The sequence below is a fragment of the Pimephales promelas genome, chromosome 13, assembly GCF_988280905.1.
Source record: "Pimephales promelas chromosome 13, fPimPro1.hap1.1, whole genome shotgun sequence".
Lineage (NCBI taxonomy): Eukaryota > Metazoa > Chordata > Actinopteri > Cypriniformes > Leuciscidae > Pimephales > Pimephales promelas.
This window is the reverse complement of record NC_142781.1, coordinates 8,023,824-8,145,719: the sequence shown is the minus strand read 5'-3', so window position 1 is coordinate 8,145,719 and position 121,896 is coordinate 8,023,824. Positions and strand designations below refer to the sequence as shown.

At 38.9% G+C, this 121,896-nt stretch overlaps 3 protein-coding genes across 4 annotated transcripts; 1 reads left to right on the top strand and 2 right to left on the bottom strand.

Moving 5' to 3' along the window:
* Positions 1-7,007: 7,007 nt before the first annotated feature.
* On the bottom strand, positions 7,008-51,477 carry rps6kc1 (ribosomal protein S6 kinase B1). 2 transcript variants are annotated; one of them, XM_039667133.2, is made up of 16 exons: positions 51,298-51,477; positions 50,698-50,733; positions 50,101-50,221; positions 48,894-49,009; positions 40,069-40,162; positions 33,564-33,623; positions 29,545-29,895; positions 25,124-25,245; positions 23,164-23,256; positions 21,549-21,596; positions 18,927-19,059; positions 17,647-18,834; positions 14,555-14,644; positions 9,361-9,443; positions 9,056-9,151; positions 7,008-7,319 (listed from the first exon to the last, which is right to left on the bottom strand). In XM_039667133.2, exons 1-16 carry the CDS (start codon positions 51,397-51,399, stop codon positions 7,218-7,220), a joined length of 2,835 nt encoding a protein of 944 aa, XP_039523067.2. In that variant the 5' UTR covers positions 51,400-51,477; the 3' UTR covers positions 7,008-7,217. The 2 variants fall into 2 exon arrangements, with proteins under 2 accessions (XP_039523067.2, XP_039523068.2); XM_039667134.2 differs by lacking the exon at positions 33,564-33,623.
* Positions 51,478-53,332: 1,855 nt separating this feature from the next.
* ndufaf7 (NADH:ubiquinone oxidoreductase complex assembly factor 7) lies at positions 53,333-64,038 on the top strand. The gene is made up of 10 exons (XM_039667142.2): positions 53,333-53,497; positions 54,974-55,134; positions 55,695-55,775; positions 56,270-56,380; positions 59,511-59,721; positions 59,812-59,870; positions 59,943-60,056; positions 61,247-61,390; positions 62,705-62,878; positions 63,635-64,038. The coding sequence occupies exons 1-10, from the start codon at positions 53,458-53,460 to the stop codon at positions 63,827-63,829; spliced, it is 1,290 nt and encodes a 429-aa protein (XP_039523076.2). The 5' UTR covers positions 53,333-53,457; the 3' UTR covers positions 63,830-64,038.
* Positions 64,039-67,458: 3,420 nt separating this feature from the next.
* On the bottom strand, positions 67,459-88,665 carry cebpz (CCAAT enhancer binding protein zeta). Its single transcript, XM_039667130.2, has 15 exons — positions 88,474-88,665; positions 84,574-86,075; positions 81,962-82,193; positions 78,916-79,066; positions 78,041-78,129; positions 77,908-77,961; positions 76,398-76,500; positions 76,245-76,313; positions 72,467-72,533; positions 72,280-72,386; positions 72,132-72,192; positions 69,062-69,261; positions 68,360-68,424; positions 67,948-68,029; positions 67,459-67,858 (listed from the first exon to the last, which is right to left on the bottom strand). The coding sequence occupies exons 1-15, from the start codon at positions 88,618-88,620 to the stop codon at positions 67,704-67,706; spliced, it is 3,084 nt and encodes a 1,027-aa protein (XP_039523064.2). The 5' UTR covers positions 88,621-88,665; the 3' UTR covers positions 67,459-67,703.
* Positions 88,666-121,896: the final 33,231 nt, after the last annotated feature.

Sequence of the window (121,896 nt, the reverse complement as noted above, 5' to 3'; positions counted from 1 at the left end):
GGCCAATATGAGGGACCACAACCCATAAGATTGGTCTTTCATTACAGAAAAGAGGCTCTCCAGTTTGATGGTAAAGGGAACAATGTGTAATTGCTGCTAATATACTGTTATATACTGCTGCTAATATGCTAATATCAAATAATGTTATATCTTTTTATAATTGTATTATGAAATATATGCCTTGTTAAAAAGAATTGAAACATGTTCATAATTGAAACCAAAAGGAGAATTATAAGCATTCCCCAGACTTACTGCTGCCATTGCATTTTATTTATCTAGAGTCTAGATCATGTACAGTTTAGCTTGTGTGGAGACCTGCAATTATACCTTAAAGAGATATTTCTGCTTGATTTTATTGAGTTGATAAACTAGATGCAGTTACGGAAGATATTTGTTTGTCACGTTTTGAAGGCCCATCTAAAAGCACACCTAATCCCGCATAGATCTGAATGCAGAGAAGCTCCTCAAAGCGATGCTGGTGGTCTTAAAATTATCAGTGGGGAAAACTATCACCTCAGTTTTGTGTTCATTTAAAGACACAATTTTTTTGCAAGCAAAGATGTAACCTCATCTTAGCATAATAAAAGAGAAATGGAAGCAGACGGATCATTTCTCTCAATAGGTGTATATATATTTTGGTGTCTTCAGCATAAGAATGGAAGGCAACACCATGTCTTATTAAAATATAGAACCCAATGGTAGCATGTAGAACGAGTAAAGGGAGGGCGCCAAGATCGATCCCTGTGGAGGTGAGCGACAGAACAGAAGAAATGACCTATCCTGAACAAAAACTTTCTGTTCCATAAATAAGATTGAAACCAGTTAACAGTTAAAAAGATAATTGAAGTAATTTTCAAACTAAAGTAATATACACTGTAAAAAAAAAAAAAAAAAAAAAAAAATCATGATTTGTTATCATAACGTTTTTTCTTCTGTCAAATCAACTTAGATAATGTATGTGGTTCAGATAACATAATATTTTGAGTTTCTGATTATAAAATCAATCTCCTTCATTGTATTAAGTCAATTTTTCAATTTCAATGAACGTAAAGTTTCAAGGCAACCAGGTAACTTCATTTTTTAAGTTAAACCAACAATAATTGTTTTACAGTGCACACATATCAGTCAAAACTGCTTGTAAAATGTAAAATATAGTCAAATACAACTATTTGTATATTTGTCAAATACAACTTATCAGTAGGCAATAAGCTTAAATGGGATACGTGGACCAATCATATACTGTAAGTATAAAGCCACAACAGAGAATTAATTTTTTAAAGCAATAACTTTCCTGTATTGTCCACAACATAAAGCTTCTGATGTTTTATAGGAATTTCATCGAAAGTGTTATGATATTCTGTATTATTTGTTAGTATGGAATTGCTACTGAGGTACAGACAAAATTATTAAGAAAAGTAACAATGGCAAGTAAATTGTTAGGGACTGCTATAACCAAGCATAGACAGTATCTATGAAGAGAGAGCGTTAAATAAGAAAAAAATAATATTATGAATGCTAAGAGGCGTCTTCTCGCCTCTGCTTTCGAACTGTTGCCGCTGGGCACTTCATAATAACTGCATGCTATTAATCATTAGTTAATCATTAGTAAATAGTTTATCTGTAATTTATAAAGCATTAATAGACATTAATAAGAAGTTTATAAATACAGCTATAAATGCTCTATTCTTGTGTAAATGCTTTATTCTTTATTTAGAAGCATAATATTGTGTTTAATCATTGTATTTTCATACTTTATTAATGATCAATTTATAATTTCCTAATGAAGAATAACATTATTTACAAACCAGTTATTTAGGAGTTGTCAGTGATTCATGAGATCACTTAAGTGTATTTAAATGTAGTAAATGCAAGAAGTTAAGCATTTAGTAGTGGTCAGTTAACTTTTTTTGGCAGCTCATCTAAAGTGAGGAATAGTTATATCTTGTAAAGCATTCATAAATTAGATTTAAAGGCTCAGTTCTCTTCTAAACAGAAAAAGGAAACAAACACAACACTTTGAACATAAAAGAACATACAAATATTTAACTGAGCCTTTGAAATCTCTTTTATAAATGCATTACAAGGCATAACAGGTCCTCACTTTAGATGAGCTCACAAAATAGTAAACTGACCACTACTAAATGGTTTGATAACTACCTGAATTAACCTTGGATTACAGTAGAAATACATGTTAAAAATGTATTAACACACTAAGTAACTATTACTATATGTCTGAATAATAAGATACATGAATGCACATTGAAATAGTTTATTAATCATTTACTCACTTTCTAAGTGATCTTATAAACCACTGACAACTCCTAAATAACTTTATATTGGTTTATTATTATTATTATGGTTTATAATGCTATACTTCATTTAGAAATCATAAATTGTTCATTAATAAAGCATGGAATTAAAATGATTAAAACACATTATAGATATGCTTTTAAACCAATAATCAGCAATTTATAAAGACAGCTATAAAGCTATAAATTCTTTAATATTGTTTTAAAAGCATATCTATAATGTGTTTTAATAATTGTATTTTCATTAGTTAAGCATTTACTATTGCTTAACTAATGATTACTAGTGTGGGGTTATTAAATTTACTGAAAGTACCTTAACTAAGCAGCTCTACAGTCTCAGAGGCTTTGGGACAGCCAGCCATTCAGACAATAGAGAAGTGTGAACGACGTGTGTTAATGGGCCACTGCAGTTCCTGCTCCAGCCTACAGGAGCGCTGCTGAGTATGGGCTTAAACACACACACATGTGTTAGTCCCCACTTGGTCAAAAGTTAAAAAAATTCACCAGAGCGTTTTTTAGTTGATTTTAACATGTTTTAAGGCATAGCTAACAGGGGACTTGAAAAATGTCCCCACTTCCCTCGGCGGTCCCCTGTTGGTGAGTGTGTAACGACACCAAAGTCCCCTCTTAGATAGGTAGACAAGTACACACACACACACACACACACACACACACACACACACACACACACACACAATTGCTTAGATCTACTGAAGAGAGACATAGTGGACTCTGACCTGGGGCCCGTTTCAATAAGGAGGTTCAACCAACTCTGAGTTAAAGCTTGAACTCAGAGTTGACTTACCCTGAGATGGGAAACTCTGAGTTTTCGGTTACAGAACAGCTGAAATGAGTTAGTTCAATCAACTCTGAGTTGACTGACTCTGAGTTAAGCGCATGCAGCACAACTATAAAAAGCCATTATCAATGGAGCACAGATATTATGAGTCACCATGGCAACAGCGCCAGACAAAAAGAGGTGTTTATTAATTACCAAGTAATCTAAATATTGTAATTTAATTAAAGGGATTACTCTTAATTCTTCTGTAATTTAAAATAAAATATGATGCAATTACATTAAATAGGCTACTACATAAACCAATTAAGTATAAAACAATAGTGGATTTAACATACATTTTTAAAAGGTATATTTTTTATGTAACCTTCTCCCTCTACACACTTTGATCAATTCAAGAATAATTCATGCAATTGTATATTGTGAATTTGAAAGAATTAAAAGTTCAGTTTCTTGTCTCTCCTCTTTGTATTAATCAAGTGGTTGAGGTTGAGATTTAGCAATTAGTAATATGTAGACCAATACTTTCTAGAGATAGTAGCCTGATTATTACATTAATCTAACTACACCGTTGAAGATGTCAGTTAATAATTCATAACTATTTTAGAGTAACTGTTATAATATAGAGGTGAAACTGGAAGAATGTTATTCAACCTAAAGTAGGCTACTATTACTTTGATAAAATTTTACCTAAGTTAAAGTAAAAATACCAGTCTAAAAATCCACTCAAGTAAAAAGTAGTTAAAGGGTTAGTTCACCCAAAAATGAAAATTAAGTCATTAATTACTCACCCCCATGCTGTACCAACCCCGTAAGACCGTTCTTCTTCGACTACTTTTTGTTACCGGCTGCTCACCGCTTAGGAGTTTTACCGCCCCCTACCGTATAAGATGACGTACTGCTTGTAAACAGAATGTTTTGCGCCTCCGGCTATATCAGTATGTCATCTTATACGGTAGGGGGCGGTAAAACTCCTAAGCGGTGAGCAGCCGGTAACAAAAAGTAGTCGAAGAAGAACGGTCTCGTCTCAGTTCTCGCGCATGCGCCCATAAGGAAGTAATGGAAAGTCGAATAAAGTCGTTATTTACGTTTTTTTTTTTCGCACAAAAAGTAGTCTCGTCGCTTGATAAAGTTATAGTTGAGCCACTGTAGGCACATGGAATATTTAAACCTTTTCTTTTAATGACTTTCTGGGCCGTCAAGAGGCAGTCCCTCAGGCTGTCTATGGAAGAGTGATACAGCCCTCAGATTCAATCAAAAATATCTTAATTTGTGTTCCGAAGATGAACGTCTTACGAAGGGTTGATGAAGGTCTTACGGGGTTGGTACAGCATGGGGGTGAGTAATTAATGACTTAATTTTCATTTTTGGGTGAACTAACCCTTTAATTTAAAACATGAGTAAAAGTTGCTGAGTAACTTGTGGGGGTGGGGTGGGGGGAGAGTTGAGAAACATCTCAGAAAATATCACGGTTTATGGTATTAAACAATTATTAAATATATAAACTGCATTCCTAAATTACGGTTATTATTATCATCAGTTAAAATGACAGTTAAATAAATTAAACATTTGTTCAATAAAACATATCAACTAACTTCAATAATTGATTATGAATAAGATTAACATCTTATTTTTTATCATTAATAACTTATTAAATTATGTTTGAAAAATAAGTGAGTTCTATTAAATGTTTTTTATTCCAATTTTTTTTATGATTTAATAGAAATATATTATCAAAAACGGTGGTAATCAAATAAAAGTTTAGCAAACGTTTTAAATCCTTTTATTTTTTGGCAAAGTGCTACAAAACAGATTTAGTCAATTAAACCATGGACAAACAATATATATTCCTTAAAGAATGTGTAAATACATTTTAGTATTATTGTTGGTGTTTAACAGCACTTCCTCTTTAAAAAAGGGGAGGAGACCGCAAGAAACTCTGAGTTTACTGAAGAAAACCTGCTCCCGACCAGGTTAGGTTCACGGAGTAAGTTACCATGGTAACTGACTCTGAGTATAAGTTACCTCTCTTTCAGAAATGGGCTTGACTTACTCTGCTGTCTCAGGTTTAACTTACCTCCCTTTCTGAAACGGAAAACCCAGAGTTTCCCTCATTTCAGGGTTAACATACTCAGAGTTTTCACTTAACCTCCTTTCTGAAACAGGCCCCTGAGGCCTTCTCTGAGTTTTACACCACAGGCCATAAAACATATCAAGAAACACACTACATATCCCAATAAAGATCTGTTCTTGCCTTGGTCTGTCGAGGATATCAACTGGACTTTCTATTCTGGTGAAATTGAGAGAAACTCACAGCACAAACAATTTTCCTGATTTTAATTTTCTTTGATTCTGATTGTAATTAACAGAAGAAAATATACAGTGAAATAAGAATTTAACATTCTCAAATGGATTTAACTAAAACAATAATTGACACAAATATTAATGATTAAACAGAAATCTTAAACTTGAAGTTAAACTACAAGGTCAAATTAGTACTTAAAGTTTCATGAATTTTATAATCTTAGATGTGAATTTCAGATTTGTGATAATAACCCTTCTTTTTCCAGTGATATTCCTCTGACTTGTTCTCTTTTGTAATGTCGCTCAGTAATCTCTTTTTCCCACTGCTGATTGGCTAGAAGTGTTGTGGCGCTCATCCGATCCACTTCCAACAGTGCTTCTCAGAAATGGCTTGCTGCACACTTTAATGTAACACTCAATGTTTACTGATTCACAAGTGCTTTTTAAAATGGCTCTCCATGCCATTGAGCTCCATAGTTGTATTTGTCTGTAAGAATATGAACCATCCTTGAGAAAGTAAAAAATCAAGTGAAAGAACCAATAAGCCCATTGACACAGAGTTTAATAAATAGAGCATTAGATGGGTTAGTGAAGAATATATAGTGACAATGATAAATGAGATCAATTTAAATCAAACAATCAAATGTGTGTTTTAGCCCATGCTAAAGATGTTCATGCAATGAAATTTGCCAGCTTCTTTTTGTAAAACACACTATAAATTAAACACATACACAAGCAGCTGGATTTATATACAGTTACAAATACAGTAGCAGTGGATCCAACCCCTGGTCTTGAGTCTCTCTAATCTGACATTTCAGGTCATGTCACCTTTATTTATATAGCGCCTTAAGGCCAATGGAAGTTAATTTTCAGAAAATGCTAAATCCAAAGGCCAACCTGTTTGCTTGTGTTTGTTAGCATTTGTCTTTGAACTGGCCTTTATTCAATACAGATTATTTCAAAGCAGCTTTACAGTGATAAACAGGAGAATTACGCATTTCAGCTGTTGTTCAGCGGAAGTCAGTTCTGTTGTAAAGATCAATTATTAAATTAGTTCCTTTCATCTATAATGCATTTCTGTAGAAAACGGTGATGTAATCAGGTACTCCAGGATCAGGTTCGGGAAGCACGTTAGGCTGCATCAGAAATCGCATACTTTTCTACTATATAGTAGCCGAAAAACAGTATGCGACAAAAGTAGTAGGTAAGAATTCACAGTACTCATAAAAGAGTAGACAAACAGTACCTGGATGACCTACTTATTCCGGCAAGATTCTGAAGTGTGCATATGATGGACACTTTACTATCCCATGAGGCCACGGGCCAGAATTTATGAATGGCAGTGAAGCAACACAACTGACACTGGTAGGTCAAATGATAATGACAACATGGCAAATGTAGTTTGTCCTTATTGCATTCACACTACACAGCGGCAGTGAAGAGATTACTTATTCAAAATAAGTACGTACTCAACAGAGTATGCGATTTCGAACGAAGCCATAGTGTTGATAGTTCTCATCTGATATGAACAGGAAACATCCTCAAACTCTTCCTATTATTTCAAGTGGCTCGTGAATCTTAATTGCTAACCCTGGTTTAAAACAATGTTTTTTATTTCAAAAACAGTAACATCCATTTTCCTCTTACTGCTATAGACTACCTCACTCAACAGTGAGCTTTGGCCATTTGTAGGCAGGAGAATTTGTGAAATAAATGTGTCCTGCAGCATTTATGACATTGTTTTCGTCCATATAGACATATCAGACAGTTTAGATCTTTCATCTCATACTAGTAAAGCATCTGATTGGTCAATTGGTCCAGTTCACATGAGAAAAGAAAGGATGAGACTTAATATCCTCCACACCGGCTACTCCCGCGCCAAGCCGCTCCACTGGATTATACTGCAACAACTACAGAGAAAGAGAGAGCGATAATTACAGGCAAACTAATTCTTTTAGAAAATAGCTTGACATCCCCAAGAATTCTTTCAAGAAAATTCATTTCATAGTGACCATATTATATTCATTGAGATTACAATATAGCAAGTCAACATCACTGATGTGAAAACAGCATTGGTTCTCGAGTGTACTAATGGAAAGTGAAATGTATATGGTTTTATACAGTCAATAACAAATTAGTATTGTTGAGAATTTATTTGTTAGAAGTCTATTTAAAATAAAAGTTAAGATTAATAAGTTAACATTTAATACACAACACTAAGATTAACAGTTCATGTTTCAGATACATATGTGGTTAAAAACATTCTATGTGTAATTGACCCTTCGCTAAGCTACGCCCGAAAAACGCCAATGGCCAATCATGTCTTAGCAACCATAACTATGCGCGGGAGGTCTGGCAAGCTTTCGAACGAGGGAACATGCTGAAGCATTCTGCGTATGGATTGTGCAAATCTGATACCGGTATACTAAAAGTTTGGACGGGGGAGAGGAATTGTTTTCCTTCCAGAAAATCTAAAACCCAAGGGGAAAAGTTATTGGCGTGATCTAGCGTCTATGTGCGAGACCCATTCTGGTAAATGTCGACATGCTTAACAAAAACACATATTGCTTGGAAATATTGACGGTTCTTCGGTCATAATGATATAACGTAAAATAAGACCATTAAAGAGACAAGACAAAGGCTCACTGACATACTTTAAAATATATTTCAGCATTTTGTTAATCGACGTCCTACTAACGTTACCCCTTGACTTAAACCAATCCGATCGCGGCTCTCCCGGTATTAATGTTATTCCACAAGATTTATTGATAAGCTGTTTGATTTATAATTATTAAGATTATTTTCACATACCCTGCTGTGTATGAACATAACTGTTCCTCAGTTTGTGTTTTCCATTTGAACGGTCAGCGTATGAGGCGCTGCTGCTTGCGCTGGGACTATAACGTTAGGCTTTAACTTCAATTTTTAAGAAATTATTCTCTAATCGGTTGCATATAATGTCGTGAATATATCCCTCGAATGCATACTGTAGTCCCCTTTGTCTTGCTCTCTCAGATATTTCACTTGTTCGCCGAAAATTACTAATTATCTCATTGGGAATGTCTGACACCGGGTGCATCCACACTATAATAGATGGGCCAGCCGCGAAAGCTTGACAGGCGTAACAACAGTAACTAGGGAGGGCGGGGCTTAGCGAAGGGTCAATTATGATTTGTGAATTGACTTCATTACCCGAGATGCATTGAGCAATGGTAAAGGTCACATGATCCACGTGAAGGTTTATGTTGGGGACTTTTGGCAACATCATCTGTGAACAAGCTCGCTGTATTTACTTTAAATTTTTATTTAAATTTTTATTTTTATTTACTTTGTATTTACGTTTAAACGTCTAAATCGAAGCAACGCCTCGCTTCGCTATTCCCAGTTGATAAAACGATAAATGTACAAGTATTGATAAATCTCTGTAGTAAGTGTTGACCTGTGTCTGTGCATGCAGTCTTGTGCTGATGTATTCATCTCGATTACGTAAAAAAGTGTAATTACAAATACGTAATTTGTAAATCAAAAGTACAAAACGAGTCCCTTTTGACAGCTTAGATTCAAAACGCCTTTCCCAACCACTTCCGTCACTGTGTCCTCTCACTTCTGGTTGCATATATAATTTTTCCACCATGGCAATATGTACCTGTTCCAGCAGAGAACGCGCCTCCTCCGACACAAACTCTGGGATGTTCAGGGATGAGTGTCTACCAATGCCAGCAGGATGACACTGATATAGAGACTAAACACACACACAGCAAACTACACATGAACAACGACAAACTTAAACAATAATAGTGTTAACCTTTAATATTAAGCTGTAGAAATTACATGAAAATACAATTATAACAATACAATTATCCCTCCAATTCAATTTACCACACTCAAACAATGCCTCAATTTTTTTTAAATGATTCACTGAAAATGATTCAAGTGTTGAAATACTCCTACCTTCCCAACTATGAGCTCAAATAAAAGGGCTCCCAAACTCCACCAATCACACGCTAGCGTCTCTTCACAGATTCCGCCCACTTCTACATGTCACAGAGAAAGAGAAGCTATTGTAAGTGCAACAAAATATTCCATAGATGTGTAAGAATGTTAACTCATAAACCAACTAAATTAGTAAAGTAGCTTTATTGCTACTCATCAACAGTGCATAAATATTTAGCACACTCAATCGACATTACCTTATGAGGCAATAAAGCTCCGACTTTTGAGTCAAGTTATTACGATGTCACCATGCAGACAGAAAACAAAATACAGAAGGACTCAAATCCAAACAAATTCATGAAAAATTAAAATTATCCTTCTAGTAAATAAACATTTCTTTGAAAATAGAAATTATTGACATGAAACGAGAATTTGTGCTGAGCCTAGAAGCCCTCATAGTGATGTAGCCCTCAGGAGCCACTCGAGGTCCACCTCTCATGGCCTACAGCTCTTACTTTGAGATCGCATCTAACGCCACTGTCTAAACCGTCTTACGCCGGTTTCACACTGCGCGCATTAGCAGAGTGTAAGCAGCGCAGGAGCAGTGCGTACAGTGAGCAGAAGCAGAACACACGCGTTTTGCTTTCATACTAGCAGCGTTGACGTGTGCGCCGTGTTTACAGACAAAGTACTCTATAATGGGCAAGTTGGCTTTGCTTTATTTCATTTCCAAATACATTTAAGATAAAACACTTGTCAAGAAGCTTATTTTATTCATTAATAGGCTATATTATATAACTTACATTATACAATCTTTGTTTTTGTTGACTTTGTTTTCTTTTTAAATTGATTGACTGTTTAAAACACAATATCATCAATGCACTTTTGGGTAAAAATGATGTGTATTTTGGCTACGATCAATGCATTGTCATTTTAATTCAGTATAAGCCTCGCGGCAAAAATACAGAACGCCGAAACGATCGCGGCACTACTGCTCCTATTCTGCTCCTGCTACGCGCTGCTGCACTGCCTCTGTGTGCGGTGTGGATGCTCTAATCTGTTAACATGGGCGGTGGAAAAAATATGCTCTGCTAACGTGTGCAGTGTGAAACCGGCGTTAAAGTCTTAAATGGTTATAGAGCTGCATACCATGGCGGTTCTGCAGGTGTAGCGTCTTTCAGGACTTTGACGAGGGGGCTGGCTTTACTTCTGAGGAAGTCAAGAAGACCAAACGGGTGATTGATCTGGAGGGTAGTGCCACAGAGCACACAACTTACTTATGCAATCTGTCACTTCATGGCCTTACTCCCCTTCTGGCTTAATAGCTTGTGGCTTGAGAAGTCCGTCCCTCACTGGCAAGTCAGAAAACGAAAGGAAACGCATCTAAAAAAAACGCCACTCTGATATTGATTCTGGTTTTAATTCTCCTTTTGTCAAAGTCTGCTTGCTCCATTATGTTTGAACGAAACAACAGTGTGTCGCTAGACGCAACACTACGCAGTTGTCCAAGTCTGTCGCCAGTTACTATGGCAGCACAAGCGCAAACCAGGGATAACGAGGATATTACATCATTGACAGGTGACAAGTGAACACTTTTTAAAATTGTAAATTTCTCTGAATTTACAAACACTTGGAAACATTTAGGATAATGGAAGTACACAATTGAAAAAATATATAACACTGCACATGTGGTTTTTGGATATTTTGATACAAAATTCTTACATACTGTACCTTTGATTCAATTCAGATTGGATTATGCTTTCAATCTTCTTTTTGATCTGAATGGTATGACTTGTCCCACCCCCTAGAATGCAACTGAATGCGATACTAATGCGAAACAAGAAATTAATTTTTTACATAAATATTTACAGCAGGTCTAATCGCACGGGATTAGTAAGTTTTCGGACTTTTTCACAGAAGGTAAAAGTTGCCGTAATCCTCACTGACATTGTCCATAAAAATTACTGAGATGCATATTCGGACGGAACTAAAATCCCTGAGAAGCTCTGGTAATAATACTTTATCCCACCTCTCCATGCTAAACGCGTCCTGTCCGAATAGGGATTACGATTACAGAGACCATTTTTAATGCAAGAGCTCATTCTTCCAGAAAGCTGTATGCCTAAGAAAGTTAGATACTTTCTTAAAGGGGTGGTTGATTATGATTTCCCTTTTCTAACTTTAGTTAATGTTTAATGTTGCTGTTTGAGCATAAACAACATCAGTAAAGTTGCAATGGTCAAAGCTCAAAGCAAAGGGAGATATTTGCATTTAAAGAAATTGCTTTTTAAGGACTACAACTAAAGGCTGGTAGGGACTACACAAGGTACCTTCCGGGTAAGTGACATCACTAACCCTAAAGTTTACATAAACCTCACCCACGGGAACACGATTTATAGATCATCATGACAGAATATGCTAATCAATGACTAGAAGATAACTACACATAAGCTACCTAAATTAATCAATTAACCATTTCAACATGACTTTTGCGTAAACTTACACGCCATTTTCAAGTAAAGTGGAGTGTTATCTATACGCATTTTGAGGTATCTGTGTGTATGCGTGTATGTCTGTACCATTAAATGTCTGAGTGATTCCGCGTGCATGTACACACTGTTAAATGTCAGAGCGAAATTAGGCAACATGTAGATCTACATCTGGGGAGTGATATTTTTTTCCTAGGATGGTAGGGGAACACTCATAAATGGTATTAACCCCAGTGACGGGTAGGTTTAGGGACGGAGTGGGACCAAAAAAAAAATCTACCGGGAAATTTTGTATACCACCAGCCTTCGTCGGCGGCAGGGCCAGACTAAGAGTTCAGGGGCGCATGGCGCATGGTCCCCCGCAAGAACATGTTGTACATTTTAAGGTTAAATGCTCTTTTAGAGATCAAAATGAAGAGCTTCAACCCATGAACTGCTTGGTGAACAAAGAAAAAGCATTGATTTGTACCAGGACAATAAAGAGGGCTCAAACATCTTTTTAGTTATGAGAGTCTCAGTCTGCATTACATTATCAATGGTGTTTTAATGCCAAACAATTACTATAATAATGTAATGATTTATAGAATTATTTCTATGATGTAAATCCATATAGCCTATAAGTCAAGTCAAGTCACATTTATTTATATAGCGCTTTTTTACAATACAGATTGTATCAAAGCAGCTTCATAGTGATAACAAACTATATAAATGAAAATGAATATTTAAAAAGTATATTTTAGCCAACATTACAGTATAATATTTGATGATTTCTTCACTTGCAAGAAATAAACCCTTGAGCTTTTATTTAGGAGGAAACACCAGCTGATCGCGTGAGCAAAGAGCACACTTTTCTTTAAATCACCCAGCACAAACAGGATGCCTATTCTTAAAGTCTTGTGGTGTTTTATAAAGGCACAAAGCCATATCATGGTTTCAATTTTAGTTTGTTGGCAAAATATAACACTAGAGACCTTTATGTTAGGTTATACATTTTACATCTCATATGTGTTAGTAAAGGGGAGAAGAGAGAGTTCGGCAAAAGGCGGATTCGAACTTGCGTCGAAGGATCAAAAGCTGCTTTCAAGCACTTCACGCCCTACGACCTACGCCACTGTAGCTATTCCGTGACGAGCATCTATTTAGACAGACACTTAGTGCAAATATACGCTCCGTTATCAAAAACGTAAAAAACAAAACAAAACATTTTTCTTCCCCTCGCTTGGGCGCATAGAAAACTCCCGACTCTCCTGATTGCCACTCCGCTACTGGGGTAGGTCATATATTTATATATACAGTAGTGTAACGTTAAGTCAACGGCATTGATAAACACACTGAAAATCGATTATGCGTGTTGATGGCACGCCAAAAATGGAAATACGAATTGCCGTGTCATACATACACCATTTCATGAGATCAGTCTGACCATTCAGAAATGACAATTTTAACGTGCTATATAAAAATATCTGTGGGGTATATTAAGCTAACACTTCACATACACACTCTGGGTACTTATTTTACATCTTGTGAAGTAAGAAATAAGGTACGAGAGGCTGTGCTGTATCGTGAATAAGTGACGGCTGAAGGGCGTTGTTAGGCTCAAGGCGAAGTGGAGTAACCCCTTCAGCCGTTACTTATTCACGATACAGCACTTGCCTCGAGTACCTTATTGCTCTTATAAAACGGTTACCACTAGGGTTGGGTATCGTTTGAATTTGAACGATTCTGATTCCGATTCCTTGTTTCGATTCCGGTTCCCAACAATTCTCGATTACGATTCTTTTAAGAGGCAGGGTCAAAAAAGTTTAGCTAACCTTGCTAACCAACGGTCTTTCTGAAGGAAATACTCCTTCTGTCACAAATACTCCTTTTGTCACAAATTTTGCATTTTGCCGAGATTTCGTTATTTTTAGAAAAGTGAAGCCACACATTGGACTGCTGATCTGTGTTGATCTGTGTTGTGCTACTTACATGTTATCACTGTGAAGCTGCTTTGATACAATCTGTATTGTGAAAAGCGCTATATAAATAAATGTGACTTGACTTGACTTGACTGCTGACGTAAGCTACTCATGTTCGACTCGCGCGGTTATGCCAACACTTCCGGTAGATGCTTCTTCGTTGGTGTTGTTCAGCGGTTTCTTCTTCCGGTCGGTGGACTGTGAATATCGAAACTAGGAATCAAAATTTTAACTTTTGAACGATTCCGGGAAAAATGAAAAGTTAGTCCCGGTTCCAATCGATACTCGATTCTCGATACCCAACCCTAGTTACCACACAATACAAATATTAAAGTAATAAAAAATTGTATTAGTGCAACTTTCATGAAGTAAAATCACTAAAAGCCTTCCTTCCGCTAGAAAAAAATAGTCCCTGACCTAGAACAGTAACAACGTTCCAATGTGTAAAATGCATGAAAGCTCAAATAAAAACAACATAGGAACTGCAGTGTTACGCAATGATACATAGAACCGTTGGGTGAAGCGGTCATAGCCGTGTTTTATCACAAATAAAGCACAGCTATTGACAGAATCAAGGATTGGAACTAACCATTTTATAAAAGGTAAAAACATACCACCCCTTTAATTATTATTATTTTTTTTTTTATAAAACTCCATAATTGATTGTGGTGGATGGTAAACTCAAAGAAAGATGACATACAGTGCATTTAAAGACAGTGCACAAAAACAGTACAGAATGTGTCTATAATGTTAAGACAAGCTAACCTGGTGCGCAGTACATCTTTGAGAAGGCGTTAGGGTCACATGACTCCTCTACATCACTCCAGCTACAGAAATAGGTCAGCTGCACATGACCTGAGAGAGAGAGAGAGAGAGAGAGAGAGAGAGAGAGAGAGAGAGAGAGAGTCAATCCAACTCTAATCAAATTACACAACAGCCTTAAATAAAGTTATTATGTAATGTGCACTAGTCTTTTACTTATAATTCAAGACTCCACAAAAAAGGTTTAATGAATACTGAAAAACATTTCGCACACACACACACACACACACACACATGAAATGAAAATGACAAGTATGTGAACTTGAAAAAAAAAACTTGGCAAATGCATTTTAAACTAGATTTTGAAAAACATTTCTCCTTTTAAGATAAAGGGAGGACAAACCAATATAATTAAAAATACATTTAAATACTAGACCACAACATGTTGTCTTTGGTCGTGTGTTTGTTAAACAGAGCAGTTTGTCAATTCTCAAACCTGTCCTGGGGACCCATCCACCACCCCACATTTAGGAAGATTTCCCTGATCGGTCATATAACTAACTCAAGTCTTGCAGTTTCTACTAATGAGCTGATAGAGTTGAATAATTTTCACCATCAGCTATCGAATGATTTTTTTATAAACAGCCGATGACCAGGGCTGATCCTGGCGCTCCTCACATTCAATAACAACAGAGTTTTGTTACTTCTGACATGAAACAAAGTGTCAGCTCTAAAATACTGTCCATTTTATCAGAAAAATTCTAACAACAAATGACATTTTGACACTCTCAGATGTGACATATCGCTGTAGCACCTCGATTCAAGATATAGCATTAAAAATCATGCATAAACATCAAATGGTACATCGAGTGTTTCAAGCGAGGAAAGACGTCAATAAAGCAGCTCGTGAACTATGTCACTTAACATTGCATTTACCTCCGAAAAGTTATCCAATGTTTATCCATATTTAGTTAGCTATTAAAAAAAGCACTAGAGGAGCTTACTTACTGTTTATAATATAATGATACTGTATGCTTGAATAAACCTTCTATGAATATAAGCGTTTATGAAAACTATCTTATTTGCAATCAAGATACACTGACACAATAGTCACTCTATTTCAGTTTTTATTTCAGTGTAATTATTATATCTAAAAATAAATAGCAGTTGAATAAATAGCAATTTATTTCAACCTCTAATATTATAGTAATGTATAAGTAGTATTTAAGCTTATCGCCATCACCGGCTATTACATGACAGATACATATTAAACATTTAACAACATAATATCGTAAGTACAACATAATGAAAACAAACTTGGACAAAAAAAATAAAATAAATAAATATGTACATGTACAAAATTAGTATAATTCTATAAAATATTCTTTAAAAATGAACAAAAAAAATCTAATAAGTCCTTAAAAGTTTGTCCTGATAAAAAGCGCTGTATCATGTTTACAGCATTAGTTGGGAAATATTTTTCAACCTATCTGAATCGGCAGAGGTCACTCTGACAGGGTTCCTACACTTTTCACACATTTCATCAGATGAATTATCAAACATTAGAAACCACTATAGCTTTATTGGTTAACATTACATTAAACCATCAGGTGGTTGGATTTGACATTGGCTGTCATGAAGCCATTATAACATTTTAATGACAAATTCAATGTGTACCACTGTAGTTGAGGTCACGAAAAATATTCATGACACAGTTATAATGCCTCATGACAGCCAATGTCAAAGCCAACTACCTGACAGTTTAACTTCATTTAATGTCAAGTTGTCATTACAAAGACACTGACAGGTTATGATCATGTATTGGTTTGTCAAGATGTCATAACAAAGACATCTTAAATGTCATATTTGCATTCAAAATGTCATTATTGAGCAAAAGACACTTAATGACAGTTGTCATAAACATGCATAAACCTTATTTCATATTCATGACATATGTCATGTCATGGTTATGAAGGTGTCATGCCAGTCTTAAACACACCCCTTCAAGTAAAGTGTTACCCAAATTTCCAAACCTCTCAGTAGATTTTTAGACCACATTCAAAGTGCCCCTATTATGCTTATTCAAATATTCGGTTAAAATCGGCAAAATCGTTACTGTCTTGTGACAAGCACTGTAAGTGGTAGACCAATCACAGCAGAGTATGCTCACGACAAGGAGGGATTTAAAGAGAATGAATCATGGGACCTGCGTTTGAGAATCATTGAAAAATGTGGTGAATGAAGGAAATGTGCAATGTATTTATGAGTTGTAATTATGTGAAAATGAAAGTGGTTTTTGTAGAGACCTCCAAAGCAAAAAGAGTATTTTCAGCCCCCCCAAAAATGGTTTTAATCCAGTTATTTATATATTTTGCTGTATTGTCTGTAGACATAGGTTATAGTATACATAAACTAGCAATTTTAATGATTAAAAGCATGCAAAAAAATTCCTGTGTCCATGTGAATAGTTTCTCAAGGGCATGAAAAAGTTTGTGTGCATGCAATGCTAAAGTATGTGTATATACAGTACGGTGCAAAAGTCTTAGGCACGCAAGTATTTTCACAAAAAGTGGTTAAGCATATATTTTGCATTTTGTCAGTAGGAAATATCAGCTTACATTTCCTAACATTGATTTTGCCATTAATTGAGTGAGCTTTTTTTATTTTTGCAAACGTCCTTTAGAGGTTCTGTAATGCGCTGCTAAGAATATCATGAAAAGAAACTCAAAACGCTTATAACTGGCCACAATCATTCAGTTGTGTTTCACGATCACTAAAGAATCACTAAACAGCTGCCTTGAAAACACACTTCTTGTATGATGCATTTATTTTCATTAAATCCTTTTAAATTCATTAGATTTTATGGTATGGAAAACTAAACACTAAACAATGGATGAAGCAAAGTAAACTGAGTTTGTAAATATTCAGCCTTTGAGAATAAGCAGATGCTTCTGCCGGTTCCTTCGGTAATGGGAACTAATGCGCAAATACTATTCTCAAAAGCCACCATAAAAAACCCCCCAAAAAAACCATTGGGCTCGTGGAAATGTGAAAAACGGCAAATTTCAACAATACGCAGTGAGTAAGTGATTCACCTGTGTTGTTTAGCAGTATGTTGCTGGGGTTCAGGTCTCGACAGATGACTCCCTCCTGATGCAGCGCATCCAGAGCCACAACCATGTCAGCAGCCCAGCTCCGCACCATCGCCTCTGGGATACGCGTGTCTAATGAAACAGCCGCCAACCTATCCAGCTCTTGAAACAACTTCGACACTTTCTCAACCTCCTGCTCTCCTGAAGAGCCCTCTGACCCCAACCCCACGTCTTCATGCTCAACCAAGCTCTTCTGAGATCTGGGAACCGCTGCGTCCAGCGTACCCGAGAGCTTGGGGGAAGACAGAGTCAATAAGTCTGCTGTTTTTGATGGTTTGTGTGGAAGTGGAAGCGTAGCCACATCAACAGACGGGTCCAACTCTGCATTCTCTCCTCTCTGTAGAACATCTGGCCTGCCAAATGTGGGAGAGGTTTTGTCTACAACAGGGAAAGCGATGCCTTCAGGGACAAGCTCTTCCTCTAACACAACTCCTGTGCCTCCTTCGAGTGCCGGCAGATTGACCAAAAGATCAGGCGGTTGTCCCTCAACCGCACAGCTGACATTCACATCCTCTGATACAGCCTCTTTAAAGGAAATTACCGGCACCAACTCATTTGAGCACTGATCACCGTCAGACCTCCAGAGATCCGACTCTTCCTGTTGCTTCTCCAGTGGCTCCTCTATACCAGCATCTGAGGGTGAAGACAGTGGCTTGCAGACGTCCTCACCCTCACTGTAGAAGAGCTCCTTGGGCGGCGATGGGCTCAGATGGTCAGATGTGCATTGATCCATAAAGCCAGCCAGTTGATCCTCCTCAGTGAAGAAGCTCAGCTCCTGCATTGAAACCGGAGAGCAGAGACTATCGGTGTTTAGCGTTGAACATGCATGTTTCTGCGTGCAGGGGTTTTCCTCTGGCTCCAGCTTCTCCTGCTCGTACTCGTTGCACAGTGTCAGGTAGCTGTTGGTGCACTCCTCCTCAGAGGTGGCTCCCGAATCTGGCGGTCGGGCTCCTAATGGACGCTCTCCAAAGCTTAGGACCCGGGAATCCACACTGCTGGAACCGGTGGGTACAGGGTTCAGGGCTGAATGTATAGCTATAGAGTGAGCTTTCTGGATGAAAGGTATGTTGAAGCTTTCGTCTGGACTGCTGCCATGCAGATACTTGCAGATATGAGTCCACAATTTACCACCTGATGAGACAAGGAGGAAGTGCTAGTCAACATCCGGTGTACACACTTGGGCATTTAGTAAAAAGTAAAAACGCAGTGAAAATAACACAAACCCTCAGCATACTCCAGTAAAAGAAAGATGGAATCCTCTGAGACGATGTATTTCTCCAGTTGTACCATGTTAGGCAGGGAACGAGGCACAACGGTCTTCTTGACACGCCCACAAGCACTGCTTTTCCTTAAACCCTGAACACACACATCATGACAGTACAAATCAGGGGTCTCAATCTACAAGACTGCAGTCCAAAAAGAGTTTTAGAAAAACCCTGTTAAAATGTAATAATTACCAGAGCTGTCTAAATGGAAGCATCTGTTGAGTTCAGTTGAAATTTATTTTTAATTTGCTGTACTGCTAATCCAGCCACTTTATTTTGGCCGTCAAACTGAAAATGTTGCAAATATAATGTGTAAACTGAATGTTATGGGTCAAGTCCTCGTATATTCCTATTACAGCTGACCATTACATCAAAGAAAGCTTGAGATACGTCTAATCTCTAAACGAGACCGTGAGCTGCTGAATAGCGCCGAATTGCTGATACTCTGTGTACCGTGAGCAACGGCCCACTTTAAGCACTGCATACAGATCAAAAATACATGTTCCTCAATAGTTAAGGTTATTGTCGTTTCGTTTTAGTCATTTCAGGTCGAGTCCATTAAAATTACGAGCCACCAAGTCGAGTGCCCATCTCTGGATGAGAGTATGCGTACATAATTGTGCCACACAATCTCTCCAACATACACTAATGAGTCCGAAATATGAACACTTTTAAAAATCGATCAAATTTAGAGGGTAGAAATTTGTTTATTGTACTTCTACAGAATAAAGGGTAGATATAATTTTAATGATGACTGTACTTTATTACACATTTAAAGTAACTCTATTACAACATTGTCACAATGGGTCTCTACAAAGGGAAGATAGGTTGACAGAGCCTTTTCTATATGTGCCAGTAATGATACTTGAAATTTGGAAGACTCACTTCTCCATCAGTCTTCATAAGCTGGAGGGATTCGTACTTAATTATTGGCCTATACCCTGACCAAAATACATTTCTCTAATGTCCTTTTGGGGATATCTACAGGCAACATCTGTGGGCCCTTGAAGCCACTTATATTCACTTAATATTCTGTTTATGCTATCACCATAATACCTCCCTTTTATAAATCCAATTTGATCTTGATTTATAAAATTGGTAATCACCTCGTTTAACAGTTGAAATAAGATGGTTATTTATATACGCAGATCCCTGTACACACGACATATGGGTCCATGCCTTCCTTATGCATTACAGTTTTCAAAAAAAGACGATTTTCATTAAAATTCAAAAATGGCAAAGAAAGGCATTATTACCAACCATGGCAAAATTGGCAACACTGCATGACTCAAAGAATGTAAAGAGAAAGGGCTTATGACAATAGGCCAAATTAATCAAAAGTTATGTCTTTTCGTATATAGTTTAATCACTAGGTACGGTCACCAAACCTCTCAAATCCATCCACATGGCCCCCCTTTTTTTCCAAAATTTAATTACCAATTTGTAATACTTCAGTCCTCGATATGGTTTAGATACAGCTTTCTGTTTTTTAGTCTTACTGTAAATAGTTGAATCAAATTCAAACAGTCAATTTAACCCTCTATGTTTTAACATGCCCTGACATTTGTGCTTTTTTCAGATGCTTATAAACATATTAATGGCAGAGGTGTAATTACAGTCTATTCAGCACAAACAGCCCATAATATGTGAGCAACATGTGTGTGTCTGTCTGTCTGTGTCTGTCTGTCTGTGTCTGTCTGTCTGTCTGTGTCTGTCTGTGTCTGTCTGTGTCTGTCTGTCTGTCTGTCTGTGTCTGTCTGTCTGTCTGTGTCTGTCTGTCTGTTTCTGTCTGTCTGTGTGTGTCTGTCTGTCTGTGTCTATCTGTCTGTCTGTCTGTGTCTGTCTGTCTGTCTCTCTGTCTGTCTGTCTGTCTGTCTGTCTGTGTGTGTCTGTGTGTGTGTCTGTCTGTCTGTCTGTGTCTGTCTGTGTGTGTGTCTGTCTGTGTCTGTCTGTGTGTGTGTCTGTCTGTGTCTGTCTGTGTCTGTGTCTGTCTGTCTGTCTGTCTGTGTCTGTCTGTCTGTCTGTGTGTGTCTGTCTGTCTGTGTCTGTCTGTCTGTGTGTCTGTCTGCGTCTGTCTGTCTGTGTCTGTCTGTCTGCGTCTGTCTGTCTGCGTCTGTCTGTCTGCGTCTGCCTGTCTGCGTCTGCCTGTCTGCGTGTGTCTGTCTGTCTGTGTCTGTCTGTCTGTGTCTGTCTGTCTGTGTCTGTCTGTCTGTGTCTGTCTGTGTCTGTCTGTCTGTCTGTCTGTCTGTGTCTGTCTGTCTGTCTGTCTGTCTGTGTCTGCCTGTCTGTGTCTGTCTGTGTCTGCCTGTCTGTGTCTGTCTGTCTGTGTCTGCCTGTCTGTGTCTGTCTGTCTGTGTCTGTCTGTCTGTGTCTGTCTGTCTGTCTGTCTGTGTCTGTCTGTCTGTCTGTGTCTGTCTGTCTGTGTCTGTCTGTCTGTCTGTGTCTGTCTGTCTGTCTGTCTGTGTCTGTCTGTCTGTCTGTGTCTGTCTGTCTGTGTCTGTCTGTCTGTGTCTGTCTGTCTGTGTCTGTCTGTCTGTGTCTGTCTGTCTGTGTCTGTCTGTCTGTGTCTGTCTGTCTTACTTTCAAAATAAAAGTTTCTTGCGTTCTCTTATCCATCACCAACAGCACCTGCACATAAAACACACATGAATAAAGGCAATTTAAGGCAGTTTAAACAAAAGCAGTTTTAAAAAACACTTTTGAAACAGTGTTGTATAGATAGAACATTAAAAAAAAACAATTTAACAAATAAATCCTTTAAAACTTTTTAAAGAGTTTAAAAGACAGATCCTTGTCATGAAAACATTAACAACAGAGACAATATAGGTATATATACCGTACCATCACCACCAGAAGGCTTTACGAAAACATTGCGATTCAAGGAAATAAAAGAGTTCTTCTTAAAAGTTTATTTCCTGTTGCCAGCTGGTGGCGCTATGACTGTGACCCACAATAGCTACAACCAAGTGATCAGCACCCATGACTAAACATACAACTGCAATTTGATCTATTTTGATAGAAGATATGAGACTCTTTCGTTTTTATCTGATGCTTTTTTTTTTGCAATGACAACACTGTTTGATAGCTATGGGGTGGTGATGGCGCAGTGGATAAGACACATGCCTTTGTTGTGAGAGACCAGGGTTCGAATCCACTGTGAGACACCAATGTGTCCCAGAGCAAGAAACTTAACTCCTAGTTGCTCCAGAGGCATGCGACCTCTGACATATATAGCAATTGTAAGTCGCTTTGGATAAAAGCGTCAGCTAAATGAATAAATGTAAATGATAGAAGCTGTTACCTTTTACTGGTGATTCATATTTTTTAATTTTTACTTCATATAACGTTAGCCTTTTTTGTTGATCACATATTTTACCATTTCATGTGTTTTAAAAGTTAGATCGTGGTGTTATGAACGCAGTTGTTCACTCTGGTAATATAATCATTTTTAAATTAATAAACTCTTTTATAAGTCAATATTTTGTCAAATTATTGATTTATTGGGTAGGTAGCCATGTTATAAGTGGGAAAATGTATAGCGAGGTGGTTGTTGCAGCGAAAACAAACCCCTTTAGTCTGATTCAAGATCCCTCCGCGGGGTTGTATTCGCTATAACAACCGTCTTGCTGACAAGACAAAATAAGGACTGTCAAGTGTGTTTAAACAGTGTGGTACAGCAAGCAAACCAGTAGCACTACCATTCTTGCCGCGTCGAAAGCGGACTTTTCACTGATGTAATGACGCAATGAAGTGCATTTGCCTACCCTGTTCCATTTAATTGTTCTCCGAATGCTAAAGAGGAGTGTCGTCTAGCCTCTGAAGGAAATGACTTGGAAGGACCCGTCCTGACAAGGAAGTATCCTTGACATTGAGAAACACGTTTTGTGTATATATAGTATATCTTATATTTTCTGTCGTTCTACATACATCATCTGGTATCATTCAACCGATTGGCTATGAGCTACGTACAGGCGCATTTGATAGACATTCATAGCTCTGGGCATTCGTAAACCATGCCTCAAATACGAGAAAATGTGGTTTCCAGGCGACGTCTCATTCTCAATGATACGTGGTCTGGCGTTAGCCAGGCTACTTCGCCCTATTAATGGTGACATATCCCATAACTTATACTTAAGATTATTTTGGTCATAACTGCCAAATTTAGAAAAGAGCTTGTGAAGATTGTGATGTATACCTTATCAATAACGCCCAGCACTCTGTAATGCTTCAGCTCATCAAAGTGAGTCTGCTCAGACCACGAGCCGCCACAGCACTGCGAGCCCAACGCCTGAAGAGACACCAAACAAAGAGACAAATGAAGGACATGGAAAGGTTGTAATTCATAAAAATGTGCACAGAATAATCCAATATGTGAGTGCACAATCATGTTTTGAATGTTCCTGCGAATGACATAAAACATTCATATGCAAAGTGCATGTAAATATTGTTCACTTACTTTTCACAAACCTTTCACGGTAACACTTTATAATAACTGCACGCAATTAATCATTTGTTAAGCATGAGTACACATTTAATTCATCATTTATAAAGCATTAATATATGTCTATTAATATATCTATAATGCGTTTAATAATTGTATTTTGATACTTTGCTAATGATCAATTAATAATTTCTAAATTAAGTATAGCATTATTTACAAACCAGTTATATAAGAGTTGTTGTCAGTCATTCATACGATCACATAGAAAGTGTAATTAAATGTAGTAAATACAGGTAGTTATAAAGCATTTAGTAGTGGTCAGTTAACTATGTTTGTGAGCTCATCTAAAGTGAGGACTATTCATGCCTTGTAAAGCATTTATAAAGGAGATTTAAAGGGGCATCATTCTTCTAAACACAACAGTGATACAGAACATAGAAACAGGCTTTAAATCTCCTTTATAAATGCTTCACAAGGCATGAATAGTCCTTACTTTAGATGAGCTCACAAACATAGTTAACTGACCATTACTAAATGCTTTATAACTATACAAAATTAAACCTGAATTACAGCATAAATACAAGGCATGAATAGTCCTCACTTTAGATGAGCTCACAAACATAGTTAACTGTTCCTCACTTTATGACTAAATGCTTTATAACTATACCAAATTAACCCTGAATTACAGCATAAATACATGTTAACAAAGCATTTATTAACACACTAAGTAACCATCATTATATGTCTGAACAATAAGATGTATGAATGTACAATTAAATAGTTTATTAATCACTTACATGTTCCAAGTAATCCTATGAACCACTGACAACTCTTAAATAACTGGTTTATAAAAAATGCAATTCTTCATTTAGAAATGTTAAATTGATCATTAATAAAGGATGAAAATACAATTATTAAACAAATTATAGATATGCTTTTAAATCAAGAAGAAATCATTAATAGCTGTATTTATGAACTGTTTATTAATGTCTATTAATGCTTTATGAATGATTAATTAACTGTTTACTCATGCTTAACTAATGATTATTAGTGTGTAGTTATTATAAAATGTTACCCATTTCACAAATTTAAGCCGGTCAGGTTTCAAAATATATTTGTTCAAAATTAAGTTTCTGTTCATGTTCCCATGGCATTTACTTTCAAAAACATTAAAATAAATTAAAAATGTTTTTTTTTTTTTTTTTTTTTTAAAACCTTCAAGTTTATGCCTTCATTAAAGGGATAGTTTACACAAGAATTAAAATTAGCCCATGATTTACTCGCCCTCAAGCCCTGTACGCTACTCCTACATCATCAAGTGAGTCTTTTTGGTGCAGGCAGTCTGACGGAAGCTAGTTGTTTTAGTTGATAAAGTTTTAAATATGGATATTTATTAACCCTCGGAGCCGTGTGTAGCACTTTTATGATGGACGAATGCGCTTTAAAATCTTTTTGGGCTTTAAAATCTCATCCTCCATTCACTGCAATTATAAAGCTTGGATTAGCCAGGACAATTTTTTATATAACTCCGATTGTATTTGTATGAAAGTCATATACACCTAGGAATGCTTGAAGGCAAGTAAATCATGGGCTAATTTTCCATTTTTGTGTGAACTATTTAATCCTGATTTGTTCCTCACTTTATAGAGGATCCAATATGCATGTGCATTGCATTAATGAGGTCTCAGGTGAAAGGTTAGACACACATACTAACCCTGCTTTGAGTGGAGCTCTGTCCCATGCTGTCCTTGAGCTGTGCAGAAATGAGCTCGGCACGCATCAGATATTCTGCAGTCTTTTTCTTCACAGCCTCCCTTCTGCTCGGACTCACCTCTCCTGAAATAAGCAATAAATACACACAGTAAACATGTTTCTTTGTTGGTCCGCATCAAAAAGTTAATTTGCTTGGTGTGAAAGCTGTTTTTCAAACATGGATGTGTATAACCACTACCGATGAAACGGCATAAATTACAACTTATTGGTTGACAGTAAAAAGTGCAAATATTTTTGTGCAAATTGTTTTGCTGTGAAAAATCATGAGAACGCTCAACAACGCTTCAAAAACATGTCTTCACTGAGCGCTTACACAGATACACATGGGAGAGTTTGAAAGTGGCCGTCTATCAGCAGATCACTAATAAATCCATATTAGTGACGTCTGCTTTCAAACGCTCTCATGTGTATCTGTGCAAGCGCTCGGTGAAGACAACATGTTTTTGAAACGTTGATCATCGTAGCAAATTACAGGCATATACGTTTGTTGAGCGCGAAAACACAAGGGCCAATCAGAGACATTTGTTGAGCGCGTGAACACAATGGCCAATCAGAAATATATATGTTGAGAGCACCAACACAATGGCCAATCAGAAGCATATATGTTGAGAGCATGAACACAATGGCCAATTAGAAGCATAGGCTATTTGTTGAGAGCGCCAACACAATGGCCAGTCAGAAGCATATATGTTGACCGCATGAACACAATAGCCAATCAGAAGCATATATGTTGAGCACATGAACACAAATGGCCAATTAGAAGCATATATGTGGGGCCCTATGATTTCCGCGATAACGAAATCACGGACGGAATCGCGGAATTGGCCAATTAACGCGGAATCTAGTGTTAACGCGGAATTTCGTGGATTTTTACATATTTGGTTTGAAATTCTGTTTTTGTGTGGGAGATGAACGCATATCTGGTGAAAATGCAGACCAGGGAAAGCAAATCTGGGCGACAATGACGAAATCAAATCAATGAAAGTATGGCGAAGCCATGGCTCTGCTTTCGTCGGCTAAAAGTTAAGAAACTCGACGCTATAAGCCATCAGTGCCGAGCAGTTCGCACTTGACTTATGCAGTGTTTCCCACACATTGACAAATTCGCCGCCACATACTGTGTTTCGGTTTAACACTATTTAAAACACGCAGCTCTTTCAGTTGTATTTCCCCACTCTCCCTGCGTCTCTCTCACACTCACACAACGTGCACACCGCGTCTGTCTATGAGGCGCCGGACTGGACAAAAGCGAAGCGAACTCCGTGAGAGACAGAGTATGACTTTATTTAAACTTATATAAACGAATATAATTTATATTACAGTTTAAAGCTCATAACCATATTTTGTTGTTACTTGAAGAGTGCAGTGTTATGTTGCATCATGCAGTATTTGTCCTGAAAAGGCTCCTGAGTAAATGTCTGTATTACCTCAATAAATTTAAGGTCATTACTAATGTATTTTAATTTTTTAATACATTTTAATCATTAACTTTAAAAGCATACTATTTTTACAACTAGGGTAAAGGGTCAAACAGTCAAGGGTAAAAAAAAAAAACTAATTCCCAAAAAATTAATACGGAAAAAACGGAATTTGGGAAAAAATAAAACTTAATTTGGGAAAAAATAAAACACATTTCATAGGGCCCTATATAATGTTGAACGTGTGAACACAATGGCCAATCAGAAGCATATATGTTGAGCGCATGAACACAATAGCCAATTAGAAGCATATGTTGAGAGCGCCAAGACAATGGCCAAGCAGAAGCATATGTTGAGCGCATGAACACAATAGCCAATCAGAATCATATATGTTGAGCGCATGAACACAATGGCCAATCAGAAGCATATGTTGAGCGCATGAACACAATGGCCAATTAGAAGCATATATGTTGAGAGCACCAACACAATGGCCAACCAGAAGCATATATATTGAGAGCATGAACACAATGGCCAATTAGAAGCATATATGTTGAGAGCGCCAACACAATGGCCAATCAGAAGCATATATGTTGAGAGCATGAACACAATGGCCAATTAGAAGCATATATGTTAAAGGCACCGACACAATGGCCAATCAGAAGCATATGTTGAGAGCATGAACACAATGGCGAGTTAGAAGCATTTTTGTTGAGAGCGCCAACACAATGGCCAATCAGAAGCATATGTTGAGCGCATGAACACAATGGCCAATCAGAAGCATACATGTTGAGCGCATGAACACAATGGCCAATCAGAAGCATACATGTTGAGCTCATGAACACAATGGCCAATCAGAAGCATATATGTTGAGAGCGCCAACAAAATGGCCAATCAGAAGCATATATGTTGAGCGGGTGAACACAATGGCCAATCAGAAGCATATATGTTGAGAGCGCCAACACAATGGCCAATCAGCATATATGTTGAGCGCATGAACACAATAGCCAATCAGAAGCATATATGTTGACCGCATGAACACAATGGCCAATCAGAAGCATATATGTTGAACGTGTGAACACAATGGCCAAACAGAGGCATATATGTTGAGCGCATGAACACAATGGCCAATCAGAAGCATTTATGTTGAGAGCGCCAACACAATGGCCAATCAGAAGCATATATGTTGAGAGGATGAACACAATGGCTAATTAGAAGCATACATGCTGAGAGCACCCACACAATGGCCAATCAGAAGCATATATGTTGAGCGCATGAACACAATGGCCAATCAGAAGCATGCATGTTGAGAGCGCCAAAAAAAATGGCCAATCAAAAGCATACATGTTGAGCGTGTGAACACAACAGCCAATTAGAAGCATACATGTTGATAGTGCCAACAAAATGGCCAATCAGAAGCATATATGTTGAGAGCGCCAACACAATGGCCAATCAGAAGCATATGTGAAGCACGTGAACACAATGGCCAATCAGAAGCATATATGTTGAGAGCGCCAACAGAATGGCCAATCAGAAGCATATATGTTGAGCGTGTGAACGCAATGGCCAATCAGAAGCATATATGATGAGAGTGTACCGGTAAAAGAAATTTGTGATGAATTATGCCAAAATGTTTGTTCATGTTCTATAATGTTCTTAAAATATTTGTTAAATATAATGCATGCAAGTGCATCTAAGAAATGGATATGGGGACACCTACAGGCGAATAGAGTACGTATCAGTGCAAGCCGCCATTTTCTCTTCAGTTTATGCGAGCTGTTGAGGAGAATGGTAGGTGGAAAATCTCTCTCCGGTCGAACAGAAATAAAGTGTTGTCAGTGATGAGTTTATTTCTCTTTTAAGATCAGAATTGTTCCTTTGAATTTTTTTTTTCATAATTGAGTCATAAGAGAGATAGAGTTGATGAATAATTTATCTTATACTGAAACTCATTGTCAAGCTCATTATGAGCACATGGTTTTCGTTGTATTTCCCGTTGCTTATATTCACATGTAATTTACTTCATATTTATTTTTGACAGTTATGTGACCGGATGAGCTGTATTTCAAGTTTGTGTGGTGTCATTTCACATATTTCCAGGTATGATGAACTGTTTGTGTGTTTTCTGTGTTTAGAGGAAAAAAAGAAAAGAAACTGAGCTTTTAATTACGATAAAAACGTGATTTATTGTGCTGTGCAAGCTGAGTTTATGCAAGCTGTTGAGGAGAATGTTATGGGACCGGATGAGCTTCCAGTCTGTGTGGTGTCATTTCACATATTTCCAGCTAACACGTGATGGGTGTTAAATCGTCTCGACTTCGTCTCTCTGTGGTCCTTTCCAGGAGGGTCGAAAGAATGAACCAGAAAAGGGGGGTTACAAGAGCACCAACACAATGCCCAATCAGAGGCATATATGTTGAGCGCATGAACACAATGGACAATCAGAAGCATGTGTTGAGAGCGCCAACAAAATGGCCAATAAGAAGCATATATGTTGAGCGGGTGAACACAATGGCCAATCAGAAATATGTATGTTTAGAGCACCAACACAATGGCCAATCAGAAGCATATATGTTGAGCGTGTGAACGCAATGGCCAATCAGAAGCATATATGTTGAGAGCACCAAAACAATGGCCAATCAGAAGCATGTTGAGTGTGTGAACACAACAGCTAATCGCAAGCATATGTTGAGCGCATGAACCCAATGGCCAATCAGAGCCATACATGTTGAGAGCACCAACACAATGGCCAATCGGAAGCAAATATGTTGAGCATGTGAACACAATGGCCAATCGGAAGCATATATATGTTCAGCGTGTCAACACAATGGCCAATCAGAGACATATGTTGAGCGCGTGAACATTCGTCAACACAAAGCAAGCACATGCAACCAATAGGAGACAATTACAGCTGTGCAAGTGTAAATACATGCATTTAATGACATACCTTGTACACCCTGCAACAGAAGATCCACACCTCTACGATAGTAGGAAAACGCCACTGCAAATTCCTGCTCCACCTCTTTCTGGACAGCTAGAGCGATCAGCCCACTGGCCTTTTCCAGGTAGTCCTCCTTCTCTGTGGAGCTCCTGAGACTAGAGGCAAAGCTCAAAGTCCCACTGGTGTGGCTGGACTCTACTCCCACCCGGCTCGGGGACGTCACTGGCTGTGGGATTGGAGACGAGTTGCTTTGTGTTGCTTTGTGCTTGATGCTGCCTGATGCCATTCCATCGTCAACAGCGGCCAGAAAGTCTCCATCAACCTCCAGAGAATTCAGCTCACTGGGACCGCTGCCACCTGCCATTAAACACATAAATTCAGTATGACTAACACGACTGGAAATGATGCAAAATACTTTGTGCAAAAAAAAAAAAAATGCTGCAAGCAGCAACAAAAGACCCAAGCATTAATGAGCCACCACTACTAAATAGCTTTAAGAAAACCATCCATGTGATCAGCCTCCTTTACCAAATTTACATCAATTTGATCTAAATCTGACAATGCACAATGAGACTCTTCTTCTGTCCCTTTCTTGTCATGAATTTGGCTTGACGAAAACAACTGTACTGGTAGTGAGTCTGGTGACTGTAATCAAAACTGTTATCCAAAAAAGGCGCTACAGAGCCCAACTGCACGTTCTTGTTTTAACTTTTTCCTATGCCTCCTAACAGCCAACAACAGAAATTTTAAGTATGCTAAGAACTTTAAAACACAAGAGCATGCAAAGAAAAGCATTTTGAAGTTTGATGAGTTAAAATGGCAACACAATTAAAGAGATCACACATCCTTTTGCAATTTTACATGAGCCATGTCTTGAAATTAAGAGCATTTAAAGCAATTTGGGTAAATTAAAGAGAATCTTTCAAAGCCTGTTGTGTGCGTCATGCTCCCTGCTGCCAGTTGTTGGCACTATGACCGTGACTCACAATAGGCCTTTATGACAGTCTGCGTGTCGTCACATCCGGCTCTGATTGGTAGCGTAAATTCAATTTCAACCTGCATTATTCTCAATGGACAGATGCCAGTTTTGAAAAGAAAATTAAACTAATGTAGTTGAACTTAATAAACATCAATATCTAAAACTGTTTATTTAGACTTACAAGATACCCTATGATTGTTTGCGCTGCCGGTGTTGCCAGTCATGAGATTCAAATCCAAGATATGTATCGAACCATAATTTCTGTGTGCCATTATACCACTAATGTCTGCTGACTGCAAGAATCAGAAGTGCTACAGTTGGTCAGAATCCACTCTACATCACTCAAGACAGTAGTTTAGTCATTGTTTACCGAGTTCAGCACGTTTGCGAATCCCTGCATAATAACCAACAGGAGTTTTTGCAAAACTCAGTGAGTCCAACAGCTTCAGTGATCTTTGTTTACTTTCTGTATATACTCCATCTACAATTTAAATAATAGTTTTATTTTTCATGCTGCCTTATTTTTCAATTGTTTGTTTTCAAACGTTCAATCATTTTTTCAGCTTTTGATGGAAAACCCAGGGAGACACTTCCCTTCGTTGACAACAGATTTTTCAAACGATTCTCATGAACAATGTTGCGTTCACAAATGCAAATTATAACTGACTCAAACACAGCACTTGCAGAGCAGCATTCATTTAATGCGAATCGAAACTGAAAACAGAGTGTTACAGTACTCTGAAACAAGATCAAAACCAGTGGCGGCTGGTGATATTTATTTTTGGGGGGGGCGCATTTTTTATTTGTATTTTTTTTATTGAGGAGCAGGCGCGGAGTTTGCGGGGGGGCAGGGGGAGCGTTGCCCCCCCAGTGGCTGAAACGGGTCATCGCATTTTCTTAAAAAGGCTGTAAAAAAACTACCAACCCCAATCTCTTTAAGTTATCGCTCACTCGGTCGATTGTGTCATCTAACTCTGAGAGAAGCTTTTCTGCGATAAATGGGCGTCAATTTGAAATGTGCTGGGGACAGAGACGTACTCGAAAGGGCATTTTCACAAGTGCTGGGTACGCATTCATTCTTTTTCTCTCTTTCGAGTAGGTCATGTTTTGAAAGACGATGTTCTGTAGCTCCTGATGTACATAAATAAAAATGAGCACAATGTCCGAGTATAGTGAGTATAAAGTATACGCCCTTTATTGCATAAATAAAAATGAGCACAATGTCAGAGTATAGCACTTTTTTCATGTGTATAGTGAGTATATAAAATATATACTCCCTTTTTCGTGTATACAGTGATGGTCCAGATCCAGGACTCGGGAGGTTCGAGGTTCTAATCCGCACTCGTAAAGTTTTTTTTTCCCCCTCATCAAAACCAATAGGTAGCCTAATCCCGTGTCTTAAAATTTTTTCAATGATTCATGAAGTATAAATGCGAAATTTAACTAGTTTTTAAATCATTATCATTGCCAGAATGTGTTTTGAAAAAAGGAAAGAAAACTTTAAGGTTGAAGATAATATTTTAACAGTGCAAAAGTGGTCCACATTTCATGATCCTATAACGAAGATGCGACGCGAAGTGGCTGTAATGCGAAGTTCTAGCTGTTTACAATGACATAAAGGCAATAAAATATCAGTGTATTGTTTTACTGTTTTTTCTTGGGATAAAAATAAATATGTGTTTATTTAGCATGTTTTTTTTTTTTGCCCCCCCTGGCTCCAATGTCAAACTCCGCCTATGTTGAGGAGGGCAAATAAATACAAAGCAGTACCAAAAACCATGTTGACTACTACTTAAATATAAATGTATGATCTTTATTACATTTAATACCAATAAAGAAGTACCAAAAAGCATGTTTCCGACTTGAACTTAAATGTTGCTCTCTTTTATTTCGTACTAGTAAAGAAGTACCAGAAAGCATGTTTCCTACTTGAACATATTGCTCTCTTTTATATACATTTCATACTAATAAAGAAGTACGTTTGCATTTTTCAGAGAGATGTTTGAGGTCTCCTACCCCCGTTGTTGTCCACAAAACTTCAGTGCCGACACTTTGAAATAAAAGGCAGGGAAAACAAAACAGAGAATTGCTAATATCACATCCAGCCAGCCACCTCCGTTTCTCATAACACGCGCGGGTGAAGCGATCGTCCCCTGTCACTGGCCTGCTGCAGAATTTGTAAATCGGGTTGGTCCGGTCCGAGATCCTTTATCTTTTTTTTTCTTCCAGCGAAAGCCTTGTGAAAGGGTTTTTTTGTAAAAAAAAATCACAGAATTTGGATGAACTGCTGCCATTATTTATACAAAAAATGTCGAAATGGTGTCGTCTGCGCGCTCGAAATAGTATAGTAACGGCTCTGGTAGTGGCCCAGAGCGTGAAGTTGAATGACAGGTGACGAGACCAATCATATTGGATAAAATAACGTGAATCAAATTCTGATTGGCCAGGGACGCAACGACTTGCGCCCTGAGGTGAATCTTTAAGAAACCAATTAGAGGCCAGCTTCAGGTCACATGTTGCACGAAAATTTAAAGCCTCACATAGACACCCATTAGTCCGGCGTCCCAATGAAACACATTAAAAAACATAGAAAATAGTTGACCGATTAAAGCCAGTTTTTATTAAATGCTGATGCTTTTCTTACTACCAGCCGGTACATCGTATGAAAAAAATATTTTATTGTTGTATTTTTATATAATTTTTGTATATGTATATTTCTTGATGGGGGCGGCGCCCCAGCGCCCCCTATTGACAAGCCGCCACTGATCAAAACATTCATATAATTACATCACAACCATTGCGATTTGATGATCACACTAAGCCATCTCCCAGTCTCACCACCATGCGGTATCAAAATCTTTTAAAAAAAAAAAACACCATTTCAATGGCAATTTTTACTCGCATTTAAATGTAAACTGATTGATGATAGCAAAGACAATAGCAACAGATACAACAAAAAAATCTGATGTAACAAACTTAGACTAACAGGGTACATTACTTAGTTTTGGCTTATATTTATTTACACATGCAGGATCATCTCACTTACACTCATGTTTAGATGGGTTGGCCACTAGTAAATCACCCACACAACTGATATGTTTGGGAACTACATAAAAACAACAACGGGGGGAAAAAAAAAAAGAAGAAGAAAAAAGAAAAATCAGACAAAAGCATCAATTCAATCAATAAATGAAATTTTCTGAGGCAGTGTAGAGTCATGAAATAGCAAGATAAACATATCCAGACACTAAACAACTAACTGAAAGGTCACATGGACTGCCTTCATGCAATCAGTGTTTGAAATCAACACCTGCCAAATGCAAACATTTGCATTTCAAGCATTTCCCATTTCAACCACTGACAAACTTTTTTATTTTAATGTACATCAATAAAGGAGAGATTTTTTTTTACATTTTATTTGAATGGTATCCGCAAACGATGATTGACTGTCGTAAAACTGAAAGCCATTCAATGATTCTGAATCAGATCTGCCAATAATTTTCTGTAGAGAGTATACTCTGATTTAACCCCCACCCCAAATTCTCACCCGTCCCAAAGCAACACCCCCAGTGTGCATCTACATGTATGGGGAGCATTATGAAAGTCCACGTGTTATCAACATGTCAATTTATTACATTTACAGCTGAGGAGACTGGACTGATTTTTACTGTTTAGTGTTAATCTCCATCTATCTCAGCCAGTTAAGAGCTACATTTAGCCTAAGATGTTATATGAATATGGTCCCATGAGCACAGGTTATCAACTGGAAATCTTCAAAACATTTTTTAAAACATTGTAAGGATAAATACAAATGTACTTTAAAAATAGTGGTAATCAAATCAATGTATAAAGCTTATTTAAAACTCAAAAGATTTATAATAACTTAATCAATCTTAATGTAATCAAATAAAAATTCTAATTCCTTTTTTTTTTGCAAGTTTACTGTTTAAAATTGAATAGATGTTATTATTATTACTTATTATTATTATTATTTAAATAGTACATTTTAATGAATAAATAGTACATTTCATCATTTCTTCAAGTTAGACCGAGCTTTTATGACCGAGTATTTGAGTTTTTGTGTGTTTTAATAAACTGTATTATTATTATTAGGCCTACTTATGCCGAGTTCAGACTGCATGATTTTAGCCACGATTTTGGCTCGCCGACAGGTTTTGAGAAATCGCCGACAAATGCCCGAAATCACAGGCAAATCGGCGCTCGTTCACGCGAGTGACAATCACGCAGTGTGAATGAACAAAGACGCGAACTGAGAGAATCACCGACGAGTCGCCGACGCCCGTGAGATATTTGGCATGCTAAATATCTGGACCTGTCGGCGATTCAAAATCCTGCTGTGTGAAAAGTGTTTTGACTGAAAACTACATCGGCGATCACCGGCAGCCAGTGAGAGAGCAAGATACAGAGCAGCAGGGAGTTCGGGGAGGAATTATAGATCACATATCAACATGATATGGCATTGTTTCAACAAAAAAAGCTTCTTCTCGGTCTATTTGGACACAATAAATGGAAGAAAAATTTGTAGAAATTTGGCAGGAGCACTCGTGTCTGTTTCACCAGCTGTACCACAACCGGGTCGAAAAAAAAGTTTCACGTGAGAACTCCGGTCTTGCACGTGTGGTGTCGCGCATTGTTTCCTTTTCATATCTCACGCGTGTTTGTTGTGAAATGTAGTTTGCGTGCAGCGTGCTTGACAGAGTCTGTCGGCGATTTTTCTAAAGTCATGCAGTGTGAAACCTTCTGTCGCCGATCCATCGTCCAGTGTGAACACAGCAGCGACTGAATGCTGGCCAAGATAGTCATGCAGTGTGAAAAGAGCAGCGACCTGACTACTTTGGAAATCGTGCAGTCTGAAAGAGCCATTAAAGTACACTTTAATGTGCTATAGTAATACATTTCTGTTATAATTTCTTCAAGTTATAACTAACTTTAATTTTGACGGGTGGTTGTAAGTACCTTGGAGTTTCTGTGAGCATGTGATATGACTGACGATAGTTTTATCAATCCACAGCCGTTACGGAGCTGGTTTAATCAAATGCAATGCTCATGATGTGACTCATAGCAGCTTTACGATGAAGTTCACACATGTTCATCTCCTTATACAGTGATGAAACGCTGAAAAACACCACAAGCATGCTTCGGTGTGTGTGTGTGATAGACGAAACTGCGGTGCTCATTCACAGACGCACTTGCAGACTTTAGATTTTTTAAATAACAGTCTTCTTCACAGACACTAATCCTTATCGATATTTGATTCATTGCAAAGCCCTACTTTTGATTTATTCATTCAAAAATGTCAAAATTCTGTGACATTCTACTGTATAGCTACAGTCTAAGTTCCATTTGTGACTAGATTCCGTGATTTGGTTGTTACGTATCCTCAGTTTTTTAAGTGGGTATACGGAAATACTTGACCTTTCCTAGTGGGTACACAGCTTATACCTGCGTATCACATAGACTACACCACTGGTTAACTTAATTTTGTCTGGTAAGTGAAAAAGTTCATTTCAAACACAGAATTATTAAAACTGTGGCTTCAACAGTTTTTTGCAGGTGTTTTATACTATGTTGAAATGCATTTAGGATAGGTTTTTTTTTTTAATACTGTTTATTCATGCTAACTCTATTGGGTGTGGGTATAATTTATGTGAGTCTAATTTAAAGGGGTCATAAACTGGCTTTTTAAATTTTATTATATTGTTGTCCGAGGTCAACTTATGACTTATTGTGGAAACGGAGTTCCCGTCAACTGTCGACACATTAGAAAAACCTACTCTGGGAGGAGAAAATTGATCAGAGAGTCTTCAAAACTTCGAAAAAATGTAAACTTGTCATGGTCCAGTTGTTGATGACTTTGTAAAATGCTGTGGTGATGCTTGTCTGCAGCTGATTTATCTAAGACCAAAGATATGACTATTGATTTCAGAACTGAAGCTCATTCTTCCCAATATACGTTCATTAAAGGTAAGAAGGAGTGTGTGGAAAGTTATTCATATTTAGGGAGTATTATTTACAATAAACTGCATTTTGATGTGAATACCAGAAAGAAGTCTGTCAGTTTTATTCAACAGTCATCCTGAATTTTTTGCACTGCTGTTGCTATAGAACGATCAAAGATGAAGAAAAATTATACAAATATTAATTTATTCCTTGTACACTCAGATTGTTAAATACTCAGAATGGTATATATTATATTTTAAATTTATATGTAGCCCACTGTTGTGTGTTCTTATTTATCTTGTTTTATATTGTGGTGTATATTTTTATGTGCTTATTCCGCTGGATACAAATATCTTAATAAAGTTGAACATGAACTAACGTTACTTCAAAAATACACAAAACATAAAAAATAAACAAACAATGACGGCTTATTAGTGAATGGTGACATGAGAAGTACAGAAGATCACAGGATCAATAACATCCCGCCAGATTGCCTGAATCCATTTCCGTCGAACTTCATCGACAGGGAACTGACGAGGGAAGGAATGAAAACGACAGGTATGGCTGCTTTTGGGAATAACCAAAAAGATCGGTACGCAACAACTCTCACTAGTTGCCTTCGGCGCTATCTGTTATGAATGGAGCGGAAGAAGATTACCACGACAATTGCGTATTTCCGGTCACAAATACGGAAGTTGTGAGAAAGGTCTATTTTCTACCCTAGTTTTGAGCCTAGCTCGGTTTTTATGGGCGTGTCGCACTGAAGACTTGGAAGTAAACCCCCACTGCTTTGAGAGGATAACAGTTTTGCATATTATAATGAGTTTCAACTCACTCGTCAGTGCACGGTGTGGGAAAATGTTTTGAAAACATCCAATGTTGTAAAATGGCAACTGTAATGATTCGCCCATACTTGTTCGATCCAGAATCCGTGTGTTGCACAATTCCTGTCAGATCCAATATAGACGGCGCAGCACCGTTCTTTACTCTTAATCAGTCTGCAAATCCAGTCTTGTTTACAAAAGAATCCTCAGTGAAATGAAGCAAACAGACAGATGTTTTACCCTCATCAGCAGGAACGTCATTAAAAATAAAGTTCTATTGGAATCCAGAGGAAGCTTATGCAGCCACTGTCTTCTTCCACAACCAGGCACTGCACAATATTCTGTATTGCTCGGTAGCTCGATCCAGTTTTTCATCACGAGGTAGGCAACTAGGCATCTATGTTATTTAGCTATGCGTGTAATGCGCGAATCGGTGGGCGGGGCTAAACCAGCCGTGTTGAAGTAGGCGTTGATCTTCTTCTGCGGGGGTGGTGTTTTATCCTGTTTGACGTCATAGTTCCCCACTTTGAAAAACGAGTCGTTTGCTGAGCCTGGTGTCAATAAAAGCTTTTATTGGACTAACAAGGATGTTTTCAGTTCTGAAACTTACAGGATATTCTTATAATACGATGACCTCTTAGATGTCAAAAGCTCAAGGAAAATTTGATTTATCAGTTCATCACCCCTTTAAACCAGTGGTTCTCAAAGTGGGGTCCGCGAAATAATTTATAACAACCTAACGTTTTTTCCGTGCTATGAGTCGTTTTCTTTATCATCTGAAAAAATGCTATTTTTCCTAAGTAACTTATATAATGCATTTAACATCAAACAATACAAAGTAGACACTTAAAGTTTTCTATAGATAGATAATCTATGTCTGTGCGTCAAGTAGACTATTCGCTGGTGTTGATTTTGTGGGACGTGCGCCAGAAAGAAGAAAGAGAGACGGCATGAACCCGCATCCGGTTGTTTTCTGTATTTTTAAAAGGCATGACATTTTGTAGTCATTTATAATGTAGCCTATACACAAATAAAAAATGGACACTTTACCGTTTTGGATGATGCACTCTTGTCTTATCTAGGACCATAAATAAGAGTATACGTGTTTCCACTGCTGAAGAAAAATTCCCACGTAATCGCATGCCGGCGTCTCGCGTGCGCGCACAATACATAGTTCCCACAGGCGAATTAATGTCACGTGACCTCCCCGGAGACGCCATCTTTGAGGGCAAAACCACTGTTTACCATAGGCGTTTACAAAGTTTTATCAGAGAATGTCGTTTTACAAACAAATATTTATTTCTGTTTATATTGTTATGCAAATCATGAAAAGACAGTGAAATGGATTATAAAGAGACTATTAAAACAAGACAGAGAGAGGTACAATGCGAAAATTTCATTCATAAATGGTGTGGATCCGTATGCAGTAATGAAGGAAGCACTGAGCACTGATTTTGCCTCCTCGGTTACAGTATTATCATGTGTACCATTATCTGATATTGGTGAGGAGTTTTTACACATGTGAGCAATTCCGAGCCTGGAAATCACTGGAGGTGTACGATCAGATTTGACGTGGGGTTGGTTTGGTGACGTTTGCTCAAGTGCAATCAATGGAAAAGTAACTTAGTCAAAAAGCCATAGCCTGCACAACTTAATTCCTATTTTCCCCTTAAAACAGTCACCGGTGCTTTCTGTAATATGCATGTACTTGCGGGCGTCATGGTTCAGTGCATGAATGTAAAAATAAATAACTTGCGTGCAATTTAATTAATGTAATGCGGAACTACATTATACGTGGGATCTTTAGGGACATAATCTGAGATTGCAATGCTGGAATGTGAGATCAAACAGTGGAAACAATGTTGTTTTGTATGTTTTTAATACCTCATCATTTTGTTCATACAGGACATTATTCAAACTGCAATGTGTTAACTTATATTTGTTTACACTCACAATAAAACACAACATTGTGCTTTTGTCAAACAAATTCTTGCGTGTTTTGAGTGAGTTTCTTTCCTGTTTATGCTCGCCAGCCATAATCTCCGTCGTTGTTCTGACAAAAGCTATAGTCTTCTCACATCCATACGGAGTGTAATGACGGGTATACTGTAAAATCCCAATTTAACTGAACCTCCGGCACGATTTTATCATCCATTTACCCAGCAGGAATTGACCATTTTCACTTTATAGCACGAAACTCATTTCACTTCGTTCAACTCGTATTGCTTCTTCTAATGTTTTGCCCTCAGCAATGGCGCCGGGTCGGCAAATGCCCGTATGTTGTGACGTCATGTGGGAACTATTTATTTGTGTGCAGAATAGAGCTAATCCTTGAAACATTTCTCTTTTAAGGCTATTCCTGTTTGGAATATGTGATTGTGTTTTGTGACATCTTGACAAAAAAAATGTATGCCACTGCCCACTGACATGCTTCTAAATATAGTTATCCAATTGTGGGGCCTTAAAACACCTTAAAATGCACATGTGTAGATCAAGAACATCAAAAAAAAAAAGTGAGGGACCCTAGCAAGATCACTTTTGGGACCTCAGTAGGCTATTTAGAAATTCCTGCATAGTACCCTGGGTGGAGACAATTAATTTTGTGCAAAAATATTTCATTAGCCGCTCACACATTAACTTTGTGCTCAATAACTGTTATAAATATGAGGGGGATCCTTGGAAATTTTTTTCCCCTGAAAGGGGTCACGGGCACCGAAATGTTTGAGAACCCCTGCTTTAAAGAAGCAAGTTTGATGAAGAACTTACCTTCAGAGCTGCTATCTAAGAGACTGTCAGCAAGGAAATCAGAGAAGGGCTCGGCAGGGCCAATGAGCTCAGAGCTGTCTTGCACCTCACCACCCTAAAACACACAACAATTGAGATCACCATGTTTTAGTGCTGCAAAAAGGGGAGGAAATGATAAAGAAAAGCATGAAAGGAAACAATGGTTAATATATACATGTCTATACAAACTCTACAAACTCTATATGTCTATACAGGTCTTCCTTCACACTGTTCTCACTCTTGGTTTGATTAGCTGGTTGATTACCTGGATACCCGAGTTTGACTCAACCAAAAAAAAAAAAAAAAACCTACACAAGTCAAAAGTTTGGACAAATCTACTATTCTACTTTTTTTTCAACATTTTACAATAATTTGTATTCATTACAACTATAAAATAATAATAAAAAATAATATAAATGATTATTTCCTATACTTTTTTTTATAGAAAATGTATAGACTAAAAATATCAAACAAAAACTATAGTTCTTGTCAGGATCACTATCGTTAAAGAAGATTTACAGCTAGCATACAAAACCCCTTTAAACCAGTGGTTCTCAAAGTGGGGTCTGCGAAATAATTTATAACCTAACGTTTTTTCCGTGCTATGAGTCACGTTTTCTTTATCATCTGAAAAAATGCTATTTATTCCTAAGTAACTTATATAATGCATTTAACATCAAACAACACAAAGTAGACACTTAAAGTTTTCTAAAGATAGATAATCTATGTCTGTGCGTCAAGTAGACTATTCGCTGCTGTTGATTTTGTGGGACGTGCGCCAGATACATTTACAGCTAGCCTGTGATGAGACGACTCAACGCCTGTGAAGAGACGACTCAACGCCTGCGATATGTTATGGCGCCGTTTTATTCATAAACAATATTTATATTTAATATTTATATTTAAACAATATGAATGTAAGCCAGAGGAGAACTGGCCCCCGACTGAGCCTGGGTTCTCCCAAGGTTTTTTCTCCATCCAATCTGATGGAGTTTTGGTTCCTTGCCACTGTCGCCTTGCTTTTGGCTTGCTTTGAGCTTGCTCAGTTGGGGTTATTTAGTGTTTAGCAATGTTGTTGATCTGTGTTGTGCTACTTTCATGTTTTCAGTGTGAAGCTGCTTTGATACAATCTGTATTGTGAAAAGCGCTATATAAATAAATGTGACTTGACTTGACTTGACATACAGTTTGGATTGGCATTTATGCTTCTGTTCTAGGCAAGAACTCCAGCGATAAAAACTCCTCAGAGTAAACAGATCAGAACCAACATAAAGATATTGCAGAGATCATCAATGTTCAGTAATTTAATGTACAACATAATCAAATAAAAATGAGTGATTTGAAAAGGAATAGGCCAAGTCATGACTGAAAGAGGAGAGGAAATTTTTCATTAATTTACTTTTTGGAAAAGAAAAAAAAAAATAATCATGACAAATTTCTTTGAAGCCAAAAAGCATGTTGAATTGAGGTACTTAAAAAAATGCACTATTTAAAAAAAAAAATGTATTGCAATAAAAGTGCTTGCATTTTAATACATTACATTTTCAGGGCTTGCATTCGAAGGGGCTGAAATTCACTGTGATTGGTTGTATTATAAGCTGTGAATATTTCAACTTAAAATATGAAAAATTAAAATCTCCACTTTTACATTCCAGACTTCACTTCCAAGATAGTCATGCAGTGGTTCTTTTAACTCTTCTAGACGGTACATTTGATTTTCGCCAATCTCCGTTCTAGTTCATCTTAAAGGTGTTGGATGGGGTTGAGGTCAGGGCTTTCAAGTTCAATCAGCCAGTCAAGTGCTTTCACTCCAAACATGTCTTTATGGATCTTGCCTTATTGTCATGCTGGAATAGAAAAGGCCCATCCCACAAAGCGCAGTATTGTCCACAATGTCTGAAGCATTAAGATGTCCCCTCACTGGCACCAAGTGGCCAAGTCCAACCCCTGAAAACAACCCCACACCACAATCCCCCCCTCCACCAAATTTCACAGTTGCCACAGTGCAGTCAGACAGTTAACGTTCTCTTGCCAAACCCACACTCACCCTAAAGAAACAGAGAAGGATGATTTGTCACTCCACAGAACACATTTCCACTGCTCCAGTCCAGTGGCGACGTGCTTTACACTACTCTATCCGACACATGGCATTGCAGTTAGTGACGTGAGGCTTAGCCATGAAAACTCATGCCATGAAGATCCCATTGTTTTTTTCTTTTCTGATATTAATGCCAATGAAAGTTCAGTTCTCTTCAGTTCAGAGCCGATCCTGAACTCCCTGGGGCCCCAAGCAAAAATCTGTTAAGGGGCTCTCCTACCTGACCCATGAGCCATGTAAACCATTTGCCACACAGTCACACCTGTTTAATTAGTACTAATGAAAATTTAATTCCTGATATCAGAAATAGACATCTTTTATATCAATAATTCACATTATAAATAGTACAAATTTAATTATTGATATAAAAGACTGTATCTTGTGAATTAAAAAAAAAAAGGCTAAAATGGCTTGCCATTGCTTGTCACTGTGTTTTAAATGATAAAAGCAATAATTGATACTTGATGGTTATTTACTGAGGGATGTGCATTCATATTGACCAGTATGTCTAGCCAATCAACATTCTAAATGCAATATAGTCAATGTCAATCGATTGCCTTCCATCTTGCTTTATTGCAGAGTTGAAACTGACTTGGAGACTAGATCATTGGAGACTAGATCAAAGTCAGCTCTTGTCCCGAGCTGACTTTGAAAAAGTCATTCATGCCTTTATCAGCTCGAGGATAGACTACTGTAATGCCCTCTACACTGGACTTAATCAATCATCTCTTAATCGGCTTCAACTGGTTCAGAACGCGGCAGCACGTCTACTCACCAACACCTCCAAACGCTCGCACATCACCCCTGTCCTCCGCTCGCTCCACTGGCTCCCGATACGGTTTAGGGTGGAGTATAAGATCCTACTGTTTGTGTTCAAGGCTATTAATGGTCTGGCCCCGGTCTACCTCGCCGATTTAGTAACAGTTTATCAACCACCCAGAACTTTGCGCTCATCTGAACAGACCTATCTGGTCATTCCCAAATTTAAATATAAAAAGTTTGGAGGCCGGTCATTTGCTGTCCAGGGCCCTAAACTGTGGAACGCTTTACCAACATTCCTAAGAAGCATCACTGTGCTGAGTGCTTTTAAATCACAGTTAAAAACATATCTGTTCAGACAAGCTTTTAAAGGTGCCATCTGGAACTAAAAATCAAAAAATATTCCATATTCCATAACAGATGGGGGCAGTATACCTCCAGAAAATGTGTTGTGCCGCGGCCGCACGCACTCACGTCTTCAAACAACACAAGCGAGCGCTGTTTTGCTCTCTTTCTCCGCATATTATTCAAATCATTTGTCACGATAGTAAAAGGTCGGAAGACCGCAGTTTTTACGTGGAGCATTTGGAGATTTTTAGAGATCAGAGACTCAATGAACAACATCTCAACACTAAATGATGAAGACCGACTCATAGACGCCTGTCTCAAAAACAAGCTGTTGCATTTCGACGATATGGGAAAATAAAAGCCTGCGGGCTATTATTTTAAGTTTACGGTATTCCTTTTGTTCATATTACACTTTTATTGTTAGTTTGAATTAATTTGACAGACAGCATTCGCTGATGTTGATCAACCTAGCGCCATTCAAAGCTGCCAACTCTCACGAATTCACCGTGAGACACATGCAATTAACACTTAGCAAGCAGGTTAGTTAAGCTCTTAGATTCTGTCAATTTTATTATGCAATTCAAACAATAAATACCGTTTTGGCGCTTGTACATGTTACACCACAGATCCCTAGCGCACGTGAACCGATCGTCTCTACTAGCTAATGGAAAAAGAACCCGGACACTGTTGAAAGATACAGTGTGCTACAACTTACCAAAATGTATTCCTCATGCGTGATATTGACCAATCATTTTTTGAACTCTTCCCTGAACTGAAATGTAGTATGGACTATGTGCACGTTAGCATATGCTAGTTCCGGCTGCGAAACCGATATGGGGTGTCTAGTTTCCGGTAGCCTGATGGACGACGTAGAGGATGTATGTTTCTCCAGATGTCTTGAACATTTGCCGAATATTACAGTCGATTATGTTCATCGACTGGCTAATGATTTTCCTCCAGCTCCCCAGAGCAAGAGAGAAGGGGTTTAAATATTACATTTCTCAGTATTTGCATCATTTTGAAGGGAACGTTAAGTCACAACAACATCCATGCTCAGACTGATCTCATGAAATTGCGTATGTATGACACGTATCACGTATTTTTGGCATGCTATCAACACGCATAATCTCTTTTCAGCGTGTTTATGAATACCGTTGACTTAACGTTATTATTGTATATATATATATATATATATATATATATATATATATATATGAAGAGTTCAGATGCAAAAGCCTCTAAATGCTATTTGAAATTTTCATCTTTAATGATGATTTTGATCAAACTTGTATATTTAAGTTCAGTAATTTCACTTAAATGGCAATGATAATTAGGCTACCTTGTTATTTAAGTGAAATTACTGAACTTAAATATACAAGTTTGATAAAAATCATCATTAAAGATGAAAATTTCAAATGGCATTTAGAGGCTTTTGCATCTGAACTCTTCATATATATATATATACATACACAGTGTGTATATATATATATATATATATATAGCATATGACCTACCTCAACCCCAACCTACCCGTCACTCCTACCATCCTAGGAAAAAATAAATATCGCTCCCCAGATGTAGATTTTGTTTTTGTTTCGCTCGGACATTTGACGGCGTGTACATACGCGGTACACGTGGAATCACTCGGACATTAATGTTGCCATGCTACGTGCTCAAGCTATGCGATTTGGTAACTGTTCTCTCTATACATTATAAAATGCGAAATCATGCGTTAGAAAGTGCATTTTCCAGAACAGTTTGTGTTGGCCATTGTTTTGTTTATGATGTTCAGATGCTATGTTGTTGACAACCACTATCGTCATATAGATCAGTGTTGACAACCACTATACATGTCATACAGGGAGTAAAGGTATCCGACGTTGGTTCGTTCGTTATCAAGTTAGGCTGTTTAACACATATTAGGCTGTTCACACATATTTCTAAACAGGTCTCCCTTTCAAAATAGGTTCTAAACCCAGGGGCTTCTCCTGGTTAAAGGGTATAATATAATAAATAATTAGTACCCTAAAAACTTCCTTCTAGTTGTCATGGATACGCAACGCTCCACTCTGTGAAGCGACTGCTTGGGTGCGGTGACAAAATGTGAAATATCGTTTACTTTTCACAATGCAGCAGCGCCTGGCTCCACCCAAATATGAGTGAAAACTGTGTTGGTTGACTTGACAATGAACAAACGAACATAGTTTTAGACAAATATATTTAGATAGCTAAGCTTTAGATAGCCGGTCCACTGATGTAGGATGTAAACAACGGCAACCGGAACCGAAGTACCTAACATCCGCCCTCAAGGCGGAAGTTAGCATTTTTCTCGTGCACATAGTCAATTGGGCTGTATTTCCACACGACTGACATCAGGTTCAAGTACACACAAGCCTGCGCGAGCGCGACTCACTCGTGTACTGCAGTTTGGCTGGTGGTAACGTTGCCTGCCTGCATACCGCCTCCCATGGCCGGAACTGGTATTACGACACCTGCCGGGCCGGGGCTAGTAATTTAGCATGCTAATTTAGGTTTATATCTCGGCAACACTATAACTTGTCAGTTTTTTAATTACATCATTGCACTTATTTCTTCTCATTCTTTTGTTGCGTGTAGCTCATTTTTTGGATATTTTTACCTCAATTATTACAGATGGCACCTTTAACATGTAATCTTCAACTCTGGCTTATTTTTGTGTTTTGTTTTGTTCTTCCCCTTTTTTCTGTTGTCTATTGATGCTTTTACTGGAAAGCGCCTTGTGCACCTTTTGGCTGTTGTAAGGCGCTATACAAATAAAATTTGATTGATTGATTGATTAATTGATTGATCATTGTCTTGTTTTAAAAGCATGAGTGCCTAATGAGGAGTGCCATCACGCCCATATTGTACTGGTAACTGGGCCCCATAGATGTTTTACTGGAAAGTGAGCGTTTCATTTCATGCACGCGCATATGAACTCATGTTAACGCGCAACGCGGTCATCTTTTCCAAGCTGCAGTTTATAAACAAACACCATTGTCTGTTGCCCTTTGTATTATGAAACGGAATCTCATGGAAGTGCGTGTCTATACCACAAATTTAATTTCTATTAATTGCTATTTATACGTAAAAATAGTTTTTTAGGAGCATATGCTACACACTGTAAATCTCTTGGGTAGGATTAGGGGTGTGGGGTGTGTGGATATTATAGGCCAAAAAGTGCGTATCATATGGACACGAAAACTGCGTAGGGCAGGCCTATCATATGCATAAGCAAAAACTATTTTTGGCATATAAATGGCACGAGAAATTAAATTTGTGGTATAGATACAAGCTTTCAATTCATTCACACTGTGTTTTTTTCTCAGTCTCTCTTTTCATGACAAGAAGGATAGTTCCGCTTAATTATCTCATCGATGTTGTAAACTTTGATTGACGCGCTGTGACACGAGGGGGAGGCGGGGCCTGGGGTTATTTGCGGGGCCCTACGCAACTTGTGTAGTGAGCTTATAGGGAGCATTGGCTCTGGAATCAGCAGATTGCTGACTTCCACGCACCTGTTCTTAGAGTTGGCAGAACAATCTGAGGAGAAAGGCCTTGGTAAGAACAAGATGGTCAGTCTGTCTGAGCTCCAGAGATCCATGTGTGGTCTGAGCTTTATAGCAGATTGACCAGGCGGAAACCACTCTTCAGTTATAATAAAAAAAATATATATATATAAATGATAGCAGTTTTTTGCATTAGGCTGCAACATAAAAAAGTGAAAAATTAAAGGGCTCTAAATACTTTCCGAATGCACTGTAGTTGACCGTGAAAAAAGGCGAGTTATGTTTGATCTCCAGAGGGTGTCCTATAACTTATAAAACAATTAAATACATAAAACTGCAGGCCCATAGCTAAAATGCACATGATGACTATATTTGTGACCCTGGATCAGAAAACCAGTCACAAGTCGCATGGGTATATTTGTGGCAAAGACAAGTCAAGTCACATTTATTTATATAGCGCTTTTCACAATACAGATTGTATCAAAGCAGCTTCACAGTGATAACATGAAAGTAGTACAACACAGATCAATAATATTGTTAAATATTAAATACTAAATAACCCCAAACCGCAAAATCCAACAATACATTGTATGGGTCAAAATTATCGATTTTTCTTTTATGAAAAAATCATTAGGATATTAAGAAAAGATAACGTTCCATGAAGATATTTTGTAAATTTCCTACCATAAATATATAAAACATTAATTTTTGTGAGTGAACGCAGCATAGTTGCGAACATAAATGGACAACTTTAACCTTCAAATGGTCTTAGTTTCCTGTTTACACTTCTGGGTCTATATGACCCCAACAATTGATTGAGTAATTGTACAAAAAATATACATTTTTAATCATACAAATAATATATCTTTTTTTTTTTTGTTTACTTCTCATCTATTCATTAATGCTGTGTTTTTGGAGATATAAAGTACTTTTGTATCCATATACCACACAATTCCTCAACTACAACATTAGCTTGCATATGAAATATTATTTTTTGATACATTGCATTTATGCTCTAGTACTAGGCCTTCATTTCTGTGTAAAAATTTTCAGATTTATGCCAGATTTTTTTTGACATGAAGAAAATATATTTAGTTTTTTTCACATTTCCCATTCATTTCAATGTGGGGTCATAATTAGGGTTGGGTATCGAGAATCGAGTATCGATTGGAACCGAGACTAACTTTTCGTTTTTCCCGGAATCGTTCAAAAGTTAAAATTTCGATTCCTAGTTTCGATATTCACAGTCCGCCGAGTGGAAGAAGAAACCGCTGAACAACACCAATGAAGAAGCGTCTACCGGAAGTGTTAGCATAACCACGCGAGTCGAACATGAGTAGCTTACGTCGGCGATCCAAAGTGTGGCTTCACTTTTCTAAAAATAAAGAAAGCTCGGCAAAATGCAAAATTTGTGACAAAAGGAGTATTTTTACAGAAGGAGTATTTCCTTGAGAAAGGCCGTTGGTTAGCAAGGTTAGCTAAACTTTTTTGACCCTGCCTCTTAAAAGAATCGGAATCGAGAATCGTTAGGAACCGGAATCAAAACAAGGAATCGGAATCAGAATCAGAATCGTTCAAATTCCAACGATACCCAACCCTAGTCATAATGACCCCGAAGACCAGAAGTGTAAACATTTTTTTTTTACATACCTTCAGAACAACCGAATCAAGCCCAGTTTTTTTTTTTTTTGTGTATAGAAAGATAATGTATGCAAAGTCACAAAATCTTATTCCACTGAGATGAAGGGAACCTTTTTTTTTTATTAAGTAAAAGTCGATTGGGGTCGGATAGACCCCATGACCCGATAGAGGGCTACAGGCGATTTTATCAATGGTTTGATTTTTTTGAACCTTCAGATTCCAGATTTTTCAATAATTGTATCTCGGCCAAATATTGTCCTATCCTAACAAACCATACATCAATGGAACGCTTATATGATGTATAAATACCAATTGAATATTTTTTTACCCATGTGAATGGTTTTGTGGTCCAGGGTCACATTTGATAAATTAATAAATGTAAATTTTCTCGAAACCAACCTGACAGCTTTGATAGCATCTTAGTTAATACATACCTTAAAGAAATCCTGTATGTACTGGCTGCCATACAGAGCAGGAATATTAGCACTGAACTGCAGCAAATCCTCTGAGCACTGTCTTCTCTTTTCAATCACAGAATCATCAAAACGACCTTAAAACACAAAAGTACAAGTTACAATGCACTTACTTTTCAGGATTTTTATGTAATTTCAAAGCTGCACAACTAGTCATTTATTTTTCATTTATTTTTATTTAACACTTTTAAAGGACAACTCCGGCGCAAAAAGAACCTTTGGTCTAATTACACATTGTTACTTAGTCAACCGTTATCTGAGATTTGTTTTCATGATTGCCGAATGTAAATAGTTTTATCTCTAAAAACAGTTTAGCCTATAACGCTGGTATAACGCTAGTAGATAGGGCATAGAGTAATGATAAATAAAAATCGCTTTTTATTACCACTAAAAAGGCTCAAAATAGCCCCACAGTAACACGACAGCATAATAAGGGTCCCTACTTTCAAACTGAAGCATTGAGAACTTTGTCAGTGTCCAAACAGTTTAATAAGAAGATATTTTATACACACAGTCAACTTCGCGAATACAGGAAGAAGCCATCTTTGAAAAATAGTCTCTACCAATTGATATACGAACGCCGATCCAAGCGCGCTGGTGAGATGTGAATAAGGTGAGCGCGAACAGTAGGCTACGTGTACATATTGAAGAGAAGAAAACGGTTCGTGTTTGTGTTTTTTCCGAAAACAACGGAGTCGGACCATATGAGATTCTGGACAGTTCAGCACACTTGGATCGGCGTTCGTAGATCGACTGGTAGAGACTATTTTTCAAAGATGGCTTCTTCCTCTATTCGCGAAGTTGACTGCGTGTATAAAATATCTTCTTATTAAACTGTATGGACACTGACAAAGTTCTCAATGCTTCGGTTTGAATGTAGGGACCCTTATTATGCTGTCGTGTTACTGTGGGGCTATTTTGAGCCTTGTTGGTAGTAACAAGCGATTTTTATTTGTCATTACTCTATGCCCTATTTACTAGCATTATACTAGCGTTATAGGCTAAACTGTTTTTAGAGATAAAACTATTTACATTCGGCAATCATGAAAACAGATCTCAGATCACGGTTGAATAGGTAACAGTGTGTAATTAGACCAAAGGTTAATTTTGCGCCGGAGTTGTCCTTTAAGGAATTTCCATGTATGCTGACACACACACACACACTTACCAAAGACTATGGCTTTGGCGAAGGGGGGGAAGAGCTCTGACTGCCCAAAGAGGTTTCGGTGGATTTGCCAAAGGTCTTGATGAAGCTTTTTGAAATCACTATACCTTTTCCACACTGTGATCTACAAGTCAGACACATAAAGACAGTGTGTGTTAGTAACTCACTACAGTGCTCACTGAACATACCATTCTATGTAAAGTTTTTCAAACAATGTTTCTAGTTTGTAACACAAGTGTTCTTCTGCAATGTGGCAATTTTATGAGTGAAACAAGAGTTCTTTTTTCTGCAAAAAATCAGATTCAGTTTCATTACATTAAGCTGCATTAATTACTATAACTACTAGCAAGATTTCAGAGAAGCTGCATTAGCTGCAACGGTAGACTAAAAAAAACTCAACCTAAACTGCTATTTAGCCTAAATGATGAAAAATGGTTTCAGTGGTAGATCAAATCATTATCTTTTGAAGAAACAATCTGAGTTTTTTTCCCCCAGAGGAATAATGCGCACAGATGAATCATTCACAATAAGACCGGAGACATGTATACTATTAATAAGAGTAATTAGGTCATTTTGATTGACTTTGTTAAGGATTCTCACCTCCTGAATGTCCTCTGGGTTTTTCCGTGAGATAATCTGGAAAGAAACAGAATAATATAGTCATCAACAGAGAGCAGCAAATATCTTTGATTTATATTATGAACAATAATACTGCTTTAGTCAGCACTTTATTGTGCATAGTGTGTGTTTGTGTGTAAGAAGAAGGAAGAGAATGCAAAAACTGAAACACACTGCACCATCTAAAAACACCATATGAAATAACATATTTACAGTATTGACATTATATACATTACATATTTTGTCTATGTCTGATTCAGTCACATCTGATCTAATGCTTCTGTTGACTTGTGTCTAAGTTTGAGGAATATACGTTAAATAAGAAAAACAAAAACAAATCACAGGTTTATGATTATGATATTGCACAGCTGACTGTGACTGTCAGAGATGCGAAGATTTCCTTGACATCAGTAAACACAGCGCGCACACACATACTTACATACATGGCATAACATATATGACGTGAATAATAAAAAATATCCATTGACTGACTAATGTTTTCCTAGTTTGTGTTGATATGCTTGATACACATTAGCGTTAGCACATGGGCACTACACCCTGGTAAAATCCGTCAAGTCTTACCCGCGCCGTGACTTTATACACCGTGTAGCCTTTCTTGTGTGTCGTAGGGTCGGTGACAGTGTAGAATCGGACAATTTCGTCTTTGTTCCGAGCGGAGATCATCCTGAGACAAGCATCGCCATAGCAGGACAATTACCCCGTACAAGACAGCTACAGCTGAGCTCATGAATATTAATCAGGCCGTGCTGATGACGCTGTGTGCGTAGAAATCTTCCGGAAAGCGTCACATTTAAAGGGACAGTTCACTTCAAAATACAAATTCTGTCATTTACTCACCCTCATGCCGTTCCAAGCCCCTTAGACTTTGGTTAATCATCGAGAAAAAATAAATAAATAATAATAATAATAAAAAAAAAAACCCAACAAAAAACAAAAAGATACAACGAGGCCAAAGGTAGCCTACAGCTTAAATATAATTCACTCAAAATTGAAAATTCTGTCAAGGTCAAGCTTATTTATTTAAAGGTACAATATGTAGGATTTTTGCAGTAAAATATCCAAAAACCACTAGGCCAATGTTATATATTTTGTTTAATTGATTACTTACAATATCCCAAATGTTTCAAACTATTTGTAATTTGTGAAAAATGTTGATTTTAAGCAAGGAAACGGGGCGTGTGAGGAGTCGCCAGTCAATGTCGCTTCCGCGTTACCCCTGGTTTCCGCTAGGTTTGTCCTCCTACTGCCATAGTAACCATGGTCGACAGACGTTGACAACGGGGTAATGCCCGTTGTGCCTAGCAGGACGCCCATGCTGTTGTTGTTTTGTTCATACGTTGTGGACAAGCAGACTTTGAGACAAAAAGAGGACTAAAACAAAGATCAACATCTTTCAAAAAGCCGAGAGCTCCACGTCCGCGACTAACTTTGACTTGACAGAGACGCAAGTGTTGCATGTAATTTAATAGACAGGTGAGCAACTGTTCTAGCTTCTCTCATACAGCCAATACACAACAACATTTAACACACTCAAATGCCATTTAGTGTGATAGTGTAACTGTTAGAGCAAGTGAAGCAGTGCTGCGTGACCTCATCTTTCATTCGTCTAAAAAACTGACCTGTGAGTATTAATTCAGCATTTGTGGGTAACTAGTTTGGTAGAATAAAATATCCTTATTCCTTTATATCCGAGGGACTCGCGTTGCGTGTGGTGATGGTGTACGTCTAGCAATCACGCCGTGATTCATACCACATAGGCTAATGTTAGAAACATCATTGTATTCACTCATCCATAAAAGATCCATCAGCTTGACGACAAGATCCATAATTCAACTTAATGTGGAATATACGTCATCAATATACACCTTTGCTATTATTAGTGACCCCTGGTGGTGAAAAATCCTGCATATTGTCCCTTACCTTGTGGGCAATTTGGATGCAGCACGAATAGACACAACTGACACATACAGTACATGTTAAAAGTAATAATCTAAGAAATTATTTTAAGACCATTTAACAATCGAATTTTTATTTATGGTTATTTTTCATCTTTGGTAATCTATAACAACCACGACCTGAAGACAGCATCGAAAACTCTGGGTATAGGAAGTGGTCACTATCTAGAATCACAGAGTGGACTCCACTCAAAACATTTCTGTTAAACAGAACTGTCAAACTTCTTCTTTACCGATTATCCTCCCACTGTTTTTGACTACGGTATTTTATCTAAATATACAAGTTTGATAAAAAAAAATCATCATTAAAGAAGAAAATTTCAAATGGCATTTAGAGGCTTTTGCATCTGAACTCTTCATATATTAAATAAAGATAAAACAGCTCAAAAATGAAAAAAAAAAAACCTGAACACTTATTATTACACATTATTAAACACATTATAGTGTTTAATAATGAGGAGGACTCTAGCCTACAAGCATCTGAACTTGAAGGAAGGACTGGGAAGGACACAGCTTCACAGGAGGATACAGCCTTTCGTTTGAGAAACACCTCTGGTTTGTTGAGCTTTCCAAGAGGGGAGGAAGGGTACTATTGTAAGCTAACAGGAGATGGCAGTAATGCACTGATCTGAAGTGCGATCTGCCAACAAAAAGAAGAAGACGACTCAGAAATGAAGGACTTGTGACAGCGGTTTGTGTTGCACGTCAGTCAATGTTCACCCGTTTATGATTTCTGGGCATGACATAAGGTGTTGATGAGAGAAACATGAGGACTGTGCTGAGGCTGAGGCGGCTAATGCCAGAAGGTGAGATGAGATTGTTATTTTGCCCAAAGTGATACACTATAACGAATATATTCACGTGTTGAACTCCAAATATATTATTTCTGCAGTGATAAAGGTTTCAGACAGTAGTGTACTGCAATGATGTCAAATGATCTCACTACGTCTTAGCTATTCGACTGTCACTCAAAATTAAACTTTAGGTCTAGTCACCTTTATTTATAGCGCTTTTTACAATACAGATTGTAACACAGCAGCTTCACAGTCTAATCAAATAACGTTAAATATTAAATACTATGCATGCAGGGTAAATGCACATAGTCTACTGTTTACACTTTTTACATGTAATAGTATAAACAAAACTGCTTATCCGAAACAGGGCTATATATTTATTTTATATACATTTCCAAGTGCATTATTCTTAAAATATATTTTAAGATACATTTATGATATATCACTTTATTCTATAGAACCTATTTAGTTTGAATTCATTTTTAGTAGCTGCATTTAAATAATAAATATATTAAACCCACAAAATGTTAGGTGGCTCAAAATATATAATAACAACAACGAGGTAATAATAATGGGTTCAAATAAAGTATCACAAGCAAGTAATAATCATGATTTTATTGGACGACACTTTTAAAATACATAATGTAATAAACAATTTAAACATGATCAACCTGTGTACATGACGTACTATAACAAAGGCCTGCAGAAGACACCAACAGCCTTGTGATTGTTGTTATTACACCTTACAGCATGATTAAATATGCATATACATAATATATTGATGTATTCTCTTGTGTTGGCGTAGGTTTATAAATGATTTACATTACAAATCTGGTGAAATGACACACGTTGCATTCCCAGATGAACGTTATAAGCAATTCAAACGCATATGGAGAGATGGAGAAAGTTTTTTTTATATATATATAATTTAAAATATAATGTAGTCATGTGATGGAAAAAAATGCATTTTCACCTTCAGAAATCATTTCTAAGATGCTGATGTTTTTTTGTTTTTGTTTTTTTGTACGAATGTAGGGCTGTGCAAAAATTAATTGCGATTAATCGCATCCAAAATAAAAGTCTGTGTTTACATTATATATTTGTGTGTGCTGTATATAATTATTTTGTATATATAAATACACACACATGCATGTATATATTTAAGAAAATGTGTTATTCATATATAAAATATTTATATTTATATAATATAGATTATGTATTTATAAATATATACAGAATTTAAGCGCAAATAATTCTTAAATATATACATGCATGCATAGGTATTTATATATACAAAATAATTATATACAGCACACACAAATATTTTATGTAAACACAGACTTTTATTTTGGATGCGATTAATCGCAATTAACTTTTGCACAGCCCTAGAATTTAGCCATTAAGCCTTTCTTACAAGATGTTATTATTATTTATTTGTGTTCTGCATATAACAAAAGAGCTGCATAGTAATGATTCTGTCTGTTGTAGTGCGGTGGACCATGTGTGGAAACCGATCCTGCTCAAACTCTTCCACCCAGAGACTAGAGACAAACACATTCATCCATAAACATCTTATTTCCAAGATCACTGCCACAGGTCCAATCTCAGTAGCTGAGTATATGAGGGAGTCGCTCACTAACCCAGTGTCGGTATGTGTCATATGACAAGCTTTTTTATACTGTCTATTATGGAATTCATTACAATTTGGGCTGGGTAAAAATATAACTTTTCAGATGAATCGCAGTTCTTATTTGAACGATTTAATTAGGGTGATCGATAGCCTTTTTTCATAACCGGTTCATGAAAAAAGGATGTTTTTTTCTTGATCATTGTAGAATATCTACCTTTGTGTATGTAGAACTGATGATCTCTATTTTTCATGTGTTAAACACTACTCACTAAACACACACTACTTAATTATTGAGGGAAAATAACACACAAATGTATGTAAAGTATAAACTTGGCTTGTGGTTAATGTAAAGCAGCAAAAGTTATTCTAGAAAAAATCTTGGGCGCAATCTTGGGTAATTTTATGAAATGTATACATTTAGTTGGAAAAGATTAATTGCCTTGATTCTGATTCTGATTTTGATTTACTTTAATAAACTGCATTTGGATACTCAACCTTCTTGTTTCGGAGCAGTTCATAAAAATTAGATAGTAATTGTTCTTTCGCCAAAAATCTAAATTCTGTTTTCTGTGTTTTCAGGGATATTATGTGAAAAATGACATGCTTGGAGCAGGTGGTGATTTTATTACATCACCAGAGCTCAGTCAGATTTTTGGTGAGGTAAGCATTGTTTTTAATATTTATTGAATATAAAACCATGCATTTATTAAAAAAGTGTATATATATATATATATATATATATACACACACACACACACACACACACACACACACACACACACACACACACACACACACACACACACACACACACACACACACACACACACACACACACACACACACACACACACACATATATACACACATATATACAAGTATATGAAGAGTTCAGATGCAAAAGCCTCTAAATGCCATTTGAAATTTTCTTCTAAATGATAATTTTTATCAAACTTGTATATTTAAGTTCAGTAATTTCACATAAATGGCAATGAAGATTACCTATTAATTGTCATTTAAGTGAAATTACTGAACTTAAATATACAAGTTTGATAAAAATGGTCATTTTAGAAGAAAATTTCAAATGGCATTTAGAGGCTTTTGCATCTGAACTCTTCATATATACATATATATATATGGTCTTTCTTCCACAGCTGTTGGGTGTGTGGTGTGTCAGTGAGTGGATGGCAGCGGGGAAATCCAGTGTGTTCCAGTTAGTGGAGCTCGGACCAGGTAGAGGTTCATTGGCCAATGACATCCTGAGGGTAAATACTCCAATGGATATTGTCTGGTAGGCAAAGGCACCATAAAATGCATTAATATTGGCACTTTTGGTAAATATGAGCAACACAAATTAAGATATTTTTGATGTAATCTGAGAGCTGTCTCACTACTCCATAAGCTGCAAGGTAATTGTTTGCTGCAAGCCCATTAAAAAAGGTTATAAAAACATTAGCCGCGTTTCCACTGCCGGGCTAGGGCTGGGCCAGAGCTAACAGCGAGCCGGGCCGAGCTAGTGGCCTCGGGCCTCAAGCACCGGGCTTGCGTTTCCACTGCCGGGCCAGTAGCCCCACAGCGCTGCCCCAGACCCCACCCCTAACACGCCTTTCTGGATCAAACGTCATAAAACCCAACCCATTTCAGCGGGTATTATGAATTAATTTATTTTTTAAATTAGGAAGATAGCATGTATATTAACTCAACTGCCGTAGTGGCTGCAATAGTGTCCCGAGACCAGTACAGGCGATTCTCCATTTCAAGCAGCGATTTTTTGCGCGATATAACAAGTAGGGCTGCGGGCACGTTTTCAAGTTATTCATTAATCGTTAACCGAGGCCCATCGGTTAATACTCGGTGCATAGTGTGCGCGCCGCAACCTCGAGATACAGAGTAAATTTTTAACACCTTTAATAACTGATTGGACCCCATTTGAAACGAAATTAATTTATAGAAATAAAACGCAGCAAGTACGGAGCAGTTAAAGCCCCATTTCCATCACCCTTCAAACTGAAATTGCCAATTGAAAATAAGCAAAACGTCCATTTCACAAAAACTCCGTGTCTGCAAATAATAAAAATATCAGCGCATATCCAGTGTGTGTGGAGCACGCACTGATGGCTGCGAGACGCCCATGTGAACAGTTTCATTGCATTTCTTTCAGTGGAAACAACTTAAAATACTCTTTAATTTCTGGTCATACAGAAAATAATAATACATTATTCGCAAATAAATTTATTTATAACAAGAAAACGTTGTGCTTTAACAATTAATCAAGGCGCGCTTCATGATCTCCGTGAACTGAAGCGCGAGACCTGAAACAGCCACCGCATTCGAATTTGTTCGTTTTAAATTGGACATTTAAAGCTTTAGTCTGTAGATTAAAGCTTTAAATTTCCAATTTAAAACGAACAAATTCGAATCGAAAGCCAATATCTTCTATGTTTATGTAGCTTAATTTCTCTCTAAATGTGCATCCGGAGATGGAGATATGTTTTTAGCCGAAAATCATTTAGAAAACAATAGTTTATTAATAAACAATTAATGCCTCGTTATTTTATATTATTTTATTATCAGACACATTTATTATAGCCTATAAATCACCCATAAATCCCCTTTCTGTAGGCTGTGTTTACGGCTCTTCTCATTCAGCACTGCGGGGAAAATATCATTTCCAGGTTCTAATTTGGCCTCAGAAAACCAGTAAAATATATATTTTTTTCATATTAATTTGTCAAATATTTTAAATGTTTAAGGGGCAAAAAAAATCAAACAAATATCTGAAAATTCGTCGATATGTAGGCCTATATATAGCCTATATATTTTTGAGCAGCATTTGGCAGGCCTACAGTTCAAATTAAAATGTTATGCAATTTTAAACGGTTAATCGGTTAAACATGGACACCCCTATGTGCATCTTGCTTCAGATCATAACGTTCCATAACACCGATAAACTCCGCCTTTTACCTTGAACACGCCTCTAGCCCGAGCTGGCCCCCTCTGGCCCAAGGTATTCGACGGGCCAGAAATCCTGGCCGTTGGCCCTGAGGAAGCCCCGATCAAGCCCCGGAAGTGACAGTGGAAACGCGACTGGCCCTGGCACGCACTAGCACGGCCCGGCCCTGGCCCGGCAGTGGAAACGCGGCTATTGTTAAAATAGTCCAAGTGACTACAGTAACTCAACCTTAGGTTTATTAAAGGAGTAGTTCACTTTTCAAAAACCGTTTGTTGATAATTTACTCACCCCCATGTCATCAAAGATATCCATGTCATTCTTTCTTCAGTCGAAAAGAAATTAAGGTTATAATGGACTTCAATGGGAACCAAACGGTTCAAGGTCCAAAAGACACTTTCAGTGCAAACTGCAAACTGTTCAAAAGGCTTTAAATGATTCCAGGCGATGAATAAGGGACTTATCAAGAGAAACGATCGCTCATTTAATAAATAAATAACAAAGTTTAAGTTTTATAAGCTCAAATGCTTGCCTTGCTCTTTTCTGTGACACACGTTTGTGACTCTCCTGTTCGAACTCGTTCATCAAAATGAACTAATCTTTTTCCAAGTTATTTTGTTCATTCAACGAACGAAATGAACGAATTGACTCGGAAAAAGATAACTTATTGATAAAAAATTATCAGCAAATGTTTTTTTCAAAAGTGAACTACTCCTTTAAGCGACAAGAATACTTTTTGTGCGCAAAAAAAAAACAAAAAACAACGACTTTATTCAACCATCTCTTCTCTTCCATGTCATTCTCCAAAGCTGTTGACGTAGTGTAGCAACAGTACAACTCTTATGGGTTATACATCAGAACGTAGGCTCATTATTGGCCGACGCTGGTCATGTGTGTGATGTGTGTGGCCAATAGTTCTGACGTACAACCCAGAAGCGTTTCTCGTTCATTGAAGACCCTCCCTGTATAAGCTCTATTTTGAAGCATCTGACTTCTTTGTCCTCTTTTCATGCCTGTTAAGACGACTGACAATAGTATGATCCAGTTGTATTCTAATGCGGACTGTGAAGGAGGATTTCTTTGGGTTGGACCTACTGAACAAATATGCCCAGTTTTGTTGAATCAGTCATCTTGTTTGCGACTGAGGGTCTGCTGATCAACTTTTGCAACAGTGAAAATGCCTCGGCAATACACATGTAATGTAAAATATTGGTCATGCCTATAAAGCACCTTCCATTTTAAAATAGAACGAGAAAGGGCCAGTCATTTTTTCACCATAGAAGGCAGTCTTGTTTAAAACGTGTAAAGCAAGGATAGCAGCCTATGCAAAAAACATAATGACTGCACAAATCAAATTTAGAGTACCAAAGGAATACTCTATGTGCTTACAAGTGTGGGGATGCCCTACATTTCATATGAACAAGTGTTGTGTTCTTATTTGCTAGGTTTTCAGTCAGTTAAAAGCTGTCCTTGGACAGACTGATGTCTCTGTTCATCTCGTGGAGGTCAGCCCAAAGTTAAGTCAACTTCAGGCCAAATGTCTAACTGGAGATCAGACGTGGACGTGTAATGAGGATCAGCTTGTTTACCGCAGTGGCACCACATTTACTGGCCTGCCTATAAACTGGTACCGCAGGATAGAGGATGTCCCTAGGGGTACGGACATATCAAACTGACACAAACTCGCTCCTTGATAAGGTAATGATGCTTGCTTCTTGTAATCAAAGTCTGTTTTGCTTTTGCCAGGTTTTAGTGTCTTCCTTGCCCATGAGTTTTTTGATGCTTTACCCATTCACAAGTTTCAGGTACACTCTTAGCAATAATTGTCAAACTTAAACATTAGCATTACATTAAAGGATTTTTTCTTTTTCTTTTAGAGAACAGGGAACAGCTGGCGGGAAGTGATGGTTGATATTGACCCTGAACGTCCAGAAAAACTGAGATTCGTGGTTTCTCACAGACCCACACTGGCCTCCAGCATGCTTATACAGGCGAGCTCATCCATCCTTCGCTCAGAACATGTGTCATGTGGCCGTGTAAAAGCATCAGTTCATTGAAATGCTCTCCAAAATAGTAAGGTTAAAAAGAAGTATAAAATATATAATAAAAAAGTGCAAAAATGTACATTCCCACAACACTTTCACAACAATTAACTTTGCTCTGCCTCAAAAGGCAGACTAAAAAGATGCGTCTTTGAGCAAGACTAATGCCTCCAGCGTGGGCGAGAGGGTTATATTATCCCTCTATGTGATGAGGAACACTAAGTCTGGCAATAAATAATGTTGACATAAGAGGAAACATCCTTTTCACACATTTACACCATTGTAATGATAATCCAGCATTAAAGGGTTAGTTCACCCAAAAATGAAAATTATGCCATTAAGGACTCACCCTCATGTCGTTCCAAGCCCGTAAGACCTCCGTAAGTTCATCTTCGGAACACAGTTTAAGATATTTTAGATTTAGTCTGGGAGTTTTCTGTCCCTGCATTGAAAATCTATGTTTGGTGTACTGTCCTTGTCCAGAAAGGAAATAAAGACATCATCAAAGTAGTCCATGTGACATCAGTGGGTTAGTTAGAATGTTTTGAAGCATCGAAAATACATTTTGGTCCAAAAATAACAATAACTACGACTTTATTCAGCATTGTATTCTCTTCCGGTTCTATGTTCTCGAGACCGCCGATGACGCAAGACACTGCTGACATGTATCTGGTAACCAGATAACACGTCAGCAGCATCACTGCGGACTCATGAACACAGAACCGGAAGGGAATACAATGCTGAATAAAGTTGTAGTTTTTGTTATTTTTGGACCATAATGTATTTTACATTTTCAATGGAGGGACAGAAAGCTCTCAGACTAAATCTAAATTATCTTAAACTGTGTTCTGAAGATGAACGACATGAGGGTGAGTCATTAATGACATAATTTTCATTTTTGGGTGAACTAACCCTTTAATGCCTGTGTCTCTAAATAATTTCAGATCAATTTAACTTTTTATGAAATGGAATGGTTAGTTCAAGTTGTCAAGAGGTAAAACCATAAGAAAATGACAATATTCATGATTCAAAAATTCATTTAAAAAAATACTTGGCATTTGTGTTTTGAAAAGATTTCTTTGTTTCATCCTTTTGTACACTCTTGTTTGTCAGTGAACCCTGTCAATTGTTATTTTCAGAAAGATGAAAACAGGCAGCATGTGGAAGTGTGTCCAGAAGGGGGAGTCATTGTTCAGAAACTGGCCAATCGGATTGCAGATGACGGAGGCGCAGCATTGATTGTAGACTATGGGCATGATGGAACAAAGACTGATACTTTCCGAGTAAGTGCCATATGATAGCTATCTCTGACAGGCTTTCTCTGGTGTGGTTAGTGCTGGATAGTTCTTGTGTTCGTGTCTTGTGGAAGCTTGTGGACATGATCATTTGCAGGGCTGTGAAATGTATTAATTTGGACTAACATGGACTTTTTTTAAAGGGATACTCCACTTTTTTTGGAAATAGGCTCATTTTACAACTCCCTCAGAGTTAAACAGTTGAGTTTTACCGTTTTCGAATCCATTCAGTCGATTTTCTCTTATTTAGAAGAATATCTGTAACCAGATAGTTTCTGGTCTCATTGACTCCCATAGTATATATTTTTCCTACTATGGAAGTCAATGAGACCCGAAACGATCTGGTTACTGATATTCTTCTAAATATCAGAAAATCGGCTGAATGGATTGAAAAACGGTAAAACTCAACTGTTTAACTCTGAGGTAGTTGTAAAATGAGCCTATTTCCAAAAAAAGTGGAGTATACCTTTAAGAGGTCATATTGTTGCTATTTTAATATTTCTTTATTTTGTTCAATGGGTGTAATAGAAAACATGCTTTAATTAAAAAAAAAAAAAAAAAAACACATCCAGACACACGACTTGATGAAAACACATCAGTTCACTGAAGCCTTGTCTTCTCTCCTTGTGTATGCCTTTGGGTGCGCATTATGCTAATATTTCACATTGTGACAGTAATTTCTGGACTTGGATCGAGGTGTTTTAGGAAGGTCTGGATCAGTGTTCTCTGGTTGAATACATCACTTTCTGGGAGACTATGAGCTTTGTAACTTTGCAAATCTTATACATGCACAAACAGATTACACACTAAAGGAAAACAGTAGAATACTTCAGTCAACCTAATAAGCTTGATTTATCATAGAGAAGAAGATCTAAGTAAACCCTTTAATTGTTTCTGCACTATTTGGTGTGATCAAACCTATTGGGACAGATCTCAATCAATGCTTCATTAACGTACAGATCATGGCTCCTACAACAGGGGAGGTAAATTTCACCTGTATAAAAGTTTCGGATGTTCAGTGTTCATGCACTGTCACCACTATATGATGCATACTTATTTTTTTGCTCACATTTTTCCCATCAAATTTCCTTGAGTACTTTTTGATCTTGGTATGAGAAAGTCATATGAATTTGTAATAGTTCATTTTTATGTCCCTCCCCTCACCAAATCTGAAAGTCTTATTTACTTGGATGTACGTCATTGGTTACATTTAGCAAGTGCCTACAACTGTCTACAAGCTCATTTATTATTAACATGGTTTTTTTTGCATGAATTTGTTGTTAAAGTTTATGTTTGTGGCAGGGCTTTAAAGGCCATCACCTCCACAATGTCTTGGAATCACCTGGCATGGCAGACTTGACAGCAGACGTGGACTTCAGTTACCTGAGGAGAATGGCAGGGGACCAGGTGACCTGCTTGGGACCCATCACACAAAGATCCTTCCTAAAGAACATGGGCATTGACTCACGCCTGCAGGTGAGAATGACTGAAGTAATGTCTGTGGTCTTCTTTAAAAAGCATCCCAAGGAATGTGAAACACAACTGTTTTTTTTTTTGGACATTGACCAACTGAAACCTGGTCTGTAGTCAATGGCACAATTTCTTTTTTGTTATTTAAAGAGCACGTTAGTAATGTGCGCCTACACTTTGTCCCGGCGTAGATGGTCTGTCTGCGTACTATAACCTCGCGCACGAGCAGATCCGTTTCCTCGCTAGAAATACGTTCAGTTTTCCTCCATGTAAAAAGCAAATAGAAAAATTGCGAGCGCAACAGACTTTTGAAGGGAGTGGGAGATGAGACTCTGATTGGTTTATTGCACGTTACGCCCAAAACACACCAATTACTCATTAAGAGAATAGGGACAACCCCTTTAGACCATGTGCCAAGTGCGCAGACCATTTTTTTCTGTCGTAAAACTAGCAAAAGTGGATTCAGACACGAGTGCACTTGTGCTTTAGACCATGTGCTTAGATCGTTAAAATAGGGCCCTGAGAGTGCATGAGTTAAAGGCCGATAGAACCATTGCTGGTTTGGATCAGCAAGATTTTTTGTGAAAATTTACATTAAGATTTCTGTTAAGGTTAGGATATATTATTTTACAACTACAACTATCTGTTCATGAAAACAATAGAAGTGTAATTGTGTAGTATTTTGATAACTGACCCAAAACAATGCAACTTTTTCAGGGAGAATTGCTTTATCTCACGACTGTTTGTGTTTTCATGTTTCAGGTCCTCCTGAGGAGCAGTCATGACCCGTCCACCAGAGCGCAGCTAATCAACAGCTACGACATGCTGATCAACCCTGAGAAGATGGGCCACAGGTTTCAGTTCTTCTCTGTGCTCGGTCGAGATCGGCTGACTCAAAGTCAGGAGAACTCGACGCCGGTGCCTGTGGCGGGCTTTACTGAGCTCACTACGCAATGAAAACACTGTAAATGGACAGCAACGTCCACGTGTTCTGAATGACTACACAACTACAGATGTACACTGGACTGCACTTGTTTTTATAGTTTTAAGCACATTTCTCCCTTTATGTCTGAAATCAGCCCCTATACCCACATTTACTGTTCTCTACTTTAGCCCACTCAAAGTCCACGTAAAGGAGTGAATAAAAACATGGAAGCAAAATCAAAGTTTGAAATCGAGGATGCGGTCTCATTTCAGATAAGCCACCATTTTATTCCATTAGTACGAAAGAAATTACAGTAATTTATGCCTTACAAGAAATAACTGTCAATTGAATAAAATTGCTTCTCTAAACGAAGACAGTTGGGCGATATCTGGAGGGTATGAAACGCCAAAAGCCTGATACTCCAAAGGTTTGACGAAACTTGCACCTCTCTATCAACTGATAAACAAAGCGTGCAATGTTGCAGGGATCTACCATTGTCTACCTGACTACCATGATTTTAGTAATACCATGTCTAAGTTCTGGATGCATGCATAAACTATGGTAAACTTTCATAAGGGCAACTATAAATGAGAAATAAGGGTGACATTATTACTTTTTTTTCTCTGTAAATATGTCTAGTTTTAATACATTTTATTTGAAGGAAAGTTAATTTAATAATAAGCCTGATGAAAGATCAATATCAATGATTCTGTCAAAATTAATCATAGCCCTAGATAAATTAGGTGTTAACTTTTAACTTGCCTCTATTTTTGCAAACCCCTTGCTCATTTGCAGCATTCAGCTAGAACTATCACTCGGGTGTCTGCACTGCGGCACACACTGCTGCCGTTTCCAAGGCTGTGCTGGATGGATGACTACAATATATGCCTGTGTTTGAACGTCCCAAACTTCTTGAGCTCCTTTGATGCTAAACATGTCATCCAGGCTCCTCCAAACTCAGGGTCTATGTATCAAATCTACAAGGGTTAGGTTTTTGCTGGTGGCTTCTTGCAGTTGTGGATGCAGAACACCACCTCTGCATAATAGACCTTAGTGAATAAGGGCACAGCAGTAACTGGTGTGATTAAATGCTTTCCTGGCTCTGCTCTCTCTCTCCATCTCTCCGTCCTGTGATCACTGTCAGCCCAGCAAAAGCAGAGATGTGTGTGTGTGTGTGTGTGAAGGGCACCTGCATCATATATAAATGGTGTATTTGCTAGTTTTTTTTAATTGTCTGAATACAATTTACCACAGCACAACTTTTTTTTAAAAGTATATTCAAATAAGACATTGGATTACCAGTCATTGGGATCATTCCCTAATATACTTGTGAATTCCCCCATTTGAAATGTGCTTGATTTCAGACTTGTTTCCACAAAATGTTTCATACACACTAGGACTATTCAGTCGTGTTTCTGCAGGGCTGTGACCCACAGTTCAGTTCCAATCCTAATGTTTAATCAGGATCTCATCTCTGAAGGTCATGGCTTCCCTGACACATAATGTAATAGCCCTGATGACTTGAACTGAATAACGACAGTTGGCTTTTGTAGAACTGCTTTACGTTTATTACTGCAAAGTTGCTTTGAAACAATCTGTGGTAACACTTTAGAATACTGTATTTTACTTACTGCATAACTAATAAGGAATTAATGAAGAACTAATAGGTAATTCTTTATAACACTTAAGTCACTACTGTTAACTAAGGAAGATGTGTTAACTAATCAGTATGTAATATAATTTTATGATTGTGTTAAGTATCAGTTAGTTAATCAATAGCTAATGAATTCTGTCATACCTCCTGAAGAACTACTATTAATTATCTATTAATTAAGGTTCAAGAAAAATAACTATGAAGTAACTACTAATTAACAGTCATACACAGTAGTCAGTTTGTCATTCTTCAGCACTAATAAGAAAAATAAGTGTAGACATTTACCTATAGGCTATGATCTGCAAATAAGCAAAAACATATCATGTATATTACACCTTATTATTATACTTAGTTCTTATACATTTTAAACTTCTTTTGCACCATTTCAAGTTCCGGCAATATGGCGGTAGCCACATACACTGAGCCTGGGTTCTTTTTCTCCATTCTGTCACCTTATGGAGTTTTGGTTCCTTGCCACTGTTGCCTTTTTCACCCCTCTTCGCCTTTGTCGCAAGTAATTGTCGTGTATTTTACAAAGGTTTAGATAATTACGGTATATATATATATATATATATATATATATATATATATATATATGAAGAGTTCAGATGCAAAAGCCTCTAAGTGCCATTTGAAATTTTCTTCTAAAATGATCATTTTTATCAAGCTTGTATATTTAAGTTCAGTAATTTCACTTAAATGGCAATGAAGATTACCTATTAATTGTTATTTAACTGAAATTACTGAACTTAAATATACAAGCTTGATAAAAATGGTCATTTTAGAAGAAAATTTCAAATGGCATTTAGAGGCTTTTGCATCTGAACTCTTCATATATATATATATATATATATATATATATTACAGTAAGTTTGATTTAAAAGTTTAAAATAACTATTTAAAAGTTATTTATTAATTACTAATAAGTTTCTTATATTTTCACTTTACAAGACTGTTTCAGATTATAAGTAGCCTAATTCCTGGATAATTATTTGACAATTCTTTATTAATTACTAATGGGTTCCCTATATTGTCACTTTAGAATACTGTTCCAGCTTCTAAGTAATTCCTGCAGAATTATTTGATACTTATTTATTAATTACTAATAAGTTCCCTATATTTTCAGTTACCCTCAGTCGTTGCCTCAAATACATGAATTTACTCAGTGGCATTCTATGCTGAGGAAAACAGACACACACAGTACTGTATATAAAATATACAAATAATCTGAGGTTAGTTTTTGTATGACTGTTCAGTAGTTACTTCTTAGTTATTTTTCTTGAACCTTAATTAGTAGTAGTTCTTCAGGAGGTATGACAGAATTCATAGTTATTGATTAACTAACTGATTCTTAACACAATCATAAAATTATATTACATACTGATTAGTTAACACATCTTCCTTAGTAGTTAACAGTAGTGAAGAAGTAGTTAATGAAGAATTACCTATTAGTTCGTCAATAATTCCTTATTAATTCTGCAGTAAGTAAGATACAGTATTCTAAAGTGTTACCCAATCTGTATTACATAAAATTTGCTATACAAATAAAAGTGACTTGACTCTCTCCAAATTTGAGGAATAAAGTGAAGAGAACACAAATGATCAATGTTCTCTAAATGTAAATATCTAAGGAGAACACGAGTTGTTTTTATAAAAAAATTTAAAGTTTCAAAATATAACTATTACTTTTTAAATGGTTTTACAAAAAAGCTTTCCAACCACAAAAATATAGACATGTTTACTGTAACTTCTCATTATACTGGATAATTTCATCTTTAATAAAAAAGCAAAATAAATAAGTTATGTCTTGTTTTCTAAGGATATTTGTACTAGGAACATTCATTTTTTGCAGTGCATGCTATATTTAATGGCATTACATGTGCTCTGATTTATTATCTTTAAGACCTGCAGAAACCCTGATCCAATTATTTTTTCCAGGTTAGTTGTATTTATTATAAAAAGAAAACACACCAAGCATTTTCAAGGGAGATGTTAAAATGTAAAATGTAAAGCATAACAGAATCAAGCATTTTCCAATGAATGTAGGAACCCTGGATTTAACACAACACGTGTAAAACAGCCTATATTGACTGAACCACTTAACAACTCTACAGGTGTAATATAACAGAAACATGGCACAGCATCCATCCCTGTACCGTATATTACAGGTACAGTCAGTGGGCCAGGATGTAATGTGTCCATGAAGCAGTTTAGGAGGTTAGGTCCATCAAGCTGGAGAAAAAATTGAAGACTCAAGTTTTTATTTTCTTCCTATTGACACTCTGACGCTTTTTGGTTCCTCCAAACTTTCTCTTGTTGAACGAGGCCTTTTTCCTCCTGAGAGTTTGGACATCTCTCCCACAGATCCAGTCATTCCGTTGAACTTCCCACTTCAGCTGCTTGACATCTGATGGAAGAGACATGGGAAATTCAGGAAAAATTTAATTGCACAAAAGCAGCAAGTCTGTAGTTCCTTAATTCTTTCAATATACTCACCGGCTTTGTCCGTGTTGGCCATTGCATTCATACCAGTGTTTTCAAACTTCAAGCCTGCGTTTTCTTCCAGCAAACACCCAAACTGTTAAGAAAGACATTTTTGGGTTCATTCAGCTGCATTAGAAATGTGCTTAACATCTCATGTCTTATGATCTAGGGTGCATTAATAACTAACAATTAACTGTAAACTGGTTATTAAAAGGTTAGGATTAAGCCCATCCATATATTGGTCTGTGTCATAGTTAACAGTAGGAATGTTCCAATCTTTTTTTACGAGTGGTGTACCCAAAAATAAAGCAGGTTTCCTGGCAATAGGTGATCACACCAAATATTGATTTCATTTAGTTTATTAAAAAGCATGTCAAAAACAGTTCTATGGATCTTGTATTTAACCCAAATTTAACCCATCTACCTCTTCAGCTGATGCAAACACTGCTTGGTCCTTTGTTCTTTTCCTTTTCTTTTTAGGTTGAGCGCCTGTGGGACAATGGAATCACACACACACGAGAGAAAAAAAAGTCGATTCAGTCGATTAGGAAAAACTAAGGGTAAATCTCACATAAATATTATTATATTAAATACAGTTATGAGATTGTGTAGATCTGCTTCACATTTAAAGGGTTAGTTCACCCAAAAATGAAAATTCTGTCAGTATTTACTCCCCCTCATGTTTTTCCAAACCTCTATGTGTTTATTTGTTCTGCTGAACACAAAGGAAGATATTTGGAAGAATGTTTTAATCAAACAGATCTCAATCCCCATTGACTTCCATAGTATGTATTTTTTTCCTACTATGGTAGGAAAACCCTTTGGTGAACTAACCCTTTAACTGCTTTGAAATACTGAAAACACAGTAGCTGTAAAGACCAGGTACCATTCCCAATGGATACAATAAAGAAGGATTTCACCAGGTTGTGTGATATTCACCAAAAAAAGGAATTCTTTAATCGGAGCCAGTCATCCAGCTGATAAAATTACCTTTTTTCTTTTTAATATTTTTAAAAATAATAGAAATGATTTTCCATGGAAATCATTTCTTCTCATTTAGCATTTTCTGTGAAATTACAAAATCATACTTATAAGCTTAATAATGAAAATTGCTGCATTGACGCACCTGCTTCTTCATCATCATCATCATCATCATCAGCAGCAGCATCTTCAGTTTCCATGAACTCTCCACCTTCATCCTCCAACTCATCTTCAAAATCCTCCATACTGCCCAGAGAGACCTCCTCATCATCAAGGTCATCAAGGTCAGAGTCAGACGCAGAGTCTTCTGGATCTTCACCTTTCTTTGACTTGGGCGTCACATTGCTGCAACAAAGATCATTTGGCCACGTCAACTGCTATTAACATTACTGGATAAAAGATTTTATGATCGTTGTGCAAAAGAATATATATATATATGAAGAGTTCAGATGCAAAAGCCTCTAAATGCCATTTGAAATTTTCTTGTTTAATGATGATTTTTATCAAACTTGTATATTTAAGTTCAGTAATTTCACTTAAATAACAATTAATAGGTAATTATCATTGCCATTTAAGTGAAATCACTGAACTTAAATATAAAAGTTTGATAAAAATCATCATTAAAGAAGAAAATTTAAAATGGCATTTAGAGGCGTTTGCATCTGAACTCTTCATATATATATATATATATATATATATATATATATATATATATATTAGTGCTGTCAAACGATTAAAATATTTAATCGCAATTAATCGCATTAATGTCATAGTTAACTCGCGATTAATCGCACATTTTTATCTATTCTAAATGTCTTTTGATTTCTTTTTGTTACATTATTTTTTTCTCATTTTAATGCTCTTATCAACATGGAAAAGTAGATTGGCTTGTTTAGTGCAAATGTTTTTTTTTATTATTATTATTGAAAATAACACTGGAATAGTGCTCAATTTCACACTAACATAAATAATCTCTCACACAATTTAACACTGTCTATCAATAAAAGGGTGAAAGAAATACTGACGAGGTCCTGATATTGACGAGGGGTGGAGAATTTGCATCATCTGTGTGTGTGTGTGTTTGCTTGGCCATCATCAAGTGGTGTTTCAGACTGGACGTGCTGCGATGATGATAGCTCAGTTCACAACGACAAAACACACAGATCACTTGGTCTTGTCAATGGGACAATTTGGCAACTTTTTAAAAGTAAACTTTCCATTCAGAATCTTAGGGCATCCATTTCGGCGTCTCGCGCTCGTCATCCACTCAAAATGTAATGTTACTATTTGGCCGGCTCGCAAGCCGAAACGAGTGTGTGCGGCACAAAACATCCTCGCGCTGCGCTCTGAAACCCATTAATTTCAATGGCTTGCGCCGCGCAAGGATGTTTTGTTGCTTCTTCGACCAAAGCGCAAGCGGATCTAGACCGTAAACAAAACAGGCACGCTGCAAACACACGTTTCGGCTTGTGAGCCGGCTTTGAGTGGATGACGAGCGTGAGACGCCAAAATGGTTCAGGACGCATGCCGCGTCCTGTTGCAAAAGCATGTGAAAAAAACTGCAAAGTTTGCTAGGACAAAAAGACCGTTAATCGCACGATAAAAAAAATTAACGCCGTTAAAATGGGTTTGCGTTAACGCCGTTAATAACGCGTTAAACTGACAGCCCTAATATATATATTGTGTGTGTATATTAGGGATGGGACCATAACCGGTTTTACTATAAACCGTGAAACCAGTAAAATGTACTGACGGTTAGTATTATCGTTTAAAATTTAATTATCATTAAAACCGTGTTTGATTATCGCGATTTTAATAACTCACTGAATCCTGTCGGCCAGTCTGACGCAGGCGCGCAGCACGCATTTTTTTTTAAAATTACTATTCGAGAAGGAATGGTGGAAGGCAGTGACCGTGCTCAGGAGATTTTTCAGCCTTTTAAGAGGCCCAAATCTGAGGTGTGGTCATTTTGGGTTTTACAAAAGTCCTGAGGGAAACTTGATCGAGGATGGTCACCCTGTCTGCCGAACAAAAAGTCACTGCAATAGAAACACTTCAAATCTGCCGAGTCGTCTTGTGTGATCATCACCCGAACGCAAGGCAAGTTAACTTTGACCTCAATACCAAAACTACGTCTGGGAAACATTTGGGCACGAAATGTTGTTTTGAGTTGAAACATTTTATGTTACTCACTTGAAATAGACGTCAAGCTTCCGCGAAGAAAAGTTCGTAGCAAGTGGATTTGAGCCAAAGACGAACTAACAACTTCAAACAAGACTATTATTAAGAGTGATATTTTAAGGGATAGTAAAGTATAGATACATCACGTATTAAACCGATTTTATTTTTACCACATAATTACGGGGACATATTGAATTGATAATGAGATTAGCTAATGTTTTAAATCTTACCTGTTTATGAATTCATTTTGTAAAACAATCGTCCAGACAAGATATATCACACCAATATTATCAAACTCTGTAAACAATAAATGAACTCTGATTTCATTTTTGCAATACCATAAAAAACTTGGAGACGCAAGACGGCAAGTTGTATTTGAATGAAACAAGAGCGCGCGTCCGTTATGATATGGATGTGCGCTGTGTAATAATGCGTTGCTATTGACGACGGGCATTATAAAGAAGCAAATGCCATAGAATAGAACCTTGCATAAAAAACTGCATAGAGAGGCTTGTTTTATTTGTTGTTTGTTGATTTTCAATTATAAAACTTGTTGAAATGTTTTCAGTGTGAGCATCAGTTCTTTTTTGAGCACTTTCATACATTTTTAACAAAACCGTGATAATATTGATAATCATGATTATTTTGGACACTATAATCGTGATATGAAATTTTCATACCGTCCCATCCCTAGTGTATATATATATATATATATATATATATATATGATGGGACGGTGGAATCACACACGAGAAAAAAAGTCGATTCAGTTGGAAAAACATATACACACTGTTCTGTTCTTGCGCTAGTTTTAAGCGTGCTGCATTTTGATTGGCTTTGATCACACACTGAGGGGGAGTGGCGGAGAAATCCCGTTTTCTGCCATTCAGAAATCAAGCATGCTCGCATTGTGATCTTATTATGATTTCGATTAACCGCACAATCCTACAATTATCAAAAATGCATAATTTCTGATTATCCATTTGATTATGCTTTCTTCTTTGAATGAGAAGAGTGAATAGCACTGAACATACCTTGCAAAGTCCAAGTCATCATCCTTGAACTCAGTGAAAAAGCTGTCTCCTTCAAAAGCATCTGAGGAGGCAAAATTTCAGGCAGGTTACTCACAACAGGAAGACCAAAAGTATAATCCTGAATGGCTGAATTGATTTCAGGTCCTACCAAGAACCCGATCAAATTCGTCATCGTCAACGTCCTCCACACTCTCATTGTCATCCTTGCGGTTTGGCCTTTTCCACCGCTTCTCTGCATCACGCTTCTTAAAGTACCTGAATGACACATAACAACAGAGTGACATTGTTCCACTCTTAAGTAACAGTATTTGTATTTGCTTGAAGCTTCTACTAACCTGTAGAAGAACACTTCATCCACAGGTATCTGACTCTCCTCTTTGGCCAGATATTCATCACAGTTAACTGCACAAAAAACAAAACAAAAAAAAAGTGTTGTAAATAAATAAACAAGTTTTAGATTTAAAATTACAGAGCAAATTGTAATCATTTAATTTGTCTACAAATAAGGTCCGAAAGTTGAATGCATTATAGAAACGTTAGAAGTTCTGTTCATCAAGCAGGCTTCATTACGTCAACCTTTATTAGAAATTGTTCAGTGCAGGGCTTAGACTGCAGCCAAATGGTGGCAAATTGCAATCTTTTTTCTAGCCGGTGCAACAAAATTTTGTTAGAGGTCACACTGGTGTCACCACCACATTGCCCAAATGCTAAGAGTGGCCATTTCTGTTGCATATGAGAAACATCAAATGGCAAACGAAATAAAAGCAGAACGAAACCGCGCTTCTCGTTATAGACAAGAAAAAAGCGTGAGCTCAGAACAGGTATTTATGTTCAAAACTTATATTTATGTTCATGTCTTTTGCTCTTCTTTCCGTGTCCTGCGCTTGCTCTTCCAAATGTTGCAGTTCAAGTTTTATGTAAATTAGGGCGGGCTTAAGCGTCACCATTGGTCCACTAGTTTGGATTGATAGCTCCTCCTTTAGCCAATCAAACGAAGAGGGGAGTTGACGTCACTCCAATGCGACTCGGGCTACTGATGTTCACTTATACATGAAGAGTTCAGATGCAAAAGCCTCTAAGTGCCATTTGAAATTTTCTTCTAGAATGATAATTTTTATCAAGCTTGTATATTTAAGTTCAGTGATTTCACTTAAATGGCAATGATAATTACCTATTAATTGTTATTTAAGTGAAATTACTGAACTTAAATATACAAGCTTAATAAAAATCATCATTAAAGAAGAAAATTTCAAATGGCATTTAGAGGCTTTTGCATCTGAACTCTTCACATGTAGATTTGGAATGTTTTCTTCGTAAATGCTTAGGAATTAAAGTTTTCTTATCTGAAAAAGATGTCTTTTTATTTTAATAGCCAAAGTTTACCACCAAATGTGGCATTTGTTGTTAATCTCTGTTTGATTATGGGGAAATATCATACATAAACAAAAATGGGCTTAAGGAAAACCCAACTTATTTATATTTCAGATAGAAATGAAAAATTATAGCGAGTTACTACTTGGGTTGAAAAACAGTAAAGCAAAACATACTAGGTCTTTATGTGAAGCTTTTATGCTATTTATATGATGATCTCATACTCGTTTCTTTTTCTTTTATATTTATATTTTTTCCTTTATTTGTATTATTAATTTTAATTACATTATATTTTCTTTCTATTTGTTGCAAATGTATAACTATTTCAATAAAAAAATAAAAAGTTCACTTACGCAGGGGAAGGACTTTTAAGCAGTAACGCTCTGAACTCTGGACATCACTTTTTTGAGATAGCCTACATAAGAATTTTAATGTGCACACTGGTAATTGGTGTTAAACAATATTACTTGGCTCATGACGTTAAAATGTCAAGGCAGCTCTAAGTGAAACATCCTATAGATTTTGCAACACAACATTTCTTTGCAAAAATTAAATTAAAAATGGCCATTGTAACCGTCTGAAGATTTTAGGACTTTGGTCAACGCTACACACAGCCTACCTTTTTTTTTAATATATATATATATATATATATTTTTTTTATTTAGTTCAATTACAGACAAGGCGCATAAAGTATACACGCTCAATACAAGGCATTTGTGGTACAGTTCCAAGTATGTAAAACAAAGAACAACAACAAAAATTTAAAATGAACATGTAGCCTTTGTTAAAAAACCTACCTGGCGATCCGTTACCGTTAAATAGGCCTTGCTCAAATGTTTTCTTAATTGTTGTTGTTAAGCGATCATATATGAACCCTTGTAAATTAATTCTAAGACAGGTAGGCTGTAGGCCTTGTAAAATAGTAGCCTAGGTTCTGTAGGCTACTATTTTACAAAAGATTAATGAAAATTATTACAGAAACCAGGTGGATTTGATATGCAGTGATTTATTACATATTATTTATATTTGCATATTACTTTAGGATTAATTTTTATTTATAGCTTACATTTTTAATAGAGCAACATGACAATTGTTGAAAAGATCAGGGATAGCCAACGTCGTTTCTGGAGTGCCGCTATCCTGCAGAGTTTAGCGTCAACTCTAGCAGTATTAATAATCCTAAAGATGATGATTAGCTGGTTCAGGTCAGGTGTGTTTGATTAGGGTTGGAGGAGCTAAACTCTGCACCCAGGACTGACATTGCCCTTCCATGTAAACATTAAAGGAGAACTCCGGCGCAAAATGAACCTTTGGTCTAATTAGAAGATATTTTATAGACACAGTCAACTTCGCGAATACAGGAAGAAGCCATCTTTGAAAAATAGTCCCTATCAGTCGATCTACGAGCGCCGATCCAAGTGCGCTGAACTGAGCAGAATCTCATATGGTCCGTTGTTTCCAGAAGAAACACAAACCGTTTACTTCTCTTCAATATGTACACGTAGCCTACTGTTCGCGCTCACCTTATTACCTTATTCACATCTCAGCAGCGCACTTGGATCGGCGTTCGTAGATCGACTGGTCGAGACTATTTTTCCAAGATCGCTTCTTCCTGTATTCGCGAAGTTGACTGTGTGTATAAAATATCTGCTTATTAAACTGTATGGACACTGACAAAGTTCTCAATGCTTCGGTTTGAATGTAGGGACCCTTGTTATGCTGTCGTGTTACTGTGGGGCTATTTTGAGCCTTTTTAGTGGTAATAACAAGCGATTTTTATTAGACATTACTCTATGCCCTATATACTAGCGTTATAGGCTAAACTGTTTTTAGAGATAAAACTATTTACATTCGGCAATCATGAAAACAAATCTCAGATACTAGGTAACAATGTGTAATTAGACTTAAGGTTCATTTAGCGCCGGAGTTGTCCTTTAAAAATGAAAGTAAAACAGCCAGTAAGTGGTGGCAAGTTATTGTCTTATGAGTGAGTCATTCATTCAAACTTCTCGTTCAAATGGGGAATTGTGACAGTTCGTCGTCATTAGGATGACTAATTTAACTATAATAACGGATCGCCAGGTAGACATATATAGGGGTAACAGGTCGAGTTGCAGGCACACATACAATTTAACGGTGTCCTGCCATGGAAAGATTTTTGCCAGCTGAGCTGATGGTAATCTTCACCTGTAGCAACGAATGAACATCAGCAGCGCGAGTCGCATTGGAGTGACGTCAACTCCCTTCTTCGATTGATTGGCTAGAGGAGGAGCTGTCAATCTAAACTAGTGGACCAATGGTGGACCAATTAAGCCCGCCCTAATTTACATGAAACTCGAACTGCAACATTTGTAAGAGCAAGCGCAGAACACGGAAAGAAGAGCGAAAAACATGAACAAGTTTTGTGCCAAATATTTTATAATGTATTTAAAGTTTTTATTCATGGTTGTTATTTTATGATTCACGCTTATTCTATTTTGATCCGTGACCACGTTCTTTGCTTTTCTGATAATTTGCATTTTTTTTCTTTCAGTTTGTGCAACATATTTTTTACATGTGTTTTTACATTTTTGAATCACACTTATTTTTTGATACGTGGCCACAATGCATTTGGCAGGATTTTGATCCCATACTTCACTGTCAAAAGTGCATTTACAAGAAAAAAAAACATGTAACATTGTTAGTAATGGCATTTATGATTGCAAAACAATAGCAATTTTATGACTACATTACAGGACTCACCAGGTAATGACTTGACATTGCTGAGCGTCCTCCTGTACTTGGGTTGCATCAGAGTAGCGTCTGTGTTTTCTAGAATACAAAGAATAGATTTAGCAAAATGAATAAAGTGACAAAGTCAAGAGCTTAAATTGTAATTTTGTTGAGTTTGCTTACGCTTTCCCTTCATTTGCTTTGGATTCCTATACACAAAGCGATCCAAGAATCGGATAAGTGTGAAGTCCTGCAGCGGATCCCCCGTGTACAGAATGAATTCTCCCTGGGGGTCAAATGAAGGTCCCACTTTATATTAGCTGTCTTTAACTTGTATGCACTAACATTTAACTTAATCATTTGATACAATGCACTTCTTGTGTAAATACATGTTTTAAATTTGAACCAATATTATTATTATTATTATAACTACCTGCATGCAATTAAAGCTCCAATTAATTTCTGTAATTACAAACTGTTGACCTTTCCCTAAAACCCATCCTAATCCCGTATCCCACCTCAATAATTTGTTTTACATAAAAAATAAGCGCAATGTACTTATTGTGTTCATGTTGTTAAGTACACAGAAGTTAAAGACACCACTACTACTATTTATTTGGTCACTCTTAATGTCAAGACAAGCTCTGAAGAAAAATCATGTTGTTAAAATAACATTGAAGGTCAGAAGTTTTCTGTTTTGGAATGTTGGAATGATATTTTGGAATGATATTTGTGATAAATTATCAATAATATGTAAACAGAAGGTTACTGCCTCCCCACTCATGTGCTTGCTGGGTATATTGCCCCCCTCCTTTCTGGAATATGCGGATGTTTTTAGAACCTTACTAATGTTGGGGCGGAAATCAATTATGAATAAATGGGTTGGCACTGACCCACCCCTTATTAAGGACTGGATAATCCTGATTAAAGAGACTATACTTGTGGAGAAGATTGGATGTATGATAAAAGGTAAATCTGAATCATTTCAGAAGTTGTGGAAAACGCCGTTGAACTGTATTGGCATTGAATATAAGTCTATCATGTATCCGAGGATATTGTAACTCGGTATTTGACTACGCTGCCCTTGTTTTGTTTTTTGCTTTTTTTTTTTGTGTGTGAAAATGATTAATGCCAATGCTCCATGTATGCTGTTTACTCTGAAAAAAAAAAAAAACTAACAAAAAAAAAAAAAAGGCGATGAGCAGACCGAAAAGAAAAGGAAAAAAAAAAAGAAAAAAAAAAAGAAATGTATGACAGTGGAATGGGAAAAAAAAAAAAAAAACTGGCCAAACAATAAGATTTATACTTTTGGTCATGTGCCCGGAGCCGCTGCTGTCATAAAACTGACTAGGTGGCACACACACACTATTTTGCCAAGCAACAGTGAACAGCAGACAAAGGATCTGGAACAGGCTCTCGTGTCTCTGTACACTGTTTGTTGGCATCTATCAGCGGGTCTACATTAGACATGAGTAATACGACAGAACCCATTATAATCAGTGATGCTGTCTACACTAGATGCGTTGTTTCGAGATGTGTTCTTTTTGAAGTGTCTACACTTGGATGAAAGATTACGAATCGACAAACTTTTTTTTTTCATGCACTGGTAAATTATTCACGTGTACCAAGAGAGTGCATAAGGAGCATTTTAAGGGTGACTTTAAACAAGTTGTTACAAGTTGAAAGTTGTTACCTGCAATAGAGTCTTCGCAAAAAGAGCCACGGAGGGATGGAAATGAAGGGAGAGCTGAAAGAGAGAGCGTGACGTCAGAGCACAAATCACAGTAATAATGAGAAGATTAGAAAAACAGTGTTAGTCTTGGTACCTTCTGCAGTTCCCAGAGGCCTGTGTGATCGGCCCCGCAGTACAAAGGGTTCCTGTTCATGGGGTCATACATCTCCTTTTTTACACCACCTAAGGACATGAGGGGTTTGAAATAAAGAAAAAGGCTCATTAGAGAACAGTGGCATGTGGAGACAAATTGATGAAGTTAATTTTTTAAATGGAAGACAAGACACACTGCATGAGGGTAAATATGATACTCACAAAGATAGCGAACCGGATGTGTTTGTGTGTGTGTGTGTGTGAGATAAGAAATCTAGAGGTGATTCCCGGTCGCTAAAACGTTGGTGACATTCAACCAATATTGACCAAAATGTAAACACAATGGTCAATATTGGTCAAATGTCATGTCCATATACTGTACAAGTCGATAAAGTATTATTGTGACAGGCCAACCCTCTACAACACGAAACAAATTTCACACTAGGTGACAAAGTCTTTGATTAGCCAATGGCTAGTAAATTGTACCATTTCACTCACCTGTGTTTAAGTTAAAAAATAAAAGATCAAAATGCAGGGTTAGACAATAAGGACTGTCTGATGGCCAAGAGTTGGCAGAACTGTCACTTTCTAAACCTAATCTGAAAAGCACTGTTTATTTAATTTGTATCTTTGTTCTATTGTGTTTATTTGTGCTATTGCTTGTGGTTTAATTATTTGTTCTTCATTTATTAAAGGCTGTTTGCTTGTCTTTAATAATATTATTTCATATTACACTTACTAAGAATTTTCATTTGCATTGTACTTGTATTATACGTAAAACGTCCAGCTTGTAAAATAAAACAAATGTTCTTAGCCAATGGCGTGTCGAGCTTCAGTGTGTCCATCGAGAGTTGCAGGCCTATGAATGAGGCTCACCTTCCAAATTTTGATGATGTACCCATGATGCAGTGGGCTTCATCTGGCATTGTTTTGCGCTTTGTTTTTGTAAGTCCCTGTTGGGATCCACAGGTTTTTCCTCATCATCGCTATCCTCTTCCAGATCCTGATACACCTCTTCCTCGTCATCCTGCAGAAAGACCTTTTTTACAGACAACTCTGTGATGGGTTCATGTTTATGCTATTGTTCTTTAAGGCACACATGTATTTAAGCTGCAGGGCTCCTGACTAACTTTTTTTACTAGGAGCGCTGTTGCCCCTGACTGAAAATTTTAGGAGCGCAAGCAGAAAATTTAGGGGCACACCTTAAATCAGCTTGCAATGCAATTAATCAAATTTTCCCCAAAATAACTGTAATACTGACAAATTCTTTAATAATAAATAGACTTTAATAGACTTAACATTATGATATGCTGTTTTATTTTAAGTTCACAGGGCTCCAGACTCAAATTTGAGGGCTGCACCACCTCAAACGAGAACTTACACCGAGTTTGAAAAAAAAGAAAGAAGAAAAGCCCAAGTTGCACTGGGGCTGACAATAAATCACTAAGCTTAATTTAGGGTGTAGATGAAGTTAACTTTAGTTATTATCATTTATAATGTCACAATATTAATTTTAAAAAAAGTAGTGAAAACATGTATATTAAAGGGTTAGTTCACCCAAAAATGAAAATTAAGTCATTAATTACTCACCCCCATGCTGTTCCAACTAGGGTTGGGTATCGAGAATCGAGTATCGATTGGAACCGGGACTAACTTTTCATTTTTCCTGGAATCGTTCAAAAGTTAAAATTTCAATTCCTAGTTTCGATATTCACAGTCCGCCGAGCGGAAGAAGAAACCGCTGAACAACACCAACAAAGAAGCGTCTACCGGAAGTGTTGGCATAACCGCGCGAGTTGAACATGAGTAGCTTACGTCGGCGGTCCAAAGTGTGGCTTCACTTTTTAAAAAATAACGAAATCTCGGCAAAATGCAAAATTTGTGACAAAAGGAGTATTTTTACAGAAGGAGTATTTCCTTCAGAAAGGAGTATTTCCTTCAGAAAGGCCGTTGGTTAGCAAGGTTAGCTAAACTTTTTTGACCCTGCCTCTTAAAAGAATCGAAATCGAGAATCGTTGGGAACCGGAATCGAAACAAGGAATCGGAATCGGAATCGTTCAAATTCAAACGATACCCAACCCTAGTTCCAACCCCGTAAGACCTTCGTTCATCTTCGGAACACAAATAAAGATATTTTTGATTGAATCTGAGAGCTGGATCAGTCCTAGATAGACTGCCTAAGGGACTGGCTATTGACGGCCCATAAAGTCATTAAAGAAAAGGTTTAAATATTTCATGTGCCTACAGCGGCTCAATTATAAGTTTATCAAGCGACGAGACTACTTTTTGTGCGAAAAAAACATAAATAATGACTTTATTCCACTATTCCATTACTTCCTTATGGGCGCATGCGTGAGAACTGAGACGAGGACGTTCTCATTCGTCTACTTCTTGTTACCGGCTGCTCACCGCTCAGGAGTATTACCGCCCCCTACCGTATAAAATGATGATCCATATATAAGGCGCTCCGGATTATAAGGAACACTGTCGTTTTTTGAGAAGATTAAAGGCTTTTAAGTGCACCTTATAGTGCGGAAAATACGCTAATAGAAAAGCGTATGTACAGCGCGCGTCTTCCTCTGCTTGTAAACAGAAAGTTTTGCGCTTCCAGCTATATCAGCACATCATCTTATACGGTAGGGGGCGGTAAAACTCCTAAGCCGTGAGCAGCCGGTAACAAGAAGTAGACGAATGAGAACGTCCTCGTCTCAGTTCTCGCGCATGCGCCCATAAGGAAGTAATGGAATAGTGGAATAAAGTCATTATTTATGTTTTTTTCGCACAAAAAGTAGTCTCGTCGCTTGATAAACTTATAATTGAGCCGCTGTAGGCACATGAAATATTTAAACCTTTTCTTTAATGACTTTATGGGCCGTCAAGAGCCAGTCCCTTAGGCAGTCTATATAGGACTGATCCAGCTCTCAGATTCAATCAAAAATATCTTTATTTGTTTTCCGAAGATGAACGAAGGTCTTACGGGGTTGGTACAGCATGGGGGTGAGTAATTAATGACTTCATTTTCATTTTTGGGTGAACTAACCCTTTAAGGACTCGGAGTGAAAGCCAATAAACATCCTACTGTTTACAATGGTATTTTTTTAATAAGAGTTTAAATAAGACATTAGCCTAAATCCATGGTGAATGTTGCTGATTTGTGGACTGAAAGCCTTCTATGTGTTTCTCCTGGTTTCCACGTCAACACTGTTTGGTCTGATATGGTTTATAACAGAAATCTGCGCTGAATCGGAGTGTTTTTCACTGGATCTCGTAGTGATGATGTTATTAATTCTGACGCGAATTCAATGGATTTCTTCACTGGATCTCCTTGTAACAGTGTCGCGTGAGCGAGATCGGCCTGCGACTGGCAAGTTGGGGGCTTTATTAGCCTACTGTCAGTGGTTCGGGCGCTCCATAAGAACAGCTATGCGCTTCTCTATCTATTATTGGTCCAACCTAATAAAAACGCCAACGGTCCATGAAGCATAGCCTATATGAGTTGCATATTTTAGTTCCACTTTCATTTTGTTCGCATTCGCTGCTAGGTAACGAGTCAATAGATCGCTTATTGCTCAGACGCACATAGCAGGTTGTAATATTAGTCTCCGTCTCCTTCCCACAGATGTTTACGCGCGCTATTCTGTCACTGATTCAATGACGTGCCCCTTCCACGCTTACCATGCACGCTTACCGTGGCAAATTTACTAGTCGCACATGTGCGACTGGATGTAAAATTCAGTCGCACACTCTCAAATTTTGGTCGCAAAATGCGACCATTTGGCCGCAGTCTGGAGCCCTGAGCTGACCAACATACTTTCTCCAGTGGTAGAGTGGGCAATACACCAGAGGTGGGATCTCCTCGTATAATAAGAAACTCTCTGAGCAAACACTACACTGTATATGGTGAGGGTGTGTGTAGACTTACCCCCTCGTCCTGTAGCAGTAACTTCAGGCCTGGCTTGTCCTTCATCACCTCTGACACAAGGAATAGCGCTCCGCATATAAAGTCAGGGTTCTGCTCACAGCTGACCTGAAGTAACCTTTTCACAAAAGCCTTCACCCGTCTGATCACTATATCAGCTTTTAAAGACTTATACAAGAGGTTGAGAAACATACTCTTCTTTGAGCATGACAACAATCCTGGGTCCAGCAACTTCCTGTGAAGAGCAAACAAATGGAGACATGAACCATGTGGTATTTGTAAACAGTATAACAGGGTTTCTGCAGTGTTTCTAAAATCAAATTTAAGGCTTTATAACGTATGAAAAGCTGCACAAAAATGTGTCCATAGCAAATTCCTACAACAACAACAACAAATAATGCATCTCATTTTCTTTCACTTAAACAGGCTGCAGCTCACATTCAACAGCAAAAGAGGGTAACTGCACGTTTAAAATCCTCAAGACATGTTTATTCAATATATTAATTTGTATAGAAGCATTGTGCACTAATACCTAAATTAATGCATCAACAAATTGGAGGTTCAGCAGATATTGGATTTTGCTTATACAATAAAAGTGTGTTTAGAGAAAGGCTATAAAAGATTTGTTCCAAGCCAATACTAGTGAAACACATATTTTGCATACTTTAATGATCATCTGAGAGTGAAAAAAATGCTACAGTGTTGGTTTTTCACTCAATTAATGCTAACAGTTTATACAGACTAAATGATTGGAAAAGTGTTTCTCAAATCTTATTCACTTTTAGTTAGATGGTCTGCATTGACAGTACATGCAGTTTCTTATCTTTAAAAAAAATGATACGTCATTTATGTAAAGAAGCAATTTTTCTTGCAAAAAAGCTCAGATTAATTCAGACTAGGGATGGGCAACGATTAATCACGATTAATCGCATCCAAAATAAAAGTTTGTGTTTACATAATATATCTGTGTGTAGTGTGTATAATTAATTTGTATATATAAATACCCACACATGCATGTATATATTTAAGAAATATGTGCATGTATATATTTTATATATATTTATTCACAATTAATATTATATATAAATATAAATATTTGATATATATTAATAGCACATTTTTCTTAAATATATACATGCATGTGTGGGTTTTTATATATACAAATTAATTATACACACTACACACACATATATTATGTAAACACAAACTTTTATTTTGGATGCGATTAATCGCGATTAATCGTTGCCCATCCCTAATTCAGACTTGGACTAACAAACTATTTATAGATACATTTTATGGCACGTTTTTGGAGCTTGCCAGTTACAGTTCACCATTTTCCACTTTTAACCCCATTTGTCAAAGATGGAAATGCCACATGAGGTTAGGGATTAGAAGATTAAATTAGATGTTTGTTAATCGGCCAAATCTTTTTTTTTTTTTTTACTTTTATTTGATTGGGACAGTGCATTTTAATGAACATAACATGGAGTACATGCATGTAAAAATGCCGGATTTTAGCCAAAGCTAATTTCCACCCGTAGTTCCATCTCCCTTTTCCATTGCTTCCGCAAAGCAGTATCATCTTGTATTCATTTTGAAATATTGTTAGCCATATTTGTATATTTCAATGTTTTGTTCTCCATTTCTTTGCAACAATGTAGCTATGTCAGAATTAAGTACTGGCACTTCAATACCAAGTCAATACCACAATAAGAATCATTATATATCGGTAATGTCTTTCTGCAGTCCCAACTCCATTTGGAGACTTTACATTCCCCTGTAAGAGTGTTTTCCCTTACAAATCTTACAAAGGGATATTTTATGCTGTTGGAAATGCATGCAGTACATGTTATATACACACACAACTGACTGATTGACAGGTGGCTGCAAACAGTATGTGCACACGCTCGCTCTCTAAAAAGCACTCATTGCATGGTGGTGTATTAGCAGTGATCGATAGCCTTATTTTAACTTTATTTAACTGGGATTGGTACCAAGCACTGAAATGTTGGTAAACTTAACTTGGTATACTAAATTTAATTGTAAAGGCATCTCTTGCAGCGATTTTTGTGTGAGTGTATCAGTGAACACCCCAGACCACTCGGTGAGTTTCATGTCTTTGTAAACTAAGGGTTGGGGGGTGTTAACACAGAAACAGAAAATACTCGTGACAGCAGCATCAGTCTAAAAAACAATCCTAACCATTCTATTTAATCAGAAACTATCTTAAAACAGGGTTTTAATTGTAAAATACTGAATTTGTCCTTTAAAATAGGGCTGAATCCGAAATCGCACCTTAAACCCTTGTACACTATTCCCTACGTTAGTGCACTAATTCTGTCCACTTGAAGGAGTGAATGAAAACGAGTGTGTGAATTCAGACAGCTGTTGAGCTATACATAATTGTACACTTATTACTGCAGAGCAATGTGGGATTGAATAAGTGGACTCAATAACGTCCACTGTGAATTGGGACACCACTACAAAATGCCCATCCCCTCAAATAAAGCCCTATTTAAGAGTATAGAGGGAATTTCGGATTCAGCCAATTCAGTGCACCTACTGACTCGTTCAACATTTAGTCTTTCATCAGAAAAACAATGTCAATGGCTCACCTGTAGAGTGCTACATAATAGCGATCTGAAATGGTCTGCTGGGAGTTCATGACCTGGAAGAGCAGCATGAGGGCTTGCACAGCCGTGTTAAATCTGACGATGTGGACCACTTTAAAAAGCGTGTCCAGCTGCTTACACACATTCTCATCCCCACTCTTCGCGTACGGATACGCTCGGTTCACTCCGGTTAGCAGAGCGCTGAGCATTTTAGACTCTATATCCTTCTTCTTAACACACGCATTGAAGAACGTGAAGTAGATGGTGATGAGTCTGGCAGCGAGGTCCGCTTCCTCGTGACTCAAGATGACCTGGTTCAGGAAGCACGCGGCGTAGTACTGAGCCTTCGAGCTGATGTTGGACCTGAACATGAGGCGCTCGACCTCACAGCACACCACCGTCTTCATGTTGGGGTGTTTGTGAATCACGGTTTCCAACAGGTGGGAAGCTTTGCAGGCGATTTTGTATTCAGGATCACCCAGTTTGTTGACGACCTGCACCAGAAGCGCTTTCTCCTGCTCCGGCTGGTTGCACAGCAGCTCGTAGGCAGTGGAAAGCGATCGCACTTTGGAGGTCTGGACCGTATCGTGAGCCATTGCGTCCAGAGCGACAACAAACTCTGCCATCTGAAACTTTAGCTGGTGCTCAAAGTACCAGAGGATGAGCCTGCGGTCCCGGACGTCCCTGTTCCCACTGGCTTTTTCCTCCAACTGATCAAAAGGACGCTGGGAGAAAGTCAAAAGTTTGCGGTTATTCGGTAGAAGGTCGCTGAGAAGCAGCTCTTTGAGAGTATCCAAAGCCATAAGGCCTTGTCTGCGACTCCCTTTCTTTTTCACCTGGGACACAAGGCTCTCGATGTGCTCCAGACCGTGAACCGGAGCATCCTGAATTAAAACGGTCATCGCCGCCATCCTGTCAGTCAGAGTCCCCGTGGACACCACGCTCTTCATCCAGGTGGAGTTGGCACCTTTCTGGAAGTTCTTCTTGGTTTTGTAGAGGACAGTTTCATTCTCGTAGAGTTTCTGAGCCAAAGCCTTGTACTGAGCAACCAGAGACTCATTCTGAGGTACAGACGTGCTCTCGGAGGCGTACTCCATATCAAACCACTTACCCCCGGGTTTGAGAAGAAGAGCCTGCCGTGGGTAAAACTCAAACAGGTTTGTGCTCTTTTGTTTTTGCTTTTTTTGCTTTTTTTCAAGTTGTGTAAATTTTACAGGGGGTTGTTTGAGCTCCTCTGTCGAGGGTTTAATGGCATTTTTCACAGCGGGCTTCGAATCCTCTTTCAATTTGGAGCTTTTTGCCTTTTTCCCCTCTTTTTTGCTTGGCTCCGAGGATATTTCATCCTGTTCATCTGGAATGATTTGTTGCCCTGCATAAGCACGAATGCCCAGCTTTGTAATGAATTCTTCCAGCTCTCCTTTCTCCAGATCATCAATTGCGTTTTTCTTTCCACCATTGAGGAGCTCGTTTGAGTCGCTGATGTTGGCCAGCATGACATAATCGGCCTGTGATGATGACACAACAACATGATTTATCAGACAAACAATAAACATTACACCATATTCTTGATTACTTGGAGGAAATTAGGGGTCGAGAGAAAAGAAAATACAGTAGTCAACATTTGAAGTGGGTCAAAAAAGAAAGGTTTTGATCTACTTCAAATGTTGACTACTGTATATATAACTGAAAAAAGGAATTTCAATGCAGTTGAAAAAGAAATGAGCGAGTAAAGATTATAACTCCTGCTTTAATCAGTCTAGCCAGTACATCTATAAATCTAGGAAATGCACATGTACATCTTAGGCCCCGTCCACACTACTGCGTTTTCGTTTAAAAACGGAGACCTTTTGCTACGTTTGCACTAGGGATGCACCGAATATTCGGCCGCCGAAAATTTTCGGCCGAAAATGGCCCAAAAGTGCATTTTCGGTTTTCGGCCGAAAGACTTTTATCACCGAAACAATACGGCCGAAATGTTGTGATGACGCAAACAGAAACCGCGACCTGCACGTGCTTGTCTGAAGCAACATTTCTGCGGTGCGGACGTATTTCAGTGTATCTGAACCCGCGAGGAGACGGAAGCCTTGTTTATCCACCTATATCTGCTCTAAACAATGCGTGCCGCCATGACGACGATTCCGGTTGCGAGCGGGTCAAGAGCGGTGCGCGCGCTGTCTGTGGAGTCGAGTCTCCGGAGGGCGTTTTAGTGTGGACGAGACAAAACGGAGGAGTTTACAAACGATGACGCAGAGGCTCACGCTTGGCTCTATGATTGGGTGTTATCAGTCATGACGTGTCCTTCCCTGATTCGCCAACCACTGTTTACACCGGCGCGCGCATGCCCAGTGTTGGTGAATGGTCACGTGATCTGCGTTTTCAGTCGTTTTAATGTGGACGGAGATCAATTCTAATACGCAGACAAAACGCTGGTGTGGACGGAGATCGTATTCGTTTTAATTCTCCGTTTTTAAACGAAAACGCAGTAGTGTGGACGGGGCCTTAGTATGAATGAGGGTTCTACTTGAATATTTACAGCAGACTGTTTTATTATTCATTTTTATGATTTCATTGTTACATTTATTTCTACTTGTAAGGTTGTTAACAAAAAAACTAGTCAATTTACTGGGTTTTGACTATCTTCTCATTTTGTTATCACTGACAGCATGTTCAGCTGATTAAAGGCACTTTATGCTTTCTCTCATGATATCTAGGTTGTTCAATCTCGTTCAAATTATTTCTGGCCTTCGTAAAGATAAATTGTAATAAATAGTTACGTTTCTATGTTATAGTTCTATGTCCAAAGTATTATTTTTCACCTTTACAAAAGAAAATGGTGAGAATCATTCAGAACAAAATAGCCTAGCTTCATTGCCAGTCCTGAATTATCAATCACATCCATGTCAGATTGCCTTTTCATTTGGCATTTATACAATCACTGTTATTTTACAGTGCAGTTATTTTATTCTGACAATCTGACAAATTGCATGTCCAAGTCACTTTGGGTTGCTTTACAAAACAATTTATTGAAAAGATAGTTCATATTAGTATGTATTATACATTATGTGAGCAGACACTGATATAGATTGACAATATTAAACACCTGAGTTTAGTTTATTGTTTCATAACGTTAAATGTAACTTATGTGTGAAAGACATGCCCTGAAATCAAATGTATGTTTGAATATTAAGCCCGTGCATAGTTTCTTGTATAGTTTTTTGTTTTTGTTTACTTTTGACATACCTGTCAAATAAAAAAAAATATATATGAAGAGTTCAGATGCAAAAGCCTCTAAGTGCCATTTGAAATTTTGTTCTAGAATGATCATTTTTATCAAGCTTGTATATTTAAGTTCAGTAATTTCACTTAAATGGCAATGATAATTACCTATTAATTGTTATTTAAGTGAAATTACTGAACTTAAATATACAAGTTTGATAAAAAAATCATCATTAAAGAAGAAAATTTCAAATGGCATTTAGAGGCTTTTGCATCTGAACTCTTCATATATAATTTTTTATTTGACAGGTATGTCAAAAGTAAACAAAAAACTATACAAGAAACTATGCACGGGCTTAATATTCAAACATACATTTCAGGGCATGTCTTTATATATATATATATATATATATATATATATATATATATATATAGGGAATTTTGAAATATTAAATATAAAAAGTGGCTGCATCGGCCCATGCCTTTGAAGAAACTTCAACTTCGAATTTCAAGAATATAAAAATACATTCGCAGTTAGTCCCATCAGTGTGAACATGTTTTATGTGAATCTTTCATAGAGGAATGACACGTGTGTTGGCAAGGCATTCTCATCCTTTAACGTCATATAGAACGCTATATGCAAAAACGGCGCTATACTACGCACATGGAGACAAGCTAAAAGTTCACCTTTGTTCCGCCCAAACGCAACACATCATCCAGTGAGAACTCTTCTTCATTATTGTCATCCTCGGTAGGATCGCAGTCTTCTTCCTCACACTCCTGGTCGTTATTCGCGTCCATGCTGTTGTTGCCCTCCTGGTCGTGTTCCTCCATGATGATCTCTGGCGCACGTTTCCGCGTGGACTCACAGCAACACGTGTGGGCTCACGATTCACAAGAAAAGTCCCTCAAACATCAAAATAAAAGCCTGTCCTGGTGCTGCTGTTGCGCCGGGATTTACTAGCCGTACTAGCTGGATACTGTCCCCTTCTGTACCAACTCCTGTACTGTAGAGTAGAGAGTTCTGTACCTACTCCTGTACTCTCCACACTCCAGTATATATTTCTTTGTGTGGATGGATTATTTAAGATGCTGAATATTGTAAATGCCTGATATCCCGAGGTTTGTATTTCTTTCCTAACTTCAATAGGACATATCCTGTTGTATGTAGTAGGCTACAGTTTTTGCTGTGACAGTCATCATGAACCTGTATTATATTTAATCAAGATGTGTAATGTAGCATTAGTTTTAAACATTGCTAAAGTGTGAAAATAATCTTTGCCTCTCTGCTGAGATGTGATGTGTGACATTTACTTATGTCCTATGCTATTAAAGAATAGTCTGGCATGGAGTATTTTTGGCACGTGTTATTTATTACAAGCTTCTATAATGAATCAATATTATATTATTAAAGTATTATTGTCATTAATATATGGACGTATAGTTGCCCCTGCCATTCAGTTTTAGGTCTCCCAATTTACCCATCAGTGTAAACCTGAATAGGCTATGCACGCATAAGTTTCAGTTTCGGGTTGGGTAGATTTAAAGGGTGATGATGAACTGAGAAATCAATTTTTCCTTGAGCTTTTATGGCCCCTCTAGAACAACTAAACCGCTTTACAACGATAGGACAGGAAGAGCTAAATAAACTTATCATTGCATCTAAACCAACAACATGTTTATTAGATCCAATACCCACTAAACTACTGAAAGAACTATTACCTGTAGTGGAAGAGCCTCTCCTCAATATTATTAACTCGTCTTTATCATTATCATGTTCCAAAAATATTCAAGCTGGCAGTAATAAAACCTCTCATTAAGAAACCGCAATTAGATCCAAATAACTTGGCAAATTACAGACCCATTTCAAATCTTCCATTTATGTCCAAAATACTAGAAAAAGTTGTGTCCGCTCAATTGTGCTCTTTTTTGCAAGAAAATGATATCTATGAAAAATTCCAGTCAGGATTCAGACCGCATCATAGTACAGAAACTGCGCTAGTTAAAATTACAAATGACTTTTAGCTTCTGACCAAGGCTGTATCTCAATACAAGTCCTACTTGATCTTAGCGCTGCGTTCGACACTATAGATCATAAAATACTCTTGGATCGACTACAAAACTACACTGGTGTCCAGGGACAGGCATTAAGCTGGTTTAGATAATACTTATTGGACCGTTATCTTTTTTTATCTTATTATTTTGTCTGATGGGAAAAAATCAAAGATAACGTCAGTAGACTATGGAGTACCGCAAGGATCGGTTTTAGGCCCTCTGCTATTCTCAATATATATGCTGCCACTTGGTAATATTATAAGAAAACATGGAATTAATTTTCACTGTTACGCTGACGACACTCAATTATATATTTCATCACGACCAGATGAAAACACTAACTCATCTAAAATATCAGAGTGTCTCAAAGATATAAAATGCTGGATAATGCGTAATTTCCTGCTATTAAATTAAGATAAAATGGAGTTATTACTTATTGGTCAAAAAAACTACTCACAAAACCTTTTACAATACAACTTTAGTTCACGCATTCATGACCTCGAGACTAGATTACTGTAATGCTTTATTAGCAGGTTGCCCTGCATCCTCAATAAACAAGCTACAGTTAGTACAAAATGCAGCTGCTAGAGTTCTTACTAGGTCAAGAAAATATGATCATACAACACAGATTTTATCATCTCCACACTGGTTACCTATTAAGTTCCGTATCAACTACAAAGTACTACTACTGACCTATAAAGCCCTAAATGGTTTAGCTCCTATGTACTTAACTGACCTTCTTTCGCCCTGCAATCCACCGCGTTCCTTAAGATCACTAAATTCAAGGCTTCTGGTCATTCCTAGGATATCTAAGTCCACTAAAGGAGGGAGGGCGTTCTCGCATTTAGCTCCAAAACTCTGGAATAGCCTTCCCGATACGGTCCAAGACTCTGACTCGCTGACACAGTTTAAAACTAGATTAAAGACGCATCTCTTTAGTCAAGCATTCACATAATGCTTACCTTTTAGTCCTCTGTTATGCCATACGGAACCGTTTGCCACTGAAACTGCTTAACGCACCAGTGGGGCTCGACAGCCTTTTAGACAAACGGGTCGGCGCGTATGGTTGGGTTGCGGAGAGTTTGTGATATAGTGGTTTTCTAACACCGACTCCCGTATAATGGAAATCATTATGAACATCAGCTATGCTAATTATTTCCCATCTGCCTTTTCTGCTGTTATCTCGGGACGCTTGTCCCGAGAAAATGGCGTTCGTCAGGTCCAGTTTTCTATCCAGCCTCTCACGGGGATTTCGGATGCCCCAACGCCTGTGATGAGAAGACCAACGCCTGTGAAGAGACGACTCAACGCCTGCGATATGTTATGGCGCCGTTTTATACATAAACAATATTTATATTTAATATTTATATATAAACAATATGAATGTGAGCCAGAGGAGAACTGGCCCCCGACTGAGCCTGGGTTCTCCCAAGGTTTTTTCTCCATCCAATCTGATGGAGTTTTGGTTCCTTGCCACTGTCGCCTTGCTTTTGGCTTGCTTTTGGCTGCTTGCCACTGTCGCCTTGCTTTTGGCTTGCTTTGAGCTTGCTCATTTGGGGTTATTTAATATTTAACAATATTATTGATCTGTGTTGTACTACTTTCATGTTATCACTGTGAAGCTGCTTTGATACAATCTGTATTGTGAAAAGCGCTATATAAATAAATGTGACTTGACTTGACTTTTGACATCTAAGAGGTCATCATATTATAAGAATATCCTGTAAGTTTCAGAACTGAAAACGTCCTTGTTAGTCCTGCTTTTATTTGCAGGCTCAGCAAACTTTTAAAAACTTTTAAAGTGGGGAACTATGACATCAAAGAGGATAAAACACCACCCCTGCAGAAGAAGATCAACGCCTACTTCAACACGGCCGGTTCAGCCCCGCCCGCCGACTTGCGCATTACCCAGCTGGCAGGGAACGTTCTCAGAACATTGGCTAACATTGCCTATTTGGTTAATGTTTTAAAGAAATGTTCAAAGAATGTTTAAAGGTGCATTGCGCAACATTTCATGTTAAAAATAGCCGTTTTTTTAACCCATACATGCTTAAACAATCGCCTGATGAGCTGAATGAGCCCTTTTTTGATCACTGCGATCGCCTCTATAATCCTGTACAGTGAAATATATAAGAGGGATTCAGGCTCGAATCTGAGACTGGGCGTGATGTCATGCACATTCACGCTCGCCTGGCTATGTCTGGCAGGTTTGTGTAGCTATTCGCCGCCGTTCTCCGTATCAGAGAAGACAACTCGAGCGACACAACTCTAGTCAGCTTTTCACAAAAGTAGACGATGGATTCAAAGGGGCTGTTTACGCCTGGTCAGTTCATGTGTTTTCTGTGATCGGATAGCTATTCGATCGTGAAAAGACCAGGGTGTAAAAGCCCTCCGAAACGCATTAGAGACGGATTTGAATCCGATCGCTTAAATCACTTGAGGACTTGGTCTGGGCCGCATTCCAGACGAAACTGGACAAGTGTAAATGCATCTGGTTGTTGAAACCAAGCTATATGTCATGTTATTTTAGTCATATATGACGACGCGCATCACCTCAGATGAGCAACTGAGCTGAGCCCCTTCATCAAGCCAGCGTGCCGCAATCTATCGCAAATCAAAGTGAAAGTAAGTTGCAGACGCTTAACACTACCATCTTCATTAAAAGTAAAGAAATGAAATGATCTTACCAGGCCTGTTGGCGATCTCTCTTATTGCTGTCTTTGCTGATTTTGAAATTAGCCAATGATTAATAAAATGCAGCTCATATCTGTTGCTTTTGGTGACGTGCACTTCATTTAATCTGTATGGCGCGGAAAGAGACCGGCTTGTAGTTCATTACAAACCCCAACGCAAACTCCACATGAGACAAAGAAAATAAAACTTCTGTCTGTCCAGTGCCAGTCGTCGGAATAAGACGAGAGTCAACATCGGGAAGGCTTTTAACAAACGGAGAGCTCTCCGGTCTGCTCGAGGGCTCAAACGGGTCCTATACAAAGTGATAACTGAACGTGTTTCCATAATAATTCAATCATAAGTGGATACAGTAAGCACATGGAGATAGATGGAAATAAAACCGAAGATTTCTACTACCCCCGTTTCCCCCTCTCACACACATGAGTGTGTAATTTACTCGAATGCCTTTCCTTTCATATATTTTAAATGACTTGCAGATTCATCACTGTATTACCTCATTATGACTGTAACAAAAGATGTGTGCCGCACAGTGTGCGGCTGATGCTCCTTTGGTTATGAACAGCTCGTGCAAACGTGTGTGTATGTTCCTCCATGAACGCGCACAGCTCTGGTTGCAGTTTCGCTTGTCGCCACAGGGGGCGTAGTTCTGCAAAAACTCAGATACTTGTGTTTAGCTCCTTTAAGGATGTTTTCTCATTTAAAATATTTTTTATATAAAGTTTAATGTAAACTAAGATATAACGTTTTAACTGTAATATTTTGAGGATGTTTTGGGAAAATTGTTGAGATAAAAGATTATACAATGTTCCATAATAACAAAGGAGGAACATTATCAAATCAATGTTTGCAAAATGCTGAAGCAAAAGCAAGCAAAAGCATTATTGAAGACACCTGATGATAACAAGCAGAATCACTGAAGGAGAAAGTCACAAATTGTAAGCCACTGTTATGGCTATCAGTGTTTGCTTTAGTTGGGCTCTTGACCCTTATGCTTTCACTTTATATTTTGTTGTCTGCTGTTATTGATTTATAACAGTCATATGAACAAAGAAAAGTGTGATCTAAGAGTCTTGGTTATGTTTGACATAGTCATGCTGTGATCTGAAAAATGAAACTTATTCAGATGATTTAGTTTTAGTTTATAGCAATAGATTAATGGTTCTACAGCATTTGATAATCACTATTTTTCTTATAATCTTAAACATTTAATAAAAATTATTCTGATCAAAACACTTTCATGTTTATTTAGAAACACAGACATCAATAATCAGCTTGTGCATCTCAACCGTGGTGACAATAATAATCCTTGTTACCACCAATCAAAACTATGAATTATGATGTGAATTGTCTATGTAATTTACTTTTCCTAATTAAATATTCTGCTGGTCACCATAGTTGAGAAGCATTGACTTAATCTTGAGGTCTGTGTGTGCCTAAAAGAAAGATTTTTTTAAAAAACATCTTTTAAGAAATCCATTATATCACATCCAAAATTCTGGATATTTATGCAGAATCTTAGTTATGCTTTAACCAACAGAATATACCATCAACATATATTTCAAATGATGAATGTCATAATATAACCAATACCTTTAAATCACTTTTTTTCTGTGTTCATCTGGCAGTTATAACTCAAATAGAACAGTCTAACAAAATCTAAAGTTAATAATATAAGTGTCAAGAGCCCAACTAAAGCAAACACTGATCTCCATAAGGGTGGCTTACAATTTTAGATTTTCTCCTTCAGTGATTCTGCTTGTTATCATCAAGTGTCTTCAATTATGCTCAATCATCACTCAATTAATCACTTAATTATCTCATTAACTTTTATCGCTGGAGTTTTTGCTGTGTTGCCTTTCTAGGAGAACATTCTGGGAACCAAAATAAAACTACCCACTGAAAAAAATATTAGAACTTTGTGGTATGTTCCCAGAACATTTTTAGAACAAAACATTTCTAGCTGGCACAGCGTCCTTTGAATAAAGCCAACATTGTCTCATCCGAGATACGATACCACATCACTGCAAAAATTTTATATGTTTGCAGCGATGTGCTATTGCATCTCTGATAACACAGCAGATACGCAAATCAAGTGTTATTGAAAAAAAAACGGGCCTGACACGGGTTCATTTCACATTTCGATGTCAGCCATAGCCTGTTTTCTAAGTGCGCTACCGACGTCAGGTTGTTTCTGAAATGTGTACATAACTTTTCTACATTTAGTTTCAACATATTAACTACAAAGCATGACAGGGGTAGCTACGCTTACAAAAAAGTATGACATTATGGATTGTTTTGTGTATTCCACATATCTTAACAGTAACCGTAGGCTTCAAAGAGATTGTGGAAGTCCTTTCTGCTTTTGGCTCCGATGTATGCGCTAAAATGTCAAGTAAACTTTAAAGCCCACAAAATTCAAATAGGCAAAACCCTTTTAGAGGAGAGGTGCAGCAGAATGGAATGCCGATTGAGCTTCCATAAACCGTTAAGACCATATTTTCAGGGATCATTTCTGTAGTTCTTTGTGTTGTGAATTCTTTACTATCTGGGTTTAAGTATCATCTACTGCTGTAGTTTATATCTACAGAGTGTATTATGTAGAATACTTAGTATGTGGGATGTAGGTAGTAGTACGCAATTTGGTTAGACGCTGTTTCAGCGGAAGTGACAGGGTTAAGTTGTGCATACAGCGCGGTCAGAGTATGACGCATTTTTCCAGTCATTTTTCCAGCATTTTTCCAGTATTTCTGAGTGCAGGGAAAGTTCTTGACGAAGTAAGTTCATTTGCTGACTATATTTATAATATTGAATGTTTATTCTGTCGGGATTATCTTAAACATTAAGTCTGTAAGCCGCGGGTGTTTCGCGATCTTTCTGTACATTAGTTTGTTGCGTGAGACGCGTGTGACACACGTGGAAGTGCCGATAGCTTTATGGCTAATGTGGATATTTTTGGATATATCTCGTTTGGTTGTGTTTATGCATCTATATAAGATATTATACTCATACTTTAATACTATGAGGACGCTGTGTAATATACCTTAAGTTTTACGTATATGCTCTGTTATCTTCTGTTTGCTTATTTCTGTTATGCTAAACTCACTGAGAGAGAACTGTTAAAAGTGTTTAATTGTTAATGTGCCATTTATCACAACTCTATGCGAGTATGTATGATTAACATTTAGTTATTTATGTTTGTTTATTTGTTTATTGCAGAAACTACCTCAAAGCATAGCTCATATGTTTTAATGGTGAAAACCTGCACAGAAATAAAAGGTGGAAAATATCTGATGACTCCTACTCCTTGATCAGAGTACTGAAGCGGTTAAGCACAATAAAGAATCGGCATTCAGTGGGACAATACCCAACAAATAGTCATTCGAGCCGGAGCTTGATTGTTTCAGAATGGCATCAGATGGCAAACCAGCATTACTTCCACATGCTGAGGCTCAAACAAGACAGTCACGTCGACGTCAAACCCCCAAGCGTCTTGAGGATTACATCCTTGACTTACATCACCGACCTGCCCTTTCCTCCAGTCCTGTGCATAGGGAGTCAGAGGAGCAGAGAGGAGCAGCAGCCGCAGTGTATACTAGTCAGTGTAGCCTCCAGCCAAGGTGGACATCGAGACACGCCCAGTCCAAATCGAGTGGACATACTAAGTATGGACTCACTGTCGAAACTTATGGAATCCATGAATGAGAAGGAGAAAGAGGAGACATGTGAAATAGACGATCTTCTCAGGAAACTAAATCGGCTTAAGAAACGTAATCACCGTCGAAATGAGATGATGAACCACATTAAATCATTCTTGAGGGAAGAAGAGGAAAACGAGGACGATGAGTCAGAGCAGGACATTGCATCATCAGCACAGTCTTCTCCGATACATTCTAGTTCATCAAGCCCTCTACCTATACCCTCACATGGCACAGTGTCACATGTCATCAAACAGGCTGCTGTATGTTCATCAGTGGGAGAGTCACATAGGACAGGTGCTGTTCCTAGAGCAGAGTAAGAGAGTCGCAACCTTGGATTCACTCCAATCCATCCAAACCAATCAAAAACTACAGGCTTGTATTCTCTTATCTCCTCTGGTACAGTATCTCCAGTCTCTCATCAGTTCCTACCAATACCATCTGGGCCAGTATCATCACATTCTGCCAGATTTGTGCCCCATCACGATCAAACTGTAGTTAATATGACTGAACGGCCATTCCAGCCTCTTGGGCAGCAGCTGATTTCGCCAGTACCAGTTTATCAGCATCCTATGACACCTTACAGCTATCTCCCAACACCAGATTCGCAGATACAGCCTGTGCATGCATCTACGTCATTCAGTCATGTCCCTCCTTATCAGAAAATGATGTCAACGTTACCCTCTCAAACCATGATTCCTGGTTTAATCCCCTCAGTGAACCCTGCTGCAGCTATCGCTCCTCCACAGTTGATACCAGCAGAGACTGCAGCTCCATCGGGCGGTCATATACCCCAGAGAACATTGTATAGCCCCCCTAAACCTAAAATTCCAGACATCACAAGTGACAGTGAAAGGGAATTTGCTAATATGAAGCTGGCATTGGACAATCTGCTTGAGCCTTACCCAGAACTAACAGAGAAATATAAATACCATGTCCTGTTGGAACATCTTAAGCTGCCTGAAGCTCAGATGATCGCGCAGTCTTGCCGGCATCACCTACATCCATATTCGGCAGCTATGCAGGCACTTCAATTACAGTATGGTCAGCCTCATCAATTGGCTCAGAGTGAGATAGCTGCCATCCTCACATCATCAGATGTTAAGCCCAATAATAGCCACAGCTTTCAGAGTTTTGCTTTGCGAGTTCACCTCCTGGTCAGCATGCTGCTATCACTAGAGGGACCCAGAGGGATGGAGCTTAATTGCTGCTCACATGTAGATCGCCTTCTCAGTAAGCTGCCAAAGTATCTGCGGGATGGATTCATCGAGTTCCTTCAACAACAGGGGAAGCTGAACTCCATAAGTCTTAACCCCTATAATTTGCAGGACTTCGCTGGGTGGCTACAAGTCAAAGCACAGCAGCAAAGACTGTCTATTCGGCTAGTACAGCGCTACCAGCTCGAGAAACTTCCAGGAGCCGGGAGGGAGAAACCTCCATATAAGTCAAGAGGATCAAGCCTAGCCGTTTATCATGGTGCATCCCCAGCTGAAGCTGTGCCTTCTACACGACCCAAAGAGTTCAAGCAGAAACCATTCAAGGTACACTGCCTCTTTTGCAGCAGTAAAGAGCACTACATTACCCGCTGTGATGGCATCAAGGAGCAGTCGGTTGCTGATCTACAAAGATGGATTACAGATGGAAAGCGATGCTGGAGATGTGCACGATCACATTTACCTGAGATATGTAACCTTAAAAAGCCATGCAGTGACTGTGGTGGAATACATCTTCAGGTGCTACACCGGATAGCTCGTGAAGATCCGACAAACAGTACATCAAGCACATCGGAGAGTCGCATTTACCTCACCCCTGCTAGTGCGACCTGCAGAGTGCTTCTTAAAGTGGTTCCAGTGTTGCTACACAGCAAGTTCAAGTCAGTGGAGACTTATGCTGTACTGGATGACGAAGCGCAGAGAACCATGATCTTGCCAATAGCCATCCAGAGGCTTCAGTTAAAAGGTGAACCTGAAACTTTGGCTCTACGCACAGTAAGATCCGACATCACTCACCTTTCTGGGTCCAAAGTTAATCTGGAAATCTCTCCAAAGAGTGAACCGAAGAGGCGCTTCCCGATACTTGGGGCCTTCACAGCTTCGGGTCTGGACCTGGTAGAGCAATCATATCCAGTGCAGAGACTTCAGAAACGGTATGCTCACCTCAGAGAGCTCCCGTTATAGTCATTCCATAATGTGCGTCCATTGGTACTGATCGGATCAGACAATGTCCATCTTCTCACAGCGGATAGGCCAGTCCGACAAGGTCCTAAAGGTGGTCCAGTTGCAGTTCACACAGCTCTGGGGTGGGCACTACAAGGAGCGGAGGAGGGCATACCAAGCCGCAATCTTTTCTTGTCGACTGCTTGTCCCAATGACTTGCTCTGTCGTAATGTTGAGAAGTTGTGGCAACTTGATGTCCTGCCTTATCGGAATGAGAGACTGGTGGTTCGATCCAAGGAAGATCAACAGGCAATTGAACTTCTTGAATGCCGAACGCAGAGGATTAAGGTTGAAGAAGTTCAACGTTATGCCACCCCGTTGCTCCGTAGACCTGGTGCTCCAAAACTCACAAGTACGATGCAATCAGTTATGCCCAGTCTGAGGAGCACAGAGAGGAAACTTCAGAGAGACCGGATAAAGCTGCTGTATACTCTGGTGAGATTAATAAGCTCGTTAAGGCAGGTTATGTTACTATGCTCCAACCTGAAGAAGTAACCAAGTCAGAGGAAGCTTGGTACATTCCCCACCACCTGGTATGCCACAATGATAAGCCAAGACTTGTCTTCAATTGCTCAGTCAGGTATCAAGGTCTGTCTCTGAATGATCAGCTTCTGCCAGGGCCCACACTCGGCCCATCATTGCTGGCGGTCCTTTTGAGATTCAGACAGCACCACGTGGCTGTAAGTGCTGACATTCGGGAAATGTTCCATCAGGTTCGCCTGTTGCCTGAGGACAGACCTCTACTCCGCTTCATCTGGCGAGATTTACGCTGTGAGAACTGCCCAGACGTTTATGAATGGCAGGTCTTGCCGTTTGGTACAACCAGCAGCCCATGTTGTGCCATTTTCGCTGTGCAGCAGCATGCTCGAAATAACCAAGAGAGTTACCCAGGTGCTCTGTAAACAGTGCAACAGAGTTTTTATTTGGACAACTATCTGGCAAGTTTTCCCACCGCATCCGAGGCCAAGCTAACACTCAATCAACTGCGCAATCTCCTGTCAGAGGGTGGATTTGACCTCAGACAATGGGCCAGCAACCAGCCGTCAGTGATATCTCATCTACCCACTGAAGCAAGGTCTGTGGCTGCAGAACAATGGCTTGGTCAGAACAAAACTGATCCTTTGGAGCCAACTTTGGGTCTCAGGTGGAACTGTGCTGATGATACATTAGGATACCACTATCATCCCATTGAACATGCCGCACTAACCATGAGAACAGCCTATCAAGTCCTGGCAAGTCAGTATGATCCCTTGGGGTTCATTGTGCCCTTCACCACACGAGCAAAGGTGCTCATTCAACAACTATGGTCAAAAAAAAGGGAATGGGATGACCCAAATTTACCTCCGGATCTTCATGCTGCCTGGAACACCTGGGAAAGTGAGTTGCAGCATCTTAGTGCCATACACATTCCTCGCTGTTACTCATCAGTTCCGAACAATGTAGAACGGAAGTATGATCTTCATGTGTTTTGTGATGCTTCGGAGAGGGCGTATGGAGCAGTAGCTTACTTGGTAGTGTGCGCAGAAGATGGCATTCATACTTCCTTCGTTATGGCTAGATCGAGAGTGGCACCTAAGAGGCAACAGTCCATACCTCGCTTGGAACTATGTGCAGCATTAGCAGGAGCACAGCTCGCAAAGCTCTTGAGAGATGAGTTCACTCTCACTATCCGGCAGATGACTCTCTGGACTGATTCTACAACTGTGTTGGAGTGGCTGCTGTCGGATTCTTGTAGATTCAAAGTCTTTGTCGGAACAAGGGTCTCAGAGATACAAGAGTTGACGGAGGGCAGAGATTGGCGGTATGTGGATACGCAGCAGAACCAGAGGCGTAGCAAGCTTTTGAAAAGTGTGGGGGATGGATGTGTCATTTAAATTTAGGCATGTTACGTAGACCCCTGTCCCTCTAGGGGGGTTCGGGGGCATGCCCCCCCGCAAGAAAATTTGGTACATTTTAAGGTTAAATGCATCAATTTGGAGCACATTGAGAGCTCAAAATTAAGAGCTTCAACTGGATTCGACCCAGGCCTGTGCACATTGAACAATGAAAAAGCATTGACTTGTAGCTTACCTAAAGAGGGCTCAAACATCTTTATAGTTATGATATAGAGTCTGTCATTATATTATATATTACGCTATCAAAATTACAATACTTTTGTCCTAATTTCTTCACTTGTAAGAAATAAACCCTTGAGCTTTTATTTAGGAGAAAACACAGAACACCATGCTGATCGTGTGAGCAAAGAGCGCGGTTTTTTTTTTTTCAAATCACGCAGCGTTACAAACAGAATGCCTAACGCAAGTCTTGTACTGTTTATCTAAAAATACGAAATATAATAATGAAAACACTGGACATGTCAATAAAACAAACATAACATCTTCCCAAACACATATCAAGCTTATTTAAAAACCTCGAAAGCATAAACACTCATTCAAAGTACCTGGAAAAGGGAGATGTAAACAACCATAAGTTACCGCCTCCTCAGCACGAGCTGACCGATACATCTAACACATCAAGAGAGGCGGGACTTAAGGCAGAACAGCCAATCATCAGCCGGACACACTCAAAGCCGGGTGTCATGTTTAAGAGGAGACAGCCGCAGCGAGCGCACACACACACACTGAGCGCCAGAGAAACAGAGGAGCGACTGTAGGAAGGCGTTTGTGTAAAACTGCGGAAAAATGGCAGAAAAAGTGCGGGTGTTGAACACTCTCACCGAGAAAAGTGTGGGTGTTAAAACACCCACATCCCCCACGGTTGCGACGCCCCTGCGCAGAACCCAGCAGACGATATCACAAGAGGTAAACCACTCTTAAGTTTTACTGTGCCTGGGCGTTGGAGTCAGGGACCATCGTTTCTTAAACTGAGTTCCAAACACTGGCCAAAGAGACCTGAGCAGGCAAGGTTAGAAGAGTTACCTGACCTAAAGAGTCCCACTATCTGCTGTCTAACTATCACACAACCAGATCAAAACCTTCCGCATGCCATTCAGTTCAACACATGGAAGGATTTAGTGGAGGCAACTCGACTATCATGTCAAAAGGCAACGGATGATTTAACGAACACCCAGCTCATTGATCATCGCGAAGCAGAATTGATTCTCTTGAGAGACTGTCAAGCTCAGAGTTTTCCTGAGGAAATAGCAGCACTTAAAACCCAAAGGCTTATACCAAACCATAGTCGACTAAAGTGTCTTGCTCCAGAATGGGATCCAATGACTAATGTACTAAGAGTCGGAGGGCAATTACAGAGACTAGAAAGCCCAAATGTTGAGCAAATTCATCCGATAGTGCTAGATCCGCAGCATCCAGCAACAAAGCTTCTTATTAAAGACTTAGACGAGCGCTTGGTGCACCCAGGTACAGAACGGGTGTATGCAGAAATACGGAGGCAATACTGGATCTTGCGGGGACGTCAAGCTATTAAGCACCACCAGCTTAACTGTTCCTCCTGTCAACGATGGCGAGCTCAGCCAAAAGTGCCGCGAATGGCAGATTTACCACCGGAGCGGCTCAGGCTTCTCTGTCCCCCATTCTATTCTACAGGAGTGGACTGTTTTCGCCCGTATCATGTCAAAATTGGCAGAAGGATTGAGAAATGTTGGGGTGTCATTTTCAAATGTCTCACCACAAGAGCTGTCCACATAGAGCTTCTTGACTCCATGGGTGTGGATGCTTTCTTGCTTGCTCTTCGGCGATTCATAGCCAGACGTGGAAGGCCAAAGGAGATCAGATCCGATTGTGGCACAAACTTTCGTGGTGCTGGTCGAGAACTGCGGGAAGCCTTTGCAGCTATGGACTCCCAACTAAAGGAGCAGTTAGCTGAGTACCAGATCCTATTCAAGTTCAATCCGCCGAATGCTCCTCATTTTGGCGGTGTCTGGGAGCGAGAGGTCCGCTTCATCAAGACTGCTCTCCAAGTGGCAGTGGGAGGTAAGTCTATCTCTGAAGATGTCCTAACTACTGTCTTAGTAGAGGTGGAGGGCATTTTAAATTCAAAACCCCTCGGATACGTCTCAGCAGACGTTGCAGACCTCGACGCCATTACACCCAATCTTCTACTCATGGGGCGGCGGGATGCATCGCTTCCTCAAGTGGCATATGCCTCAGGAGCAATGGGGCGGCATAGATGGCGCCATTGTCAGAATCTTGTGGACCAGTTCTGGACTCAATTTACAAGGAACTACTTACCTACGCTCCAAACGCGCCAGAAATGGCACAAACCATCAGATGCTCTGACAGTAGGCTCAGTAGTCTTGATAGTTGATCCACAACTCCCCAGAGCTCAGTGGCCTATTGGTAAAGTGGAGAAGACTGTTGTCAGTGATGATGGATGTGTGAGAACAGCTGATGTTCTTGTTAAGGGTAAGGTGTACACCAGGCCGGTTGCTCGCCTTATTCAGTTGCCAGCCTTGGAGGACAACAAAGACTTTAAAGAATTCTCTTAAATTACACATTTGCTGCTCAAATGAGGGGGCGGCTGTTGTGAATTCTTTACTATCTGGGTTTAAGTATTATCTACTGCTGTAGTTTATATCTACAGAGTGTATTATGTAGAATACTTAGTATGTGGGATGTAGGTAGTAGTACGCAATTTGGTTGGACGCTGTTTCAGCGGAAGTGACAGGGTTAAGTTGTGCATACAGCGCGGTCAGAGTATGATGCATTTTTCCAGTCGTGCAGTATTTCTGAGTGCAGGGAAAGTTCTTGACGAAGTAAGTTCATTTCCTGACCATATTTATAATATTGAATGTTTATTCTGTCGGGATTATCTTAAACATTAAGTCTGTAAGCCGCGGGTGTTTCGCGATCTTTCTGTACATTAGTTTGTCGCGTGAGACGCGTGTGACGCACGTGGAAGTGCCGATAGCTTTATGGCTAATGTGGATATATCTCGTTTGGTTGTGTTTATGCATCTATATAAGATATTATACTCATACTTTAATACTATGAGGACGCTGTATAATATACCTTAAGTTTTATATGCTCTGTTATCTTCTGTTTGCTTATTTCTGTTATGCTAAACTCACTGAGAGAGAACTGTTAAAAGTGTTTAATTGTTAATGTGCCATTTATCACAACTCTATGCGAGTATGTATGATTAACATTTAGTTATTTATGTTTGTTTATTTGTTTATTGCAGAAACGACCTCAAAGCATAGCTCATATGTTTTAATGGTGAAAACCTGCACAGAAATAAAAATTAAAATTGTTGCTGCATACCCCTCTGAAACTGGGTAGTTGCGCCCCTGCTCATGCTTACTAAATAAATGCCTCACCTCCGGCGCCGCGCACTCACTACATTCCCTTTTCTACTTAGGGAGTAGAAGTAGAGGATAGAGAAAGTAGAGGAAGTAGAGGATTCTACTTCCTGCTCAGCTACTGTTCGGACGCTCTTGCTTACCGCTCCGCGCTTTGCTCTGTCGCTTTTATAATTTTAAATCGCTCTATCGTTTTTATATTATTTTATTTTATCTCCTTTTTCTCACCTAATTTTAACTTCAGCAAACCAGTACAGTGCTCAAACATTTGATTACTACAAAAAAGCAGAATTCTTTTCTCCGACCAGCCTCCCACTGAAAGCTTACATTCCGGGGAAGGAAAAACACAACTGCCTACATTCCAAAGGATAAGAGAAAATGCCTCTTCTGGAATCTACTTGCTGCACTAACTGTCAGAGACTTTTACAAAGGATTGCAATTATTGAAACAAAGTTACTTGCGGGAACACCACACCAGACGGAACACACAACAGAGCTTCATCATGGACACCCTCAGCATACAGCCGGTGAGTCCCAGAAATCTAGTGCTACTCGACAGGCAGTACTGAGTGTAGAGAAACAAGCCGATCGACTCACAAATCGATGGCACAAACAGGGCGCGAGACCCAAAGGCACTCGAGACATCAGATTTTCACAAGCATCACATATTGCCGCAATAGCATCTTCTACCCCAGATACGGCTCTGACAAGGATTGCAAACACTGGTCTCCTACTACCGCCTATACATCTTGAAAACAGATTTGAAGTATTAATGAATGAGAAATTCCTGAATTTGATGAATGTGATCGATCAAAGACTGAGCCAGCCGGTCGTTAACACTGATGCTTTTTCAACGGGATGGCCACCACCCAAACAAACTTGGTTCAAGAGTGCTAAAGGACAATATCTACTTCTCCCTCCATCATCCTTCTGCAGTGTGTGGCAACCCACTCAACCTGAATGGCACACACACACCTGGACACAATATGAATGACCACAGGACTTCATTTCAGCACCTGAATGGACATGTTGACATATCACACAAGGACAACGATAACACCATGCAGCCACAACAACCTCTGCTCACGGACATAATCTCAGCAGAGCCCTGCCCACAGAGCTCATCACAGACAGATTGTGACAAATCAGAACTGCTCCAAGATTCAGCACCCAAGGACGACATTAAGGAAAACAACGAGGGAAACCAGGACAGCATACTACAGCCTCCAATAACACCAGAGCAACAGCCCCTCTCACCACGTTATCACTCTCTCCAGAATCTCCACTTCTTAGATTTCCACGACGAGACTTCCTTAGATTTCCACGACGCATGCGCGAGATTTGCGATCTGCTTACACCAACTTACACTACTTCAGATCGCAATTCTCGCGCATGCGTAGTGGAAATCTATAAGGAAGTCTCGTTCTGGCCTACAAGGAAGAAAAGAAATAGTCGAATAAACTCGTTATTTTTGTTTGTTTTTTCGCACAAAAAGTATTCGCGTCGCTTGATAAACATATAGTTGAGCCACGGTAGTCACTTGGGATATTTAAACATTTTCTTCATTGACTTTTTGGGCCGTCAAGAGGCAGTCCCTTAGGAGCCAATGTGGTAGTTATACAGCTCTCAAATTTAATCAAAAATATCTTCATTTGTGTTCCGAAGACGAACGAAGGTCTTACGGGGTTGGTACAGCATGGGGGTGAGTAATTAATGACTTAATTTTCATTTTTGGGTGAACTAACCCTTTAAATGTTTACAAAACAAGCGGGAACCCAGTGTGCCTGAATCCTTCTCTATAGCGGTTCAAATACATGATAGAAAATCTAAGGCCTTCAAAAGTCGCACTGCAAACCCATCTAATCTGGTGTCTATTACACGCCAAACTAAGATTGCAGTGGGGACAAAAAGTAAGACTATAAAGTTAGCACTTTTAAACATCCGCTCACTTAAAAATAAATCACTTCTAGTCAGCGACTTAATAACCACATACAACCTGGACTTTATGTTTCTAAATGAAACTTGGCTAGAAGACAGCTGCAGTGCAACGGTCCTAAACGAAACATCCCCTCCTAACTTTACTTATATGAGTGTCTGCAGAGCGGGTAAGAGAGGTGGCGGCTTAGCTGCTCTTTTTAAAGATGTTTATGAATGTAAGCAAATATCATTTGGGATTTACCCCTCTTTCGAATATCTGGGTATTGTGTTAAAAGGTGCTCCACGTATTTTACTTATCATTGTTTACAGACCTCCAAAATACTCTCCAGCCTTTGCTGAGGATTTTACAGAACTGCTATCAACAATTGCCCCTGAGTTTGACTGTTTTTCCATTGCTGGAGATTTTAACATTCATATAGATAATGCAGAAAACAATATGGCAAAATAAATCAAAACTGTTTTAAAAACTTTTGATCTGACTCAGCATGTACATGGTCCCACACACAATCGTGGACACACTCTAGATTTACTTATCAGTACGAGTTTAAACATCTCATCGATTGTTATTAAGGATGTAGCACTGTCTGATCATTTCTGTATTTTTTTTGATATATTAATCTCTCCTGCAGTTGAAGCTAGATCTGTGTCTGTCAAGAAGAGATGCTTAAATGAGAACACTGGTGTGCTATTTATGGAGGCTATATCTTTAAAACAAAGCATATCTGCCGACTCTGTTGATTTTCTCCTTGATTCTTTCAACTCAAAAATTAAGAGTGTAATTGATGATATTGCTCCTGTTAAAGTCAGGAAGAATAGTAGACAAAAAGCACCTTGGAGAAACTCAACAGCAGTGCAAAATATGAAAAGACAATGCAGAAGAGCAGAACGCATGTGGCGGAAGACAAAACTTGTAGTCCATTATAACATCTACAAAGACAGCATCCACGCTTTCAATAGGGAACTAGGCAAAGCTAGACAGACTTTCTTCTCAAATATTATAAACAGCAATATAAACAACACACGCACTCTTTTTGCTACTGTAGAGAGACTGACAACCCCCCCCCCGAGCCAGATTCCCATAGAAATGCTCTCAGACAGCAAGTGCAGTGAGTTTGCTTCTTTCTTTTCTGAGAAAATTAATAATATCAGAAAGATGATCAGCACATCCTTGAGTTGCTCTGGAGTCAGACAGATCAGACCACAATCTGTAGTTACTACTGTAGCTATCTGTAGTTGTCTGTTTTTGAAGAAATCAATGGCACAATTTTAGAAGAAACCGTACAGCACCTTAAAACATCCACCTGCGCCCTTGACGCACTTCCCAGATCTTTTTTCAAAAGTGTGTTAAACTGTTTAGAAGCAGATCTCCTAGAAGTGGTAAATGCCTCACTTCGCTCTGGGAGTTTTCCGAACTCCCTGAAAACTGCAGTTGTCAAGCCCCTCCTGAAAAAGAGCAATCTGGATAAGACCATCTTAAAGGTGCAATACCTAAGATTTTTGCATTAAAATATACCAAAATCACAAGGCCAGTGTTATATATTTAGTTAAGATAATAACTTACAATATTCCAAATGTTTCAAACAATGTTTAAATCGCGAGAAAATTGAGATTTTAACTAAGGAAACAGGGCGTGTGAGCAGGGGTGAGCTGGGAGTCGCGAGTCAATCGCGTCATATCCGCTTACCTCGGTTTTCGCTCGTACTACGTGTAGTCCTGGACAAATGCGGTAGTTGTAGTTGTGCGTTAGCGTCTATCAAGCAACAAACGTAAGCTTGTTTCGCGCATTTGTTATGGAATGGAGCACAATTATTTTCATTTATTCTCGGAATGTGAACTGTTGGCTGTAAAGGGGGTCGCACACCGGACGAGAAGCGCCGCGCCACGTTTAGGACAACTCCACAGTAACGTTATCAAACACCGGACGCGCACTTTCTCATCAGTGTATGGCCAGCAATATTGTTATGTTTAATGACAGGAAATGAAGATAATGTGTGTTCTATGTTATGATTGTACTGTACAAATAAATACAATCGTTGCTGAGTCTGCATTCTGAAAACTTTACCTCAGATCATCCGTTAACTGAATGAATTGAGAATCACCTGAAAAATCTAATAACATCAGTAATTGTCATTCAAGCAGCTGATTTCTGTAAATGAATGCAAAACTACGCATATTGAAGCATAGGGCGAAGTCAGGATCCATTAGCAACGATTTGAGACAAAACTAATACAAATTTTATACAAAACTATGTAAATGGCGCTCTGTGGCGCAGCAGGCTTTTGAACACGGTCCTGAGGCGTTGCTGGGCGCCGCGGACAGACGCCGAATGGCGCCGCCGGTATGTGTACAGTACATTTATAGATAATAATGTGTTCGAATTTTAAATATGTGGCACGGCGCTGAGCTTCTCGTCCGGTGTGCGACCCCCTTAAAACGTTAATTTTGTGAAACTGTAGCTGTGGTTGAATACTTACACGACATGAAAAGATGTGTCAAATGTACATGATTTTTTATTTTTATAAAGTTACCAAAAAGGAGGACCAGCCACGTCAACTCTTTGCAAGAGTGTTGTCCCTTCAAACCCTGTCCACCATAGCTTCGTCAAGTGACTCGTACAGTAACATCTGTGATAACTAATTTACTTTTAAACCTGACTTCTCTTGCGGTTATTTCAGTTTAAGGAAAAACAAGCATGTAAACGCAACATTTATAGAAATCGAACTTTACCTCATCCATGACAACTAATTTTCGATTGCTGTCTGACTGATTTATCCACGGTGGAGTTGAAAACAACAGTTCCCATCATTCCGCGTTTCTCCACGTCGTCATCAAGCAAAGCCGTTGTTGTTATTTTGAATGTAGCGCCCTCTAGCGGCATCTAAATCTTAGGTATTGTGGCTTTAAGCAACTATAGACCAATCTCAAATCTTCCTTTCATAGGCAAGATCATTGAAAAGGTTGTCTTCAATCAGCTGAACAAATTCTTAAGCTCAAATGGATACTTTGACGATTTTCAATCTGGTTTCCGATCGCATCACAGCACAGAGACAGCGCTCATAAAGATAATAAACGATATTCGCTTAAATACTGATACAGGCAAATTATCCGTGTTGGTACTACTTGACCTCAGTGCTGCATTTGACACTGTCGATCACGACATCCTTCTTGACAGGCTGGAAAACTGGGTGAGGCTTTCTGGGATAGTCTTAAAATGGTTCAGGTCATACTTATGCTACGTTCACACCGGACGCGAATAGCGCGTCAGGCGCGAATGATTTCAATGTTAAGTCAATGCAAAGACGCTTTACGCGTGTGAAAAATTCCTGCGGCGCGAATGAGGCGTGGAGCGAGGCGCGGAAGACGCGAATACGCCTCATTCGCGCGTCAAGTTCGCGCGAATGGCGCGAATTGAGCGTCTGGCGCGTTAAGCGCGTTACGCGCGAATAGTGCCATTTGTGCATTCACGCGTTTGACGCGAATTCGCGTCTGCCGCTCGAGTTGAAAAATCTGAACTTTGGCGTGAATTCGCGCCGCGTTAACCAATCAGGAGCCTAGCTGCTTGCTCACGTGGTGAAGTGTCTGGATGCTTCAATAAATTATTTTGTTATGACTAAATGCATGGTGGGATTATGCACAACAAAGCAAATGTTTTATCACTTAAAACATTATTTCTATATACGAGACATGTTCATTTTGTATTGAATGTTATTCATTCCATAGCTAGATTATATGAAATAGTATTATGTTGTAAAGACAATCAACATATGTGCATAAATTCGTGTCTGGACGTTGAGAGAGAGAAAAAAATCACAGGACAGGTTAATAACTTTTGAAGGCTGGCTCTATTTATCATCAAAACAAAAAATAAATGACAGCTAGATTAGATGGATGAGGGCGAGGGTGATCCTCGCTCCGATGCGGGACAACATGTCATCAAACTGGGCGCGGGACAGACGGAAGTACCGCTGACAGCGGCCGTCATCCAGTGCAGCTCCTGGAGCGAGCAAATGGTGAAACTCGCCAAACGGTTCGGCTCTGAAGGGTCCGGTGGACACAAATATACGGCGACGATGATCCCCACGCCGCTGTTCTGCTCTCCAGAGTAAATACAGAGCGGTAACTCTCTTGATGAATGCTCGGTCGACATAAAAACAATGGCCGCCAACGGATTTCGATTCTGACGCGCGTCACGCGCGTAAATTTCGCTTCAAACTTTTGTTTTTACGCGCGCCAGTTTCGCTCTTGACACGCGAATTAACACAAAGTGGTCAAGCGTCAAACTAGACGCGTCAGGCGCGAATTTGACGCGCGATTCGCGTCCGGTGTGAACGTAGCATTAGAAGGGAGAGGTTATTATGTGAGTATAGGGGACCATAAGTCTGAGTGGACATCCATGACTTGCGGAGTCCCTCAGGGCTCGATTCTTGCGCCACTCCTGTTTAACCTGTATATGCTCCCAATGAGACAAATAATGAGAAAGAACCAAATCGCTTACCATAGCTATGCAGACGACACACAGCTCTACTTAGCCCTATCGCCTTACGACTATAGCCCCATTGACTCCCTGTGCCAATGCATTGATGAAGTAAATAGTTGGATGTGCCCAAACTTTCTGCAGTTAAACAAAGACAAAACTGAAGTCATTGTGTTTGGAAACAAAGATAAAGTTCTCAAGGTGAATGCATACCTTGACACTATAGGGGTCTAACAACTAAAAATCAAGTCAGGAATCTTGGCGTGTCTCTAGAGTCAGACCTTAGTTTCAATAGTCATGTCAAAGCAATAACTAAATCAGCATACTATCATCTGAAAAATATTTCAAGAATTAGATGCTTTGTGTAACCAATAATCAATATATATCCAAATTGTACAGGATAAATACTCTAATCGTTATATGAATTAATACACAACACACCATATAAGATAGGTCAGTTACAATAAACAACAATCAATAAATCAATCTTGTACTTCCATCTCACAGTATGAAATATTATATTGAGATCTCTGAACCCAGATATTTATGTTTTTAACTTCTATTAAATCTATTTATTCATCTTAATGACATTTAACAGCACATTTTAATATTCACTCTTTTTAACAGTTAATATGAATTTATGTTCCTCATATAGAGTGCAAATGTGTAGGTTGGAAATTAAATGAACTAAATCACCCTTATCTTACAGATAACAAGCAATAAAATGAATACTCACTCAATCAAATGAATTTTAAATCAACAGAACAGAGTACAACACACTTAACATTGGGAAAACTATATAAGATCTGCTTTAATAGTTACCAGTTTAGCTGAGCTAACAACAGAGCTAAAATCAGGACGAATCCACATTGTAAATGCTAATCATTAGCACTTGGTTAGCGCGATTTGCGATCTTTTACGAGCACATGGGTTAGATCTCAAACAGCATAAAACAATCAGAATCTGCGTCTATATGGAATCAGATAGTAAGAATCAGGATCAGAACTCCGATTGGTTTTAAAAGAACAGTATTTTTCACTATGCTGAAGCTAACACGGCCAGCATAACACTCATATAAACATATAAACAAATATTCTTACCGGAGATATATATTGAGGAGTTTGCAAAGTCGTACAATCTAACTTTCTTTCTCACAGCTTTCAACCTTATGGACACATAACATTACTATTTAGTACAAGTTTTCTCTTAGAATTTCTATTTCTCAAAGGATATTTCCATACCAGTTGATGCGTTCGGACAATGTCTTTAATAAAAGAAAGATGTGTCGTTGCCTTTTTAAAACTCCCTGGAGTGTACGCCCCACCCCCTGGTGGCTTAAAGGTATTGCACATCAGTAACCTTGTGTGGGTTACACTCTCCCCTCCAAACTTATGCACGTCCCTGTGCATGGCAATGTTAAGACGGTCATCACCGGAAGGGACAAAACAGGGGAATGTTTTGACGTATCACTCTCACTCATGATGTCATCCCACACAGTAGTCATCCCTTGAAAGAATGACTTCACCACTGTTACTAAGGGAGTTCCCAATTCAGTGTAGTCCAGCCGCCAAGTGGCCGACGATTCCTCTCAGATCTCCTGATCAGGTCATCAGCATTTGCTTGTTCATCCAGCTCCTTAATCTCCTCTTCTCCTTTCTTTTCAGGGACAGGCGTCTCATCACATTCTGGTATGTCAGAGAGGATTAGGAGTTGTTCAGTACAGTCCTCCGCTGAGCTATCCGCAAGGTCACCATTGTCAGGTAAGTTCATCTCCCTCTCCACAGGATCATTTCCAAGTAAATTTAGGTCCAGCTGTACTTGGTCGACTGGAGTGATGTCAGGTACGATAATCGCATTAGCTGGGGCATCATCAGTCACATTGTGGGGTTTTGTTGTCAAATTCTCTTTAGGATGACTTTGACCATGGTGTATTGGAACATCTCGCGAGACAATGTATCTGGTTACTTCTGGAACTGATTCTTTTTGGGACCATGTAACAGGAATGATATCATCCTCATGCGAGGACTGATCAACTTCTCTTAGGCCACTGCAAATGTTCTGGCGTGTCTTGCCGCGCTCAAGTGTTTTGGGTTGTTCTTCTGGCATTACTTGGAGGAAACCACATGGGAGCAAGAGGTCTCGATGCAGTGTGCGCCAAGGGCCTTCTCCGGTCTCTGGTTTTACTGTATAAACGGGAAGATCTCCAGCTTTCCGCACTACCACATGGACAGTGGATTCCCATTTATCAGCGAGCTTGTGCTTTCCACGAATACGTACGTTCCTAACAAGTACTCTATCTCCAATGTCCAGAGCAGAAGGAGTCACACGCTTGTCGAACCTCGTTTTGTTCTTTTCAGCTACCTTGGCAGCACTCCTTGCAGCAATTTTGTAGCTCTCCTCGAGGTGGGATTTGAGGTGCTTCATGTACTGGGAGTGTGTCCTCTGTTGCTCTTCCTTGACAGGCAAGCCAAATGCAAGGTCGAGCGGCAGGTGTGGTTGGCGTCCGAACATTAGCTCATACGGCATGAACCCAGTCACTTCACTCCTGGTACAATTATATGCGTGGACCAGAGGCTTCACAAAGTCTTTCCAGTGCGACTTATCTTGGGTTTCCAGAGTGCCAAGCATGTCTAACAGAGTGCGGTTAAAGCGTTCCACCGGGTTTCCCCTTGGGTGGTATGGAGTTTTTTGAATTTTCTCTATGCCTGCAATTTCGCACAGTTGTTTGATTAGCCGTGACTCAAAATTGGGGCCTTGGTCACTGTGCAGTTTCTCTGGAATACCATAATGGACGATGAAATTGTCCCATAAGCACTTTGCAACCGTTTGAGCCTTTTGGTTTGGCGTTGGAATAGCCACTGCATACTTTGTGAAGTGATCTGTGATCACGAGAATGTCCTTTGTGCCGCTTCTGTCCGGTTCAATGGACAAGAAGTCCATGCAGACCAGTTCAAGCGGTCTTGTTGTCATGATGTTCACTAAAGGTGCCGCCCTCTCAGGTAGGGTTTTCCTGAGCACGCACCTGTTACACATCTTGACTTTCCTCTCAATGTCAGAGGCCATCCTCGGCCAGTAGAATCTGGCTCTGACCAAGTCCAGCGTGCGATCTTTTCCCATATGACCCATGTTGTCATGCAGGCTCGTTAAGACCGTCTCACGAAGTTCTTCAGGTAAAACTAGCTGGTACTTTGTGTGGCCTTCTTCTTGACGTGTTCTATAGAGGATGCCGTTCCGCAGTTCAAGCCTGGTCAACTCTCTCAACAACAGAAGTAGGTCTGGGAGCACAGCTCTTACTGTGGGCGGTGGTTTCTCTCCACACTCAATCTGGGAGATGACATGTTTAATGCACTGATCCACCCTCTGTTTGTCTCTGAGATCGGCTTCTGATAAATGTGGGACGATGGAAAGCCCTCCCAGCTCATCTTCCTGCGCAAAGCTGTCAGGTACTGCATCTCCAGAGATGGCAAGGCTTTCAACGAGGGAGATACTTCCACCGCTGCCCGTTCCATCATTGGCACAATAAACAGGGTGTCTCTCACAGATGGCACGAACAACCCCCTGATCTACAGCCTCAATATTATCAGGATTTGATAGATGGTGTTGCGCGAACTGGCATATCTTGTCCCACTCTTTTTGAGATGAGGGGTCGTCACGCAGGTCACCATTGGGACGTCGTGATAGTGCGTCAGCATCTCCATTCTGCTTCCTGGGGCGGTATTGGAGCTTAAAGGAGAAGGTAGAGAGAGCAGCTAACCACCTGTAGCTAGTTGCATCGAGTTTGGCTGACGTAAGTATGTAGGTGAGAGGGTTGCTATCTGTGACTACTGTGAACTGATTGCCATAGAGGTAGTCACTGAACTTCTCTGTCACAGACCATTTTAGCGCTAAAAATTCAAGCTTGTGAGCTGGATAGCGGCACTCACTACGCGATAACCCTCTACTCGCGTAAGCGATGACACGCAGCTGTCCCTCCTGCTCCTGATATAAGGCCGCTCCGAGACCGGTGGTACTTGCGTCCGTGTGAAGGATGTAAGGAAGTTCAGGATTTGCGAAAGCCAGAACTGGGGACGTCGTCAACTTATCGATGATCATCTCGAATGCCTGTTGGCAGGCAGGAGTCCAACGGTTCAAGAACAGTTCTTTGGGATGGTAGTATTGCCCACTCTTTTCTTTGGGCTTTGGGTGTTTCTTTAGAGGTGGATAGCCAGATGTTAAGTCATTCAGGGGTTTCATTATATTTAAATAGCCTTTGATGAACTTCCTGTAATAACCACAGAACCCGAGGAAAGCCTTTAACTCCTTTAGATGCTGAGGAACTGGCCAGGTCTTTAACGCTGCAATCTTTTCCGGGTCGGTCTCGACACCTTGCTCTGAGACCACATGCCCCAAGTACCCAACTGAGAGAACTTACATTTCTCCGGGGAAAGCTTGAGTCCATACTCCTTCAGGCGGTTAAGGACCTTGGTGAGTCTGGCTTCATGATCTTCTAATGTTCTCAAGAAGACTATCAGGTCATCCAGGAAAACAACAACTTCCTTCAAATTCATATCTCCCATGCACTTTTCCATCAGTCTCTGGAAGGTACTTGGGGCGTTGGTCACGCCCTGAGGCATCCGGTTAAACTCCCAGAAACCAAGTGGGCATACGAAGGCAGTCTTTGGCTTGTCAACCTCGTCGACTTCAATCTGATAGTAACCAGACTTAAGGTCGAGGATGCTGAACCACTTGGAACCGGAGAGTGCTGTAAAGGTGTCATCCATCCTCGGAAGTGCATATGCGTCTTTCACTGTTTGCAGGTTCAGTTTCCTGTAGTCAATACAGAGGCGTACCTGGCCATTCTTTTTCCTGACTACAACGATTGGGGAAGAGAAGGGGGACTCACTTTCCCGAATCACCCCAGCATTGAGAAGCTCTTGAAGATGTTGACGAACAGCTTCTACGTCGTGTGGGTGTATCGGGCGAGCTCTGAGTTTGAATGGTGTTTCATCAGACAGTTTGATGTGATGCTTGACTTTGTCTGTCCTTCCAAAGTCTGTGTCGTTCTGGGCGAAGACCTCAGGCATGCTATTCAATTTTTGAGTAATTCTATCTTTCCATTCTGGGGGGACCGGGGACTCACCAAAGTCGAAGGTTAAATCAGCCAACTTGGAGTGTTCTGGTTCACCTGGATTGGTCACGCTCTGTTTGTGAGACAGGATAGCCTGGATTGCACTGAGCTCAGCAATCACACTCTTAGCTGGGATAATGATGTCGTGTTCCGACTCGTTTAAGACCACAACTGGTAGTCGGCCTGGTAGTTCAACTAGACAGGGCTGTACTAGCAGCCCTCCAGGCAGAGAAGAGGATGAAGGGTACCCAATGATAGCAGACCTCTCAGTATGGAACTTTTTAACTGATGCCAATCCCTCCAGAATGACGGTTTCTCCAGCTGGAATGAGCTTTCTGTCCCTGCCTCGCATCCTCACCAGTCCGATGTTACTGTCATGACTTCGTTCCTGTCGCAGTTGAAGTACTTTCGGCACTGTCCTATAGCCGTTCGAGACAGGATTGTACTTTGCTGGACTTTTCTCCCTGCACATACAAAATGCTACATCGAGTGTGTTTGTACCAACCAGTAGCTGGTACCCTGAAGTGCCGCTGTCTGGAACAACCAAGGCCAATGTCGGGAATTCATATTCATCTCCAAGGAACTTCTTTGGGAAGGGGATAGTGACTTCAACGTACCCAAGGTAGGGCACAGATTGACCATTGGCCCCCTCAACTTCCAAAATGTTATAGAGCAGTTTGATCTGTTGCTCAGGTAGGTTTTCATCATAGAAAGACTTGGTGACTGTGGTTACTTGCGAACCTGTGTCAAGGAGACAGCTGAACTGTTTACCCTGGATGGTAACTTGGCCTGTACTTTTCGTGCCTATAAGTTTCTGCGGGATTCTGAAGGGATGTTTTCTGACAGTAGATTGGTTCAAGGCAGCACTGAACTTGGGCTTGGCATCACTTTTATCATTAGCAGGGCATTGGTGAATTGCTCCAGCCTCAGTTTGCCCTGCAACTGAGACTCCATCTAAAAATCCCTTTTGTCTGGTGAGTGTTCTTTAGCCTCCCAGAGGCGTCGTTTTTCTCTCAATTGATCTCTTTTTTCGTTAACGAGAGTGGGGTTTGGATTGTTGCTGCAGGCAGAGGAGATGTGTTCTTCTTCCCCGCAGTTGAAACTACACCAAGGTCTCGGCTGGGTGCTTGTCTTTGAGTCGATAGGTTTCCAACTTGGTGCTCTGGGGTCAAGTTTAGATGTTGGCCCACCTGATGGATGCTCAGAGTTCCCCTTGGTCTTTGGAACCTTCTTGGTTTTCTTAGACATTAGCATGGTGAGTTGGCTCTGCAGGGACGCCACCTGCTGTCTAAGCTCTGTCAATGGATCTGACTCAGGCTGGAATGCTGCCTGTTGATTGCAGACACATGCACTCTGAGAACTTGCCACAACTCGCTGCCGGTGTGAGCCAAGGGGCTTCTTCATCCGTGTGACTTTGGCTGCCTGTCTATATTCCTCAGTGCAGACTAATAACAGGAGCTCCGAAAATGTTGGTGGGTGACTTTTCTTTACTTCGAGGTTGAGGTCAGAGAGTAAGGGGTTATCCCAACACCCGCGGCAGAACTGTTTCAGAATGTGTCTATCTGCTTCTCTAGTAGTAGCTCCTCCTCTTTTAACAGCAAGGTTCAGGGCAGCTTGAAGGCGGCAGAGGTAGGTAGAGGCCTTTTCACCAGGATCCTGAAGAGTATTCATGAATTGGGCAAAAAGCTCCTCGCCATCCTCAACGGTTCCAAAGGCTGCATCCAGCAGTTGAAGGTAAGTTTCAGGAGTGGCTTCAGAGCTCAGTCTTTTGACAATATCTGCGGCAGGGGAAAGCAAACTTTCAAAGATTTTCCGTGATTTCTGAAGATTGGACAGGGTTGGGTCTTTCCTGAGAAGCTCAACATGTGAACGCCATGTGTCGTAGTCTGTCTCACTGTTGGGTCTTGATGGGAAAGCTTGATGGGAAAGTGTGAATGCGTGTTTAATTCATCTCTCCTCACAATGTGCTCAACAATGACCTTTTGAATTTCAGGTGGATTCAGGTCGCTCTCCGCAACGGACAGGCTTCGCTTCACATCAGCTGGTGGGCATGGCTCGGCGCCAATTTGAGTGAACCTTCCCTTTAAAGTATCTGAGAGCAACTGGGGATGTGGGGGTTCAAATGTGTCAAGAGACGTGTTGAGCTGCCTGTGCTCAAACTCATTATCACCACTGCCATCAGTTTCTATTGCCTCACTGATCTCTGACATCATGTCTTTCAACACCTCCTCGAAACCTCGTCCACTCAGTTTCGCTAACTGCTTTATTTCATCAAGGTAAACTTTAGTAACACTGCAGCCAACTTTAGTGGTGTATACACTTGCCAGAGCTTGGACATAGTATTTTGCACCTGGATTGTCCTTAAGCACATGCGTGTAGGGCAGAAGAGGGGCTAAGGCTTCAAAAGAAACCCCCTCTTGATACTCAACAATCAGGTTTTTATAGAATTCTGAGTTAGTATCAGTAACTGGGACAAGTCTCATGGAGCCATATCTCTTAAGGAAGTCTATGATCTCCTCGTCTTCTTGTGATTCAAGCTAACCACTCACCATTACTGCATTGGGTACTTTGACACCAGAGCTCGTTATGAATTCCATCTTTAGTAGATCTCTAAAAAGATAACAAAATGTACACACTTTGGGAATAGTTTCTCAGACTTGCAATGTGATTCACTGCAAACACACAACCAGTCTCCTGGCTGGCTCGCCACTTGTAACCCTCTGTTTAGGTTTTGAGTAGACCTGACGACCAATCTAATCAGCTATAGGTCAAACTGGGCCAATTTCAGAGTTCTAGGTACGACTACGGAGCCTGGAACTATGGAATGTTAGCAGGAAAGAGAGAACACAACCCAGATGAGCTCAAGAGATGTATTGAACAAATGAAAAACAGTTCAATAGAGAAAAGAAAAACAATACATATGAAGCTCAAGAGATGTATTGTACAAATTGGTGACAATTATTTACATTCCCTGCCTATCTAAGCCCGGCTTCCTGAGTGCACATCCGCACACTGAACCCAAAATAAAACTCAAATAAAATAAAGAGTCCGTAAACGTATTTGGTGTGTGTGTGTGTTTCTCAAAGTATCAAAGTATGTTCGTTTCACTACCCGGGTAGGTTTATGTATGCTCTTATCTGTGTGCAATGGAGGAAAAGGATGAAGATGGTTCCGAAGATGCCATGGCTGGCCACACCAGGCTCTCGGTTCACTCAGTAGTCTCTTTGGTTGGCTCGCCACTGACCGCAGGTCAGTTTCAGATGATTCAATCCTCTCTAAAAACCAATCTATGCAGTACAGAATACATTAGTTACTGTTAACTCATTTCTACTCAAATTCAATTCAACTTAAATCCATTCAACTCAAATCAATATATATCCAAATTGTACAGGATATAAATACTCTAATCATTATATGAATTAATAGATACACAACACACCATATAAGATAGGTCAGTTACAATAAACAACAATCAATAAATCAATCAATCTTGTACTTCCATCTCACAGTATGAAATATTATATTGAAATCTCTGAACCCAGATATTTATGTTTTTAACTTCTATTAAATCTATTTATGCATCTTAATGACATTTTAACAGCACATTTTAATATATTCACTCTTTTTAACAGTTAATATGAACTTACCCAGACAGCAAACTGACATTGAATCAAGGTGGAAACGACGTCTCTCATGACATTGAAACAACGTTGATTTGCTCATCGAATTAACGTTGAACCAACGTCAGACGCGGCATTCTTCAAAGCTAAATAAAATCGAAAATTGGTTTGCTTTCATAACGTTGAAACAACGCGTTGATTTTATGTTGATTTTCCGTTAGTTTTGAAAGAATGACGCGTCTGACGTTGGTTCAACGTTAATTCGATGAGCAAAACAATGTCAGATCAACGTTGTTTCGATGTCATATTTCCACGTTGATTCAATGTCAGTTTGCTATCTAGGTATGTTCCTCATATAGAGTGCAAATATGTAGGTTGGAAATTAAATGAACTAAATCAACCTTATCTTACAGATAACAAGCAACAAAATGAATACTCACTCAATCAAATGAATTTTAAATCAACAGAACAGAGTATACAACACACTTATTGGGAAAACTATAAAATATCTGCTTTAATAGTTACCAGTTTAGCTGAGCTAACAACAGAGCTAAAATCAGGACGAATCCACATTGTAAATGCTAATCATTAGCACTTGGCTAGCCAGTAAGGGTAAAATCTGGCTAGCGCGATTTGCGATCTTTTATGAGCACATGGGTCACATCTCAAACAGCATAAAACAATCAGAATCTGCGTCTATATGGAATCAGATAGTAAGAATCAGGATCAGAACTCCGATTGGTTTTATAAGAACAGTATTTTTCACTATGCTGAAGCTAACACGGCCAGCATAACAATCATATCAACATTAATAAGATGATTCCAAGATGATTATGATTCCATAATCAATTCCAAGATGGCGTAACTGTGCAGACGTGATTTGTCTCTGTCCTTGTATCAGTCTTGTATCAGTCTTTATTTTTACTTTTTACTTTATTTTTATTTTTATGTTACCTCACTTTTTGTTTAAGATTTGTAAACTACTGGCTGAGCAATCGCAAGTCATTCATTCTATCGGCTAGCAAATCAGCAACAGCTAGCGGTTTTCATTTTTTGTTTTGAGCAAGTTGGATAAGCGCTGGATTTGTCTGCTATCCCGCACAGCACATCACCAAGTAGCCCAGCGGCCTTGGATTTTTCCACTGTTTTATTGGGCTTCATAATATACCTGGACCTTCTGACCACCCAACTGGATTATTATTATTTTCAACTGGACACTGGCTGCTGCAAACTATCGGATCATCATAGGCACTGCCAGTCAGCTACTACCTGGTGCGGGTCCGGTGGGCGGCTGGTGGTGTTGTTCCGGTCTCGGCTCGTGGCTTCTCTCCCTGCTGGCGTTGGCTGGTTTTTGGCGTGGCGTCTGTCAACTTCACACTGCACTGGACTTCCTCAGTCTGGACTTTTGGTCTCGTCATACAGCGGGTGAACTTCTTTGTCGGCAAGATCGAGTTACTAAAGGTGGTGGAGTAGCAATCTATTGTAGAGATAAGCTACAGAGCTCAGTCATCCTGTCCAGATCTGTACCTAAACAGTTTGACCTTTTACTCTTAAAAATCCAGCTGTCTCGAAATAATGCTATTACTGTGGCTGTCTGCTATAGACCCCCTTCAGCTCCGTGTTGTGCCCTTGACTCTATATGTGAACTCATCGCCCCACACCTATCTTCTGAGTTTTTATTGCTTGGTGATTTAAACTGGGATATGTTCAATCCCCCAGTTAATTTTACTCTCAAAGCTTGATGCACTTAACCTTACACAGATTATAAACGAACCTACTAGGTTCAATTTTAAATCAGCGACGAAGGGAACTCTCATAGATGTTGCTCTGACTAACTTGCCTTGTAAATATACGTCTGCTGTTTATAATCAGGACCTCAGTGACCATTGCCTTATCGCCTGTATTCGTAATGGGACCGGGGTCAAACGACCACCCCTCATCTCTGTCAAACGCTGTTTAAAACAGTTCAGCGAACAGGCTTTTTTATATGACCTGAATGCTATTCCCTGGTTAAATATTAATCTTATCCCGTCAGTGGAGGACGCTTGGCTGTTTTTTAAAAGTGAATTTCTTTCTGTTCTAAATAGACATGCTCCCTTTAAAAGGTTTCGAACAAAAAATAGATACAGTCCGTGGTTTACCACAGAACTGACTTCACTAAATCAATACAAAAACAAGTTGTGGCGTACTGCGCTAGCCTCAAACAAGCCGCGTGATATGCAACTTTTTAAAGAAGTTAGAAACGTCTCGGTTACGTATGTAACCCTCGTTCCCTGAGTAGGGAACGGAGACGTTACGTCAGAAGTGACGGAGATTGGGGGTTTCGCATAGAAAGCCAATCCTCTTCGAGTATTAAAACACGAGCCAATGGCATGCAATGCCTTGGGGCTGCGGAAATTTGCATAGCGTACTCCGCCCTACTCCGTGAGTATAAAAGGAGGAAGTGAACGCAACCGCAGTATGTCTTCGCTGAGGAGCCAAGACTGAACTCGGCCTCTACCCAGCGATACAGCAGAAGTGGCAGGGAGACGTAACGTCTCCGTTCCCTACTCAGGGAACGAGGGTTACATACGTAACCGAGACGTTCCCTATCGTAGTCACTTCGAGTTACGTCAGAAGTGACGGAGATTGGGGGTCTGTGCCATCACGCCATCTTCAAGCTGTCTTCCAGTGCCCTGCGAAAGACTGAACCCCCGAGCCTTACCTCTTTTTTTTTTTTTTTTTTTTTGGGGATCCGACTTTGACACAGGATTACCAAGGTACACTGGGAACATATCCCGAAGGGGACATGCTACCAGCTGCCTACCGAAGGGAGGACTTAAGAATACACATATGGCCACATAGGAACGCATATGGAACACTGGAGTACCAACCGCAGGTGGCTACTGATTTAAACTCCAGGGGTGGCAGATGGCTTGCCAAGGGAAGACACATGCTCAGAGAGGCTTACAGTGGATAATACACATGAGACGGTTACCATGGGGAACCGTGCGCATGGAGGCACCTAGCTAGCATCCAGAGCAACGCAGTGGTGCCCGCATCGTCGGTGCTG

Bases quoted from the DNA above. Each gene is read 5' to 3' on its own strand.
- rps6kc1 (XM_039667133.2), bottom strand. From the start codon at position 51,399: ATGATCTCCGCTCGGAACAAAGACGAAATTGTCCGATTCTACACTGTC. The intron at 18,835-18,926 runs GTTTGTGTTATT...TTGTCTCATCAG, and splicing joins TTTACTGGAGTATGCTGAGG to GTGGTAAATTGTGGACTCAT. The intron at 14,645-17,646 runs GTGAATCACTTA...TCTCTCTCTCAG, and splicing joins CATACTGCTAAACAACACAG to GTCATGTGCAGCTGACCTAT.
- ndufaf7 (XM_039667142.2), top strand. From the start codon at position 53,458: ATGAGGACTGTGCTGAGGCTGAGGCGGCTAATGCCAGAAG. The intron at 55,135-55,694 runs GTATGTGTCATA...CTGTGTTTTCAG, and splicing joins CGCTCACTAACCCAGTGTCG to GGATATTATGTGAAAAATGA. The intron at 61,391-62,704 runs GTAAGTGCCATA...TGTTTGTGGCAG, and splicing joins CAAAGACTGATACTTTCCGA to GGCTTTAAAGGCCATCACCT.
- cebpz (XM_039667130.2), bottom strand. From the start codon at position 88,620: ATGGAGGAACACGACCAGGAGGGCAACAACAGCATGGACGCGAATAAC. The intron at 72,534-76,244 runs GTGAGTCCTGTA...TTTTTTGTGCAG, and splicing joins CAATGTCAAGTCATTACCTG to TTAACTGTGATGAATATCTG. The intron at 68,030-68,359 runs GTAGATGGGTTA...CTTTCTTAACAG, and splicing joins TGTTTGCATCAGCTGAAGAG to TTTGGGTGTTTGCTGGAAGA.